This window comes from Lepidothrix coronata, unplaced genomic scaffold (assembly GCF_001604755.1).
Source record: "Lepidothrix coronata isolate B3197 unplaced genomic scaffold, Lepidothrix_coronata-1.0 Scaffold8, whole genome shotgun sequence".
Lineage (NCBI taxonomy): Eukaryota > Metazoa > Chordata > Aves > Passeriformes > Pipridae > Lepidothrix > Lepidothrix coronata.
Genome location: NW_016690188.1, coordinates 8220327 through 8364505, shown reverse-complemented (window position 1 = coordinate 8364505; position 144179 = coordinate 8220327). Strand labels below are relative to the sequence as shown.

General features: G+C 37.6%; 3 protein-coding genes and 1 long non-coding RNA gene across 15 annotated transcripts in view; 1 reads left to right on the top strand and 3 right to left on the bottom strand.

Annotated features, from left to right (window-relative positions):
• CPEB3 (cytoplasmic polyadenylation element binding protein 3) overlaps positions 1–33972 on the top strand; it is an 81805-nt gene extending 47833 nt beyond the window's left edge. For 6 of the 8 annotated variants that reach the window (XM_017803860.1, XM_017803856.1, XM_017803862.1 and 3 more), the window contains exons 5-11: positions 3876–3899; positions 8486–8653; positions 10460–10549; positions 26451–26569; positions 27868–27982; positions 30625–30806; positions 33692–33972. In XM_017803860.1, coding sequence (XP_017659349.1) covers positions 3876–3899; positions 8486–8653; positions 10460–10549; positions 26451–26569; positions 27868–27982; positions 30625–30806; positions 33692–33919 — 926 coding nt within the window. In that variant the 3' untranslated portion in view covers positions 33920–33972. The remainder of the gene's footprint in view (positions 1–3875; positions 3900–8485; positions 8654–10459; positions 10550–26450; positions 26570–27867; positions 27983–30624; positions 30807–33691) is intronic. The other 2 variants (XM_017803863.1, XM_017803857.1) reach the window with 1 other exon arrangement.
• Positions 8544–43506, bottom strand: LOC108492049. Of its 2 annotated transcripts, XR_001872994.1 has the most exons (5): positions 43149–43506; positions 26441–26509; positions 12284–12345; positions 10410–10543; positions 8544–8656 (listed from the first exon to the last, which is right to left on the bottom strand). It is a non-coding gene; the product is annotated as an uncharacterized LOC108492049 (long non-coding RNA). The 2 variants fall into 2 exon arrangements; XR_001872995.1 differs by lacking the exon at positions 26441–26509.
• Positions 43507–61215: 17709 nt separating this feature from the next.
• BTAF1 (B-TFIID TATA-box binding protein associated factor 1) lies at positions 61216–110432 on the bottom strand. Of its 2 annotated transcripts, XM_017803890.1 has the most exons (39): positions 109903–110432; positions 105336–105430; positions 94505–94628; positions 93349–93463; positions 90377–90523; positions 87782–87945; positions 87368–87504; positions 86626–86737; positions 85295–85363; positions 83019–83108; positions 80855–80950; positions 80401–80577; positions 79730–79870; positions 79469–79593; positions 78499–78619; positions 78320–78424; positions 77938–78087; positions 77219–77361; positions 76872–77046; positions 76189–76392; positions 74890–75316; positions 73666–73856; positions 72597–72750; positions 72397–72506; positions 70313–70514; positions 69765–69913; positions 67786–67938; positions 67158–67279; positions 66791–66958; positions 66537–66614; positions 66326–66455; positions 65526–65667; positions 65231–65361; positions 64666–64785; positions 63755–63907; positions 62971–63182; positions 62661–62820; positions 61904–62074; positions 61216–61667 (listed from the first exon to the last, which is right to left on the bottom strand). In XM_017803890.1, exons 1-39 carry the CDS (start codon positions 109939–109941, stop codon positions 61521–61523), a joined length of 5649 nt encoding a protein of 1882 aa, XP_017659379.1. In that variant the 5' UTR covers positions 109942–110432; the 3' UTR covers positions 61216–61520. The 2 variants fall into 2 exon arrangements, with proteins under 2 accessions (XP_017659379.1, XP_017659380.1); XM_017803891.1 differs by lacking the exons at positions 105336–105430; positions 109903–110432 and adding an exon at positions 102907–103102.
• A 718-nt stretch (positions 110433–111150) lies between these two features.
• Positions 111151–133723, bottom strand: LOC108492062. Of its 3 annotated transcripts, none has more exons than XM_017803892.1 (13): positions 133624–133723; positions 132982–133165; positions 132702–132778; positions 126286–126361; positions 122501–122632; positions 121518–121641; positions 119209–119269; positions 119060–119106; positions 118547–118622; positions 117500–117601; positions 116063–116980; positions 115122–115232; positions 111151–114007 (listed from the first exon to the last, which is right to left on the bottom strand). In XM_017803892.1, exons 3-13 carry the CDS (start codon positions 132728–132730, stop codon positions 113695–113697), a joined length of 1989 nt encoding a protein of 662 aa, XP_017659381.1. In that variant the 5' UTR covers positions 132731–132778; positions 132982–133165; positions 133624–133723; the 3' UTR covers positions 111151–113694. The 3 variants fall into 3 exon arrangements, with proteins under 3 accessions (XP_017659381.1, XP_017659384.1, XP_017659382.1); XM_017803895.1 differs by lacking the exon at positions 132702–132778 and adding an exon at positions 123286–123470; XM_017803893.1 differs by lacking the exon at positions 132702–132778.
• Between the last annotated feature and the right edge of the window lie 10456 nt (positions 133724–144179).

Genomic DNA, 144179 nt, shown 5'->3' with positions numbered 1-144179 from the left:
TACTTGATTCTATCACCTTCCCTCAGTTCATGAGTTCATTTTCACTGGTATTTTAATTCACTTGTAAACTTCCAGATCTCTAAGAACTTGAGACCCACTGTTCAAAAGAAAAAGCTTGACATATTTTCCTTTCTGATCTTAGAAAATTATTGCATAACTCATAATGTCCTAAAGTAAGTATTGTTCTGAACTGCTGACTGTTTCAAGAATACAAATGAGTGTTCCAGGCTAGAAATGAGATTCTGGTACCTTATAAATCAAGGAGGTTCCCAGTCTTGTCAAATAAATTTTCCTTTAACCAGTCTAGCTCCAAAATTTCTAATCTGGAAATGTCAACTTTTTTTTCACAGAGTTAATGTTACTTTAATTAAAAGTTAATTTAAGATATGTCTTTAAGGTTGCCTTGAAGTGTGCATCTTTGATATTGTAGACACATTATTGCATGATACATACAAGATACATACCAACAGTGAAGAATGTTTTTAAAAATCTCAAAATACTTTGTTGTCTTCCATAAAATATGAGAATACAAATAAGTATACAAATAAGAATACAAATAAATTATGTCACTTATTTCTGAATTTGAAATTACTTGATCAGACCCACTTTTAGTTATGATATGGAAAAAGTGTAGCTCTAGTCCCTTTGAGTTAATGTTTTATGAATTCACAAATTTATTATTTTCTAGGACTGCTAACTATTTGATACATATACAAGGTGCAGTTTCAATCCCATATTATAATAAAAGATGCAGTTAAAATCTGAGCAGTTAATTTGAGTGAGTTTTGATTTATTGCAGCAATGGGTAATCTTAGCTGCAGGCTTTGGGGAGTTCCAATAGCATTAGTACCGAGTTTACTTGATTGCATTACAAGGTTTGGGGAGTTTGTTTTGCTTGTTTGTTGAAAGCTTAGAGTTCTGTTCTTCATCGTGCAGTTTCATGTTTGTAAAAATACACTCATCTTCTGGGATGAGGTGAGTTAATAGTTTCAGGAGAGTTATCAGGGGATGGAAAAGAATGTGTTGTTCCTTTGTATTTGAGGGCATGCAGCTGGGGACACGGTGGTTATGTAACTTTTTACCTGACAGTTAAAGGAAGTTGCTAAGGACGAACAGACACTAACGCAGTGCTGATCCTTCTGGGAGCTGCACAAATGATCAGTGCCTGCAACAATTTTAGTTTTTACATGGGAAAATGTACTCATCCCTTCTTAAAGCAGCTGTGTTTTCCTTAATACTGGAATGCTCTAGGAGGTACCTAGGAAAGAATCGCTTGTGTTGAATTCAGAAACATTTCCGGAGGTGGTTTTCTGTGCAAAATGATGTTTATATTTAGCACCAAAACTAGTATATGGGGAGCAGCTGCATCGGTGGGGGGTCTGATTTTTGGAGCTCCCAGTCTCTTCTGTTGGAATTGCCCAAGAGAGAAAGTAACTTCAGATACATAACTCTGGTCATTTCATTGTTTCTAATAGTGCAATAGTTTTCTTATTGGCTCCCAGATGTCTTCATTCAAGAATAATTTCCAAGTTGTTTATTTTTTTAAATATTTACTCATACTGGAGGCATTATGAAATTTACCTGATGAACCATTCCTGCTGTTAAATCTGTTGTGCTCTGAACTTTGACTTGTGAACAAGATGAGTATTTTTTTATTAACTTGTTTCAAATGACACATTCTTATTTCACATCCTGTGTAAACAACATAATAAAGTGTCCACTGACATTCTGAAGTTGCCGTGCTGAATAACTGGCAGCTTGCTGGAAAAAAGTAACAGTTTAATATAAATACTTGATAAAAATGAGGTAATTTTCAAATTATGTGTGTAGATATATACAAAATATAAACAACAATGCTTAAAACACCTTCTTTGAGTGTTTGAATGTGATGCTATGTTTTTAAATGAAGAAAAGCTGAATTGCCTAACTGTCTTCCTATTTAAGTGGATTGCAGTATTTTCCTCCTGGAGTTCACAGGCAATTGTAAATATACTTCCAGTGAAACCTTTTTATGAAAATAAAGATTATGTGTCTGAGTGCAAATATAGGAAAAAAGTGTTATTCTGCAGTGCAGTATAACATAGAAGTGTTATAATACATGAATAGCAATAGGGTGTTCTAACATTACAGAAGTCTTTGGTAGATTTCTGCCATCATGTACTGATCTTGCTCAGAGCCTAAAAGTTTAAATTAAGCATGTAAAACTTTGTTTTCTTCAAAAGAAGCACAGGAGTCTTTTTCATCTCATACTGAAATAGTACTTCTTCATTTAATTTTTAGATTGGTAGCGTTGGTAGTTTGAGAAACTTCTTTCAGATAGATTACTCTTGATGCTCTTGATTACTCTTAATACATGCTTTTTTTGGATGTGTGGGCATTCATCAAGACAAGGACTTGCTACAAAAGTTCTGACAACGGTTCTTTGCCATCATAATAAGTAATAGAATATGGCTTTAGCAGTAGCTAGAAAGCAGGAGAACTAATTTTATTCTTGCTGCAAAGCCAACTCTAGTATTAATTCTCAACTATTACCGGCTATGCAGGAAGCAGAGTCTCTCTCAGGGCTTACCAACCACCTCACCGTGACTGAATAATTGTTTGCACAGACAGCTCTGACTGTCTTCATGTCCCTTGAAATTTTTTAATCCCCCTAATGAGGTACTCATGTATTTGCTTTTTTGTGGCCTCACTGATAGTGGAAGAAAAAGATGTAGGTGTAGGTGTATGGTGCCTGAGACTGTGTTTCTTCAGGGCTTGAGGAGGAAGCTGCTTGGGTAGAAGAGAGGTTACTAGCAGTGCCTGTGCTGGAGGAGGGTGAGCCTCACTCCGGTATCCCCAGGGCTACTCAGAGGTGATGGCCAGAGGACCAGTCAGCAGGTGAATAGTTCTCAAATAGCCACCACCAATCTGTCATGTAATTGCTGGCCAAAGAAAAGTAGACAGGGAATGCTGAGGGGTATGGTGGGATACCTGGGTGTGTCGGGCAGGACTGGAAGGCATTGTGTTAGTTTTGGAAATAAGAGATGGAGTTGGGAGGAACACTGAAAGTATTACAATGAAGAGAGAAAGAAACAAAACAAGACTCTGCTACTTATCACCTCACTTCTGTTGAAAAACCCAACCTGATTTCTAGCCCTCTTCATTTGATTACTTTGAAAGGATAGATGTCTTTTGTGATAAGTTGACTGTGTAGAAGACACGTATTTTCTAGATTATTTTATGGCTTTCTAAAATTTCAGTTAAAAAAAATGCTGACTTTTGCATTTGCCATTATGTCACAAAATATGCTCCTGCACTTGTCCAGCATTGTGGATTTTGCCATTGATGCATGTCTCATTGAAAGGCTGTGTTAATTCTGGTAGCTATAAAGGCATTTTGTCAATCTGGTTTTATTCCTCTAAACATACTGGCTCTTGAGTTCATGTTGTTTTGATAGGATTTTAGTATCTACAGATGGTTAATTATTTAAATTGAAATATAATTGGCAAATATGTTCTCTACAACTGATTAATAAAATGCAAACTTAATTCTTTTAATTACGATTACTGTTGATGATGTTTATTGCCTCTTAAAACCATAATCCTAAATTATTATTTTATAGTACTGTCTGATATGCCTAATTTTTTTAGTACCTTTGCTATGTAGAAAACTTGCTCTAGCAGGTATGTTCCTTCCCCCCCCCCCGGCTGTATTATCTTTCAACTTTTTTCTCTTGTCTTGGATTGTTTGAATTTCATCTTGCACTTCTTGAATGTTTTTTCCTTCTTTGTGGTGGGAGGGGAAAAATAGAAGAGGTAGAAGCTACATTTTCATTGCTTTTGGAGCTAAATTTAATGACAGTTGTACCGACAATTTTCTTCTGTGTTTACATGCAGCCAGGAGCTATGGGCGGAGAAGAGGTAAAAGTATTTACTAAATGTTTTGTTTGCTGAATAGTGGGAGAATTAAATATTTAGTTTTCTTATGATAAGATGTTACCAATTTTAACATTTTGTTGATCAATTGTTTCATATAAATCAATCTTATATTCTTCCCTTGCAAAACAACTCCCTTTTAATAGCATCTTAAAGCAATGATGATCTTGAGCTGGTAACTTCAAGTGTGTTGCTATTACTAGTGAACTGGAGGATGACTGGATGTAAAGAGTCTTTCGTGATATGTATTTGTGACTTGAAATGTGTAACATTCAAAACAAATAGACTCTATGTTTGGTGTTTGTTTGGTTTTTTTGTAAAGTCCAGTGTTTAACCACTGCATTGAACATTTCAAAATTGCCTTTTTTTCGATGAAACAGCTTTCACTGAATATTACACTTGACTATTACATTGAATTGCCTCAGGTAGAACATGTGTGAATACCAATACTAATAACTTTCCTCAACAGTGAATATTAATAATAGAGACAGTATTTGAGCACATTTTAACTGTATTTCATCATAGAAAACCCTTAAAAAATTAAAGCAAACTGAAAGCATTTTACAAATGTACAGTGCTGGATATCAGTTTATTCTGAGAGATTAATGAACAAGGACAGAAGCAAGTTTGCTGACTACTAAGAAAGTTGTGATAGCAGCTTACATTTCTGTACTGTGCTGTAGCTTATACAGACTAGGTTTATTGAGAAGTAACAGTGAAAATTGCAGCTTTTAACAATTAGAGTTAGGCAGTGCCATCTGCTTGGGGTACTTAGGCATTAAACTTAATTTTATCTTCTTTTCTGTGATGTTCTCGGACAGCTATGCAGGTGACATTGCTTCCTTTTCAAAATGTAGAATTTGCATCGTGTTTCTGAGAAGCTGGAGGCAGACATAGCCCTCACACAGGCCAATAGTGTGTGAAGGAACTTGTAATTTGCACTGAGGATTCAGGCGCTGGACTGCAGAGGCTGTACTAGCACAGTTTATAATAAAGTATTCAGCTGGTTTGGTTCAAAGCTGACTGGTTTTCATGTTTTTTTGATAGCTGAAACAAAACCAAAAGATTCCAGTTTTCCTCACAAACTTACCTGCTCATATTTCCCCACCTCCAGAGATCGAGCTACTGTTAACAGATGTTAAAGGCATCCTGATACTTTTTCAGGGCTCTCATGGTACTGAAACAAATTGGGAAGTATGTGGAGTATATAATATTGTATACTCTCTATGCATGTGAACCCTGTTTATTTTCATTTTAAGATTGTGGCAAATGTTTCCAGATTGATCAAATGGCACCAAAGTAGGAAAGGAGGTAGGAAGCAGTAGGACACTGTTGCAACTCACATTTACTTGTAGAAGCCAAATATAATAATGTGGCAGTAATTGTGATGAATACAATGTAGGCTGTTTTATAAAAATGATAGTGATGACAAAACAGGGCAAACAAGTTCTGAATGTGCTGGACTTACAGAAATTTTTTTTCACTCTACCAGAAAGCATGTTTCACTCTATAAACTTGTTTCCTGTGTGAAATGCAGGCTTTTCTATACTAACAAGTAGATTTGTGTGTGTGTCTTGTCATTAACACTCATTTGTGCAATATTGAAGTCTGTGATGTTCACGCTTTATCATTACCTTGACTTTTATAATGTTGTTACTGAGCTTTCTTAACCTTAAGAAGCATAAAATTCTATGGTAATCTGTTAAAAAATGATGTGTTGTTTTTAAAATATTCCCATATATCCCTCTCTATTATTGTTTTCACCATTTGTATTGTGATAATATGCAGAATAACCAGAGACAAGTCTGTCCAGGGACTCATTTCATGTTTGTTATACTTGGATATTTTAATTAGTGTTTGGTTCTGTTACTGTGACTAAGCATCTTCAGCGAGGAGAGGTTTTGTCAGACATTTTGGGGGGCTTGCCGTAAAATATCAGTTCTATACGTAACCCTCTGTTTTCTTTGAGTAGGGAGAACATTTCTTTGTAGGTATTATGTATAGGGCTGTTGAGTCATGTTCATGGTACATTGTTTTTAACTTTTACAACCAGTTTTTCAGGTACAGATGTAAGCATAGCTATGGGAAATCAGCCCAAACTATTTCGCTGCACTGACAACTCAGAGATGCCCGGGGAGGAGTACAGGAGTATATTAAAAAAATAGTACAGTTAGTGATGCTTTCTCCTAATGTTCTCACAGAAATTTGCCCCAGGGGGTTTCATGAGGTGATGTCTCAATATTTATTGCTTTAGAATGTGCTTTTGTCCTGTTCTTACTCGTTCCATTTTCTAAGCCTACATAAACTTTTCAAGATCCCAAAAAGCCTCTGGCAAAGGGTTCCAGAGTTTGCCTTGCTTTCAGCCTTGCCATGTACTGACTGTGTTCAATGCACTTTACCTTTTCCCTCACTGGATGAGATAGTGAACAGTCATTACCTATTCCCTTGTCTGTATGTTTTCCATAAATTTAACTCTATCCTTGACTTAAATATAAAGTTTTAGAACATTGTTTACATTTTTATAAGGTGAGTACAGTGCTTGTAGACTGTCAAGCATCCAGCATGAGGTGATACCTTGATTTTTAAGCTGCTGTGAATTTTTATTATTCCCTTCAGAACTCAGCACTAAGTGACCTCTGCAAATCTGTATTTTAGTTGAACACCTTGTTCTAGTATTTATTAATTTGATATGTCACCTTCCACTACTGGATCATGTTTGTTTCATTTTTTTACAAGAAGGTAGGTTGCTGGACAGGAATTAAAAGACTATTTAGCTCCTTAGTAATGTCAGTTTCTCACAGATATTTTCAAATTTCCTGCTTTTCAGTGGGTTTTCTGATTTGGTACTTTTACACAATTGTAGTATTCCTAATTTTTTTTCTCTCATGCACATGTTCTCTTTTATGTTGAAATGCATATGTTTATACATGTGCATGACCTGTTTGTCCATTAATAGAATATTCATCAATAGTCTTTCCTGTTTTATGCTCTAAACCCACCATATCTGGCAAGACTTTGAAGAGAAGTATCTCTAAATCCTTCTCTGATTGTGGCATTTACCCTGGTTTTTATGTTGAGGTGTAAAAGTACAGTAGGAATTTTGATTCAGTGGATTTTTGTGTCTGTGATCTCTGTCAATGTTTAATATTCAATATTTTTTTTTTCTAATCAAGATTTTTCTTGTGTCTGGTGTTCATAAAAAATTCAGGCTGGTGTTCTGTGCCATTCAGAACATATTTCCTGGTTTGTTGTGTTTTTTTTTTTTTTTTGCTTGTTTTCCATATGTAGGATTACTGCTTCTTTTTGTAAGCTGTCCTTTGGTACTGGAGACTATTACTGATATTTTCAGTGTATACGTTTTTTTACTAGAGTCCCACTGTCTTCATTTACGTCCTTACCCGTTTTTATTTCCTGTACTTCCCTGTGCTCTTTCTGCCAGGATGGTGTTAATCCTCAGGTCTTGCTGGAAGTCAATTTCATGTGATCCATTACCTTTGAATTTAATTATGTGCCCTGTCATTTATATTTGTAATCAACCCCCCTAATAAACTGTTTGTATCCATTAATTGTAATTCCATCCCAAGGAACAGTCCTCCATGAAATGAGTGGACAATTAGCCTTTTCAGAGTTGAGATGGGGTTCCCATCTCTCTATATTGCAGGACTTAATTTTCATCTCAGGTATAGGGAATTATTAAATTCTAAATTTGGCATGTTCTACAGTGTTGCTTGTATGCAGGTGAACTTTTTTTATCTTTTCTGTTAATAAAACTGTTAAACTAATGTGTGTATGCCTTTGTAGTAGTAGCAACAAATTAAATGCATCTGATGATCACAAATAAATTTTTTACTTTTCATTAACAAACTGAGTAGCAGCCATTTATGTTGATTTTGCTCATTCATCACTGAAAGGATGTTTTAACACTGAGTAACAAACAGTCTGACAGGCTGTTCCAGCTAACAACTTTTTTCTTCAAGTGCAAGTTCTTTTTGGTTTATTTAACAAGATTTTTTTCTTATTAGCCAGGTTTCTTCTATGTTTTTAATATTCACGATGCAGAGTTTTCCCATGTTTATTTTGCTGTTTGTGCCCCTACTCAGTGTGGCCTGAGAGGGCCTCTGTTCCCTCAAGGTGGAAGTGCTCCAGCCCTTGTTATTAGGTCCCTGTAAAGCACTCTAAAGTGTGCAGTGACTTGAGGGATCTGCTTTTGAGATCACTCCTGGAAGATCTGTTATGGAAGGTTTAAATCTCTTAAGAATTGGTTTGAAATTTAAATGTTGCAAAGGTCCTTTCTATAGTGATGGCAACAATCTCATCAGATAGCTTGTTGGTTTTGTTGCTAGCCATTTGTAAGGCTTTGGTTTAAAGCTAAATTAGGTTTATTGTTTTGTAAGGGTGATACTCCTTGGAAAAACAGAACATAATTCGGACACCTGGACAACTTAGTTGGGCCCTTTAATGCAAATTCTGTTACAGTAAAACAGTAGAAGGAAGAGCTAACGTTTTTTTTCTAAAATATTTAATTCTCCAGGAAACAACGTTAATTATAGATGCTACAAAATCTGTTGCAGGTCGGTCCTCACTGTTTCCTTTTGAAGATGGCTTCCTAGACGACAGTCATGGTGATCAGTCTTTATCGTCGGGTCTCAGCTCTCCAACGCGCTGTCAAAACGGTGAAAGAGTGGAACGCTATTCTAGAAAGGTGTTTGTTGGAGGTCTTCCTCCTGACATTGATGAAGGTACTGTGAATAAGTTACATTGGTGAGATGTAGGAATTGGCTTTCGTATAATTACTATAAAAAAGGTCAGATTTTGATGAAAACAGATGTATTTTCCCAGATGTGTTGCTTTTAGTGCTTATGACATTATTTAAAACAAACACACTGCAATCAACGGCAACACCCGAGAATTTACTTGACATTCTTTTGTGCTGTAGATCAGAAGAGGTGGAGAGAGAAATGGCTGCATAGTAGGTCTTCTGATCTGTGTGTCTTCCCACAGCTGTAAAGTAGGAAAGCTAAAAAGGGAACTTACTGGTTACTGTCTCTCCCCCATAGTCTTTTCCTGTTCTTGGGTGTGTTTGACTTTAAGGACTTTGTTAATACAGTTCTTTCCAAAATACATGGGGCTTTAATTAATCAGCTCTTATACCCAGCATATATGTAGGGCTCAGATGAAAAATGTAGGGCAGTAATATGGTTACAAAATAGTAACCAGCTTAGCAGAGGTGGTTAGGGTTTTTCTCAATATCTGTTCTACTCATGTGTGCCCCCACAAACCCTTACTCCCAAACCAAAATCGTGACAATTTTTTGGTGTATTTTTCATGTTATGTCTGGAATCCACCACTATCTAGCTTCAATGGGCATACACAGGGAATTTGCGGATGCCTTATAATGAAAAGAGGGATATCTGAATCTGACCTACTACACTGAAGTCCAAACCATGTACAGTTTTAATAAAGAAATACTGTGAGTTGCCAACCTATGATTTGCAAACAGCTCAAATGTGGTTCCTATGTCACATCGTGAGTTGCAGGGCTGTTGATACAGGGCCTGCTGGGTAATCTGAATCTCCAGCTATAAGAAGAAGCAGGCCAACAGATACAACTGATGTGAACGTTGCTGGGTCACTCAATCAAAATATATGCCCTGCCTGTCTTGTGAGGAAGTAACACGGCCACCTGGGAGCTGTCACCCTCTTTCATGAGAGGTCTCCTTCAGTAACCCTTTTTCCTTCAGCTCTTCAGGTATATATATAATATGTGTCTTTAGTTGCTTGAAAAATCTGGTGTGCAACTCATGGGGTCAGAGAAACTGGATACACCTCAAACAGCAATCCAAAAATTGGAAAATCCATTTTCTCCAGAGTGCTTGTTGCTCTGATCTATCTAGCATCACATTAGACATAATTTTAAACTAATTCTTTCTTTAAAGTAAATTTTAAAAGGCATTGAGAAAAAAAATAATTTAAAAACGACTTCAAATGCTTCTTTCTGGAGCATTTACATTTAAAACAAAATTGTCACTTAGGATAGTTTGTGATGTGTGTTCCATGCTGTTTCTAAACTGATGCTTAAAAAGCAAAGAAATAACTTGGCAATTCAAGGCAGATTTCCTGAGGGGACTGAGGAAGGTGAAATCCCCCCAGCCGCATGACCTGCTGCAGCCTGCTTTCTAGGGCACGCTGGAGGAGCGGCTGTGCTGACATGGAGCTCCTCCGTCAGTCCCATGTGGCTACATCTGACCCTGCTTTGTGGCTATAATTAGAAATAGACCACAGCTGAAGCATATTCACTTCTGATAGATCATGTTTGCATTTAATCCTGCTGCAAACTTCCATTAGTAGAATGTGAAATTACTTTTTTAAGCAGCCATTTATAGCATAGAGATGAAAGAATATTTAGGCATCCTCAGTGGACATTATTACAGTTTTCACTTCTTAGTGTAGAAAGCAGGAAGTCTGGTTTTGTTTTGTTTTAAGTGAGACTTTTTACCTTGCCGTGTCAGTCTTCACATTCTAAGGTGCCTCATTTGTTTTTTGTAGATGAGATCACTGCCAGCTTTCGTAGGTTTGGACCTCTTGTGGTGGACTGGCCTCACAAAGCTGAAAGCAAGTCATATTTTCCACCTAAAGGTAATTAGTTTAAAATACATTTATGCAGGATCTTTGGTAAGAGGAAATTATGTCTGCATTGTAGCAATCCATTACAAAGCAAAGATTTGACTCTTTATGATGAATTTGCTGTCTTTCAACAAGCATATTTTCAGCCATTGTCATGATGAAAAAGAATCACAATTTGCTTACTGAAATGTGCTCCCTGTGTGTGCTTCTTCAGCACACCTTGAGTCCTTGAATTATGCCTTAATTTATACTAGGTAGAAGGCAAGTTGCAGAAATTTCCTAGTCCTGATTCTGTTGCAGTTTGCATATTGCAGAACTCACAAGAGTAAAAGCTGGAAGTCATTGTGTGCTGACCCAAGGAGCTGTGATCCTGCTCGGAACCACAAGCTCCATGTCAGGGCTCACTGGGCACTGAACTGCGAGCTCTGCTGGGAGAGAGCAGGCTGGGATCAGGCACCACGGGCACAGGGATTCGAGGATGGAGCTGATTTGGTTCAGGGTGGTTTAGAGTGTGTGCAGGGGGAGCAATCTCATATCTGTCAGCAAAACATAATGCGGACCTGTTTTGGCTGAGAAAGAACAGTTTATGGGAAATCTGTTTGGGAGAGTTACTTGGCTAAATCAAACTGCTCTTATTGTACCCTACTCTCTCCTCTGATTTTGTTTTATACTATATACATTCTACTCTCAATCACACATGCTTCTTGCATATAGTTTGCGAGTTCACTCGTAGTCTGAAACAGTAGCAGGACATTATACACAAAATTTCTTATCTATGTGTTAAGATTTTCTGTTCTCACTGACCCTGAAAGCTGTTAATTGCTCATTAAGGCCACTGATTATTTTGGCAGAACAATAGGCTGTTTAGTCAGTGAACTAGCTAATCCTACGGTATTTTGATATATACATTTTGACTGTAAAAACACACAAATAAAAGCCAGCTTAATTTATTTGAAAGCTTAATTGCTGGAGGCGAGTTAGCTCTGTGACAAATGGTTGCCCTGTAAACAGTATTTGGGACACTTAAAACAGAACAGAAACCAATACATGCTTCCTCTTTCCTGTTCCATTCTCAACACTCAGCCTTGCTGTCAGTAGTTATTATGCAACATCTGTTCTTGAATTTAAAAACAAAACAAATAACCCCAAAGCCAGCAACAAAACACCCCAAACAATCCCCCCACCATGTATTCGTAAGGACAGTTGGTAAAATGTATGATTTTCCCCTTTTATGGTATCTTTAAAGGTCTTTAGGGGCTTTTTGGCTGGTGAATTCTGATTGTACCTTCACTTGTAAGTTAAAAAAAAAAGTAGCAAGGCCAGCTTCTCCTTGTCCTTAATATCTCTTAGTATGCTGCACTTTTTTTCCCCCTTTTTTTTCTTTTTTTGCTCTTAATAGTTCAATAAGCAACTACTCATGGTAGATCAACATGGGACTTCCAATTTTGATTTTTTTCTGTATCTGACTGTGGGCTAGTTATGCCTCGTCAAACTTGTAAAAATGTTTTTGAGTAAGATCTATTTTAGCAGAAGACAAGGGAATGCAGCCTCACTTCTATTTTTGTCATGATTCTAATATAGGAAACAGCTTTCAAAGCCCCTGCCAGTTGCCCTGAACGTCTGCCTGAAAGTGCTAAACAACAGTCAATCCCAACTGTTCCAGATTTATTTATAACTGACTTCTTAGTTATCAATCAGGGCTGCAGCATCATAAGTCCTGCATTCCTGTCTGTGAGATTCACTTACAGTCGTATTAAGCTCGGTAGGTCAAATGTGCTTGATTTACTGTGATCCCATATAGGCAGCATCTGCATAGAAGACAGAATATTATTACCAGGAGTCAAAAGGTAAAGTTTGAATGTGTATTATAATTTTTTCACAGTTTTTTGGTCTAATTTTTTTTTATAAAGAGTACTTATTTTTTAAAGTTTTTATGAAATCATTGACTGAAGTTCCACAATAAAATGTCTCCACTGCTGTTTTTAATTAGAAGTTTCTTTAGACCTAAAATTTAAATATCTTTTTTATTTTATTATTTTATTTTAAACTGTTTTGATGCATTATCAAACATCTCTTGAAAAATATAGTGAAATGAAAAGAGATGTTTGAAATGATGCTTAGTGCAAGAATCAGTGAATGTCTTATTCAGCTGTCAAGTACTCATGAATTCAGATGTTTTCTTCATTTTTCTAGATGTCTTCTCTTCCATGTTGCATTACTAGTCTGTAAACTCTCTGACATTTTGAATATGAGTCTTTCAAATGGAAAATATGTCCGAAAAAAAAGAATGTATGAAATTATAGAGGAGAAAATGAGTTGGGTTTTGTGTGCTAGCAATCTCCAAAGAAAACAGGAAAAATGGATTGTTGGAATGCAGTTGGGATGATGCAGAGGCTAATCTCTGTTCACACTTCAATAAAGGCTGACCTTCAAGGCTTCTCCCACCTACTTGAATGTGCAGCAGTGGCAGTAAAATTGAGCCCTGCTCTTTCTGAACATATGCCATCACCTCCAGACAGACTTTAGTTTCCTTTTGATGGATAGCCTTTTCCATTACTCCTCTGTGTATGCAGGGCAGTGTCTGGACTTACAACAAAGTTCAGTATTTTTTGTCTGTTTGCTTTGATAAGCATTCACTTAGAGGTTTGAAGCAGACAACATCAGTAAGTTGATGCCATGGGTCAGCATGGTCAGTGAAGTTTTATGCTGGAACTGTTTCACATCATGGTTTTCTGTCTTCATAGTTACATCCAGGTGATGTAACATCCTCTACAGTCCTGAGTGAATCAGTACAAACTTCCAGTATCTACTTATTGGTTCAGTTTATTGAATTTTGGAATGTTTACTGTGTTGATGCAACGTATGAATTCTCTGTAGTCACTCTGTATTAGGAGCACTCTGATATTCTTAGGGCTAGGAAGAAAAGGCTGCAGGGACCATTAGCTATGGCTAATCTGATCAAGCATGAAATCTAAAAGATTAAAATGTTGCTTACAGTCTAGTGACCTCCACCACCACCCACCAGCTCCCCTGAGGGCTTTATCTGGTTAGTTTAGTGAGCAAGTCAGGCCATAGATGTGTAGTCAGTTCCAGCAAGCCTTATTAGCTAATTTATTAGTTGGTATGGTTGATTAGCTTAGGTGCAGTGGCATGTAAGCTATCATCAGGACTAGCTGGAGTCCAGAAACATTCCTGCAGCATTGAGCTTGAACAAAGAAGGTTTTCCTAGATTTGGCATGCTGGGCAGCATGGTGTCACCACAGGTCTGCTTAGGCACACTACCTCAGATTTAGTGCTGGTCCTGATGGACATAAGTGTTTGTGTGTGAAATGTGCTGACCTGGATCCTCAGCACAGTAAGTTTCTGAAGGCTTATTTCAGTGCAGTGTCAACAGTGGCATTTTGGACCTTGGGGGATGGCAGATAACACAGATGTGTCTGCAGCATATTTCTCAAGTACATCGGTGCTATCTATATTATCCAGGATTTCCTGTTTTGCCAGATGTTCTACGTTTTTGTTATGCTTACTGAATCTTGCCTGGCATCACAGAATACCCCGTGAGCATGTGTTTGGGAGAGCAGTGTGGCTTTGTCAGCATTTGAATTTTGATCATTTTAATAGCAAAGCCAAAATAATTTGATGGATCAAGCACACCTTACAGGATGCATTGATTGCCAGTGAGTTCAATATTTAAGTTGCTGAGAGAAGAGGGACTGGTGGCACCCAGCTCTTTTGTCACTGGGAGACAAAAAAGTCCACTTGTGCTCCTGGACCAGAGAAGCTGGTAACAGCTGACAATGTGTGTAACAGGTTCCTGTTTCTAATTCTGAGCATCTGTATTGTTGCCTTAACATTTCTTTTTACCCCTCCTATGCATTGTAAAGCTTAGCACCATGTTTTTATGTTTGTGTCATACATGAGGTGATTTTTAACGCTTTGCCTCTGAATAAGGCCAATTCATTCCCGTTGCCTGAGAAGTCTTTGGATTACTTCCTTTGGCATTTGTTTGGGTACGTTAGTAACGGAACTGGCAAAATTATAAATGCCACGTGTTGGTCTTGGGTAAGCAGATGCCCAGTTTGTAATGTGTTTACTTGGCTCTCACCTCATAGTTTGGGAATTAAATGTGGTTTGTGGCTAAGTATTTTTTGAGTACCTATGAGACGTTGAGAAATAAAGAAATATGCATCAAAGAATACTATCAGAAGTAGTTGCACATTACCATGTCACAGTCTATTTATCTCTGGCAAAATCCAGATAATTCATGTTTTATTTAAGTAGAAATTGGTGGGGTTTTCACTTACTTGCTGGTCTGCTGAGTTAAGCAACGCTTATGCTAACTACAGTAATTTTTTTCCTTTTTTTATTAAACAGATGGTGCCAACTGTTTCAAAAACACTCTTTCAGGGTTTTTTTTGAACCGATTGCTAGCTTTAGAACAACTCTTTAAAAACTCATTACTGCAAAAGTTTTCCTCTGTTTTTTTCCATTTAGAAAGACTAATGTTTGGATAAAGATGAGAATTAGAGTGAGAAAATAAAGCATGGCAGAGCTAGGAGATAGGATGGGTTTGGAATCAGAGGAATGCTTTGACTTTACAGTTGATTTAGATGTGTGGTGCAGTAGTCTGATCCTTTTATGTTTTCCCTGTTCTTCAGTTTGTTATTCTGTCATCTGATAAAATTAAGCTCCATATGGGACACTAAGGGTGAGCAAGATGTAATGAAAAAGAAAATAGTGTAAGCCAAGTTGCACAAAGTAACATGAAGTGATTCTCATGCTTTAATTTAAAACAACTGTTGGGAACAGACAGTGTGAGCCTGTCTGATTATCTCTAAGGTACTGTTTAGATGGGAACACTGTTGTTGTAGTCTTTTGTCTTTTGATCTTGATTTCATGGATACGGACCATTTTCATGGTTAATTCCATTGCTACTGCAATGGCAATGGTAGTTTCTGCCAGAGGAACAAGAATGAACGGTTACAAGGAGAAAGTAGGGAGTTGTATTTCTAGTTTCATCAGTCATATTTACAAGACAGTATCTGGTTTGTCCGAATACAGCAATCTATTCTGCTGAAACTAAGTGCTTTGGCTTAACTGATCAAATTTGGTACCACCACAATCCAGAGTGAGATGCCAAGACAATTTTTGTATTTTAAAACCTGAAGTCTGAGATCATAATATTTGTCAGGATGGAAACTGACATTCCTTATCCTTATCCACTATTGTATTTACTGTTATGTAGTAAATTGTGATTCTGTGATGTTTTTTAGATTTTGTTTGCGTATGTTCCAAAACACACACATGCAGTGTCAGTTGTTTACTCATTGACATCTGTGGCCATGTATGTATTTTGTGTAATATGTAACCCTGTATCTTCCCACAGCAGAACAACATAATCCCAAATCAGTGCAGTTCACAAAACGTGTGGTAACAAAATGTAGTACATAATAATCTGCTCTTCTGTAGCTCTGTGACTTAAGGTTGGTTTTGCAGAGAATTTTCTTTGAGGTTTTTGTTGACTTTTGTTTAAGCCTCCCTTAGTAAAGCTCTTCACTTTGTTTCCGGTTTTGTTCTAAGTGTTTGAGGTTTGTTGGTGGTATACTGATAATAATGACTGTTAAATGTCTGTCTTTGAGACTGCTGTGCCAGTTACTGGAGTATTCAAGGAGCTTGCTTCATATAAGAGAATTTCTGTCTCTAAAATGATGCCATTTGCAATTTCTTTTTCTAGAGGTAAAGAAGAATCTGGTGAGACAAAATACAAAACTATTTTTGAGCCATCCAGGCCAAGGCAGAAAAAACCTGATTCTAAAGTAATGTTGCAGGATTATTGTCTCCCAGCTTTTATGTTGCTTTCAACGAACGCTATTTACTTTCAGAATTGCTAGGTTGCTATAGAAATTTTTTTTTATCCCTGAAGAAACCACAGTTTGTAGCAAGCATTTATTGACCCTTTTTCAATAATTTGAACGTATCTAAGTACAGAAAAAGCTTTTCGTTGCTTATCTATAGAAGTAACCAGACCACTTTTGTCAAATGGAAGTAGTTAAATGTTTGTCTTATTCTCATTAACCACTTCTAAAGCTAAGTAGATTTTACTGTGGGTTGCAAACCCACAACCACCCCCAATGATATTTTTATTAAATGTTGCCTTTTGTTTTGTAAATGGAAATACATGGACTGATCTGTAAATATTATGGGCTCCAGAAGAAAAGCAGTCCTTTAGTGGTATTGACTACTTAATATTTTGTGCTTTGCTAGTAGCTTGTGATATGTCTTGTTTTGCTAATAATTTATGAAGCACTAAATTATTCTTTCAAATCACTGAAATATGTTCAAGAGGTTGTTGGGGGTGATGGTGAAGAGGCAGATTCTGTACTAGGACTGCAGTGTATTCACTGTTTCTGATGGTCATCCAAAAAATAAGCTACTCCAGCCCGCCTGATCAGTTGTAATAATTTAATGCTTTAGAAGCTTGTGCTCTCTTTGTAAATCTCTGCAGGCATTATATTTATAATATTATGTATTCAGTTCCTAGGATTCCTTCAGTGGTGCATGCAATTCTACCCCTAAAATAATGACACAGTAATCTAAAATTAGTACAAGATCATCAGAATGCATACCTCATAAATTTATCAAAGGTAGTATCCCAAATTATACTTACGTTCTCTCAAATCAGAGGTTAGGACTGGCAATGGGAATATTATATTAGGTGCTGGATATGCTGTGGGTGCCTCTGCCCAAGGCAGAGCATCTGCCTGTCTTTGATTTCAAAAGCTTGGAGCAGCTCAGAACTGGTGTCTTGCTCAGCTGTCTCAGTGCTGTGGTGGGCAGATTTTGTCTACTTGATACCATGCAAATTCTACCTAGTTTTGGGACCTACGATGTATATGACTACTGATTATACTGAGATGTTATAACCAGTAATCTCTTGTATACCAATGGAGGCTGTGTGGTTTCATTTAGTACAGTGAAAGACATAATGTTTTAGAGGATTTGGTAAGTCCAGTAATTTAATTTTTTTTAAGGTGCCATTCTTATCTCCCAGGGAAATGCATACTCTTACTCACGAGAAATGGTTTTGGTTTTTTTTTTTGTTTTGAGAAGAATTTGTTGTTCTATTATAAGTAATCCAATTTTGGAAAAAATCCTTGTGTTATTAAGGAAGGTTTTTCAAGCTCTATCTTTTCCATATAGTTGTCAAAGACAAGAAACTTGAACAAACCAGAACCTGAAAACAATCCACATGTGAGTGAAAATTCAGACCAGTTGTTAAGAGCACCACAGCTTATTACTTGATTGAAAGAAGGAAGGAAAGCCAAAGCCTAGTACTGAAGCTCTGCATTCTGCCTTGAGAAATGTCTTACAGTTCACAGGACAGTTAGAATAATACAAATAAAATCAGAAAATATGTTACTGGCTTGTTCTGTGTAAATGATGTGGGATGTCTTTTTGGCTGAAGTACTTTACTTTGAATGAAGCTCTTGACAACAGTGCCAAGTATTTTGTGTATCACAGCTCTACTAAGTGCTGCTTTCTCTTTTCTTTAAAAATAAATTTTAAGAGAAACATATAATTTAAAGTGAAAACCGTTTTTATTATAAAACCCAATACCCAATTTAATTTAAAATAACTGAGTTCAGCTAAAATGCAGCCTGGATTTTTGGACCTGAGCTTTCTTCCTCTGAAAATTTATTTTACTTCATGCTAATACTGTGCTTGAAATAGAAGCTGAAATCAAGCAGACTGTTTATATTTCTCTAGAACTTTTCGATGTTAATGTTGCTTGGAGTAGAATTGAAAATTGGTTTATTTACAAGGAAGAGTAACAGGTTTTGTTCAGACTTGGAAAGTGATCTCTCTTCAGCCATCTGTTCAGAGTAAAAGCAGCAGCAGCAGACCTGACCCCCTCCAGATGATGACCATGAGCAGTCACCATTGCATACTGCCCTTGAAAATCAAAATTAAAAAACCTCAATTCTGAATTTAGTTGGGGTTTTTATATTTACAAATGTAAATGCTTGGTTTTTTTCGTTCTGCTGACTCAGTAAACTTCACAAAGATAGATTTTGCCTGATCAAAAATTTAATCTTTGTCATGCGATTAATTCATGTGACTGTTCTTATAACTACAGTAACCAAATTGTATGTTATAGCCTTTCTTTTATGTTTTTATACCCTTTAATTCTGATTTATAGCTGCTGTAGATCATGTTGCAGTCTGAAGTCTGATGTTTGAAAATGGCTGTGACCTTTGAAAGAGGAGACAACCCTATAAATTTGCTGTTGCAACGTTTTACACTCATTTAGAAGTAAAATGCCAGATAAAGAGAGGCTTATGTATACCTGTAGAATATTCTTTTAGTTAAAAAAAACCCAACCAAGTAATTTATTTAGTCTTTTCTTTTTCAGTACAGGTGGGTGGGAGTATTTTTACTACAAACTGGGATGGTGTGTGTATACTGCTGTTTTGGGGCTGTTTTTTACCCATAAGTGGGGAAAGGGAAGTAATGATGGCTAGAAAATCCCTTTTGTTTCTTGGCGTGTTTTGGAACTGAAAGGATGTTATAAATCTTTAGCTGTATGTATTTACTACAGCACTGTTGAAATGTTGTCCTTTCTGTTGAGCACTGAAGTGCAGAGGAAACATTGGGGCATCTCTCCCGCTTTCCAGAAATAATGTGTGTCCAGCAAACAGGGGTTCTGTGGCTGGATTGGGTTTTTTCTTCCTCTTAAATTGAAGGTGCGGGGGAAAAACTCTGTAATATTTATGACAAAATGGAAGGTTTCTATTTTCTCTGTCATTTCTGTTATGGTCAGATCATCAGTAGTAAGGGTTAAATGTTAGTTTCAATTCTTTTGGTGATCTCATGATGTGGGCTATGTAATGGTAAAACTGGAATTATGAAGACATGTGATTTATTTTACAGAAGCTACTGATACAGAACCTGAGTTTTCATTCAACTCTTCCATATGATCTGCTTGCTTGCTGACTTTTCTTGTTATGTATCCTGTCTTCCATTTGACATATATGCTTCTTTCCTATTTAGATTCAGGATTCAATTATTTTTCAGTGTAACTGAGGATATGGATTACATACCTTTAATTAAAACCAAACAAACCCTACCCCGATACCTGTCTTTAATGTGGCATGTGGGGCATTTCTTACATATGAGACCACTCAGACTTAGCCTGGTACTCATGAAAAACACATAAAAATGTAAACATGTAGACATAGGAGACTCTCTGTAAGATGCTAAACTGTTCATGTTTCTTATACACCTTTTGCTTTTTAGAGAAAGGAATCAGCTGACAGGGTCAAACACTGCCATTTAAAATTAGACTGACTAAAAGAAATTAATCTTTGCAGCCCTGACTAATACATAATTTCACTCTTCTGCAGTAGCTAAGTGAGATTACAGCCCTTTCTATTTTGAGGTTTCTTAAGTATTTAAAGCCTTTGAAGTTTTTTGAAAATGCAGTCATGTCACTGCAATGTTTAAAGGAAAGTCTGCAGTTTTGCCAACACCTCGAATTTTTATTTTTCAAAAATGAGTTTCATTTTTAATAGTCGTTTCATCTTTGGATTTAGAAATGTGTTTTATTCATGTTCAAAGCATCTTCTAATAAGATTACTAAAGTGACTTTGAGCAATGACCCTTCTCATCACATTAACTGATTTAGAAATTTGGTTCACACTGTTTCTAAATGTTCCTTTGCTGCAGGCTTTTAAAACAACTTTATTCTCTAAGTTCTAGTAAATACAGCCACAATTCAATTCCAGACTGTTTTAAGGGCTATAGTAAAAAAAAATAAAATGAGAAAGTAAAATTTATATTTCATAAAAAATTAAGTCTGTTTAAATCTACTTTCTTGAGGCATCCATCTCAACCATCTAAAAATAAACTCAAAGACACGAGACTAGAACATTAATTTTCTTTGCCATTTTAACTCCATCTTATTTATAGCATTATGAGGTAGATATATATATATTGAAATACTTCCGTAAGAAATCTTAGGTTGATGGTAGATTCTGTTGTAATCTTGAAGCTTATAAAAACATCAGAAAAGACACTGTCTAAATGAATGAAAGAAAATGTGCTTCAAAGGTAGTTTAATTTTTTTCAAGCATAACTGGTCCTTTTGCACATGAAATCAACACATGTGACTACCCAAAAACTGTTCTGACATGCTGTGCTGCATGTAAAGAAAAGAGAAAGTTCTCTTCATTCTAAGGACTAAGAATACCCAACTTCAGAGTTAGAAAGCTGAAAACACATGACCCTTAGAGTATGATTTCTATATCTGATTTTGTAAGTGGGCTGAGTTTTGGGAATTATGGGTTTGAGGTCAGTTACAAATAAAATCAGTAGATGATACACATGTCTGACATGGATATTCAAATACTCTTTGACCTGATATATAATTCTTCATTTCAGTTTTTTACTTTATTTGAAAAGAGCCGGGAATCTAAGAGCCAGAAATAGGTTAATCCTTCCCTGTTGGCTATATAACATTTGCCTGCCAAAATACTGGCTTTGTCCTGGAAGATGCAGCTCATGGTTGATGTATTTGAACAGCAATTTATATATTGGTGTTGTCAAATGCAAGAACTTAAAGAACTTTTAAATTACTTTTAGTTCACAAGTTGAGCATAAAATGGTACCTCTCAGTTATTATAATGAAATTGAACTATTTCACAGTTTTGAATTCTTCACTCTTGATTGAAGAATCAACTTTGGACTTCGTTAAGTGAGAGATCTGCGCAGTTACTCCGTTAGTTCCTTTCTGAAGTAGTCCTTTGTTCCTAAATAAGTAGAGACTGATCAGACAACCTTCTCTCTCATAACAGTAATAATTAATCACTTAAACTGAAAGGAGTATAAAAATTCTGGTATACCAAATGTCTTTCCTACCATCTCGTATGGGTTACAAAATGCAACCAGTGATTTTCTTTTACTCCACCAAACTATGCCTAACAATGGAGTTGTACAGAGAAGGTGTTACCAGGTTTAGAAGATTATAAAAAAAGCCTTTTTTTATTATTATTTTAACATCTTTTCTTCATGAATGCACTGAAGTGCAGTAAGTCTTTTCTTGGTGAGCCATGACAGGCATGAAGTTGGATAATCTGAGAAATACTTTGCTTTAGACAAGAGAATAGTCTTTTCTGATAAACTCTACCAGCTATGGCTTGCTAAATTGAATGGTGTCTACGAGGCCCATAAGTTTGTTTTCTCTCATATACCTGATACACATAATGCACATCCTGCCCTGATAAAGTAGTTCTTTTTGATTACATTGAGGAGGAGTGTGCAGAACATGTGCATGATACACTGCTAGCTGCCTGTAATTTGTACCAACACACCAGTTTTTAACATAAAAGTGTGAATATCAATAGTATGAATATCAATAATCTGCTATTACAAGAAAGGCAGGAAAAACATCTTAATAAGCTTTCCATCTAGTTCTTTTGAAGAGGTCGCTGAGGCCTTATTACAAATTGTACTTTCTGTAATACAGAAAGGCTCCCATCATTAGAGAAGATATATCTATGTTGATATTAATTGAAATAAGGATTTTTCCAGGCTAACTACGCTGGCAAAAACGCATTTGCCAGACTGTAACAATTTTGTTTTGTTCCAAATGTATTTTGCATTTCAAGTGACAACCTGGTTTCAGGCTTGTGGGACACAGCGCATATGCCAGATTTTCCAGTTTGTTCTCAGCAAGGTTAAGGGAAATTAGACCAACTGGACTAAATTATCCTTTCATATAAAAATTGTGTCACTGTTTAGATGTCAGAATGGGACATGTACAAAGGAGCTTAGTTCTCGTACTTCTTTCCATAAAATAATGAATCCTGGAGCTCAAGGTTGAGGAGCTGCTTCAGAACATAGGGAAATTAATTTTCTTCTCACCCTCCCTCTGCTGTACCCTTTGAAAAGTTATAGTGACTTTTTTAACATCAGAATACGTTGTTGCCTTTTCCCAGAGAATTGCAAGGTGCAATGTTTATTGTCAGCACTACAGTGATGTATTGTATCATCAAGAGAGGAAGAGCTGGATTGTTTCTGCTCTTCCAAGAAGCTATTTATCTGTGTATATAGAATATTCAGCTGTTGTCAGGTAACTTGCTATTTTCTGAGGCCTCAAATATCTTGCCTGTTTTACTTTGTGGAATCTGAGTCAGGATAAGTCCCTTGAGCCCTCAAACCTTTAAAATGTCTGGCAAGGTAAGAAAGGAGCACTGCTGAAGTCTGCCTGCAACGTACCACCACAGTGTGCTACCACAATTCTGCTGCAGAGTATTAAAATTTTGAGATTCATCAAATCTCTTACTTCTTGGGAAAAAACATGTGCATTAAGTGATATGATATTATAGGTGAAGTACAGATGGGAGAATGTGCTGAAGGACACAAGACTGGGGAATCTGAAGCAACTTTCAGCATCTGCGAAATAATTCTAATTATTTGGATTAATACATTTCTGGTTTGTAGGTTGATCATCTTATTAAATCTACCTCACCTACTGTCTTTAAACATTAATTTTTTTTTAAATATAGATGCCCTTATAACTGACTATTCTGAATTTTAGAAGTCAGCTGGCCATGCAGTACAGCTTTGAGGGGATTAGGCTAAGGTCTCACTGTGTGTAGCAGAAATAGGAATAGAAATAGAAACTGTAGGACAGGATATGATGCCTGAAGTAGACAGTTTTGAGAATCTCTTCAGGAAGAAATACTCCTAGAGTTTTATAAATTTATAGCCAAACTTAAGATTTAAATACAGAAAAAAGAAAATTAGTTACTGTTAATTTGCAGATTGGCATGCTGGTTTTAATTTAAATTTTGGCTGAAGTTATTAAAAATGGTGCTTTGCTCCTGTACAAACAAAGTTATTTAATTATTAAACTGCACATAGTGTGAGATAATTAATTCTTTGTGCAATGTCAGTTTTGGCATGGGTATTTTCCAAAATTTTTTTATACTGGAATCTGAGTTCGAAGTGCATCTCCTGCTTTAGAGTGCAGCTCTAAACAGTGCTATTGTGAGGAAGAGAGTGATTCTTCAGTAACAGCAACACCTAGAACTGCTCATGAGAAGGACCTGCACCTTTCTGAATGTAAGGTTTTTACATCCCTATGTGCTTCTGGAAAATGAGTAAAAATACCTTTAACTTCAGCAGGTATCTTTCTCTACCATATTGACCTCCACGTGATCCTAATATTATCAGAAGTTCTGTTCTTTATTTAGTTTTCATTTTGGTGTAATCTTTGTTAATATTCAGTACCAGAAGTCCTTGAATAATCGGAATAGATGTGCTGTCACCAGGTTTTGAAGTAATGCTGGACATCCTGTCATGCTAATCCAACCTGCTTGCTTTTCTAGATTAACAGAATGAACTACTTACCAGTGTCTTAAGTGGACCCACATGGACCCCGTAGCATGCAGGGGAAGGTTTTAATCACAGAGATCTAGAGAAATTAGGAGTATCTGTTTGGTTAATTTGGTTAATTTTAGCTGTTTTGGGAAATTATGATCATACCATTTACAGTACTCCCAAGTGGCAGTCAACTCCAGCTACCACAGATGTGACTTCTTACTATGACCCAGAAAACCCTGAACAAGCTTCCTAAGATTGTAAAGATTACCCTCCAGTCTGTTGCCCAGATTTTTGCTAAATAATTAAGTCATAAGAAACACTTTCCAGTTTTCATTTTGACTTTATACTAGAGAAATCTCCAATATTTTGCTGGTTTAAGATTATAAAAGTCCAAAATGGACAAAATTCTCTCTTTTAGAGTTCAAAATTTATGGTGTGGCCAGCAGATAAATCTTAAATGTTTGCATCTATTTAAATGTGTTGTAAACCATTCTTTTAAAGTATGCATAAATGTACATGTATTCTTACTTAGTTTTTTCATAGTACTGAATGATCTACACTGCATCTTCTGTGAATTTGTCTCATGAGGCATTTATCTAAAATAGAAGGCAAGGATTGGGCTGAGGCTTAAATTGTGATCATTTGGCTTTGGAGTCTTTTCCAAGTATCTATGTTTTTGACTGGGACATTTTATAAGACTGAAAGAACTGCTAAATTAAAGATACTTTAATTTGTATGAAGTTAATTTTGTATGAAGCTGTAATTATTACATGTAATCAGAAGGGATGGAATGGAGGTAGATATAATGAGTGCATGGATGGAAATAAAATGAAGCTAAAAGTGGTAGTGATTGCAAGGGGATTATTTTCATACTCTAATTAATTTTGTAAAATCTAAAACTGGAATGTTGAAGCATGCTTATATCTTTAAGGGACTGTTTTAAGAGAAATATTTCTGCTGTAAAGGAAACAGATGTTTTTACTCAAGAATTATTTCACTTTTTGTTGGAACTGGTATCTTTATCTACTCCAACTCTAGCTATGCAAGCTCCTTGTTTGGTAGCAAGAGTGATGATCAAACTGTTTTGTTTTCTTGGGCAAGTCAGTGTTTCTAGATGTGTTCTGGGCTATAATGATGTTAATGAAAACTTTTTTTGGCCTCTAAAAGCAAACAGCTGCATAGAATTTAATATTCTTTGAGAAGTCACACAGGAGTAGGGACAGTAGGGTAAGAGGTAGTTTGGTAGATAACTTGACAGAAGAAAACACTTTTTCAGTGTCTGTATTGAATTTTTTTATAAATCAGAGTTGTGTAGTATTTATCTAAAAAGGGCATGTCAAAGTTTTCACTCAATACTCATAAAAAATTAGGGTAAGTCAGTACTATATTAATGGCAAATAGACTCTGTATGGCTTTGTTTGATACTTATATGTGATGTGTCATCGTGTATGTGCTCAGTTTGTGTCAAGAATCTTAGGCAGAGGAAGTCTAGCAGTCCCTGCTTAAGCTCCAGTTGCCTCTGGTTGCTGAGGATTTTTTGAAAGAGGTATTCTGTAAGACACACAAGTGGCAGATTATAATGATCACAGCCAGCATGTTCACACTGAGTGAGAAAACTGCGTTATACTGATGGTGGAGCGAAGGAGCACTGCACGCTCCGTAGGAAATCCTCTCAACCAGGCAGCTCTATTCCAGTCAGCAGCCAGTCCTTACCTGCCTTTGCTCAGGGCACAGGGTGCTGTATTAGTTGTTACTTCTGAGGTATCAGAAGCATAGGCTGCTTGAGTCGAATCTTCATTCAAATTTAACAATGTGAAATAAAATTCAGAGTTTTCTTGGCAGCTGCATTCAGAAGAGAGAGTGCTACACACACTTAATTTTACTGGCTCATTTAAAGTCTTAAAATTCTGAATCACGTGAACAATTTTAGTGGACTTCTTTCTTTTGAACTGCTTTATTTAAGTATAAATAACAACAGCGGGTCTTTACTCATTAAAAACCACAACACGTTCTTTTTCTCTCAAGTTTATTGTTTCTAGGGGAGCATTTTTTCATAGTTAAGTGTGTAAGCATAAAAGTCTGTTTTTCTGTTTACCTGACCATTTTCTTCTGGAATTAACCCTTTCTTCTAGAATTTATTAATTGTATATACTAAGCAGAAATTTTGTGCCTCCATTGTAAGATAATAATCACTGGTACCAGCAGATACCACTGAGAAATAGCTCCAATACAGTTGTTGGATAGTAAGAAACCCTTATTCACCAGCCTATATTCTCACTGCTCAAAATCATTAATTAATCAAATAAACATCCTCACATGCAGCAAACACTAGTCTCCATTCTGAAATCAGAACTGTATGAGGGTATGATATATTCGGTGAATTTAATTTATGAAAACAAACTAACAGCCTTAACAACTTATTTGTAATTTGTAGATCTTATCCACTTCTTGGGTTTGTTTATTAAAAAAACTCTGCTTTATAAATGAATCTGTTATTTTCCTTTCTTGTTCCCTTACCCTTTCCAAGGTTACGCCTTTCTGCTGTTCCAGGAAGAAAGCTCTGTACAAGCTCTGATAGATGCCTGTCTGGAAGAAGATGGGAAACTTTACCTATGTGTGTCAAGTCCCACAATCAAGGATAAACCAGTAAGTAGCTTATGCCATGACCCTTATGCTGGTTGCTAGCACGTTTGCTGTTACTCTTTTCAGTTAATAAATAAATAAATAAATAAATACAGTTGATTACTTGTCACTTCCTGTTTCTGCCCTTGCTGTTATGTTGAATTGACTTTCTGTATCAGCATAACACGGCTTCAACATTTGCTTTTTTCTGATAAATACCATGTTCTTTTAATTTTTATATTTGGTACTCTAGTATCTAAAAGGAGAATGCATCCTTTTAGAATGTTAGCTGTAAAACAATGGAATTGTAGCTTTCTGGCTATGTTATTTGAGAGGAAAAAAAGCCTTTTGCAGTGAAGGGAAGAAGCTTAACCCTGCCAAATTAAAATCCAGAAAGCATCAAATATCCTCTGTACTTCATTGGGTTTCTTAATTATTATTTTTTTATGCATGCAATAGCTAATCAATTTATAACTTAGGCCTCATTTATCTTATAGAAACTGCAGGGTAAAATCAAGTACTGCAGACAGCTGTAGCAGAATAGAAGACCTGTTTTTATTGTTCACATCTCTAACATTCTTTAATGTTAGTCTTTTTTTTTGCCCGTGGATGTATACAGATTAGATGAAAACTACAGACAAGTAAGATAAGATAAAAAACATGCTGCCTTTTAAAATCAATATTGAAAATCTTGCATAGATGAATGAACAACCCAAGATTACAGCACAGTGAGTGGGCTTGTGTGATTTCTAGAATCAAAAAAAAATGGATTGATGAACAGCTCTATCTAAATAACTTCTGAGCAGTTTTTTTTCTGAACAGTCTGAAGATTTCTTATCAACTGTGTTGCTTGTTGCTCAATAGAAGTAGGCATTCACACATTATACAAACTCCTTTTGTATCCAAGCACTGAAATTAATTTTATCTCCACTCCTATCAGTGCTTTAAAATTTGTAGATCACTGGATGTGATTTCAGGAAAGCCAGAAGTCCAAACTGCAACGGTAATTGCAGATAGATGGTAAAATGTTCTGAAAGACCTTTCACAGATTTCTTACTATAATGGCGATTAGGGGCAGGGGATTAATGAGGGTAGGAGTTTGCAATGGTGAAATTTAACTCAAGCCTGGCCTCTAGAGGTGGTAAATGAATTGTCCACCTTCTTTTGGACACATATAAGCAATGTTCTCACATTGTTTTGGTGCTCATGTCACCGATTTACTGTCTTCATGAAATTAAAATTTTGGTTTTAATTATAGAAGGATTTGGCAGTTTCTTAATTAAGTGGCCAAGTTCCTCGACTAAAAACAGTCCTTAATACAGGTGCAAATTCGACCTTGGAACCTAAGTGACAGTGACTTTGTGATGGATGGGTCTCAGCCTTTGGATCCAAGAAAAACAATCTTTGTTGGAGGAGTTCCACGGCCCCTCCGAGCTGGTGAGTAGAAGGAAAATGTAGGCATGTAGTAGGGGGGTCCAGATTAAGTAGAAAAAAATGTGTAAAAGAACAGAAGATATACTATGTCTTTTCCACAGATCACAGCTTGGTTTGTAAGTCAAGGGGTCTCTTCCTGTCTGCAGAATACAAACCGTGAACATTTTTTACCTTTTAAGTAGGTTACTAATGAGGATTGCCAGTAGACCATCTTAATCCTAACCCTGCATTTGTTTGCTGAGATGCAGACAATTTCCCCTTTCCTTTGACTAGAAGACAAACTTCTCCCAGACTCTTTCCAAACCAATTCCAACGTCAACTCTTTCCCATTTATTCAACCCTTACCCTAATTTTTTCATGGAGCTATGGACAAGGCCTCTCAGCTATTGTCCTGAAAAAAATTTCTCCCAACCAGTTCTCTTGGTGGCCCCACACTGAAGACCATTTTCCAGACTCTTTCCTAATGTAGTTTTTTTCCCTCCGTTTCTTTTTCTTCACCCTTAACTCTTTTTCTTCACTTTTATTTGCAGAACCATAGACAAGACTCCTTAGCCTTTGGCCAGAGGAAAGATTTATCCCAGCTCAGATCTCCTGGCAGCCCCCATTTTGTTTTGAAGGCCCCTTTCAGCACCACTCCCAACTGTAGCTCGACACTCGTTTCTTTCTTCCTAACCCTTACGTTTCTGGTGAGCCAATGACAAAGTCATGAAACAAGTCAAGACATTTCTCCTGGCTAGATCTTTTGGCAGCCCTCACTTCTGTTTAGTAGTCCCTCTCCATGCTCACTCCAAGGCAGCTGCATGGTTTCTCTTTTTCACCCGCTCAATCCTAATCCTCATTTTCCAGGACTGTAGTAGACAAGACCTCTTAGTCGCTGTCTGGAAGAAAGACTTCTGAATCAGGTTTCCTTGTAGCCCTCACTTTCCTTTGGCAGCCACTTTCCAGCCCACTAGAATTTAAGCTCCTCACTTTACCTTTTGCCTAATCCTAAATCTTTAGGGAAGCTGTACACAAGGTCCCCCAGCCACTGCAGACAGTAAGATTTCTCCTAGTCCAGGTTTCTTGGCAGCTTTCACTTCCCTCTGCGTCTTAAAATAAGGCAGAGTTGTAAGATGATAATTATGTAAATAGTAACAATTAAACATTACCTCATTTCTAATGATAGCCTTTATAAAACTATATGTCATTTGGCCTGTCATAGATCACATTTGAAATGCATTACATTTGAAAACTAATGCCTTTAAATAGTTAACTTCTCCAAAGCAGCCAAACAGTTTCCAGTTTTTCTTGTTTGCAGCTTTAAAGATCTGCTACAGAAGTTTTTCCTAAGATATCTGAGCACTGCATGGTCTCCTTGCCCTGGAATCCTGTGTATTCTTTGCCCATTGGCAAGAGTAACTTAGCGGAACTACTGTTGTAAATGTCTTCAAGTGTTCCTGATGTTTATTCTGTACTGTGGTTTTCTGAGATCACTACCCACATAATGATTCCAAATCATTAGAAAGCAGAAGAATCTACTAGTGACTACATTATGCTGATAGCTTTTCCTTACTGTTTGAAGCAAGAGTATTACCTGGTTTGATAGAATGAGTCACACACAAATTTATACAAACACAGATACCTACTCAATTTAAAATTGTCTCTATTCTATGTATAATTTACTAGTCAGAATTTTGTGAGAACTACAAGGATTTAAATATTTAGGGTGGGTTTTTTTCATTTGATTTTGCGTAGCTAAATTGTAACTCACTATAGAAAGTGTTTTCACACATTAGCACTAGAAGATGGCTGACTTGGCAGGGCCTGTACAGGTCCCAGTATTTTGTGTTGTCCATCTGACAAATTTCTTTGCCTGTGAGCTTTTACAGACAGAGAACTTGGCTCAGTGACCATACGTCCTTGCACAGTTCACATGCCTTTCTCTGCTTTCTTCAGCCTCTCTTTCACTTCCTTCAGTTCTTTCCCTTAACTTTCCTTCTGTAGGTTTCCTCAGCCATGCACTCAACCTGTCTTATTTTATGAATGATATTTCTGACTTCTTTACAGTTATTCTTAGTATCAGAAAAAGCAACAAACCATTTTAAAAGATCCATGAGCAAGATAATGTTCCACCAAAATACTAATTTAAGTTACACAGAAAATGTAGGCTTGCTTTACCTGTAGTAACATCTGATGTTTCACAATTTTTTGTTTCAAATGTAAAACACCTCTTTAATGTCTTTTGAACCTTAGTACTTGGGGCAAAATATCAGATTCTAAATATAGAAATATCTCTAAGTGATCTTACATGCAAACTAGCATTAAGAAACCTGGCTGGAGCTACCTGATGCCTAATACCAGAGTTTTAATTTATAGTATTGTAAATTCTAGTTGATCTGATACCTGCTTTAACAGTGTAACTCTGCATATTTTTCACACTTCAGTCACACCAAGTTTCTTTTTACAGATTCTATTTTTTGCCTTATATTTTACTGTCATTCATGTAGAGTTGATTCAATCTGTTAAAACCAGCATTTCAGTTTGCAGTTTTAGACTTTGGAGGACAAGTATGCTAAGGCAAATAGTGCTTTTTTAAATGCAGCAATCCAAATGCAACACTATTACTTATGTTAAATCTATTATATTTAACAATTGACTTCTTGCAGTTGAATTGGCAATGATTATGGACCGTTTATATGGAGGTGTCTGCTATGCTGGCATTGATACAGACCCAGAGTTGAAGTATCCAAAAGGTGCTGGCAGAGTGGCTTTCTCCAACCAGCAGAGCTATATTGCTGCTATCAGTGCTCGCTTTGTCCAGCTCCAACATAATGACATTGATAAACGGGTAAGTAAAATAGCCTGGAACAGAATGGTTGTTACAAAACTGTACAGAAATTAAAATCATTATTATTAACAACGTGTTGGAGAACACTGTAAATTCTGTTCTTCAGATGACATATGTCAATTTTTAAGAGCTTATTTAAGCATCTAAAGCAGAGTCAAAAAAATATTTCAGACATGTTTAGCACTAAAAGTTGAAAATGGTTGTAAGTACATTTGCTCTTGGTTTTGTTTTGAATTCTGTAGGTCAAATTCCACAGCATTTCCCAGCTTCTTTCTCTTCCTTTAGATGTTTGCTCATTCTGCATCAATGGCTTTTATTTTGGTGGTTACTTATATAGCTTCTGACACTTCTGCTGTTATGAGGCACCATTTTCTGTCAGTAGTGTATGTCTAGACTTGGTGTCCCTAAAGCAGAGGTTTATTGTAAGTAAAATAGGTGATGCTGACCTCGAAAGTCTTGAACATTATTTAAGTAAAACCATATGCCAATAGATGCTTGATAGGCAGAAGGGGGGGAAATTACTTGGTTTTGTTCAGTCAATATGAAATCCTGGTTTCTGAAGGGCTTTTCAAGTCTAGAGTGAAGTTCACTTAAATCTGAGTTAAATACATTAGAAGAAAACATTACTTAATTTCCAAGATTTTTTTTCCTTTAGACCTTCTATCTTCACCTCTTGATTACACATACATGTTTTTGAGGGCCCAGCAATTCAGAATTATTCAGGAGAACATACAGCATGCACTGCTGTGAAGTATTTTTCCAGGAGGGATGACTTGTTTTCTCCCTAATCTGATATAAATTGTTTCTTCAGAAGTTAGTTTAACAGGTATTGGGTGTGTCTGTTATGTGCACTATGCATATGAATCCACACAGCTGCAACGTTTGAAATACATCTCTTTAAAAATCTGAATTGAACTTTTTGTCAGATTCAAGGAGGTCATGGAGTTATAAGTCCTCAAATAATTTTTCTGTGGTGCTGTACACCATATTGCATTAACTAAGACAAGGCTATTCCTAAAGATTTCTTGTCCATTGAATTCTGAAAAATCTTAGATTGGGAAGAGTCTCAATCACATGTCGAACACTTTGAGATTTATATACCAAGGGGTTTATATTACAAGGGGTTTCTTTCTAAGCTTTAGGGTAGAGCCACAAAAGATGCTAGCTAGTAGTTTTTTTATCAGTCACTTCCTTTTTCACTTGGTTGATTGATAATTTAAGTTTATTTAATTATCTCTTACCTGTTTTGAATAGGTTTATCTGTGAGTTTGAAGAAGTATGAAGTCTCTTAATAAGTCCTTAAATCTTAGTTTTTTAAATCTAATAGATTGAAATCCCTGGACTGTACAGCATACATTCCTAAAATCATTTCACTAGTAACCAAAGCAAGAAAAGACATGAGAGAGCGAGAGACTCTATTTCAGGCCTTCACAATTTATGCTTGGGAAATGTGAGTAGGTGGGGATCTAGAGCTGTGTTGGACATTGGACCTGCTTTCTTCCAATTTCATTTGAGACAGTGCTGTTTTATTTTACAGGATGCTTCTAATTTTAGTGATATGGCATCTGATATGCAAAATGGCAGTTATTCAGACTTGTTCCATGCAATACTGGTAGCACGGTATAATTAAAAAAACCAGATTGGCAGCCCTACCTGTTAAATAGGCAAGAAATATCATTCACTATATGAACTTTACTTCAAATGAGTAACATCTGTTGAAGTGAGATCAGTTTAAGCTGAAGTAAAATACAGCATAAAGCTTTTGTGGGGAATGCTTCTTGTCATTCAGCTTAACATCTTTTTCTGTGTTTCTTTAACTTTGTATGTATTTAAGTGTCATTACTAGAGTCAGGTTTTCCTTGCAGTATACAAATTGTGCCAGACTAGCACTTGTGCAGTTACAGCAAAATTATTTATAATAAATGTGTATTTAAATTTTTCTGTGTCTTCTAATGCAGTTGACTGTACTTCAACTACTTTATAAATAGCATCATAGAGCTGTAAGAATTATACATGCATGAACTAATGATTTCCCTGGAATGAACGAGCACTCAATATAAATGTGTAGGCATGACTTGATTCATAGGAACAGACACACAGGAAAGAACTTACATGTTGTCAACTCCTGTAATAGCATTATTGCAAGTGTCTAGCCATTCATCAGCCCTGCTGTGTTTGGCACAAGTGCTTTAAAAACAAAAAGCATTCCAGCCCCAAGATGTTTACAACTGAGTGTAGGACAAAAGTCATCAGCTCTCCAGCCTGTTTGTAATTGATGGCAAGGCCCTAGTTGGAATTACTGTGAAATGTTGTTGCACTGCAAGAGCTAAAAATCTTTAGATAGTGATTTTTGCCTACAGAATTAAGGGTATTTAATACAAGAACTTTTAATTTTGTTCAGTTTGAATCTCTTATCAGTCTGGTCCTGCATCTTGCAATTCACAAAAAAAAAAACAAAAGGAAAAAAATCTTCTCTGGAAAAAAAAACCCTCTGAAGTTTAGAAATATAATTTTGTTCTTTATAATTTTTCTTCCGAAATGCTTCTCTGTGGCCTGTCCCTGTAACAACTGTATTCACATTCCTGGAGTTTTCTTAGACGGTGGGAAAATCCTCTCAGATGCTATTTTTGCTGTACTTCCATCTTAGTACTTTCCCACACCTCACTTTTCCAAGAAAAAGTTACAAAAGCACACCCTTCTTTCTTGAGATTTTCTGACAGATAAAGTGGTTGGTATGAAAATTCAAATACCAACCTCTTGGGTTAATCCTGCATCAGTTGAAAACCTTCAATAGTGTCAAAAAGAATTAAAATATTACTTTTTTTTCTGTTCATGCTTAGCAAAAGTATGAAATTTCCTTACAGCTGTTCTTCTTCCTGGTGCAGGTGGAAGTGAAGCCATATGTGCTGGATGATCAGATGTGTGATGAATGCCAGGGCACTCGCTGTGGTGGAAAATTTGCTCCGTTCTTTTGTGCCAACGTTACCTGTTTGCAGTATTACTGTGAATACTGCTGGGCAAGCATACACTCTCGTGCTGGGCGGGAGTTCCACAAACCACTGGTAAAGGAGGGAGGCGACCGGCCCCGCCACGTCCCGTTCCGCTGGAGCTGAACCCCAGGCCTCGCCCAGCAACAAGTACTGGAGTAAATAAAATTGAGTGAAAAGAGAGCGCTGCCTCAGGGCTTAGTGTTCTGGAAATCTGTGCATTCGTCCTCGACTTTAATGAAGATATGGGTCTTTTTATTACTATTATTATTATTTACAGTCACATTACTGAACTCAGTGTCCAGTATAATACAAACCGGCAGAGTGTAACTGTACTGATTTTGCACTTTGATTCACACAAACATCTGCTTGGTACCTTAATTTCCTACACAAGACTTGTCACTAGTGACATTATGTAGACTGCCATTCTCATCAGCCTTCACTGGGCTGATGTGTATGTGATGAAGATTTTTTTAATATAATTATAATTATAATTATAATTATTTTTATTTTTAAACTGGAGCATGCACTTATTTTCAGAAATTTAGACTTGCCCCTAGCAGATGACTTTACCAAAGGTAATATTCACAAGTAGGTGGCAGATGTAGCAAAAACTTAAACAGATATTCAGCAATCATTAGTTTGGGTCATTTAGAGTAGTAATAACCCTTAAAGAAAATAAGCCTTTAGTTGCTCTCCATTTTGACTTGTAAGGATGATACCTCATAAGCTGGATCAGACTTTTTTCTTTTGTTTTGCTGAGGGTTTTTTTTGTTTGTTTTGTTTTGTTGGGTTTTTTTGTTTTGTTTTGTTAGGTCTTTTAGTGTTATGTAAATGTATGCTGCAATAGCTTTTGCTGCTATTAAAATGGTATTACTAATACCATAATACTCTATTCAGGCTAGGGTATCAATTAAAAATGAATATGTGATTAAAATAGTGATGGCTGCTGAAAGGAGATCTTCCAAGGAAGGTCAATATTTTTTGACTGCATGTTTACTTAATCAGGTTGCTGCATGCAATAAATTTTATATATGTCTAATATAAAACCTGCCCNAGCTTCCAAGGAAGGTCAATATTTTTTGACTGCATGTTTACTTAATCAGGTTGCTGCATGCAATAAATTTTATATATGTCTAATATAAAACCTGCCCACAATGCACAAATTATGAATCTTCGTAGGCTACAAAATGCTCAGTAACAAAAAAAAATTGATTACTGACTGGAGGAAGGCATGCCTCAGTAAATGTAATGCTTCTGAAATTAGGATCAGCCCATTACAGAATGACCTGTATTACAACAAATATAAAAACTAGCTGTAGGATATTCTTAAAACAAATTTGTGGATGGTAGATGAAGTACTTTGCGGTGCTCTGTTATATATCGTGCAATTTATTTTATATAGTAAAGTGATTATGTCTAGTACTGTGATCAAACTTAACTGTTAAAGCCTCTGTATCCGACATTAACACATTTTTGACAGTTCATAACAGGTACATAAACAGAAATGAGCTCTTAGATACAACCTCTCTCCTAATGCTTGCATCATTTCCGTAGCTGCAGACCGTGTCCAGAAAACCAAAGAGCTCATGTTAGCGTACATACACTACCGATTAGATAGTCTGTCAAACTAATAAACTAGGCACATTTAAGGAAGTTAGGAAAAAAAGTGGTGCTAAAGAAATGTCTGCATATAAAAGTAACATGAGATGTCTGCTCTGTGGATGTGGCGTTATCTCTCTAATCCCTGGATGTATCCTGTGAAGCTTGAATACAATTAAGACCTGCTAATACAGTGGACATTTTTTTAGCATGAACTATGGGGCTGCAGATAGCATATAAATATAAACACACTTGGTATACTAATGATTGTGAGAATGTGTACACTATTTTTTTCTTCTTTTTCCTCCTTTGTTTTTGCAGTTCTGGGGACAATCTGACTGGATATGACACCGCATAGTAGATTTAAATGTTCTGGGTTTTGTTTGTTGTGATGTCCTTCTTTGTGTCTAATTTAGTAAGTTGGTTTTCCCAATGTTTAGTTGCAAGTATTGGCTTTGAAAGGATTTTTCTGTTTTTGGAGAAAAAAAAAAGAAAAAATAGTTTTTTACTGGTTTAAAATGCTTATTATAATTATCCCTTTTGAAGTTACTTCTGGGCGGTTTTGTGATATTGCTTTTCCCAGCCCAGGTGTCTTTTCTGTTTTTTTTCATCTGTACAAGACATTTTGTTATGCACTACTTTTTGTATCTAGACAGTTTTCAACAGTCGGCTGATGATTTTTTTTAAAGAAAAAGGCATGCTTTCTGACTGACATGATCTTTTGCAATACCTCAATTTTGAAATATAGGAAAGAAAATGATATTTTCTAAGTAAGTTTATTCAGAAAAATATATATTAATTTAATTCTGCAAGAAAAATGATTTAACAGATGGGTAACTTTATTTTTTTCATGCTTATTTGAGTTTTTTTGAAAATGAAGAAGTTAGAGCTTTATAACTGTAATATTAAAGATCATAGCTAACCTACAGAAATCTACCTAATTATGTGAAAGAAGTAAATCTTTTTGAAGAAATACCCCTCTTTCATGTAGAAAAATACCCCCAGAGAGAAAGAGAGAGAGAGAGAGAGAGAGAGAAGCTGGAAAATGTACAATATAGCATAATGTTGGATTAAATCTGAAACAAAATCATCATAAAGAACAGATGTAAACACAAACTCCATTTGGTGCTGAAAGTTGTGAATAGAAGGTGAAAAAATATTTTCCCTTAATTTGTATATTTATAATCAAGTGTGATTATGCACGACTGACCAGAATTGTGAGAGTTCTTCTGTTTGTATTTTTTTAAAGAGAACTTTTTTTAGTTTATTAAATTATGACATGCTCCCTTTTGTTTTGTAAATGAATGTGCCCCTGAGTTGTTAATATGTTATATTAAAAGAGGGTCCTTCAAAAAAAGTTATTTTTTAAAATATGGAGTTCTGAACTGCAACTTGACTAAGAAGCCCCTGGGTACAACAGGTCCTATTGTGGCCTTTTCTGATGTGAGACTTGAACTAGTCGATTTTTTTGAAGGCTAACCTAACCTCGACTATTTGTTGTTATGTGCAATACTGTTTGTACTGTTTGTATAAAAAAAAAGAAAAATGAAAAGAAAAAAGGCATAAATCTTTATTGCAGATTTATTTTCATTGCAGACTTTAGACATTGTGATTCACTAAAATCATTTTTCTACTGTCAAATATGTACCTTTTCTTCATGCTGGTATTTTTTCAATAGTAATGTAGCCTTTGTACTGAGACAAATTTTCATTGTTATTTTTAGAAAGATTTTTTGCTAAGAAAAAAATTAAACATATTTACATATTTTTCATTTTTATTTCGTATTTTCTTTAAGGAGTGCTTTCTCAACCATTAATATAGTTGTTTCTGGGAGAGACTTTCATATCTGGTCAATGTCATTAATATTATTTTGTATTTTTACTTGGAATAAATTAATTTTATGATGCTGATTCTTTAAAAGTTTATTTTTTTCATTTTCAGTTATTTTTGAAGCTAAAATCTTTGTAATATTGTTACTAAAGTGTCTAGTTTTTTGAAATGCAAAGCTTTATGTATTAACTTGCTGATGTGGTTTACAATAGTGTGGCAATGATGAAAATGGTTGGTTATGTAAAGTGATTGGAAAATTGTAACAAAGAATTGGGCAATAAAATGACAGAATGAAGCAGAAAAAACGTGATATTTTGAAAAGCCTTTTCCTTTATCAAAATGATTTAGGGAGATAATAGGGATGTCACAGTACCAGTTCGCTGTCTAGATTTATACACCACCAGTGTTGATGAAACTATTGCCGTTATAAGGAACTAAATCTATTGAACAATGGGTTTTTGACCCTGCCCATTCAGCATAATTCTTCATTACTTTTCTTGTCATGAACTCAATAAACTCTGTTTTCAGTAGCCTTAGATTGAACCTCCTAAAATATCTACTCTTCATTGTATTTTGCCACCGTGTTATTTATTTAATTAAATTGACCCTTTCCTGCACACCTTCCTTTCTGCATGCGTTTCTCAGTGGCAGCATGGAGCAGACTGTCGGTGCCCACACCATTTTCTAACCCAGTTACCACAGGCAGTGGTAGCTGCCCAGTTGATGCAAAATACTCTCAGTCCATTTCCTGGTAGCAATGCAGTAACCCCGTATTGCCGCCACCTCTGAACATCCGTTCAGCTTCTTTGTCTTTCTCTGTTCTTCTCTGCCTCTCTTGCGTCTTTGTCCTTTTTTCTTTTGTATTGGCAATACCAAGGGCCAGTATCAGAACACTTTCCACCTCCATTTACATCACCTTTGTTTCCCCATGCAGCCAGAAGAAACCCCTTCCTGAAGCCAGTGACTCTCTGTTCTGGCACCTGAAACAATCCAGACTAAAACTGGTGTTGCGTAAACAGGGCATACAATGGCTTTCTCTAGACAAAACTATTGCTTCCACAAGCTACTGATGACCTTTTAGACTAACTTAATCTAGAGCGTTAGAGTGGCTCGTCGGTAACTTGTGGGAAGAAATGTGCCCAGAGTTGGTCTATTGTGTATCCTCTGTGTGTTCAGTTCTGTAAGTAATGTATAGACTAGATCAAATAGTGAAGTAAAATTTAGACTCAAATTAGGTACTACTGGTTGGAATGTACGCAAATTGCAAACAAAGGAGATTAAGGAATGAAGAGGGAATAAAAAATTCCTGCTAAGTGGTACAAAGTTTATGCTTATATTTCTGCCGACATGCTTGTATTTTATAGCCTGCTAGCAAGGCATGGGCTAAAACAAATTGTATTGCAAATATGCAGTTAGCAAATAACTTTGCTGATTTCACTATCTGTTAGAGAAAAAAAAAAAAAAAAAAAAGAAAAAGAAAAAAAAAAGGCGCTTAACTGGGAAAAGCTCCCATGTTAATATTTCAGTATTGTGACATCTCTACTTGCAAGGTATGAGTGAAAGATTAGTCACAGATTTGTAGAAATGTCTCTTTTGTTTAATCTGGCTTGTATGTAGTTGCTTTTATGCTAGTTTGTATGATGTCAGCTAAACCCTTTTTCTTTTCCTTCCTTCCTTTCTTTTTTTTTTAAACAAACTTCTTAATCTCTGCTGCTATAGTGTTCTATCATACCACAGAGTATTTTATATTCATGTTAGTGACTACTCTATACCCCAAATGGGTAGCTGGTCAGAAATCACATTGGTCACGTAATTCTGACACACTCAAATTTACATGAGAAAAAGTTCATCAGTAAGTGGAAAACCAGGGTGCTAATAAGAGATAATTTTTGCTCTTTTTTCTTTCCTGGATATAGTTCTGTTGGGGTATAAAGTATTAGATATTTGTAATTTTACTGTCAAACTAATGGACATAACTTTTAGAACATTCACAGCTAAGATCTCTGTACTTGTTTTTCAACTAATTTTAAATGTACTGTATCTTTTATTACATGTTCTCCTAGATTGTTTTTGCTAGTAATTCTAACAAGGCTTCTTCCTTTTTGGCTTGGACTAATGCTTGTATGGAACTGCAGTACTGTGACTAAACATGGAGCTCAATGCTGCTATTGCTTACAACTGCTTAAACTTTGTAGTTTGGACTTTATTTTTTTCTGTAATAACTTATTAAATATAGTTGTATGAAGTACTGATATTTGTCATCCTTTGCACATGCTAAGGAAATCTTGGGATATGCATTAAGGGAATGTATACTAGATACAAACCCCCCAAATCTTGTACTGGAGAACTGTTTACACAGGATAAGGTTAAGCAGAGAAACAACTTACACGCACACAAACTGTCTTTTCTAGTTATTTTATAATGCAATATATGATCCACTTATGTTTTCTCTCTAAAATGGAAAAGCCACACTTGCTAAGTTATTTATTATGCTAAGATGAAGGTAAATACAAAAATACATATGATGGAAATATTTCTGAGAATGTAGTTTTCCCCACGAAATGCAGCATCAAGAGCCATGAGAATAGGAAGTGTTGAATTATTTTCTCTGAGCTTAAGAAAAATTGCTGGCAAAGATACTGCACTCCTTTATTAGAAGTTTAACAATGTTTGCAGGCTAGGGATTAGAATGATCAGTAAAAAAAAGAAAAAAAGAAAAAAATCACCACAACAGTAGTTTATAATGACTTATTTTTTAAGAATAGGAGACAATGTTCAGTGATACAGCTGTGTGGAACTGCACAGAATATTTCTTTGAAAAAAATATGAATTCTGCTATGTCAGGGCAAGTGAAGACCACGAGAATGGTGGTCTTCTGTCACTGCTTTCTTTCAATGTCTACATAAATGCAGCTCAAGAACCCTGCTGGAACTATAAATACTAGAAATTACAGGCTGACTTCATGTATGTGTTCCACTTGAACAGAAACTGAGTAGGATTACACCAGAAATTAAATGCCCTTTGGAAACTACGAAAAGCTGATGAGGTTACCTGTGCTAAGTATTGTGAAAGCTCCTTAGTGTGCAGAGCCCTGTGGCTTTTGTTACTCTGATTTATCCTGATATTACCTGGTGCAATATCTCATACGTGAACTTGATTTTGAACTGGTAGTGAATAATTATAACTTTCACGAGAATGGTCTACTGGCTCCTCTTCCAGGAGAAGTGCTTTTACAAGACAGTGATCTGTAATATGAATTCCAGTAGTGAATGAATGGATGAGAAGCTGTAGGCTTCTCATCACTTCAGAGTTGAATTTGAGAAGGGAGTTCTTATGAACACCTTCCAATTAATGAGTGTTAAGTTGCTAATTGTAGCCTTTCACTGTACGATGTTCCAAGTCCATCTGGACAAAAATCAGTCTGGGTTTACCCCCTCTTCAGTTACAGAGAACAATTGTTCCTGTGGACCTTCTAATCCCCAATCCTTCCCTTACTGATAAAGTAAGCCATACCTCTTGCAAGGCACACTGAAAATGACAATCTCCCTTCTCCAGCTGATAAAAGCATTTAACTCTGCTTGCATTAAAGGTTGCAGTAACCTAATTTAAACCAATGCACTTAAGTATGAAGGGCTGCATGGCCTTTTTTTGCCTCTGGTTTTTATGTGTTATTTTGGCAAACTTAAACTGAACTAAAATAGCTACCTGTATGACTCTTGAAGCTTTGTATTAAGCTTATTTAGACATGCTTCTAAGCTAAGCATTTTTGCATTCAAGACACCAAAGCAACATGTCCCTCCTGACACAGACCTGCAGAAAAAGCCAGAGCTTAGCTCTTAAAAGCCATAATCTGCTTTCCTCTGTTTAGCAAAAGATAAACAGCAGGAGCACACGGGGAGAATTGCTACATTCTCTCCTAGGGATGAACCAAGGAATGAGTTTTAAAACACTCAAGCTATGCAACCTGCTTTCATAAAAGTGTTAAGAGCTATTTGAAAACCCCTATGCCACACAGTTCTATTATGAACACATGACAAAGTTGCACGCACCAGCTGCACATGCAGAGATGATGGCTGTTCAAATGAATTTTCTCTCTCTCCTCAGGGGCAAGCAAGTTTTTGCAGTTTATCTTGAGGTAACAAACTGTACCTACAACAGTTAGAGAAGGAAACATGATAAAGGTCCCCAAATGTCCCCCTTTTCCTGTTTTTGAAGGAGAAATAAACCATAAGCAAGTATGAAGTCATGTGGCAGGCCCTTGGCAGTAGTCAGGACAGAATTCCTGCTGTTTTCCCCAGAGCACAGTAACTTCTCAATGTGTCTGTGCCTACCATTCATTGAGTGCCATGGTAGGCACCTGGGGCTAAATCAGTAAGATCAAGTATCCATTTACTACTTCTGGGAGCCTGAGTGATATTTATTTGCTACCAGCTTCCTAAAATCCCCTTCGAGCTGCTGCCTGGCATTGCTTGGACCTGTGTTTTTGTGAACAGAAATGTATAAAACTGCTTTTGTCCTAATACTTCTCAATTGTTCAATAACCTAAGATCTACTTAGATTCTCAGGGTATTCCCCTGTAGTTTTTTTCACCTGCAGGCCTAAGCACATAAAGCACTTGCAAACATATTGATCAGCCCATGTTTCACATAGAGGAGAACAGTGTATTTCTCCTTCTCTATCCAATAGCCTGAGCGGTCAAAACACTTGGGGATATTTTTATTTTTTGCTATTTTCTTTTTCACAATTTCCTGCACTCTGGAGCAAGAAGTTAACCTTTTTGTTGGTGGTTGTAGCAACTACTCTTAACTATTTGATGACACATACTTTGATCACTACCAAGTGAAGAAAAATGGTCTCTGGAACAGCATAAACATCACCACTAAGGTAAATAATCAAAATGGTTGTTAATGAAGTTACATGTAACTACATTGTGCCCTCTGATACACCTTCTTGACTTGCTTGCCAGCTTCCACATGTACCCATTGAAATAAAAGTCTGGAAGAGAGAGAGGGTTGATACAATTCATATGCAAAATAATTCTGCAAAATACTGCCAAAAACCATGGCAAAGATACAATTCATGATCTCATCTCATCTGGTCTCCAAGATCTTTGCTTTCAAAGTTACAAAAAGGCCTCTAATCTCAATGTCAGGCTACAGAGCATGGACAGTGTCAAATAACAAACGTGAAATTCTAAGAGATGGACAAAATCTTGTTCATGACATACCTAATTCCTCCAGCTGTGCCTGGTGCATATTGTGGTAGTCAGAGCCCACATCACAGACTCACAGCATACACACATGTGCCAGAAATGTCCTGCTGAGCATTCTGCCTCTACCTTTCTTGCTTTGGACTAGACCTGCATGCTGTCACTTGTAAATTGTCACCAGTTTATGAATGAGTGACAAGCAATGGTAATATTTTGCACAATGGTAAAATGTTGCACAATGAGAAGGATTTTACCTAAAGAGATTATCTGTAGGGAGTAAAGTTCAGTGTAGTCACAATTTACTCTAGAAGGCAATTAGATTCCCGGTTAAAAGACATGACACATATTCTAGTTTGTGGGTGACTGGCTGTTGGTTTCTTTTCCCCATTATCACTACCTGTTGTAGAATTTGTCACAGCTCAGAGCTGGACAGTTTTACTTCCTACAGTCACATCTCTTTATCTGCAACCATGAACAAAGAAAACCAAAAGCATTTCCCCCCCTTAAGATTTACTACAAATATTAAAAATGTAAATATATTTTAACAACACCAACCAACATTTTACCTCTGTATAACAAGCTCATTATATGCTGAACACATTAATGTGGAATCACTTTCTAACAAAAATGGAATGTAATATCAAAGCCCAAAGGAATACATAAAATATAAGGGAATAGAATATTGTTCTAACTAATTTGAAACCAGAATTCTACCTTACAGCTGTCAGTGGGACTCCACCAGAAAATGTTTCAACTTTTGTGTCGTTCTCATCCGCTCCAGCTTTAGACAAACACTAATGTTACTCTGTTACTTTACTGCTATCTAACTAAACAGGTTCTAGCCTAGGAAATGCCTGCTCATGGCTTTTTAACTTACTTAATTGAACCTAATAACCTGCAAGTGTGAGCTAGCAAGGGTCAGGTGAGAAGGAATGGGGAAAGGTTTAGTCCATTTTATCTCCATTTTAATGTTTTATCTATAAAAATTTCAGTCACTCTGACAGAAATAAGCAGGAGAATTTGATACTCATTATATCAGGAGCTCAGAAATAGGACAGAAACCAGAACCAGGGGCTCCTCCCTCCCAAGGGAGTGTCCAAGCCTTTTAATTAGTAAGTCATTTCTATGCTCCCACCCTCTTAGTCCAGAGAATTCATTTTATATAGAAGTGAAATAACAGAAAGCAAAAGCCCTCCTCCAGTCACAGGCAGCATAACCCAAGGTATCGCTACTGTCATGAGCGTGAAATGCTCTCTGTGATAACACACCCTGAAAAGCAACTAAATAAGCCAATGCTAAAGCAACCTGAGTATTTCTGCATCACATTATTTACTTACAGGTGCCTAACGCAAGGACATGGATTATGCTCTGGCCACCACAAACAAAACACTTAGACACAGTGATGCTCAAATTCAACAACATCAACATAACTTTGTGGATTCAGCTTTGGTTTTCCTTTCCTCACTTGAGATTTTTTATATGCTGAAATGTTTACACTAGGTGCTTAGGTTGTTCTAGTCAAAGATTCCAAGTATTGACACTAGAGCATAGCAGAAAACATATACTCCAGCAAGCACTGAAAAAAAAGACCTGCCACAGAGAGGAAAAGGACATTAAAGTCTTGAAGTACTGTAGAATTCTATGGGGCAAAAAAAAAACCCAAGCAATAATGCAGCCACCCCACCCCAATCCTAAAAAGGACAAAAAAGCAAATCCAGAGATAGAATGTTTTAGCACTTTTCTGTAAAGAGAGTTTAGTACCATGTAATGAAGACCATGTAATGAAAGCACTATGCTCAGAGCACACAGGATATAAACATGAGAATCTGTAATGGTGTCTTGCTAATGTTTTATTCTGGAAAAATCTGTAAGATACCAGGAAACTTATTGCTAGAATTCCTTCAGTAATACTGCTTCAATCACTGCCCTGAAAAAAGTTTAGTATAGACTATATAGCCAGAAGGCCAGAAAAAAACCTGGTCATGAGGAGATATGACTTACTGAGTGTGGAAATTTCTACATGATTATATAACCCAGTAACTCCTGTAGTTAACTCACTGCTGTGTAATGGCTGCTGACAGCTAATCCTCAGTGAAGCCAGGGGTTGTATGAGACAAAGGAAAACAAATGCTAAAATATCTGATATCCTCCGCATTTGTCTGACTATTCACACACAACGTATTTAAAAGGCCACTAAATCTTAAATTCACATCCATCCTATGAGTCTGAGCTCCACTCAGCAGAGCTTATAGAGTGTACAGTAAGTGTATAACATAAGAGGAAAAGCAGCAAACTGTGGGGGAGGATGAATTTCTTCTGCAGTTTAGCTTTGTATTAGCACAGTGTCTCAGACGTGCAAAAGGACTGTTCATACAAAACATAGTTCAGTGTGCCTTTCACAGAGCAACTGAAGCCCTGTACTGAAGATGCCTGCCACTGCTCTAAAGTAGGACAACAACATCTGTTTGGAAAAGGATGTTAAGGAACATAATTTCTGTCTTGTGTTTGATTTCTTATTTCTGAATGACATGTGAGGGCAGATAGGTGACAATGGCCTTTCCACAGAGGAGCGATGCCAAAATAGGACAACACTAGGTGACATTCTCCTTTTGGAGAATGGTACTTTCGAGTACCATTCAAACTCATGTTCTCCTAACCTAGTTTGAGTAGAATTTAAAATTATATTTATAGCAGCTTTTCCACTCTGGAAAGTACCTTTACTTGCAGAAAGGATGTTCTCTGGTAATTAAGTTGTGTATTATAAGCTGCAGTATTGCCTCTGAGCAAAACAGTTTGGGTTAAACCTGCCTGCTTTTGATCCCAATTCCCTAATTATTATGGATCAACTTCTTCACTTGTGTTTCCATCAAGTGTGAAGAGTTCATGGGGATTGGTTGTATCAGTTCTTTTCACAGAGGAATTAAGCTGCATTCAAAATGCTGCAGGAGATAATGTAGAGTCAGCAAGTAGCAGTACCCTTCTATCAGACAGTCCTCTTAAATCATGCTCTGAAGGAGGGATGTAACAGAAATAGCATTAGCCTGAAGTGAACACTTCATATCGAATACTCAAACTGAATCTTTGCCCAATTCCTGAGCCAATTCTAAATACACTATCGGATTAGAAATTCGGTTGTCATCTGTTTTGTGATTCTAGCAGAAATAGGACTGTGAGAACAACTCATTGGCCCCAGGAAATGGAGTCAGTGTGCTGTGGAGTCACTCAGCTGCAATATGCAAGTTCTGAAAACTTGATTTTCTCAGCTTCCTAAAGCTCAGGCTGTACAGCTGAGCCAGAACCCATGTGACTGTGAGTCTGCCCAGCTCCTGCTAAAATGAGTTCTCCCTGGCTATCTCCAGCACACATACTGTTCCCACAGACTGAGCCTGTCATCACCAGCTGTGCCACCTGCTTGGACTCCTGGGGCCCTTCTGCAACTCCTATTACCGAGCCATTTACTTGTAATAGCCTCATCTTGGCAGTGGGACAAGGCAGTCAGCAAAGATGCTACTTCTCTCTGGATCTGAAGAACATGATATCCCTTCTGAGGCTTTTGAAGGTGCTGATACCACCTCTCTGTCAGTTCCACCTCTCCCCACCAGCACAACCCCAGACATGCTGTAGACCCTTATACATACCTCTCCTTAGATCATCCTCACTGTTAATTATGAGCAGAAGCTTGAACTGCACAGCTGAGGAAAGGAGAGAGCAATACCACACTGAGCTGTCTGATGTAACCCACAGAGCTATAAGTTCACATTTATTCTATAGAAGCCAGGAAAACCTGTCATAAACTGAACCCCGCTTCTTGCTGTTTTGCTTGGATATACTTGGGCTGCACCCGGGAACAGCTGTGGATTTTCTGACAGAGATTAGCTACAGCTGACAGAGCTCCCCAGCTACTTGTAGCTTTTCCAGGTGCTTGGAGGAAGAGCTGAAGATATGGTGGAAGGGTGGTGTCCAAGGTGCTCATTTATCCAGACCACTTCTGATGTGAAGTTGCCTTCTGTAGTCACAGACAACTGAAAGGCCCAGGCAGTACTGCAGGAGCTTAGGAGTTTCCTAAGCCCATGATCCTTGTCATTCCATGTCCCATTTCAGAGACTTGACAGTCTCAAATGCGTAGGCAGGAGGAATAGGAAATCTTATTTTGGCAACTGTGGAACAACTCTCCCCGTAGGATAATGGTGCTGGAATACGTCTGAAGTTCCAGGAGATGAAAAATTGTTTGATGTGTGTGTACAGCAGTGATCCATGATCTGGAAAACCTAGCACTGACCAAGATTCTTCTTATAAAAAGAATGGAATAGGCAATGGAATAGGCAATGATGGTTTTGAAAACAGGAAAGAGTTATATATATATTTAATGATATAATAAGTAAGTTTACATTATACAGTTGGCTGTAAAAAGCACAGCTTCACAGGAAAAGCTGCTTTTGCCATTCTCCCATTTTGAACTGGGCCAGGCTGGACAGTCTGCTCTTCAAGGGAAGGATGTGGTTAAAAAGGAAGAGAAAGTCCTGCACTGTAAGGCAGTACTGTCTCCCTATTATAGGCTCATTCTTCCACAGCCAAGGTGGAAGTGGCAGATGGCCTGCAGACATTTCCTAGTACAAGTGAATACAGGAAAAAAAGATACAATGCATCACTGCCCAGAGAAAAGAGAAACTCCCTCACTCATATAGGTTATGGTACAGTATATGGTGCAGTATGGTGCAGTTATTTTTTTTTTTTTTAATCAGGATAAAGAATAGCAGTTTTAAATACATTTCCCTTACCTACAAATGTCCCAAACACTCCTTCCTCTCCCTCAAGATTAATCTGCTATATCTCCACACATCCCTGAACAATATTTATCTCATGTATAGCATGGAGCTGATGTAGCTTCATGTTCTAGTTCAAAGAAGCTTACACATTTCTTTCCCAAACCTGCTGCAAAAGCAATTCCATTTCTAATATATCTTTTGGTTCTTATCCTCTACTGCCCTTTTTAGGCTCTGCAAAACTTCTGAACTTCGTGGAACAAGCACCCAACTTTGTAAAAGTTTGTGTAAAATTTTTGCCAGTTGGGTAGGTTGAGCTTTTATGCAACCAAGCTAACAAGTCCCAGCTGTAGGAATGCATATTGCTTGGCCTCTCAGAATAAACCATCGCGTGTTTATTCCCATCAAGTTGTCTGTCCAATGCATAAATGATAGACCTTCTCAGGATGGTAGTTAAAGCAGATTTGCTGTCTGTGCTGACAGAGCAAAGCAGGCTACCACTTTTCTATCACAAGAGAGTAAAGCAGAAACGTTGTTAAATTCGGAGGAAGACTCCTGGGAGCGAACATCCGAACAGCTATAGGAGCCAGAAATTCCCCAGTCAGCAATGCACTTCTAAACACAAGCCTGACTGACTGGAATAACTTATGTGCTTAAAATTACATGCACACTGAAGTAATTGCCAAACTGGGGCCAGTAGCTATATCTGACATGGTGAGCCGAAACATTCCCGACCCCAGTATGTACCAATGTTTCTGCTGATGAACCTGCACAAAGACCTGTGCCATTAATATGTAACTGAAGCCCTTGGCTGAAAGGCTATGAAGGACCTACTGCTAAACATTAAACTAGACATTTGTCCACCTGGACAAAGATCATATGGGTGCATGTGCAGCACATCAAAGCCTGATGTAGCCGGTAAAGACAAATGAGCTGGCTGGCAGTCCTTTCAGATTTTCTGGACAGCTGTGTGTGTGCTTTCAGAACATACTCTCATGACACCCAGGACAAGCAGATTCCAAATTCAACTCCTGAATGAGGACATGAACCTCAGACTGAAGGGAATTCCTCTGGTTTGTTATCTGTTGAGCTTTTCATCTGCGTTTGCTTCCAGCTGATGTAATGACACCTCATCAAAATGATTTCTAAGAATATCATAGCATTGCTCAGAGTGCCTGCCGCATAATTCAGGGCTAAGCACCACAGCAAGGGGATTAGCCCTTCGTTTCCGTTCATGGCCCTTAGAAGAAAGAGTTCATTTCAGAATAAAATCTAATATCTGCCCCTTTTCAAATCCAGTGGGTAGCTGAAAATTCAGGGCTGGCAAATCAAGCAGACAGACTGCAGGCAGAGAGATTGCACACAGAGTCAGGATGTTCCCTGGCATGATCCTATTTATGAACAGCAAACATGAATTCCTCCTTCTGTCAGTAGAGGAGAAATACATGAAACAGGGACAATGTCCGAGGTCACAGCTGCAAATGCCTTTGAAGGTGAAATTGCTGGTGTGGAAAACCTTTACTACTGCCTTAATCAAATTTCACTGTAGGGCCAAACTAAAAAAATAAAAAAGGATGCAATTAAAAATTAAAGTCCAAAACTGTTCCTGAAAACTCCTACTCAGCTGCTCCATAACCTTGAAGCTGTCTGAACTATCTGGCTCACTAAGTTGCCTAAAGCTGCCTTTGCACAGACTCAGAACTACCTGTCCTGGCAAAGCAGAGCAGTTCACTGAAATAGTGTCTGCCTGACCAGCACCAAAATCCAAAGAGCAAGTGCTCTTGTAGGCCTGCGTTGGACACTTTCATTTCACTCCAGCAAGCCTCCATCTTTTCTCATGGTTCATGAGAACTTCGGTTACACTGACATGTTAAGGAAGAAAGAAAAAAATAGTTAGATGACTGCAAGGACACACAGGTGTGAATTTCAAGTGACATTCCCACATGCTAAAGAAGGACAAGATCTCAGGACTGCTGCTGTCCATGCCATTTCCTCTGAGCTACTCCTGGTGAAGTTGCATTGCCAAGTATGAAAGCATTAACTGCACTTAACACTGAGCAGGTTCAGAATTCCCCAATCACCTAACAGGTATCCAGGAGCCTATAAAGATGCACCTGATTACTGGATTTATGAGATATTACCTGCACTTATATGCACTGTAGGCACGTGAATGATGAGCTGGCCTGGAGGATGAGGAGGTCTAATGACCTCGTGCTTTTTCTCAAGAAATTGCCGTTTCGGGGAATGCATTTTAGTGAACTAGAAGGTGAATTAGAATCGCCTACCTTGATGATATCAACAGACTATCTAAACCTGGACCACTACCATGAGAGAAATATTTTCTTTGATTCCGAAGGACAGTCACAAATCTTCTGAGGGAAAACACACAGACCACAACTTCTGTGTTTCATTTGTGGAATAATTAGTGATACCACCTCTGTTAAAAGCTCCTTGTACAGGAGAAGTGGGGTGAAGCAAACTATATAGTACTACAATACTTAAATGTGCCCTTCTATGATTACATCAGTCAGTCTATTTGTTAAAATAATTTTATTGGGACTTTCTTTAGCTTTTAAAACAAAAAAAAATTAAAGGTCATAGTAACTGCAACAGTGACTGTCTTTGCAGGTGCTCCTCATCACAGCCTGGCACCAAATCAGTGAGAAGGAGTTTCTTACTGCACTTATTTTCCATGCCTGTGCCATCAGGGCTGACTTAATCTAATCAGTGCAAGTTCACTTGCTGTGTCTTCTGCTGCTGATCATGGTTAAGAGGTTTTTGCTCTCTGGACACTTAATCCTATGTCTCTGTCAGAGTTCCACCTATCTCAGCTCTTCATCTATCTAATTATTACAGAATGCAGTCTGACTGTGTAAAAGAGCCAAGTTGGAAAAAAAAAATTAATAAAGTAGATCAACTGGTGGAACTGACATGACAAGAACTTCTGGAGAAAAAAAGGTTATAAAATGTAGTCAGAACAAGCATCTCTTAAGCAACTTAATTTAGCCCCTCTCACTGTGCCCCAAGACCAACTGCTCTTTGGAGGAACAACAGCCTTTTTGTGGCAGGGTTTGTATGTTGCCTGGCCCTTTATGCTGACAGAAGTCTCAGGTGATAAAAAATAATTAAAAAAAAATTAAAGAAGGCAGGCAAAATCTTCATAATTCTTCAAAGTAAAGCCTATTTTGATTTGTTTGTTTTACAGCCTGAATATTACCACACTGTCAAGCTCATCTCCCTCAAGACACTTGATGGTTGAATTTTGCAACTAATCATGAAAGGATTTTCCTTAGGATTTTCCTTAGGAAAAGGAGTTTTTTAATTTTTACTAAACCTCTCCTGGGCTTTAGGTGCTCTTGAGGCATACAGGTATCAATAAAGCTGATTTGATTTTCAGCCAAATGCAATTTAACCACTCATAATCCAGTTCTTTCAGGGTCTGCCACAACAGTGTAAGCATCTATAATGTTTGCAAAAATTTCCAGTCTTCTTTTTTCCAAGAGAATACTGATCAGCAGATAGGAAAGAACAGTAAAAATTGCCCCTTCTCAGGCCATGCTATGACTTCCCATTCAAAGCCAGTGTCACTTATTGTCTTTGAAAGTATTTATATTTCATCACTCTCTAAAGCCTCAAAGCAAAGCAGAGCTTTGTTAGGCCTGGCATTACATAAGGCAGAGGGAGAGAGAGCTTTTGTCCTGAAGTGTTTTCAGTCTAAGTAGGAAAAACAAAAAGAGCATGTAAAAGGAACAGAAGGAAATAAGTGACTTGTCTGAGATCATACAGCCAGTCAGGAATGCAGTGGTCTTGCCTGTAATACTCAATAAAGTCAGTCCTTTTTTCAAAAGAAAAAAAATAATTAATGTGATAACCTGTTTCTGTCCCATCTCCACTGTCTCCACATATATTGCTGTCATAAAATTTCAGCGCTTGACAACTACAAGGATTTAAGGAGCTTTAATTGCTGGTTCTTTCCCACTGTGCAAAAACTGAAGTTGAAAGTCTGATCCCTGTTTGGGGGGATACCCTGTTGGGTAGAGAGGTTATGATCATTTCACATTTAACTGGCTCCCTACCCCCAGCACTGGATTTTATTAGCTCAGTGTTTCAAAGACATGGCTATGATGTCCAGTAAGGATATGGCAGCGTTCAAACAAACCTTGTACTCAGAAGAGCACAATACAAGAGGCTTCTTCTCAGAAATATCCCATTACATACACTCATTTTCAACTGAGACTGAATTAGTCAAAGCCTATTCAATGTGCTTACATTAACGCTACAAACTCCTTTGGATTGCAAATCAGATTGGCAGAAGCAGGAAGAAAAGGTTTGTTCAGACATTAGGAACAATTCAGGCATCCAAGCTCACAACAGTTATGACTCAATCAGGCTTGATTTCTGGCAGATTAAAATGTGTTGTTTGTACCAAATAAAGCATTAATAATAGCATTGTCTTTGTCTGCCTCTTGCACCCCACCGCTGCTGAAGCTGTAGGAGACAATCCCCCCCACCCCTGACACTCACAGAGACTTCACCTTCAGCTTGCTGCTCATGGGAGATTTTCTGGAGGGGCAAGGCTGGGCTCAGTGATGCAGAAGACTCTTCAGGGAGCTCCCAGCTTGTCAAGTCCCAGGGTCAGCGTGGTGAGATAGTTTCTGTTCTTCAAGTTGTTCTGATCCAACCACTCTTCTCTAGAAATGATAACAAAATGGTGTTCTCATTAATGCATTTGATGAATCACATTATAAAGGGTGCAACTCTGACCCTTGCATTAATCTTTTTGTTTTGCTTTATTCTCGGAAGAAGAGCTAACAAGGCTGATTTCCTCACACTGTAAGAATGCATTATCATTCCTTTGGCCCACTGAGTAGGATGCTGTCATCTTTTTGAAACAACAGTGAAAAGAAGCGTAATAGAAGTTTGTGTCATGTGATGTAATTTGGGGGAAACAAACTCCCTTTTCTTTGTTTTGTTTCTGCATCCACTACACAGTCAAGAGAATGTTTTTCAAGCAACTGGAGGTAAGTAGCAATTACAGTACCGTGACTTTTTATGCACTTTAGCCAAAGGAAGTTTTGCTTTAACATGCATAAAATGAGTGATGCAGAGACACAATTATAGTCCCTTCCATTGAGAAGCACACAAAATGCCAGACTACAGTGAGCAGCCTGATATCCTTACACACTCTCCCACTCTTTGCTACCCATGATACTTCAATTTGTGTTGCTTTGTGGCAACTGGTGTTCTCACCACTGGAGAGACCTGCCCTCCATTCCCCAGCAGTACAGGAAGCTGACTTTTGTACCGGCTATCACTGCATAAAACTACATCACCTTACCACAACTCCTCCTGGGACATAAAGCATTAGACTTCGTCCTTCTGAAGTTTTACTTTAACAGTATCCACCTACTTCATCTTTTTTTCCCCTACTTACGTTTCAGAAACTCAGGCGGCCAGAACGCACCATTTACGCAATGCAGAATGTCTCCAGCAGTAACACAGCACAAATGGGCTCCTTTGGAAAATGTAATTGCTGGGTTGGAGTTTTCAATACATTTCTGAAAACATAATCTCCCTTAATTTGAGTCCTGACTATGCTACCACCTACTAACACATAGAAAGACTCGCTGTAGTGGAACTGCTCTTTAGTCTCACCGTGATTAACACCTGACACAAGAGATGTAAATTCCCTAGCAGCTGTGAGCTAGGATTAGAACAACGTTGAGGTTTTTGTGAGTCTGAGTTGGATTTTTTCTTCCAGTGATGAGGAAAAACAAAAAGCCATAAGAAACATGGGAGGCAATATTTTTTTCCTGTTTTCTCTTTCTCTCTTCCCATTTCTCAAACACAAGAGATTTTTTTTTCCTTTCAGAATTTCCTTTGGAAATTTTAAATGCTGATAGGGAAATTTGCGCAATGAGTTTTGGAGAAATCTCCTTTCCCGTGCTTCGTGTGCTCTGCCAAATTTATACTTTCTTAACTACCTACATCACTAGGTATTTCCTAAAATACCAAGTCACAGATCATGAAACATTGGCTGTAGGTCTGGCTGATTATGTGATCCTGAAACCTTTTTGCAACTTAGTAACTAACCTGGATAAATATGTGAAAATACCTTCTTTCTTGACATTATATTTCCAAGCAGGCAATGGCAATTGCACAAGGGTTTTTATCAATCGTATATGGGAAGCAAGGAGGTAGGACTCAGCATTACCAGCTCCAAAATATTTAGGAGAATGTTTCTTGTTCCTCTCTTCTTGTCCTCAGTAGAATCAACAAGTTTACATGAGATCATTGAATTTCCTGCTATAATTCTAGCCCTCATATGGACATATAAAAGTTGGAAATCATGATACCTAACATTTCTGTTATTTTGTGAACTGCTTTAGTTTAAAACTAATGTCTGATTCTGGTGGAGGTATGGGATGAGGTACTTGGAAATAGCAAAACATTTTGTCTGTGCTGTAAAAAACCTTGTATACAGACTACAAAACATTATTCTAGGGGAAATCCTAAGGTATTGAGTTGTTCTAGATACAGACAGATCTTGATGATTCCGATGCTTTGAATTTCTATGAGTGCTGATATACAAAACTTAATGAAATACAAATCAAGTATGCATCTGAAGTCTTTCAGTATGCAGGAGGTTTGCCATTCTGTCCTCAGCTTCAAAAACTCCTAATTAGCAGCTGGTCCAATCTTTTAATGAGTCTGTAACATCATTTAACTCTGAAGCCACATGCTGTTCAGATTGCTTTTCCTATTTTAATGTGAATTAAATTAGGGTTTAACTTTTACTCATCTCCCAACTTTCTCAGCTGTGAATAATCCTCACAGCTCAGTGACTTCCCTGGTATTTGTTACCTGGGACATGCTGCTAAATTGCTACTACCTGTCCTAACAAGCCCTCTGACTGGGCCAGCTGACAAATGTCTAAAAACAAAATGAAAGGGGAAACCAGCAACAAATTCTCCTAAGCTTAATTGGGTGGTGTGAGAAACGGGTTACCTCATCAGCCTTTGTAATTTTCAGGGATTAATTAAAGGATAATGTTTGCTGCAGAGGAGTTTATGAGGCAATAAATAGCTTTTGCGGCTGATTAAATGCCAAAGCAAAGCTGATAAAGGCATCTAATAATTGCAAAAGTCATTTAGTACTTTGAATACATCTCTGCCACGGATGCAAGCCTTACTCTGTGGCAGATCAGCAGCAGACTAACAAAATGCAGAGGAACCCCCCTTGCCTCTAGACACCCTGAATGGGTAAACAAATAAATCTGCAAAGTGTGCAACTCAGCCCCAAATCCAGGCTGATCCTCACCTGGCAGGAATCCGACAAGATGCAGATGACTCTGGTGATTTTGCTGCTCTGCAAACACTCCAGCAGCATAAAGCTGCCTCCCCAGCCCGGCATCCCCATCTCGGCTTCACAGCCCTCAGGCCTTGCCCGCCTCGTGCTGGGCTCTGAGGTGTGGGTCAGTTCTGGGGCTGGCAAACCCGGGTGGGGGGTGAACAGGGGAGAGGGGAGTTTCGAGGCTGGGTCACACAGGGTGCTGGTGACCATCGGTGGGACCTCAGAGGCGGTGGGGACCGTGATGGATCCCACACCATGGCCACCCTTGGGAGCTGGCGCGGTTGCTGGCACGGCCTCACAGGCACTGAGGGTCTGTCCATCCGTCCCTGCCCCCCGTGTGAGTGAAGTGGGGACAGAGTGAGTGTGAACCCCCAGTCCTGAAGAGCAGGGAGGAACTCGTGGCTCTGAGGCCTTTTCTTCTATTATTTTTATTTTTTTTTATTATCAGTCCCTCGATGGTGAGGGCATGAAGGCAGGGAAGGGTTATGCTGGATATTTGGAAGAGGTTCTTTGCACAGAGGGTGGTTGGGCACTGGAACAGGCTCCCCAGGGAAGCAGTCAAACCTGACAGAGTTCAAGAAGTGTTTGGACAATGCTTACAGGGACGTGTTGGGATTCTTGGACTGTCCTGTGCAGGCCAGGAGTTGGACTTCAGTGATCCATATCGGTCCCTTCCAACTCAGGATATTCCGTGGTTTTATGGTTCTGTGAAGGCAGCATTGGCTGCTGCATCCTCACAGCCAGAGTTGGGCCTTGGAGCTCTTGTGTAAGGGTTGTAGTTTCTCTCTAGGTTTCTGTGCAGGTGCAACAAGCTGTTCGTAGGGTGTTCGTAGCCATCTGCCACTTCAGCTTATTTGGACCTCGATACTGGCTGGCTTGTTTTCTCCTTTGGGGTGGCACAGCAGGCTCCTGTGTTGGTTTACCTGCTCGAGTGGGAAGAGGAGCAGCACACAAGAGGCTCCCAGGGGTCAGGCTTTCTAATCTCTTCCACAGCAGTACTGTGGTGGCTTCGGCAGCTGCGACCACATCTATACTGGAGGCAAAAATACTGCACAGTGGGAAATCAGGAGAAATAAACCAAACCGAGCCAGGGAAAATGGGCTGATGGCAAGTGCATTCCATGTCCCTTCCTCCTCCTTCATTTTCCCTGGCCCTACACAGCCCATGTAAACTGCCATGGGGGTTTGTGTTTTTTCACTCTTCTTGCTTTGTTTGCTGCCTTGCTCTTCAGCTGATAAATAATAGGCACAGCCAGCGAGTGATGCAACTTGTAACTGCGAGAACACACAGTTCTGCATTTTATAAACAATAATTAACTACTGCTGATTGCGCCGGCCGTGAGAAGCCTGAAATGCTGATCACATCTTGCAGCTCTCACCAGGGCAGCAAAGAAAGCAGAAGTGTCAACTTTGAATTCTGCCAGGTTGTCCTTTCCAGCTTGCAAATGAACTGATAATTTAACTGATACGATGCCTAAGTGGGTGAGCATTAAATTAGTTGTAAACAAAGACAAACTCTGGTGGGCCAGCACTGACTGTTGGTTTTGTTAGTGTGCATGATTCCTTCCTCTGCCACCTCTTGAAAACACATTCTCTTGAATATGAGTATGGGCTATATTTTGACTTTATGCCCAGAAATTAACTTTGCCCAAGTTTATATAGGTATCCAAAGCATCCAAATGAACAGGAAAGAGCACCTCAGTTCTTTTAGTTTAGTTGATGATAGTGTTGTGGTTTGTGAGTGATGATATTCACAAAATAGAAGCATGAAGATTGAACAGTTGCAAATGTCCCAGAAGTGTTTTACAATTGGGACTGTGTGGACACGTGAGCAGTGTGGAGAAATGGATCAGCATACAGTGCAGCATTTTCCTAAAGCCACACTTGTTTTGATAGCGCACAGTAAAAAGTCAATTTTGCTTCTAAGTGAGGTGGCTCTGATTCAGAAGAAAGGCAGGAATCAGAGTGTGTCATCCTCAGGTAGTAGATGTCTTTTTAATGTCTTCCTTCTCTGGCTACAGCAGAGATCGTGACAAATTGAACTGACTTTTTTCAAGTCCTGTTCTTGCAAAGCAATTAGATTTTAACATCTGCATTAGCTCTTCCTTTGGCTTACCGTTCCAGATTTCTACTTGAAGTCTTTATTTCTCAGATACTAGGCTGTGATTGATAATTAAATCGTTGCAAGTGCAGTATGAGTCATGTGAAACAGGGTCAGAATACATAAATGTGTATCTGGAGAGCACAACATTTACTCCAAGAGAACTAACACAGAAAAAGCCCACTGCAGTTAACCACACAATTCACTTGCTCCCAGTATACTGGTAAGTATTCCTGGTTTCTCAATGGAGTACCTAAGCATCCAGCCTGCATAAACTGTGAAATGTAATTACCCTGACATATGGGAAATCTCTGGCAGGCACAGACTTGGCATGGACAGCACAGCATCACCCCGCAAAGGCCCCTGGAACTGGAGTGTATTGGAGACACGGCCAGCATGTTCCGAAAGCTCAGCTATTTCCGAGCCTCTGACTGAACAGCAGAATAGTTCAATTTGCTGTGTCCCTGGAACAGCCTTTTGGCAGGATGCAGTGTATCCTTCCTTTCTCCCCATTCCTGCAGCTTTTGCACCTGAGTCAGAATTTATGGGTTTGAAGTTTCTGCTCTCTGGATTGACTCTTTTTCCTCATCTGAAAAGGGAAATTGAGCAGCAAATGTTTTCCTTTAGTTTGTGGAATTTTCCTCTTATAACCTGGCAAATCCTGGTCTGAATTTTATGTTAAAGGAAAATACTGCAGGTCATCACCTGTAACTGTGTTTCTTGATTACTTGGTAAATTAATAACAGACACGCAACTCCAAGTTAGCCTACCCACATGACTGAGCTAAGAAAATAGAACAAGTGTTGAATGTGCGACTTTAAGATTTGGGGGAGGGATAGATAATCTAAGAAATTTCCTAAATTCATGTGTGCTGGTTTGTGCAAATGCAATGCCAGCTGGATACAACTTGAGATGTACAGTTGCAAGTTTGGATCCCAGTGTTTACAAGAAGTTCATAAAAATGTCTTAACCTTAGCAAAGGATAGCTATTAAAGAGCTCTTCTCTTGAAGTCTTCTTGCATATTTACTGCAGCACTTCTCTGCCTGGATTAAAGAAAAAACTGCTGCTTCCAAGCTTTTGATTACAAAGCAACTTAGCACAAGTCAGTTATTGCTGTGGTCCTTAAAAGCTTTAAAGCTTGCCATGTACCAAAGCTCTATTTAACACTGCACACCTAACTAGAGTTAACACTATTATTATTCATCATTTGTAAGCAAGTTAATAAAATCTTTGATATGTGAATATGTTTTCATCTTAGAAGTTTTCCACAGTTCCTAACATGGCTTAAGTTGCCCTATTTTCACTTGAATTAAGGCTTAATTAGAAAGATGTGCTCTTTGCCTTACAACCTTACCCTGCCTTACTGTGAGATGGTAGTAAAGCTGGGGATACCACTAATAGTAAAAATAAGCATTTGCCTTTAAGTCTGGCAATTTTAAGGTAAAATTTAAGGTTTCTAGAGACAGTACAAAGGACTGAAGCAAAATATTCAACTTGAACTAATTAGAGTTACTAAATCACTGTCTATGTATACCTTGGATATTAAGTGTAATTTTGGTTTCTCTAAGCTTGGAAAAAACCTCCAAAAGCATTAGGAAGCAGGATTTAAAAAACAAACAAAACAAAAACACACAAACCTAGAAACCTGCAATAGCCATAACATTTGCAGAAAGCAAGGCAGTTTCCTGCTTAAATGGATTCCAAACATAACATACATGGAGACAGACTTGCCAGATTGAATTCTTAGTTAAGCTAAGTACAACGGACATTGCAGAAGTTGTGTTTATGCAGGCTTGGTGCATCTTTGCAGAAGGTAGCTCTTCATTTAGCTTTAAGTAGAATTTCAAGCAGTCCTAAAACTTGGTTGGAAAGCACCATTATGTGTACAGTTGTTTTCAAAGTAGTTCTTCCAGCCCAGAATGTGGTCATCAGTAAGAGGTACTTAGTTTTCTCAGGTTAGCAAGCTTTGACTTGGGAACTACATTAATTTGAAGGTCTGGCTTTGGTGACTATTGGTGCTTGTTTGATGCTAAATTATGAGATAGACTAGTTTAATTCTGTACAAATTACACACACTGCATCAAGCCTTGGGTATGAGGCACTGGAAAAGGTTGCCCAGATGTGTTGTGGATGCCCCATCCCTGGGAGTGTTCAAGGCCAGGTTAGGTGGGGCTCTGAGCAACCTGGTCTGACAGAAGGTGTCCCTGCCCATGGCAGGGGAGTTGGAACAAGATGGTCTTTAAGATTCCTTCCAACCCAAAGCATTCTGTGACTCTATGTGCAGTTCTACTCACAGTTCATGGGCTTTTTCAGGCCTCCAGCCGGTCAAGATTTAGGCTATGTCTTCATTATATAAGCATTCTATGTCTGCAGTAGGAGCAGAGCTGGAGAGCAATATGGTTGGTGCTGAGACCTTGACACCTCTGAAGTTTTTATTTCAGCCTAGAAATAAAAAAACACCTTTTCTATTCCAGCCCAGACCCTGGTCTGGTCCAGTTGAATAAACAGGTTGACTGCAGCTAGAGGCATTCCAAGAGCTATTTCTTGCTTGAGTTTTGCTGTAAGTGAATCCAGTTTTGTGCACTGAGAACACTGCACAAACAAGCCAATCATGACAAATGGTCTGCTGGCTTGGAAAGCATAGAAGAGCTCTTCGTTAAATATTAAAGTAACTAAAAACAATGTTTTATATCCTTGGTGCAGTGTTCCTGCTGGTTTCCATTTTCAAAGTGTTAATTCACAGAACCCTTAAGGTCAGTCAGTACATATAATAATCTTGAAACAGTTATTCTAGGTTCTGCTCCCCCCTTTCTCCAGGTGCACAAGTCTTTTTGATGTCATATCCAAGAGAGCCATCACTAAAATTATTATGGTTGCATAGCAACCTCAATGTGATAAATAACTGGTTTAAGACAGTCTTTACCTGTGTATTTCTTTTCCACCAGGAGCCGAACAGTTTCCTACCACTGAACTCTTATGAACAAAGCTCTTGAAGAAAAACATATGCAGTGTTTTATGACTAAAGAGGTTTCTTTATTCAAATATCTTGTTATTTCTAGGCACTGTCACCAAATTACTGCACCAAGTTATCTTCAAGTATGCAGTATTCCAGCATTGTAACTTCTCTGCAAACAGAACACCAAGTCCTATCTTGTCTTCCCTGCTTGGATCATCAGTTAAAAGCACAACAGAAATATTCTAAGTGTGAACGTAGAAATGAACTAATACTAGTAATCCAGCTGTAATTGCCAAAAGCATTATTTTTTTTAATATAGCCAGCTAAGTCTTCTCTACAGAAACAAAACTAAACATGGACAAAACCAAGTTATATATTCCCAGTTTATTTTATTTTTGTGGAATGCTAATTTAGTTACAATCTGGCAGTTCATAACTACTGAAATGTGACATTAATTCATCTCCAATGTTGCAGAACTGTCTTGATTTATATAGTTTTAAAACAATCTTATTTTACAATAGTTGAGGTCTCTGGTGGTTTTTAAGCTCTGATGCTTAAGCACACAGCAAGCTACAAACCTTAGGTTTTATATTTATACATATATTCTATGTATTCAGACAACTGCTGTAAGTTATCTATAATTTAATATTTATAAAAAGTGCATATACTCATCTAGAAACACACTTTTACTACTGCCTCCCTTTTATAAAAAGCTGCACATCATACAGCCATATTTATCTCACTTACTGCTATTAAAGTCCTTTNCATATGCACATCTAGAAACACACTTTTACTACTGCCTCCCTTTTATAAAAAGCTGCACATCATACAGCCATATTTATCTCACTTACTGCTATTAAAGTCCTTTACTATCTTTGTTACACAATTTCAACTATCCATTACCTCAAACTGAATGTAGGTATTTCTATATATATTTTTTCTCCTAAAGAAAAAAGTCCTCCCTATTCCTTTAAGAAGCTCTAAATCATGCATCAGTTTAGTAAACAGTCACTTTAGCATGGATTTTAGAATCCTAGACAGTGTAAAATCTACTTCTGGAAAACATCTGTCTGTATATTTAATTTCTTCTTTTACTTACAAAAAATATATAGGATTGAAACATACTGAATACATGCATCTCTCAAAGTGGCTATATTCTAGCCTTATAGATAAATTAAAAAAGTACACCCTTGCTAACAGGATGCAAACATGGCCTCAAATAGGCCACTACCTGTATTTAATAGAGCTCATTACATTAAAAAGTTCAAGTGAGCTGTTCTCTCAAGATGGTGTCAAAAGACTGAATAGCATGATATATTTATATTCAATGTACAAAAGGTGAGTGCACAGGCCTAGTGCCATTTAATTATTCAATACTTCCAAGGCTTCTAGGCTTTGCCTCTGGTGATACAAGTCCTGAAATGATCCAAATGTAAGTTAAAGTTGAAAATTGCTTTAACACACCATAAAAGCAAGTTGCGTTTAAAAGAAAAATGTACACTGAAAAACCTGAAGTACTCACTGAAACAACTGTACAAAACTATTATAGATACAGAAAGAAATAATGGTGGACTTAACTTCAAAACACAAGAAACACTTGTTAACAAATGTAAAAACCTGCTTTGTTTTAATTCTTCTACCAAGTAAGAATTTGCAGCTGTTCAGAACAAGTAAAATTCAAACCACCTCACAATGTGTACATTTAAAGTTCTTTTATACAGTGCAAACGTTTAAGACAGAATAACTTCCCAGTGAAACAGGTGACACTACTTGGTGCCACTCTTCTAAAGATTCCTCTTTCAATAAGTCTATTTACACATTAAGCTAAAGGTTCACTCTATATGCTTTGAAGTTTGCTGAATATCAGCAGAAAAATGTGAACTAGCAGCAGTTGTATTACAAATATGTGATGGTTACTTTAACGAATGCATAAAGTTTTCAAGACTGTATTCAGTGTCATACTGCTCTTGATCCCAAAGTTCTCCAAGGTTTTCGAGTACTGATTTCATTGATGCTTTCCCAGAAGAGGTAGAGGTATCTGCTTTTTCAGTTTTCCCATCCTTTGCAAAAGAAAAAAAATACAGTTAATATACAGAATAACGTTTTCAGGACTAAAAAAATTCAAGTCTGATGATTCTTTTGGGGAAATATCAGTTCCTCCTGTTTTTCAGAGAGCTGTCTACTGTTCATCAGTCCAACTTAAAGCATTCATGTGATTAAATTTTACATTTCAAAGCAAAGCTTTTCCTTAAGCTTACTCTATTTTTGGTAGGTATTTGTAAAAATGTTTCTTTACCTTGTCAAGAGTGAACAGATCAAGAAGCTGCTCTGTTCCCATGCTCTGTAAGCTTGCATTTTCTTGGCTGATCACTGTATTTGCAATATTCATTTTGAACTTTTGAAGACCCATGATCTTCTCCTCCAGAGTTCCCCGGGTTATCAGGCGATACACATTAACAACACGTTTCTGAAAGAAAAGCACACACTTAGCTATAAAGTATCATCTTAGGTATTTAGGAGAGCATAAGCGTTCAGTGTTCATCATGGACAGTCTAGAAGCAGTTTGGCTTGGAGTTACCCTTCAGTAACTGTACTCAGTAAGTCTGACAAATGCTAGATGAAAAGAATATGCCAGTGTATAGTAGAGGCATTTTCAACTGCATCTGTACTTTGGAAGACTTCACTGCTTTTTACAGCTGTACAGGAAGACTAACAGCAGTCATTCTTTCCCTGTTCAAGCATCAGAGAAGGACAACCCTGGGGGGCTTCCCTTCAGTTCCTTGCCTCAGTCATATCTCTTCCTCTACTGAAGGGTGATTCTTTCCTGGCCTCTCCTCAGCAGCTCAGGAAGTATAGAGAAGGTGGCACACCAATTTGGAGACAGAATAAGAAAGTACACACTACAGCATCTGGCATATTTGCAAGAAATCAGCACGAACGGAAGCTTGATGGAAACCCACAGATGTCACTTTTTATACGCTACAATCTATCGTACCCAAATTCGAGTTCAGCAAGAAAAAAGCCACACTTATGGGAAATGAAGAGGTTTTCACCTGCCCAATGCGATGTGCCCGATCCATGGCTTGCAGGTCTCTCATTGGGTTCCAGTCATGTTCCACAAATACTACTGTATCAGCCCCTGTTAAGTTAAGTCCCAATCCACCAACATGAGTGGTGAGCAGAAGAACATCTATAGATGGGTCATTATTAAACCTGCATACAAGAAAAAGTTAAGTATGGTTAAGTTTCATTTATATAAAGGATGTACGAGCTTTAACGGCTTTGAGGTAGACAAAAGAACAATTATGCACCATAAAGTTCATTGCAGTTGGCCCCATATGGTTATGAGGGGATAACACGTACCGTGAAACAATGGAATGCCTCTGACCAGCAGGGATGCTGCCATCTAGTCGTAAGTAAGTGACTGAAGGTAACTGAGGTCTGAGAAGGTCATGCTCCACTATATCCAGCATACTTTTAAGTTGGCAGAAGATAAGTACTCTGTGCTGGGCCACAACAGCTTCTGTACCGCTTTCTGAAGATCCACCATTCCCCAAACCACAATCAAGCAGCAGCTTAAAGGAACAGAGCATTGAAGTGTATCATCAGAATGGTAGCAGATCTCATGTAAGTATTGACATTCATGGACTATCAAAAGTAAAAATGAGAGAAACTACAGAAGGAAGCCTGTGACAGTCACTTAAATGACATAAGGCAAAGTCTGGTTTCAGTGTCAAACTATGAAAAAAATTAAGCACTGCCAGAAAAGTAATTTTCTTCATTTAGCTTTACTTACAGTAGAATTTAAGTAATACAATTTAACTTTATCAAGGTAATAGTGTCCTGTATAATACACAAGACAAATTTTTCAGCAACCAAAAAGACAGAAATAAAACAAAATAAAAGGTTTCCAATATGGCAGCAAAAATTATGTAAACATCATCACCTTGAATTAAGATTGTGCTCCCCCTTCCCCCTTGAATTATCAGGAAAAATATACCTGGAATATCCTTGTACTCTTTTCCATTTGCTACTTAATTTTATTAAGAAGAGTTTTCATACCGATAAAATCCTAAATAAAACCTTCTAAGTTATAACATCAGTAGACATTTAGAAAATTTAAAGGCACAACCACATGTCTACTTACTTGTTTTAAAGCAGACAGTTTAGGTGCATGTTGGATATCTCGAAGGGATGAATTCTGAGCTGCAAGTTGCTCTGTAATTCTTTTATATTCCGGATGTTGGGTTGTTAGCACTAAGGCTGGATGGTTGCATAGCTTCCGTAAGTATTGCAATGCCTTTAATTATTTAGGAAGTGAAGGTCAAAGAAATGGTTAGCAAGAATGTAGATTCAGAAAAAAGATGAACAAAATTGACTATAAGTACAGAGGCCACTCAGCCACATTTCACAATGTAGATCTTATGGTGTATTTTCATGAAAATAAAGTTGGACATTTACATTAATAAAATCTGTATTTCAAATTGTATCCAATAACTGTTACATGCATAGGTCCCTGTTGCAGGAGAAGTGCAAAGACTAACATCTCCCACACTTGCATCTGAGTGTGCAACAGAGGAGGTGGGTCTGGGAGCAGTGCAGAGCCTTTGAGAATTGTTGTTTCCAATTAGCCAAGACTTAATCTGCAATTCTGTAAGATCACAAACCTTCATAAATTCAGATCTAATCTTAAGGAAATTTTTTGTCCGTGTTTTAGAATCTTAACATTGTAGTATACCAGCTGATGAAGTCCAAATTACTTCTCCCTTGTTTTGAGGTTTTGCTCTTTCAGTAATCAGTTTTTACAAGATCCACAAAACAGCTGAACACCAGTTGAGCAGATAGCATTAAAAATACAAGACAGGGTTATGCTTCTTAAAACAAACCCATAATTTAAAACAACAGCTATTCATCACAATCCAGGCATAAATATTCTACTTAGATCATATAGCCATAAATGTTTCGGTTCAGTATTTTCATTTTAATTTATTAAACCCATAAATACAGTTATCAAGAGTCTATGTGATAGGAAATAAAAATTACTAAAGCAATCTGTACCTGAAATACATGACCTGTAGCTTTAAGCTTTGGTTTTTCAGTCTCTTCATTCAGTGAAGAAACGGTTTCATCAATATCACATTTGGCACGAGACTTGGCAAAATCTTCATAAAGCTGAACCTGCAGATGAGGCCCCAGACAAGAAAATGAATGTGTTTTCCCCCAACAGAAAACGAACAGTCCTATTCAGAGTTTAGTTCCAAGTTAAAATTCTGAATTATCATACATCAAGAAAGCTATTTCATATGCAACACAACATAACTATTAATAATGGAATCTCCTGTCATTTGTTTTCTTTCAACCTGGAAAGTTTTATTTAAAAACAGCCTGCATATGCCTAGATGTCGTTCCTGAACAACAAATGCCAGAAATTAAACTGAAGAAATACTCTATTACAACTAGGCTAAAATTAGTTTTTTAAGCACATACCAGAAAACCCTTTTAGTCCTGTGGTCCTAGAGAATGTCAGAGCTGACATCAGACTGACACAGGAATATAGAAGTGGTTCCTTTGTGGTCTTAACTGTATTGAAAAAACTAAACTTTCAGCCACTTTTTAAGCATACCTGTAGAGGACTGAGAATACAGTAATAATCTTGAATAATTTTGGGTGGGAGGTCTTGCAGCACATCCTCTTTCATTCTCCTTAGCAGGAATGGCAGAACTTGGCGGTGCAGTGCTTCCATTGCAAGAACCCCTAGTGAGGGCAACAGAAGCTGTATTTTTGAAGAAAAAAGATTTTCAAAACATTCAGCTCCCCCCCAGTCTCTGATGTTGGAAATGACCACACTTGCTTTTCAGTAACAGTTCTCATTTAAAAGGCTAAAACAAAACACCAAAGATTGAACATTTGGTCCTTACCAGCCTCTTGTTCTCGACTGGAGCTTCGGGCATCCCTACTTGCCAGTATTGGTTTGCCATAACGAGCTGCAAACTGGCGTTCAGTGCCCAAAAATCCTGGCATAAGGAAGTCAAACAATGACCACAACTCTAAGACGTTGTTCTGGACATAAAAAGAAATATTTGATAAATTATTTTCAAAAGAAATAAATCAATACAAGTTATCAGAAAAACTTCCATGCATATTTAACGCCGCCTACAAAGCCCTACAAATCTAACACTTCAACACACTTCCAAGCTGCAGGAGCTTGGTAGCTCTTGCATTCAACTGAGTGACAGGAATACATCTACATGCACTTTAACATATAAATGGACTTTCTACTGTGTTGGATGTCTTAAGCCACACCTTGAGTTCTTCTGGACAACAAAACCTGGGAAACACTAGTTATCTTAGTCCTGGATGAGACACGTACTGCACATAAGTCATCAGCACAAAGCCCCAAATCTGGAGTTCTCAGAATTGTGTTTCCTGCTAATTTCACTATCCCTGCCTGATACTTAAAGAACAAATGGTAGAGAAAGTCTAGCTGACAACTTTTGAACATCATTAGTACCACGAAACCTGCACCCATTCCCCTATACATGGGTAAACCAGGAAGGAGAAAGATGTCATTTAAAGCATTTAGCAGCAAAAGGCTGTTTTACAACGTATACTTTGAACAAGGTGATTGATAAAAGGTACAATAAAATGGACTGATAGATCTGTCTTGCTTGTTTTCTTATTCATCAAAAAAAAAAAAAAAAGAAAAAGGGGCAGTTACCTGGATTGGTGTCCCAGAAAGAATTATCCTGTAATTAGCAGTCAGCTGTTTTACTGCTTTTGACAGCTTTGTTTTTCCATTTTTTATTACATGGCCTTCATCAAGAATGCAGTAATTAAACTTAATATTTCTAGAAAAGAAGAACACAGACTTAAGTAGTATTTAAAATTCTAAGCTATTAAAAAATCTCTGAAAACAAGCCAATTCTTACCTGAAGAAGTCGATGTCATTTCTTACAACATCATATGAAGCCACTATGAGATTGTGTCTTTTCACCTGGTGTTGCAATCTTAAGGAAAAAAAAAAGGAGTTAAAGTGTTCCTTACATAGGTTACTATTTCAGCCTTTAAAGGTACCATCACAAGCTTTCCCATGCCCACAACTATGCTTCAGTAGTAAAGTGAATTGTAAAATTCCGCATGTGATATTTTACTCTATCCCAGTCATAAGTGCAAGATAGATTACCTTGCTCTCTCAGTAGGAGGTCCTGTGTAGTGCAGTGGATTAAGATATTCTTTCGAGCAAAATTTGCCTACTTCATCCACCCAGTGTCCTGTGAGTGTAGGAGGGCACACCACCAGCGAGGGAAGAGGAACACTGTCCACTAGTTTTGTTCTTGCGTATTCCTGAGCCCTTTAAGAACACAAGAAAGGAGTTTTTCCACAGAAGAGGTGGGGTTGGAAGGGACCTCTGGAGGCCATCTGGTCCAACCCCCCCCCCCCTTTCAAGCACAGCCACTTAAAGCCAGTTGCCCAGGACTATGTCCAGAGTCATTAACACAGACAAAACCTATCATTAAAACCTAACATTAAAGAATGTTGTTTAAGCTTACCTGAGGCAATGATCACCTGCAAGAATGCAAATGGACTGTAGAGTTTTTCCCAAGCCCATGTCATCACAAAGAATTCCATGAAGTTTGTATTTATTGAGAAATGCCAGCCAGTTCACTCCATCCTGAAATCAGAAAAAGAAGAGTGCCTCAGAAGTAAGAACTGGCTTTACGTAGTTATGCTTCAGTTCAAACATCCATATGTTCTATCATCCATCAGTGCCAAACTACGAGCTGGTTCCCACCATAAATGCATCCACTACAGCCCATTCCATCAAAGCAGGGGGGATAAAGGGAAAAATGTAAATGTCCAAACAGTCCAGCAAGGCCTGGCTTTAGAGAGGTGAGCTGCCACAGTCAGCCTAAACAAGGCACAGCCCATTGGCCATTCCCTGAGAAAACTAGCAGAATCTAGACAGGGGATAAATATCATTTTGCCAGTATAAGAAGTATGCATTACTTCATTTTTTCTTCCTTATTCAGGAGTCCAAGATACACATTGCACAACTAAAAAAACAACCTTCAAAAAACCCACAAGCAAGAAGCCAATACTGAACAACTCCTACCAGTCCATGAAATTGTATTGGACTGCAACTTACTGCTCTTTTAAAATCAAAGTATAAGCTGTTACCTGCTGATATTTTCTGAGCTCTGCTTTGATTGGTACTGGAATTTCATAGTTTTCCAGTTTTTTTCCATCCAGTAATTGTTCCAGAAAGTGACGTTCTTTAGCTTTCATCCTGATTAATTCTTCGGACATGTTTGGTGGATCTGGTATACCAGCCTAGGATAACATTTTTAAAGCAGTAATGTAAGGCCTACAGGGCTTAGTTGTCACACAGAGAAGAAAAAAAACCTCATACTAGCTTAGACATTTTAAACAGACAGTAAAGATCTACAATCTTCTCAACTGCACGAATCCAAACTCAGGATTTATATACTGTATTTGTGCTATACTTGTTTGACTACTTGCGGGTCAACACACCCAGGATGTGACAAATTCTGCCCTAAAGGACACACTGAAAAACTTGACACAAGAAGGAAAATTCTGGTCAAGCTTCTATGACTGAGCTATTCTACCTCTAATCAGAGAGTTTATCTGGCTAGCTAGAGAAGCCTTTGACACTCTTTTCTCTTAAACCACAAGCTACTATCCAAAGTTTGATGGATTTTTCTCCTATTTAGTGGAATTATATCTAAAGCACTACTGAAATCCATAGGATGAATTCAAGCAGTTGGAAACTGTTGAGAGAAGGAAAAAACCTAAACCTCCTTCAAGGTTTGTAGCAGCAGATCTTGGCTTCCTAGGTATTTCCCACATCAGGCCAGAAGCCCAAAGAATCCATCTGGGGGCCAAACATGCTCAGACATTCTTGTTTGTTAGTAATATACACTAGAAGAGGAAACAGTTTTCCCATCATCACATCTGTTGCCCCAGTTTTCTGGGCCACCTCCACCTTTAGTTAGCTTTACTTCAAAACCCATATATATATTTAATATAGTTCAGTATCTGATATTGAACTTCCTTAACCAGAAAGGGAAATTCTAAGGCACTTCCCTAGTAACTATGAAAAAGAAATATGACGTGATTGTGCATATGCATGCAATTAATAGAACAAGTATGCTATGTTTTTAAGAGATGGTCAATACATTCTATTAAAATAGCTTTTAAAACCCCCAAAACCTAAGCTATATGTATTCCACAGGACTGTGTTTAAGATACATACAAAGAAGGACACTGGTGCCAATGGCATCAGAATGAACATGCCAGAAATTAATTCATTCTTCACTAACTTTCAACTTCAACATTTCAGTGTAAGCATGCAGAAAAAGTAAGTGCTCCTGTTAAGGCAGATTGCTAGTTATCAGATGCTAAGGTTTTATTATGTTAAAAATATAATAAACCCATTAAATTGACAATTGGTTTTCATTATTACCATGGAAATGTATTCTAAACTGGTGGTCAAGTTACTTAGAAGCATTGTAGTCCTTGATACACAACATTAGAAAGTGTCTGAGGTGTGAACATTGTAGCAGAAGTGAAAAACTGCAGCAAGTCTGTACTGATTAAACTACTGCATCATAATACACAATATTTGGCCCAAATATGTAGGGCAGGGTTTTTTGATTTAAAGAACTAGGAATAAGTGACTCTACTTATATCCACATTATCCCTATTGTTATTTTGTTTTTTCCTTTAAAAGCAGTACTGCTTTTATGCATTTCTCTTGACCACATACACAGCAACACACATACCTAGGGAGAGTGCACATGTAACTCCTATAACTTTTGAGCTCGAACTAACAAACAGAACAAGCACTGCACACAAAATTAATAAATATACCCTTTAACTTTGTGTACACAGTTAAAATGAGCTTCTTATAAGGAGAAAGTTTATTTTAACATTAACTTAGACAATTGCTAACACAGGGTCCCATTTTTGCTCATTTTACTTACAAAGGACACTTCCATTATCTGATAGGGACTCAACATCTATAAAACCATTTACTTATTCAGCATTTAATAAGTCAGAAGCCTGAACTTCGCAGCTGGTAAAAAAGTGGATACAGGGTAGTTCATACACTCAATATACTTAGAGTTTGAGCTTACCTCAAGAGGCATTAGTCTAATTAATGTTGCAAAGCACTGAGTAGCCATAAAACGTACGCTGTTTGTCTGATCACTCATTCTACCCAGAACAGGAACCACCAGAAGAACAATGTATGGAACAATACCAACATCCAGCTGCTCCATTACACCTGAATTGGTTATTAAGGAAATAGTTTGTAACAGTTCAGGACTGTCTGACAAATATATACCCAGCAGACTTCACACTCAATATGGAAAAGTCATTAATACATTACATTCAGATGAATAAGATTTCTAGTAACAAAGCAATGCAGAAGCAGGGAAATCTGATCTACCCAATTAACATTTAGCCCAGTGAACTGCATGGTTTGAGAAACCAAACCTTCATCTGATGGATAAAATAAGGGCAATGGAAATGAAAGTTTATTCTGTTTCATCCCACAGGAGGAAAACAGTTTAATATTTTATTTCATTTCTCCTCCCTTTTTTTTCTGGCAACAGTTTTTGTTCACCCAAATTAAGCAATAGCAAAGAAGTTTCTGCATTTCTGAATACTCAAGCAAGGATACATGCCAGTGCTTCAATTGCACCTTCTTGTTTGGTGTTGTCATCTATTGCTCCCAGCCATGGTAGAACTTTCTCTAGAAAGATATTCATTGTTTCCATGGTAGCTATTTTACTCATAACACCCACGCAACGGGAAGCCATGTGTCTCACGGCAGTGCTGGGATGTTGAAGGCACATGTAAAGGTGAGGCAAATGCTGTATTAACTGAACAGAGAAAAGGGTGGGGGAGAAAGGTTAATATGAATTATAAACAAATTAGTGATTTTTTTTAACTAAACAGTCTTTTTAAGTCATTTAAGAATGCTTGCAGTGGCTCCTTTACAAGACCGAACTGCTTAAAACTAAAAAATAGTTTCAGAAGAAACAGGCAATTGAACTTCGAACAAGTATTACTCCCCAATGCAGTTAAAATTCTCAGTAAAAAAAGAGCTAGGAGTTTAGTCCAAATGAAAATTAAAGAAGCCCTTAGTTGGCAAGGATGTGTTTCACACTGAAAATACAGTACTAAGTACTCAGAATTTTTTATTAAAAAAAAAAAAAAGAATTATCACTTAAATACAGACACAGATTTAAGAATTCCTTCCAGCTAGCAGATTTGTCCTAGACTCATCTCATTTGTGTTTAGGCTGATGAATTATTCATGTTAGGAATCTCATTAATTCTGTGTGACAAGAAAGACACTCAGAAGGAATCTGCATCTTCCCAGTGGGGTATGTGTGTATCTATGTCTTCTTTTTCATCAGTATAAATACACTTTTATATCAGGTATCTTAAACCAATGCTCAGGTTTTTCCTAATGTGAAGATCCCTAAATATTAGCTTTGGTGAACCAATTCCACCCTCCTTCACTTTCTGTGATTTTTCAAACCCGCATAAAGAATGAACACCCTCAAAACTAATCTACACAATAGCTACACACCACACATATGCAAACATATAAAATACACTTAAAGGAAGTCTTCCCATGTCATATGCAAAATGCACTCAAAATCATTTTAGCAGTTTATTAAGATGGGTAAGAAAATTCCACATGAGTCTTCTCCATCTGCTCAGAATTCTACAGCCATTCATTTTACCCATCTTTTCCAGAATTCTGGCCTACTTATTCCTTGCATGGGAGCCTTGTCAAGTATTTTTACCATCCTGTTGCCCTTCTCTATGCCTCTCCAGAGCTACTATACTTATTCTGAAATATAGTACTGCAGATAGGCTAGTACTGAAAACTGTGTTCAGATGCAGGCATAAGAATTCCTCCATTTCTTTAACTTTTTTTTTTTTTACCAGTACTTTAGATTCAGTTGATACTTTCACAGAACCATTCTAACTCCAGGATCTCTCTCCTGAGTAGAAATAGTCAGTTCAAAGAAGGAAATTATTTTTTAAATAATCAAATCTGGTCTAACTGGGGGTAAACTGAAGTTTCCCACAATTTTTGCATTCCCTGCACAGGCGGCCTTTCTGACAATCTTCAGCCTGTTACACAGTAGTCAGGCAGTAAACTCTCTTTATCACTACCATTTTGCTCCCACTCCAGCCACAGAAACTACATGTCAGACTATTGTAAAACAAATAATTTCAGTCAACCACATAGTGCAGCATAACCACATTTTTATCTATACTTTCATTACAAAGAGAAAGCATTGTATTATCAGTCCGTTCTCCAGTTTTAGGAAATACAGGATTAAAATAAAGCAGAGTCAAGATGCTGATGTCAATGCAACAGAATAGCATAAATATTATCATAACTCAAACTTCAGAAACAATCTTATCCAAAAAAGAATAGGCCAAGGCTAAATTGTAGGTAGCCGTTTGCTTTTGTGGTTTATTCTACAACCTGCATGAACAAATACTGAATTTAATATTCTACAGAACACGGGGTAAAAAAAGCTTTACAACTGCACAGCTTAACTGCTGAAGGCTATGTCTTGAGTTTATCAAGAGTAGGATACAGGACTTGGAGAACAGACAGACTAATGAGGGACTATTTGAGCAAAATAGAACAAGATCTAAAAAGAAGCCTTACAAAACAATAATTTAAAGCAGTAGCAATGAACAGACTGAAGTGTTTCATACAAAAGCTAATTACCAGAGGATGTAGCTGAGTATCCATTGAAGCTGCTGTTGTTTCAAAAACCTGCAAGGAATTTACCAGCTCCTGGGCAGGAGCATCTCCTTTTTCCAGTAATGACTTCCGGTCTGGTAAAAACAGAAAAGGTGTTCAGTTTAAGTCTGATATACTGCCCCCAGCCTACCCGCCCTCCCAGCTTAAATCAGAAGTGTAGTTACCAAAATTATTTATGTGAATGTTGTTCCGTAATGAACCAACCATAGCATCCCAGAGATGTGGCAATCCTGTTGCCATTTCAGCACCAAAGTGTTTAGCTATAGTAGATAAGGCAAATTCAGCTCCTCTTCTCTGTACAACATAAGGTTTCTGAGCCTAGAATTAAGCAATTAATCAAAGTAGTGAGGACAGACACATTTAAAAATAACAATTATTTTCAAGGAAGCTCCCATTATATAGGCATTCAATTTGGTTTAGACCTATGACACTACATTCTGATTTTTTTTCCCCCAAGTTAGTTACTTTATTCTTTATAGAGGTAAAAAAAAAAAAATCTTTTATAACAGATTATTTGAAGTCTATGAATTTGAGATTTGGCTTTTGCTGACACAGGTCCATTTCAGCATGATATTTTCCAACTGGTTCCAGTTCCAGAACCTTAGATATTGCCAATATAGTGACACCAAGAACAGTAGCAAAACTTATGAAAAACAATACTTGCTTTGTTATTAAACCCCTGCTCTTTGTTCCACTCTCTTTGGAAAGCAGAATTGATAAAAAACAGTAACAAATCAAGAACAAAATCCGCAACACTGTTTAGGAATCACAGTCTTGACTAGGATCTTAGTAAAACATACAGATTTTAAATTAATAAAACAGTAGCAAAAAAGTTTAGAATAATAAGTGTGGAAGTTGCACACACATTCTAAAGCCAGTCACATTTCAATTACTGGTTTAAATTCTTCAGAGGCATCCAGCACACATCAAGATGACTGGCATGTGTAAGAGGACACAATCACAGCAGTTTGTGGAAATCTATTTGTATGAATTTATATTGATATTTCTAATCTGCAGTAAACGTAAGTTTCAAGAGTTATTAGTTTTCTTAATGACACCCTGAAGATTTAAAATACAAACATGCTGCTTGTATCACAAAACTTCATATCAGCTCAGTTCTCTCACGAAGAGATCCTGGGCATCCCTATTATAGTGATATCAGTTCCAGTGAATTCAAAGTAACAGAAGGGAGGGGTAGCTGTGAAGTTGCAAATTCAAACTTCTGAAGTGTACCTCATCGAGCTCTGTAGGAATGCTTCCACTGCTGCCTGTGGGGAGATCTGCAATAGGGGCTTTTGGAGCTTTTGGAGTAGGACCTCGCCGACTTGTGATGGCAAAAGCAGCTTTCTGATGTCTGTAGAGTGTAATTATTCCCCTGTGCTTAGTAACTGTATGCTGCATCCCATCTTTATCAGAGTTGGGCCCTAAAGGAAGAGAGAACAGCTGTCAACAATTTAAGCTGCAGTTTAACACACTGGCAGAAGTGACAGCTACCTGTAAGTCACCTGCTGATTACGCTTCAAAAAAAGCCCAACTTTTTCCATCCTTGAGGACAATGGCACTTCAGTACAGAATACAGTTACTCTGTTAAGAGCACATTACAGACTTGGAATGAAAAATCAAAGCGTGCAAACCACCGCACAAATTCTTATTCAGCAAGAAGCACAGGTAACAAACTTCAATCAAATATAAGAAGTTTGCATAATTTTATTTCATATAAAAATGAATTACGTTCTAAAGTTTAAACAAACTTACGTTCTGTGTCCCTTACAAACAGTTCAATACTTCTGTCATGATACAGTAACAGATGTCATCAGTATCTTTGGATTTTTTGATGTTTCTACTTATACTAAAGAGCTTCTTTTTTAATCATATAATGTTATTCTACTCTGAGATGAAGGACATTCATGAAGAATAAGTAAAATGTACAATGGTCAAGCCTTAAAGCCGGTGAGAATCTTAGACTATTAAGATCTTAATTTGTGTTGTTCATTCAATGTACACATTTGCAGTGCGGGACAGCCATTTAATGAATCCATGACCATTGCATGTACAGGATTATTTGTTCATTTTGACCACTATCCTCATCTTTTTTTATCTTACTATTAGCCTATGGAATGTAACACAAGTCACTTTTTTTAACAGGCTACTCTAATTCCCATACTTACTCAATTCCAGAGAAAAGCTTTGTAGCATATATAAGTGAAATATGATCATAAGAGGACAATGTCAATAACTGAAAATTGGAACTGAAGTCTTTTATACATATATGTTCTGAAAACAACACACATTAGTTGCACACGAATTTAGTTTAAAATACCTAAATAAAACCATTACTAATAGAAACTCAGTTGCTGGCATTTTAAAATCACTGAAAACAAGACTCAAGTACTCATTTTAACAGTTCAGAAATAAGCACAGGCATATTTTAAGAATGTTGGCACTCAGATGTTGTACCTTTTGAGTTTTCATGGCTACTCTGAGGCTGTGCAGGACATGCTGCTAGTGGGGTAAGATGTGGATCCACACAGAGGGAGTTGCAGAGATTTTTTATAATCTTTGAGTTGGGACAGGGAGATCTTGTCGTACACTGCTGAAGCAACTTTGCTATACATGAAGCCACATAGTTTTGTACAAGTGTATTCTCCTCTTTTTTGATAGCTTCCATTAAGGGTTTTATAACAGGATTTAGTTTTTCTGGAAGTTGCTGCAAGTTCACAACTGCACATGCAGCAAATGTGTGCACTCGCAGATGCAGCACTTGCCATTCTTGATTTGTTTCTGTAACAGTCATTTGGACCTGCTGTCGCTTACTGTCCAACTGCTGTAGAACTTTAGGATTCAAAGTAAAGGATGATGTCACTTCATTGAAAACGGAAGTAACCTAAGAAAAGGGAAAACAAATAATTACAAATCTGTTTCATTTACTGTAAAACAGGATGTCCTCTCATGGCAGAATATGAGTCACTTGACCAAATATCTCCATTTTTTCAGCACATAACAGGAAATGCTCTAAGATGTAGTTTCTGGAATCTCGAACTGCAGTTCAAAGGGAAAAATCAGGCATCTTATAAGAATTTCAAGTCTAAATTTCCAAAGAACAGTTTATGCACTCCAAGTTTATTTACCAGTTCTATCCAGGTATTCTGGAAATATATAAGCAGGTGACAGGTAAGCAAAGGAGAATGTGAATACAAGAATCTAAAAAGGATGTGCAAGGCCTCATGGATGAACAAGTTGTTTCTAAGCCGTTTCTCTTTTGAGGAAAGAGACTGGGATAAAAATCTAAGGAAAAAAAAAATCAGCTTAACAAAGTAGTTGCAGGGCTTTCCATATCCTTCCCCACTCAGTTGACTACTGTTTCCTGTGAAAGATTTGGCATTAAAAGGAGATTAAAAGGTCAGAGGCAGGGGGCTAGGTCATCTAGAATTTATTTCCTAGTCTTTTGACAGTGGTTTTGAAGGGGATCCAGCCTGCTTTAGTTTCTTCTGTGTGGATTTCAATAGTGAATCCGCACCTGGAATCGTAACACTCACTTTTTTCTCCTCTTAAGTATGTACCTTGCACTGCTCTTGATTTTTGTCAGACTGTAAACACTGCAGGGGAAACAGTAAGTTTCTACACACATCCTTTGACATGAGATATGTAAAGTCACCACATTATTTCTGAAAGTTATTGTCTATGTAATAATTATGTCGAAGATGTATTTCAAGACAAGAATAGGTTTGAAGGAAGGGCAGGCATGCCTCTACTTACCAGCTCATTAGCTTGATCTATTGTAAACACACTACAGTTTACTCTGTTTCCAATGTCAATGTGTGCATCAGCTAACAATGAGATGAGTTGTTTACATTCATTTTGCATTCTGGTAAAAGGAACAGCAATTTCATCGTAATAGAGATGTTCAGAAAGGACCCCAAGTAAACGAGGCTGCACACAAATAGCCACAGTTGTACACTCCTGTAACAGGAAAAGACAGTTTGTAATTTTGAGTAATCACAATTTCTTTTGTTCAGTTTTGGATGCTAAACAGCTCAATCTAGCTACAAAAATCCAGTTTTCAGAGGGACCATTAACATTCATAACCCAGAATATAAATGATCAGGAGCAAAACTTTCAGTCTGCCACTAGAAATGATACTGAATAGAGGAAAAACAGTCACCTTAAAAGGAAGGCTGACCTTGGATAACAAGCATCTTGAGAACAGAATTATTTGTAGAAAAAATGTGAACGTATTTACTGATTCATAATTCTGACAGTTGGCATTTAGCTACTGAGCACTGTATTCCTCCATTGTCTAAGAATCATGATTTTAGTATTTAGATGTATAAATACCATTTTAGCTTATCAACTGAAATCTTATTTCGGCTAACTAGCTCATGACAAGCAGTGGATTGAGATAGTAAGTAAAATTTATTTTTGCTGCAGAAACACCCTACCTTTTGCAAGGCTGCCCACTCACAGATTACTAACGCAACACTAATCCTCTGCAAGGCAGATTTAGAATTCAAGTGGAAGAGCAGGAGCTGAGCTAATGATTCAGCTGGCTTTATTTCTTGAGTAACAGTATTTACACCTGGGTCACAAATGCAGCAACAAAGTGCTCCCAGCAACCTGACAAGAAGGAAAAGAACAGTCACTTTAGTGTTACAATTACTCTGCAATTAATAATTAAAAATTAACATGCCAAAATAGTCTACATAATTAGATTTTGGAAAAGCTGCTATATATAATGAAAAAAATACATTGCTTTTAAGTATCTTTTTCATATTTTCAGTAAACTGACTTTGCTGCCATCATCCGAGCACGCATGACAACATAATCCCTTGTTGCTGGATCTTCTGCAATGCTGTCTGCCCCAGCAATATATTCCTGAATCACTTCCTTATTCTGGGTTTGACCTTGACGCAGTTTAGCACCTGCCTTTTCCTGTGGAAAAAAGGAGAGGTTGCAAGTAAGTATGTTTGTAATGAAAACATGAATTCATATTCCATAACACTTCCAATGAAAGTTGGACTAAGACAGAATATTTCTTTGATAAGAGGCTTCTTACAAGTAGTTAATACTTGCAAATCACCTCTCCACTACTAGCCTGCAATGGTCCTGTTAAATGTATGCTATATTCCTTGACTATAACATTAATACTCAACATATAGTTGGTAAATACACAGAGGAAAAAGGAAACATCTTTCAGTATGGTTTCAGAAAAAACACAATGCTTTCAGATTTAGCTCAGTCCTGCAAACAGATGGCTTTGGAACTATGTAAATAAAGATTTTATGAAATATTCACATAGAGCATACTGCATAGCAGAACTTTATTCTCATGGATAACCTGACAAGAACTCTTTTGCTCTACAAAATTGAGGTTTCTAAGACAGTTGACATTTAGAGTTTTAGAAAGGCAGCACCACTCCCCTCTAACATCCTTAGAATGTGTTTTCATATACAGCTAAGTAATTTCATACTTTCCTCAGAACAGTTAGTGAGGTCACATTTCACTTACTTTTGATCTAGTTTTTACTTCTAGCAACATGTTTAAGTCAATGGGCAAATGAGATGGCTGCATCATTAAGCAGAGCCAGGCTCCCATCCATGGACAAGCAGCTGCAACCACATACTGTACAGATGCCTTGTTTAACAGTTCCAGCCACACCTTGGGAAAGAAAGAACCATAGTGAAAATCATGACAAATTTCTACAGGGCCTACATAAAATCATACATATGCTGATAAACTGTAGGAACCATCTCTCATTCACTCTCTAGGAAAGCATCATATAGGCCAATTACAAAATAATTAACAGGAACACATTTTTTATCTGCACAGAGGATACGAAAGAGCAGGATACACAAACACTATATACTTATGTGGTAAGGCATGCAAATACCTTGTGAATAAGATCCAGAATTTCTTGGTTGCTTTCCAAGATACAAAACTGAAATATGTGCCTCAACATGTCTTGCAGAATTGGAGTCAACCATGTTGAAGAACTCTGAAACAAGGATATCATATGACTAAGCATATTCCAACAGGTATCACATTAAAACACTAATAACTAATTCTTACCTGGTCTTGGGTAGACAAGAGCGTGAATAACGTTTCCAGAGCTGCTTTTCTCACAGAAGATATAGTGTGGTGCAAGAATGGCCACACACGTGGGACCAGAACTGTGAGTGACTGCTGAATACTAGAGGAAGGGGAGATGGAAAGACAGTTACAGGAGAAAAAAACCCCACTGACTAGAAAACTAGTCAATTCAAGCATGTATTTTTATCATGTTTTTCCCATCACCCATTATACTTTGGCCTTTGTTCAACTGTCAGAAAAAAAAGGAGGGGCTGTTTCTGTTTAGAACTTACTATTAGGCCTGAAGTTGTACCTAAAGTTATGACTTTACAAATAATGAAACCAGCTTCAGCAATGCCAATCATATAAGATGAGAGAGAAAATGCATAAAGCATCTACCTTAAGTGCAGATGCGCTAAGTTTACCATGTGTATTATGAAAAATTTAACATATTAAGATGCGATTTCTTTAATTTGCCAGAGTCCCAAACAGAGAGGAACTAGTCACAGAATTACTGGGTGTCCTACTAATGTGAATTTCCATGTTTGTAGCTTTCTCCAGAACTGTTCCAAGAGCAAAGTTCTACAGGTATGCGCATGTGTTTTAATGTACACAATTTGGTCTCTTGTTTGGAGTTTGTCTGCTCCTTGTGGGCAGGACCACCATATGAGTGGAGCCAATATCCTTTACTAAAATAGCCAAGACGAATGGAGAGAGAAGGTAAAGAAGTCACATATAAACAATGTCTAATTGTTTAATTCTTCTGTTGCATTTCACAAACATAATGAAAATAGAAGCACTGTCCTAACCTTCACTTTAAGGAAAAACAAGAGTAAAATTTAAATATTGATTTAAATTAGGCATCTCCTTTGATTTGAACACATGATTTGAAAGACACGCATTATTACAACTTGCAAATAAGTGGACACTCAAGCACGTAATACTGAAGCAATACTAATTAAAAAGTTACCTGCATTTGCGGACCTGAGGGTAAGTCAGAAGGGATGAAAGAAGGATCATGATACTGTTCGTGGAAGCTGTCAAGTCATCCAACTCCAGAAGTGCATCCCACAAGGTATTAAGAATAAAAGGCACCTACACAAATAAGAACAAGAGATTACTATATATAAAAAAAGAGAAAAAAATCCAGTGCTGCCTCTAAGCATTATTTTCTTCATTTTGACCACAAGTGAACTTTTCAATCAGAACTTATGGAAAACAGTTCAGTCACCTTCTGAGACTGAAGCTGGACCAGGCTTTCCACTACTGGTACTAAAGATGCTGCAGCAACAGCTCGGACATCATCATCCAGATCTTGCAGACCTTCAATTATTGCAGGCAATACTTTAGGCAACAAAGTATTGATCATGTCCTGTAAAAAAAAAAAAATCAAAAGCATTTTTAAACTTAAAAAGCATGTAATGATCCAAACAATTCAGATGTACTCTGTGTTAATTAACCTGTTTGTTTTAAAGAAAAGCTACCCATTCAAGACTATAAGTATTGTAAGTTACCATTCATGAAGTTAAAAACCTAGGTTATAAATTTGAATGAACTCAAATGTCAGCTCAAAGCTCAGTGTTTGCAGAATACAAACGACAGACTAAACGTCTTGTAGCATTCAGCTCTGCTGCTTCACACATGAAAGTATCATCAAAATTAGGCAAGCACAGCCTCTATTTATAATGTTCTGTGCAAGTAACTTATCAAGTTACAACAGTACAGCTTCACTATATAATTGCAGCCTGGATATAAAAGTGCAGTCACACATCTCATAACCCACAAGACTGCAATGCAAGCAAACTTGTTTTATCATATCTATTTACTCTTCAGCCACATCCTCTACCTGGAGCAGAGTTTTTTGATCCAAAGGTCTCTACAATTTATCATGAGGGTTATTACCTGACGTACTGCCAAAGCATACTTTATTCCTAGGAGACCACCATGTCTCACTTCCCACTGTTCCTGCGTAAGCAGCTTCAGGAGAACATCCACAGTTTTATGAACTCCAGTCTCATTCATGTGTTTCAATACTACTCCCAAAGTCTGAGCACAAGTCTCACGTACTGGTGCTACCACCTAGGAAAAAGGAAATGATAAAACAGATACTTCTGTATGAAATTTGACTTACAGAGAAATCAATCTGAGTAGAGTCAGATGACCAAACTGCTACACAAACAAGGTATTTATACATCAGATACTTTTTAATAAGCATCTGTGAGTAGTTACAACAGGCACATGCAGCAGCACTGTAACAAGGCACAGTGTTATCTGTGCTGTACTACTGTCAGTGTTCTATTGCTGCAGTGTTGTCTCCTGCAGAAGACTGCTGAACTGCCCCTCAAACTTAACTTACTTCATCTGAAACAAAGTCTCCAAATCGGTCTAATGCAAACACACAAAGAAGTCTAATAACCAAGTCTTCTAGCCACTCCTGATGCTGCTGAATCATCTGTAAAAAAGAGAAAGAAAATCAAACACCTTGACTGTGTTCATAAAACATTTCTGATATGCTTGTTTTAGCTAAAATTTGTAAGAGATACAACAAATGTTTAAACTGACTCAATACAGTCACCTTGCACAGTCAGTCAAGGCAAAGCACTAATTTAGCTCACCTGGGTTACTGCAAACATCATAACCTGGTTGGTTTCGGTTATTTTTTTTTTAAAAAACATAATACCTTTACTGAAAGGCTGGTGTCCTGATTTTGACTCAGATAGAGTTAGGTTTTTCTCAGTAGCTGGTACAGTGCTATGCTTTGGATTAAGTACTAAATAATGTTGACAACACACTGATGTTTTGGTTGTTGCCAAGTCATGCTCACACTAAGTCAAGGACTTCTCAGAGTCTCATGCTTTGCCAGTGAGGAGATCTACAAAAAGCAGGGAGCAACCATAGCCAGGACAGGTGATCTGAACAGCGATATTCCACACCACAGAATGTCATGGCCAGAATATAAATTGGGGGAGTTACCCAGAAGGGGCTGATCAGCGCTTTGGGCCAGGCTGGGCATCAATCAGTGGGTGGTGAGCAATTGTATTGTGCAGAACTTGTTTTTCTGGGGTTTTAATTCACCTTTCCATTTAATTCTCCTTTCCATTATTATTATTACTGTTATTATCATTAGTACTATTATAAGATTTTACTTGATTTCAATTAAGTTGTTTTTCTCTCAACCCATGAGTTTCCTCTTTTCCTGATTGTCCACCCCATCCCAGGAGAGGGGCCCATGGGGGGAGTGAGCAAACAGCTGTGTTGTGCTTAGTTGCCAGCTGGGGTTAAAACACAACAGCTAGAGAGCACCTCGTTAGGGTGGACAGACAATTTTATTCCTATACAGCATACAAAGGTAAAGTCATCCAGATAACCTATACCAACCCATGTCAACTCATCCTAGGCAAGTCAATTAATATGTCTGAAGCATATTTACAAATAAACTATAAAGCAGTGGGAGACCCAGTGAAAGGAATTTGCTTTTCAGCACCAGATTTAACAAAGCAATTTAAAACAAACTTGTCTTGAAGCTCTGGCCTCTGCGAGAGACCAATAACTCCGTTTTCAATCTCAGAGTAAAAGCCTCATAAAAGCAACTGCTCAGGCACCATCTTTCTCATCTCCACTGTCTGCATACTAGATCACCACTTCCCTTGAAAACTGTCATTTTAGTGTACATATTAGGGATTTCATATTCCCATACGTGTCAAAGAATTATACCCAGCATACAGCATGCACAACAGCTGGAGAACACACACCCTTTCCATAAGTAGTTAAGAAATGGTTTAAAAAGTATCTTATAATTGCAGCCTGCATTATTATTACCCAGCAATCTCCATGGAACAAATACTACCCCACGTGGAAGCAAGAAGAGAGAGAAGCTTTTGCTTTCCCTAACTACAAAGTATGCTGAAATAGATTGATTTACATCTCCTCAATCTTCCACTCTAAACCACAAGCCCTCCCAGCTGCTTTTACAGCAAAGTCAGTATTAATCTGGATGAGATTCACTATTAGTAAATAAGCTGTAACCGTCAGGTTATTTTATAAAAACTGTTTTCCTTTTAAAAACACTAAGCTTTTTCTCATAACAAAGCAAGCAGATTCACAGAGTCACCTTATTGTTCAAGCAAGTAGAATGAGACACTCTAAGATTTCACTAGAGTTATATAATCAACTTGTCAATTTAGTTTCAGCACAGCTTTACCATGACTTGAAAACAGTATTTTCCAGTATGGAAGCTAGTGTTTAATAACTTTATACACAATCAACATATTAATGGTTACTTATACAGTAGTATAGTAGTACTAATACTAGTACAGTAGTATTGGTTTCTGCACAGGCCTTTTAAAAAGAATGTTTCATCAGTGCATATTGTGATGTCAACCAGATAATTTTGAGCAGACAATCTCATGGTTTACATTCCCCCAGGTCACCCACTTGCTGCAAAGTTTAAGTATTTTAAGAAGTCTGTTTTCTAAACTTTGTTTAAGCAACATATGGAGTCCACATGACTGGAAACTTACCTCCTCTAGAGAGCTATCTCCCATTTTACCACCACTTTTACCATGAGCTTTAAGTATCTCTCTCAGTCCAGTACCTGCACCATGTCGAACCTAGAAAAGCGAAATGAAAAGCCAATTTGAAAATACTAGGGAACAGGAGATAGCCATGTTGGATAACTGAAACAATACTATTGTATTCTTAATAGAGATGTTTCAACTACAGCTGAATTAGTACTAGACTTGTAGGCAGTTATATCAAATCATATACTTAAATGTTCATCTGTCCAAAATCAACCAATTAAGAATTGCTTCTATTTCCTAACATTATCATATTTGCAGTAATATAGCCAACATTCATCTACTTTTACCTCACTACGAGACACTAGCTTTCAGAAAAGAGAAACTAGAAGGTATTACTGGGTTTTTTAAGTTTATAAGTTAAAGTAAATAAATATAAATATTTTTCTACAACTCTTTATATTTTTTAAACAGAGTTTGGATCCTCACTGAATATTCTGGAGTTCGCAGAACAAATTTCTGACTATTATTATTCTGCAGGGCTTACAAACCTGCCTTGCTTGACTCAATACTAGAAAGTAAGTGAACAAGTGATAGCAATTGTAAGCACTTGCATGTTCTCACCAAACATGAACAGCTGAACAAACTAGGAAGAGTTCTGGAAATAACATAAGACCAGTAGAACTACTATTGTTTCTGGTATTTTTGACACTTAACTGGACTAGTAATTGGCTTCTCAAGAAAAGCCCACTCAATGGATAATGAAGTCTTAAAAGCAGAGTTTTGAACCAGGTTTTCATTGAGAGACCTTTACACAGATTAGAGCAGAACTTACTCTATTTAAGGACACTTCATATACATGCTTGTTGCTAGAAAATTATTGTATTTCATTTCATGACAGTAACAACTGGAACTCTGTATTTGGTAGCATACATATCCCCTATGTACAGCTCAGTGGTTGCTGGTTAGAAGTATAAGCAAGCCAATAAAAACCACCAGAGTCTAGTCTTAAAATGCTAATTGTTCATGCACCAATAATTTATTTGGTCTGAGATAGCTTATGAGCTAGGTTTTACAAGTCAAAAGAAGTAGACTTTGCTAGTTAAGTTCTCAGCTTCTGCAAACACAAAAGAGACAAATGTATGAAGGCAATACCAGTAGTAGGATTCATCTTGCCTGACTTCATCTGTCAAACTAGGCAAGCAGCCTGGACTAATCACTCAGGCTGCCTCTAGACACTGCAAGATGCTGCCAGAGACATTTTAAACATGAATTGAGGTACATTAACCTATTTTTCACCCAGAACATAAAGTAATAACAATTCTGTACTGATCTACTTCCTTAATTAAGAAGTATGTGTCCTATATCAAATGTACTAAGGAAGCCATGGGAATGTCTGCATTCCAGATGACAACTGGATGTGGCTTTCAACTGCGAACAGCCTGCTTTCAAATGAGGTGAGGCTTATTAGCTCAGATGCAGCAATATGCCACACAAGTAGAATTATCCTTTTTCTGGGACTAAAATAATTGTGCTGGCTGAATACGATTTATCTCTGTTTTCAAGTTTGAGAGCAAGTTGACTCTGTCCATACTGACATCACTGACACTGTGCTACAGATATACATAAGGATGTTAGAGTTGCTGTTAACATTTAACTTTTCAGAATATCAACTTAAGAAAATTAAGTTAGGTGAGAACAGTTATTTCTATCTTCTGCTCAAGGAAGTAAGATTGTTATCAGCTACTTCACACTTTTGCCTGAAATTTCTAACAAAGTGGAAAATTGTATAAAGACTGAATAAAAGGATGAGCAGAACAGTTTTGAATCTTGAATATAGGTGGTCTAAGCAACAAAATATATAGTTTTTGTAGTTACCAAAGGATTGATTTCTCTCCCTTTTGTACTAGCTTAGCATTAGACAAACATGACGCTGTTCTTTTGTTGAATCCAAGTCTCTTTTAATTGCTTAATCTTTGTGACCATAGACTTATGTGCTTTTATTTTGCTTGAATTTCAGTACTCCCATAATTCTCACTTACAGTGACTACTTTACATCTTTGCCACTTCCCTCAAGTATACGTTATACATCTGTTCTCAATTCCCCTTTAAGTTCACTAAAAGCCAATTTGTCCTGGCTATGTAATCTGTATTTACAGTTGATGTAGTTTTTGATATCTAGCAAAATACTCAAGTTACACACATACAATTTTTGTGCTTCTCTTGAAGCTTTTTTTTTCATCTATAGTTACACCTTAGATACTGCACGTATGTCTTACCTCCCAAGAAGGGTTGAAGAGGTCATTGCACACCTCTTCACAAAAGCTTTCCAGAGGCCACTCATTTGCCTAAATGCATAAAAAAATTCTTAAGTATGAGATTAAAAGAGAAAGGAACCAGATGAACACTTATGATCTTCGTGTATTTAAATGGCACATATAAACCTCCAAAAGTTTAAGTATTTTTCTTCATTACTGAACAGAATTGAAAAAACAAATCTTTCACAGCTCAGACTTTGCTAAGTGCACTGGATCTCTTAAAAAGCTTATGCAGTTTCTGTTAGTAGTGTAAACTCTTCTCTATGGTAATTGATTTTAATGTTCTGGAACTCATTCTCCCTTTAGGAACCATGCTAAAGGCAGAAAATTAGGCAAAGTTTCTTATCCGCCCCAGTGATCCTTTAAATTTACAAACTTTGCCTTTAAAGAACATAATAGGCGAGTCACATTTTGCAAATACACCGTATAATGAAATTGGGTCAATTAATTTGGTAATAAACAGTATCCTGTTCAAAACACATTCCACATTTTTGGAAACCAGAAGCGTATCCACTATCCCAAAATTTCCTACAAGGAAACTGCTGTGGCTGTGGAAAGGAAATTATATTACCATTAGTAAGTTCACATCATCACATAGACAAAGCGACTGAAAAACAGCCAGCAATCAGCAGCTGTTCAGCCTGCACTTATCATTCATCTTTCAAATTAATTTTCCAATCATTTTTTCCCAAATAAAAATGTAATTACAAAACTATGTCTGGAAATTTCTTATTTTTGGAGAATACAGACTAATCTAGATAAAGTCTGAAATAAACTTCTGTGAACCATTTGTATTCTGGCTTAGCATTTCTTAAATTGTCAGCTTTTTAGTCTATTGAAGCAAATGCAGGTTTTTCATCATCAACTGTTAAAGATAGAACTTAATTCTAAATTAAGCCTAATTAAAGTAAGGCAAAGATTAAATAAAGTGTACATGAACATTTAGATCAAATTATTTGTGGCTAACTGTAATCCTACCATCTAAGTGTTTAGCACAGTTTTACAGTTTAATACCCAGGTCTGACACCTGTAGCCACCCTACTCACATTCATTTGGGTCACAAACTGCTACCAGTGGATTAAATGTGTTTTCTTCCTCAGTGCTGTAAACACAGTTTGAAGCTGTCTTGCTTCATTATCTACAAAAGTAATCTGCCAATGACATTCTTCATTCCATTTCTCTTAATGCTGAAATGACTAAAGGATTTGGGACTATAAAGGAATTTTGCTTCAAATTACTTTGCTAAAAACCTCAATGGTTATTCCTGCTAACAGCAGAACAATACATCATACCTCTTCTTGAACATTTTCTACCAATGTTTTTGAGTCTGTAGCAGGCTGGTTGATGACAACATTTGCAACTTTTTTTCTCTTTTCTTCTGGTTCCCCATCGGTGCTATCATTGCTGAGAAGGAATAAGTATAAGTTTATGAACTGGAAGTATGCTTTAGGGGAAGTAATTACTTCTACAATTGAAGTCTTCAGATCCAATAAGGTGTGGCAAGAATACAAAACAGAGAGGTTTAACACTGAAATATGCAAGACAGGTAAGTTTACATGAAAAAAAAAATTCAGTGAGGAGATAGAATGCTGTCCCAAACTGACAGTCCTTCTCAGATTTTTCCAAGAAACACAGCAATTCCTAAATAAGGTCATTAATTTTGTTCACTGCTTATAAACACAGTAGATACAATAATATGCCACTATAAACTAGTGAGGAACACAGCATACATCAGAAAGTTGAACAATAACAAAGTTAAAGATACATCTTCTTAAACCCCCACTTTCATGCATTATTCTCAAGCCATATTTAATAACAGGGACAAAGCACAAATTTCAGCTGTAGCATCCCATTATTTCAAGATGCCTCTGAAGCTCCTTAAAGTATATGGAACAAATACTGCAAACAAGCTTTTCACCATCAGCCCAATTTGCACATAAAAGATTAAGATGCAAGGACTGTAGGAAGTTTCTCAACAGATAAATCACAATCCCAGCTTAACTGAAATAAAAGCAAACCAGTTCACTATTATACCTCTTCTCATTAGCTTCCACTGCATCTCTGGATCTTTGCTTTGCAAATAGCTTAGCCATTCTTTTGGCTTTATTCTTTTGTCTACTGCTCATACCAGCTCGAAATTCTGAGTCAATTAACTCAGCAGCCTGAAGAGTCTGAAAGAAAAGTCATTCATTGTCAATTCTTTCAATGAAGGTCCTGAAAAATTCTCAAACCCACACTGGTCTCAACTTCCCCAACCCTCCATTTCAAACTCTGAGAGGCAGTTTGACATCAAATAATACTAACAGGCAACTATGGGACATAAGAATTCAGAAGGGTAAAGCATACCATATTGGATGTCAACCATATTTAAAATACAAATATTATAACCACAGAAGTTCAACCCACTGTATTATTCCTTGCAGTCAAAGAGCCCAAGGTTTTACCTACAGGTTGTTTGTTTACTAGTAAAACTGAAGAAGGGGAATAGTCCAGATCTTCATCATTGAACAGATCCTCAGTATTCATTCCAATCGCAGCGCCCATATCCAAGCCAAGTTTCTTTTGCAGCAGTTTCCTCTGGCGCGCTATCCTCTCTTTAGGATCAATCTCACCTGGAAAGAAGTTTTTATGAGAAAGATGTCTTGGGTTTCCACACAGATGCATTACTGAAAACTTGCTCAATGTATACAACATAAGCCAAAATTTACAGAATTAAATTGTACTTGGCTAATACAGTCTCTTAAAACACATCACGCTGATACCCAGAAGACCTTTCCTGCTACTCTAACTACACTGCTACTTAAACTGATCAAATTTCAAGCAGAAAATATTGTCCCTGAAATTCATTAAATTATAATTGGTCCACAGAAATAAGAAAAAAAAAACCAACCAAAAAAACAAAACCAACCAAAAAAAAACCCAACAAAAAAAAACCCCCCAAACAAACAAAAAAAAACGAACAAAAAACCCAAACCACCAAAAACTAAAAAACAACCAAGTTTTGACTTGGACAAGAAATTGCACTTTGAAAGGAAGAAGTTAACACACTAAAAAATAAAAGCAAAGACTGATTCAAGAACTATCACTTTTTTATTGAGCACATGCATCCTTGTGGGATCTTTTACTTTTGGCAGTCTGTGTTTTCAGGGTTGGTGATTAGTTTGGTTTTGGTTTATTTTAAAGGTTTCTTTTCCTCTTAAACTTTTATCTTCTGTTGGAAAATACAGACCTAAGAAATAACCACCTATAGAACCCCTCAAATGATATTTAATCCAATACCCTGTATTGAGCTGAATATTGAGGCTGAATATGAACTCATTTTCTGCAGAAACATTCTTCCCTGTAAAAGACACTAGACACAGGTGTCTCCTTCTGCCCAAGCTAACTTCTGATGGCAATGTAGATTGAGGATAAGATTGTAAACAGGCTTCAGCACCCTATGAAAATCATGCTTATGCTCCCATCTTCTTCTGTGTTAAGCAAGTTTCATTTTGGAAGCTAACAGAAGCTACCCCAAGAATGTTGTGAAGCTTCAACACTAGTTACCAAACACCTAGATTTCAGGACCACCTGTATCTGTCTACATAAAAAAAAATAGAAGATTTTAGCAGTTGAGTAGAATTAACCCTCCAAGTAAACCAAAACTTGTAACTTGTAGGGCTGTCAGACTTCACTCTTCACATGCACAGTATAGGAACCAGTCAGAAGACTAGCTTGTGGGGTTTTTTGGTCAAATATTAGCACATAAACTTGCAAGTAGATGACCAATATTGGCACAATTTTGAGGTATACACCAAGTTGAGCAGTAATTAATAGTTAATTATATCTACACCAATAGGTTTGTACATTGCATTTAGCTGACAGGCAATTACAAACAGCTTCCATTCTCTACAAAATATTTTTCCTTTCATAAAATCAGCTTAGGAAAAATTGCCAGACTGCTAATTCTAAAGATTATTTAAGTTACTTTACATCCATTCATATCGTCTTACTTAAAAAGGGAAGCTGCTACAAAACAAAGAAGAGAAAGCATTTTCTCACGAGTTAAAAAGTAGCAACTAAAGTTTTTTCATTTTCTTATTTTTGTTACATTATATTTTTATTTATTTTCATTCTTAAAGTTATTTATGTGCAATCATATGACACTGGGATAAATATCAGATTTCTATGGACTAAAGTATTGGGTTTCATTAGAAGAGAGGAACCTTTATAACACCTTATTAATCTAGCAAAAAAGATGGCAAGCAATAAATCAGCAGCCAGGCTTAAGAGAGAGGACACTGCTCAAGTTTCAGCAGCCATAGGTTCTGCTCCTTGCTGAGCTACTGATCTTCAGTGTACACTGCACAGAACCCTTCAATACACAGAGAACAAGGGAATCAGGGCTATGCAGTCAGATCCTTATCTATAGCATCACTGAACTGGAAATAGAGTAGGGAAGTACAGTAATAGCAAAGAAGTAGCTTAGATTAAAATAATTCAATGTCATTACACTGATATAAACCAAGTCTCAACTAAAAAGTTACATAAAAATTAGACAAGTCACTTGAAACAAAAGACATGACACAGGCACTGGTATTTGACCTTCCAACTTCAACAGTCTTGTCAGTATTTTTCATGCAATCTTTCTATACTAGAAACCTTCAAGCTTTTAAATAAGCTGCATTCTACTTCTCTATTTCAGAACACTGTTTAAATGAAGAAAAAGTGGTGATAACTCCTGCCCTTCTTAATGATATCTACAGTAACTATAAAGAAGCCTTAATACTGTTTTTTTCTGCTCTCTTTCAGGTTTCCACTCTCTTCACCCTGTACACATTATAATTCTGTAAAGGGAGAAAACAAACAGACAATACACCCCCCCCAAAAAAAAACTGTTTAACTTGAAAAAGGTAATGCAAACCACTTATGTTGGGGAATATTTTCTTTTGTTATTTCCCAGCATTCTGAGAATCCATGGATGGTTAGACTCATAAAACTGCCACAACAAATCTTTGCAAATTAGTAGGTTCTCTTGTCTGCAAGTAAAAGATAAAGATATACCTGATTTATCATCTTGGACTTCGAATTCTGCACCAGCAGATCCAAGAAGAGATGCACCATGTTTTAACAACCGACAGATATCAAATCTGTCAAAACGCAACCGATCTGTTGAAGGGGAATCTTCCACAGGACTTTCTGAGCCTGGTTCTAGGTAGAAAATAAAAATATTAAGGACAATATGATGAAATTTTTGTTCAAAATTCTAGCAGAAGATTAAGCAAGAGCAAGAAATAATTTCTCTCCTCTAAAAGAATGAGACATACAGCATTTTGATTCATGAAGTGCAAAGGCTCGCTTTTCACAGAGACAGACTTTGTCTTAGGTCACTCGATGTGCCTAACTGACTAGAAAAAAAATTTAAAAGTTTTTCTCTTGATAAATTTAGCTTTTTTAAATCTTTGACATTAACATTAGTCCTTCTCTGTACACATATAGTCAATTTACAGTTTGAACTGCATATGACTCACATAGTTCTATCAAGTACCTCACCTATAGCATACTCCTGACAGCCAAGCATCCCTGGTAGGGAAGCTGGAGAGTAGTCTTAACAGGTATGGGAAAAAGTCAGCTAACAAAGGCTGCCGAAGACAACTATGAGCTCTTCTCAAATCCAACTTCAAGTACAGTGCAGTTCAACACTGATACAGAACATATTTGTTCCTCACAAGGAGTCATTATTTCCTGATTATGAATTCACTTTCAAAATATTCCCTCTCCTCAACATGCAAACATTAGCATGTTTTGTGGCTCCTAGTCACATATAGCTTAGTATCCAAATAGATTTGGCTATTCCCACTTAAACCAGCACACTCACATCCTGAATTACAACTGAGAGTACAAATACAATTGTTGCCTACAAGAATTACAGCATTTAGTTTGCTGTGTTTCATCTCATTTATGAAAGTTTGTTCATTTACAGTAGGAGTCAAAGTGCACAAAATATCACACAAAATAAACATCGCCTACACTTCATTACACATATACAAAAAGAGAAGTGATTGTTGCAAGCTGAAGAACCTAAATGCAATCAGACACTGTGAAACATGTGTTTGACTACTACCAACAGTTTAACTGAAATAAAAGAAACAAATGCCTGCATAGCCTGTCAGCCCTGTTAAATGGTACCTTTTTCTCAAACACACATTATTACCTTTTCAGTTTCATCAGTCATCTGATAGGCAGATATGCAAGAATTGGACAGCACATTTGAAAGAGGTGCTGTACCCTAAGACTTACAGGTTGCCCAATATCCACGTACAAAACACATGCTAGAAGTAATTCTTGGAACTAGACAAGTGAAGTCAACTTCTATCTTTGGTTGATAGTAAAGTCCCTGTCTGTGGTAAAGAGAGTGGAACTAGATGATCTTTAAGATCCTTTCCAATCCAAACTATTCTATGTTTCTATAACTAAATTATTAAGTATATGGAAAAAATATGATTTACTGGGAGTCAGAATGGCTCCTGAAAAAATTCAAGCACCTTTTATTAACCTGATTATCAATGTCCTTAAAGAGCTCCAGCAAGTAGATAGAGGGCATCCAGTGGACATTTAAAAGCTTTTGGCGAGATTTCACAGAAGAAAAATAAATCAAAGGAACCAAGTTAGCAAGAACTGGGGAAAACATCCTTTTACAAACTGAAAGGGGGTTAAAGATCTAAGTCAGCTTTGGAGTCCTTTGGGGATCAGTTTTAGAACCAATTCTATCACTCTTTAGCAACGGGAAAGAATTCACTACAAACTCTTCTCCAAGCACAGAGATGACAATAAGCTCTTGGGTAGCCCAAAGTCACAACAGCATTAGGAAATCCAAGGAAAACTCTCAAAACAGACTAATGAACAAAGAACTAGATAAGGTGCAAAATGAATAACCTAAACCATGCCCACACAACACTGAATTCTGAATTGGCAGTTAACATGCAATACAAATTTTGTAGGGACTTTTGACAGTTTTCTGTATTCATCAGTTCATTGAGGAGTCAAAGCCAGAACAGCCAACTAAGTACTGGGCATCACCAGGAAGGACACTGAAGACATGACAAAGCACACAATTTTGTCACTGTGTGTAAGTATCAGTATTCTAGAGATGTAGGTAGACTGTGTGCAGTTCTGTGCATTTCAAGGAAGACGAGAAAGAAACAGCACAAAGACAAATGAAGATATTTAAAAAGACAAAGCAGCTGTCTGGTGAGGCAAGACTGAAGAGACTGCAACCCTTCAATATGAAGAGAAGTTGTTGGAGGAGAGCAAATATGATGATTTACAAAAATCACAAAGACAGTGGATTAAGGTAAATGCAGAACCTGCTTGTCAAATTCTGTATCAGCGGAATCAGGAGGCACTAAATCAAACAAATACAAGATCACCTCAAAACAGATAAGAGTTCTGTTGTTGTTGCTTTGGGGGTATGTGTGTGTTTGTCTGTCTTTAATTTAAACAGTCAGTGAATTTCTGGAACCTGTGCCACAAAGCTGTGAACATAGACGGTACCAACAGGTTTAGACAAAATTACTGACAGTAAGTCCAAAACTTGACAATAAAAGAAACTAACATCCCTAACGTGACAATTTCAGATGCAAAGTGAGTAAAAACAGAACAAGATTGAGCAAGCTGTCATTTCATCTCCCTCAGAAAGGTGCTCTGAGCAAGGGTACAGCAAAGAAAAGAGTTCCTGCAAAATATTGTGAGGAAGTTGATTGGTTAAACATTTCGTCATTTTACTAGTTATTCCTTTTGTTTATAAAAGCTTTATGAGGGTACAGAGCACAAGTATAGGAATCTTCGAAGAAACGAAGGTCAGGCACAACTGAAAGTGAACATCTAAAGCCAAAGAGGTTTACTAACAGTCCCACTTACATGCATATAAAAGTCTACACTCATAAAAAACCAGAATGATACAGTTGTATTGAAAAGTCTCATACTGCAGTCAGTTTGCATAAGATAAACAACGAGTTATACAGTTTAAGGAGTACCTTGTTTTGATCTTGGAGTTGGATTCCACTCAGGTACATTTTTCACTATTGCTTCAACAGCCTGGCCAGCTGCAATACGAGTATCCCAGTTCGTACTTCTTAAATACACTAACACCTTTAAGGAGAGATTAATAGGTAAATAGATATTTGCTTAAAATGTACTTCCATAAAATCCATCAGCTGTTACACTCAATCCATAGCATAAAAGTAAGTATGTTTTAATAAAGACAGCAGTCAAAACAACAACAACGAAGGACAGGAAAACAAACCAAGAAATGCCAGCAGCCTTCTCTGTAGTGCTCATTTCCTGGCAGAACTCCTGGCAGAGCCAGACATTAAGAATTTAAAATATATTTACTCCCATCAGTCAAACTCAAGCTTGATTTCCTCCAGCTAGTTAACAAGGTTCGATATATTTTCTGGTTTTAATTTGTTTTATTGTTTTCTAAAAGTAAATGTTCAAAAGAGATTAACAGACCTTAAAACTTTGAAGTCATTTAACCCAAGAAGAGAGACAACATGGGTCACTTGAAGCATATACACTATTCCAAACTAATTTATCACTATGTCACAAATCTGGAAAAACTATTTCTTTGAAAGTAGTCTGATATTCTCAGTTACTTGGCCACTCTGATACCATCAATTGTGGTGAGAGCACCTGTTCAATAAGAACAGAACTGAGATCACTGAGCCTTACCCAGCAGTCAGATACAGACTATTTTTAGTGATTTTACTGGATTCGGCCAGATTGAAGTCTCAAACTAATGGAAATCTCTTTCCACTTTCCAGCCCTTTCAAAGACATGCAGCCTTCTATATTTTTAATGCTTTATCACACAAGTAATAATCTGTAAAAGCAAGAGCAGAAATCTTTTAAGGCAGAAGAGCTTTCCTTTACAGAGGAAAATCTGAATTTACAGATTACAGATATACAGAATTATATCATTACAGAAAGCAAAGTGAAACCTCACTTTGTAATAATTTCAAAAGCTGATAAAACAGCAGGTTTAACAGAAGCAGACCCCTAGTTTTCTTCAGTCTCCTACTTTTGGAGAACACAAGACTACCATGCTTTTTCTTCTTCCCACAGAACCCACACTCCTTTAAACTAGTTTTATTCTCACCATTAAATACTAGGGGAAAAAAAATATGCTTACTTTAGATAAGAGATTATTCAGTTCATGAGGATGCAGTTTCACTACTTCCCCAAGTTGCTGTGCAGCTGCTTTTCTTGTTACTGGTGTTGTACCGGTGTCCAGTAAAATAAAGAGACGATCAAGCCTAAATATGATTGACAAAAACTGAAAATGTTACACTATTCATAGTTCAGTGCCCATTTCTATTAATATTCCCCCATATTTTTCAGTTTATATAACTCAAACAGAAGAGAAGCTTGCCTGAAGACTGTCAGTTGGCAGGGTGAATAACATACTATTTTTCTAATAGTAAGCATAGTTGCTTTAAAAACCACATTTAATTTGGCAAAAAAAAAAATTAATAGAAATTGTCAGAAATGTTAGTTTAAAAAACCTGCAATTATAAGAAAAAAAATTAGTTATTCCTGTCTTTGTTCTGTGACAAAACATTTTCAATCTTGAAACATAAATGCTGTTATATTGTAAGTGATCAACATCAAATTCTGTCTGATAGAAAAAGCAGAGGGTTCAACTGCTGCTATTGTTCATTAGCACTTTTTCTGACATCATAACTTGTGATCTATAACATCAGACTCTGCTTTTCCATAATAACAAATTTTATTTTTCACATATTTTCTCCCTAATTACCTGGAATATATAAAACCGACCTCTTATTGTATTAACAGCTTTGAAATAATCTGATGCTTCTGTCCTTCCCATGAAATACAGGGATTTAACCAGTACATCTGTTTTCACAGTAACTCTGTATTTAGTGAAAGACCCCAATCATCTATTTTTAGAACAGTTTGCTCATTTCTTGTTTAGAGTTACTGAATGAGAAATAAAAGTCTCTGTTTTGACATAGTTACCATGTAAAAAACTATCTAGATATTCAAATCTGTGACTGAAGTTACAAATGTTCATTATTTCCTCCACGACCACTGGGTCAGTTAGAGGTCTAAGGAGTGCTAAGTTTATCCCCTGGGCAATAACAAGTTATTACTGACTATGGATCTAGAATCTGTCCACAGAGTGCGATCAGAATTGCTCCTTAATAATAGAAATACTCCTCCAAACATTGCAACAATACGAAATTGGACTTCACACAGCACTGACGCTCACCTAGATGAGTTTCATCTGGTATCCCAAACAACTCTTCTTCATACTCTCACAACTAGAGGTATTAGGTTAAATATTTGTTAGATTTAAAAAAATTCTAAATCAAAAGCATTTCAAATTTTAATTTTTTAGACACATTTCTGATATTTGTCAGCTTAGAAATAATTATCCTCCTGCTACTAGGTGAGCTCATTTCAATTTCTGCAGATTAATAGTTTCAATTGCTATGATTTACTAGTTAGTAAATTGTTTCAAAGTCACAAAAATTAAACCCCAAATATATCTAACCCAGTAGTTTTATGTGATTAGACAGTTAAGGAAGAAAGAGCTTCACATTCTTCCAAATTGCTGACATGTGGACTAGTCATGAGAAACATACTGGTATCTAGTCATTTATCAGTATTTTTCTTCAGTATTTCTGACAGTAATAGCCCAACCTGATTTGCAGCAGTCAGTATTATTCAATACAAAATATGGTAGCTTTCAGAGGCATCACTGCTTACTCTAACTTGCTTGTTCTCACCTCTTTCATTCTTCTCTCTCCGTGAAACTTCAGTGTTCCATATTCATGTTTGCCATTTAGCACCACCCACTCCTTTAACTATTAAATTATCTTTTTTCATCTCAAAGTCAAGCCGAATGTGCAACTTTGACCACTTCCTCAGCAAGAATTCGTCATGTGTCAAAACAGGAGGAAACCACTAAGTTGGCCTACCCTCAAAAACTCGAATTCCAAACCTAGTTACAACACTACATCTTCACTCCTAAAACCCACAACTTTTTGAAGCTCTGTTACTTACAAAATATAGTTTGTTGTTTTGGGGGTTTTTTTCAACCTGCAGTACGCTTGGTTTGTAATTTGTGATTTTAAATTGCAATACGCTTAACTTACACATAAATGCAAATTAAATCAAAAAAATCTTTCAGTTTTTACACACACACACATATATATATTCACAAACAGGAAGGCTTCAGCATTCAACCCAGTAAGATAAATGGAAAGAGAATTAGCTAACAACATCTGACTAACAGTACTCCTGGTCGTGCTAATCATTCTTTCTTTCTCTCCCCCAGACTCCCCTGATGTAGACTTCCCAAACTGTTGATAATTTAAAAATCTTAATAGCTCCAAATAAGTGTTGGTGTTGCTGCAGCAGAGTATGGCAGAGCCTGAATTCTGCTTGAGTTGGAAGGGTAGCACTGCAAAAGTTCGACTGATCAGCAGTGCTAGTTTTTGGTTTTTTTTTTTTTAATTAAAGCTTTCATTCTGAGTTTCATTAAGAATGAAAAAAAAAAAACCTTAACGATCCTAAACAAATTATTTTTGAGTATCTGCAGTTTGGAAAGAAGTTTTGTAAGTTCTGACAAGGTCATCATTCTCAGGACAAACTAACAGTCTCTAACTAGTTACTAAAGCCAAAGAGAACTAAGTTCTATCGTGGCATGTGGTTCCTGCCTCTCATTACAGACAGTGCTGTAAGCAGGCACCATGTGTCTCACATCATTCACAAATATAACATAGAACTGTGAAGCAGTGTGGTAAGAGTGTGATGCTCTAAAATACAGATAACATTTTTAATTACTTCATGAAATATTTCAATGCAGTCTGTCAGAAAAATTGTTCTAAGCCTATGGAAGACAGAAGCAAACAACAGAAATACAGAGAGTACTTTGAGGAAAAAAAGCTTAAAAAGAAAGATATATGAATTGTTACAAAAAATCTCAATACCAACAAATATTAAAAATTAAACACATCTCTAGAACTACTTTTCCTGGACTTTAACTGCTGTGATCAGTCCTTCACTTTTTTTAAAAGTCCTTCACTTTTTACTCATAAGCAATGGTTTAGATAATCCTTCTGTCATCTGCTAATCCCTCATCAACTACATCTCACCTAAAGGACAGCAACCATACACAACCCCTATGAGCTCATTACCAAGCACTACCTTACTCAAAGGCGTAAATAAACTCTTCCTCTCACTTCAGAAATTTGAGATTTTCTAGTCCCTGATGAAGTGTATCATCAAGACACAATTGGAAGCAGCAATTAAAGTTCTTACGATCAGCATTACACTCAAGTATTTTTCTTCTAAGAAACACCTTATGAGCTGTTACACTGACATTTGACTGGAAATGTTTCTGACACAAAGACATCAAGGCAGGTGCTTAAGAACAGGCATTCAGTAGCATTTGAGCCACTTCACTAAGAAAAGAGCCACTAAAACTAACTTTGTGGCACTCTCCAGGTACCATCTTCTAGTCACCAGTTTCACATGTTCAGCATTAAACCAAGCTAGACACGACCCAAACCCAGGCACAGTCGGCAAGTGCTGCAACAAGTGACTTGTTCTGTTCTTCAAGCTAATCTGCAGTTCTTTGCTGCCAAAAGTATCACCCCAAACAGAGGCTGATCTCCACCTGAAGGGACAGTTGTCATACTATTTAAAGTGAACCTTACGTCATTCCTGTGGAAACTGGATGATATGGATTTGAAAGCCCTTCAGCAATAGAGGCATTATCCAGCTAGTAGCTGGATAATCAGTGACCAGGTCAAGCTACAGTTATGAACAGTTGTCTTCAAAATGGTGGCAAAAGAAGATGTCTGCAGCTGAATTGTATAAAGATCCCAACTGGCCCAGTGTAAGTATTCTGACTGGATTGGGTCCCCACAGGGCTCCAAATGACCACAATTCTAATGTGTTGCTTTCAATCAGTTGAGGCTTAAAAGGGACAGCAAACTGATCACTGCGGCCAATGAAGTGATCTGTTTGGACTTCACATCTGTGTGCACCACCATGTGTAACTGTCCAGAGAGCAATCTCTGGCAGTAAAGGCCAACTGGTACAGAATACTGTGTAACTACCCCAGTGTATCCTCCAACCCATTAAAATGTGTGACTGTACAAGAAATCCTCAGTGGTGTCGTCCCTGGAACACTCTGCCTAGAGCTCTTTGAAAAACTGCTAGCTAGTAGTACCCATCAGAAGGCAAGGGAATACTCCAAGGAGTTTGCTGTTGAAATCGTATTTCAACACCCAGAAGCTTCCTCACAGGCACTATTTCTTAGTACAAAAATAGAAAACATCCCTAAATTAAAATTTAGACTTGTCCAGGGTTGATAGTCACTGTGAAATTCAACCTTAGTTCTAATGGAGACGCCTGAGCTTTTCTTGTTGACCTAACACTCCTGTGCTGTCACTTCATCATTTGGTCAAATCCCAGCTTGGTCAGCATCACAGCCTTAAACACCTACAGCCCCTACTAAAGTATACATGAACTGTTGATAATCAACTTTCAAATACACAATCAGCCAGCAAGAGAAAAAACACTGAACAGAATTCAGAACAAAAACCAGAAGTGCAATGATACACGTAAAGGATGGATTGTGATTTTACTTCTTACAGGTAAATTATAGCCATGAAGGCGGGATTGAGGACAATGGAGAAACCTTGTTTCCTGCACAGCAGCTGAAGGAACATCCAGAATAAAACAAGAGCTCCATGACCACACTGGGTCACAGTATTATATGTTGCATATGGAAGCCAACCAAATGCTAAAATTAGTATAATTAATTCCATATGGATTGTATATTCCATATATGATCTACAGCATTAGGCTGTACCTGTTTTACTTGTAAACTACTACATATGTATCTACAACTAACAATGCACCCCAACACATATGGCCAATTACATTACAAACACTACGAGAAAGAACAGGAAATTGAAACAGCTGTCAAGACATACTAATAGAAGAAGTGTACTGATAAGTTCCTCGCTGAGAATAAAGTTCCATCTGCTGGAGCAGGTTGCCATTCTTAATGTACAATCCTGACTTTCAACTCTCACTTCAGTTCGTTAGAAAAGAGTGTCTGAGAAACTTCAGGCTCTATCTCGTCTGGGCAGCACTGCACATGCTACTTCTGCTTCCTCCCTTCCCATGACTGTCAGCGCTCCCTCCCACAAACAGCAACACAGTCAAAGGCTCTTGACTGTTCTGGTCCTCAAGTTAATCTCTACCAACAACAGAAAAGTTACACTATTTTCCCCCTCTTTTGATTCTGAACTCCTGTAACCACATTGGTTATACAGCATCTGTCTGATGCTTTAGGCACAGGCCTCTTAAGTAGCACTGAATACATACTTGCTCAGTTTAACTCTTGCTTTTCATGCAAGAACTGCCTAAAGTAATAGCTTCCAAAGAAGCTAAAAACTGAATTAGTTATAGAGAAAACTTGTGATAACACTAGAAAAGCATTTCTAAAAGATACACAGGGCACATAAAAGATATTTCTGATGCAGTATTTAATTTGAAATATTACATAAGTAATGATGGCAGCCCGTGCAACCATTTGTTCTTGTGAAGTCACAGCCCTACACTTCAAAAGCTGAGAGCAATACACGAGGCCTGCTTAGTTCCAGGAGTTTTAGTCTCACAGCCTTCTGACATTACTATTTATTTAAAACTAGGTTCCTAATCTACATATTACCATTTATACACAAATTCACACAAATGAAAACACTGAAATCTCTAGAAAGCAGTAGTAAATTTACACAGACCAAATCATCCTGAGTAGTCTGTGAGAGCTGTTGTTTTCTTGGCAGTATTACTTTTTCAACTGAAGTATCTTAAAAAGATCACTAGTGAGCCACTACAATTGTTCGTTTGGACCATGCACTTTGTAGGAATGAAGCTGAAGCAAAACTTTTCACTTCCTCTGTTCCACTATCAAGATTTTTTTTTTATTAGCTATGCAAACATTAATACTACTTCATCTATACTTTTAAGACTGGAAACAGAAGCTAAGGCCTACCAAATTAGCTTGCACCTTCACAGAAGGAACATCAACCTTCCTACCCACCTATCCCTACTCCTGAAGGATGGCATTCATTAGTCTTTTCAGGATAAAATTACCAAAAAGATAAACATATACAATGTAACTATTCTGCAACATCTTGTGGCATGAAGTATCTATGGTTCTGCTTTTGGGTCTATTTTAAACAGAAGCAGATCTTCAGTCCACGTAACAGCAGAATCTGATCAAACAAGCATGTATACATATAATGCAGAATGAAATATGAGACTTTTCTGTCAACAGGTTACAACTAATTACACAATTGATTCTCAATCTAATTTTGAGCCTTTTGAACTTTTCTGGGAAAACAACCACTTGATAATTTACTGTTTTGTCAATGTAAAACTATCCTGACCCCCACCTCCAAGAAAACCTTATTTTTAAAATATGGCTCCAAAATAGAACTACCCCCAATGAAATTGAATCAGCTTCTTCCTCACTCTCCAAACTTGCACAGTTAGTCATCAACAATGAAGTATTATGTTGGTCCATCAAAAAAAAAATAACTAACTACCTAGAGCAAAAGTGCAGATCTCTACAAGTAAATGGAATTGGTAAAGAAGCTGGACCACCTACACCCTTTACAGAAATATAGTTACATGGCTATATACACATAAGTACACAATTATGTGTAGCCTGAAAGGAAAGGACCTTTGAAGTTCAGTGTTCTGAAGTAAAAGGTGAAGACAATTTCTTTTATTTACAAAAGCAGCCGTGATACTGTATCAGTGTTCCCATGGTCCCGCTGCAGAAAGGTCCATTTATCAGGAGTTGCTGTGTAGCTTCAAAGGGACACAGACGGGCTTTGCTGTATCTGTTAAAACCACACACAAAGGCAAATCTACACATTATCCCTTCTTACAATTACAGAAACTGTGGTGTTCACCAGGAATCATCAAGATGTTACAGCACTCCAAAATGTGTACTTCTGAGAAAGTGAAACAATTCTATACCAACTCACCAGTATTACAGCACCTTTACTGAAGTTCTATACTTTATGTTCAACTTGTGTAATATTTGGATTTTAAAACTGTACTCTGAAGCAATATCACACTATTATTAACACCAACTTCTTTAGTGCTCCACACTGAGCCAAATCTAAATCAGAATTGTCCTTTGAGTTCCCGAACAGGTGCTAACTACATCTCTGCACAGAGCACTGCTGCTTTCCACTAAAGCAACCTTTCCGTAACTGAAACAGAAATCAGCCTTTCCAACAGACACAGCCTCAGCATATACCTGAAAAGCTCCATTTGATATTCCATTTAGCCCCCATATCATATGTACATTAGCAAAGTTATTTAAGCAGACTGACCAGTCCCAATGTAATTGAAATACTACTCTATTTTACATGATGACTTTAACATACACAGTAGTCTTATAACAGCAGTCCTTACTATTTCCACATTCTTATGGACAGATTTGGGGGGGTGGGAGGGAGGGAGAAAAAAATCCCAACAAGTGTGTAACAAGTTCATTAAAAAAATAATAGACTAAAACAAAGGGATACTTTCTAGAAACTATAATGCTCAAAATAAAACACCTGCCACTAGAAGTCATAAAAGGTGTATTGCTGCCACAAATTTTGACGAAGAATGGATTTCCATTATAAATGTGCACACAGAATTGTAAACTTATTCACACGCAGCTTCAGAAACAGAATTTACTTTTGTGATAGCACTTTGGAAGTACAGAGATACTACCAACACGTGACTTGGAGCTAATCTATCACAAGCTTAATTTGGATTTATAGTTTCCTTTCAACTATCCTGTTAGGAAGCTTAACGCGCCCATTTCACATACACACACACACAAAAAAAAAAAAAAAAAAGAAAAAAAGGCAGGAATTTGTGCTCAGCGTTTTTTATAAAACAGCTCTGTTAAGACATACCTCTGTATCTGTGAATGCTTTAAACGCTGGCACACCCCAGAGCACATGTGTGTAAGCAGATACTGCCCAACATCTTGAGGCAGAGCCAGAACACACTAATCACTTTTCTCCATGAAAGTCTATTTTATTTTGGTTACTTTACAACTAAGGGCTCTGAAAGGCAAAAACGGTTTCTTGCCAGTTTTTGAGACTCAATATCGTAATCGCCTATTTCCTAGCAGTTTAACCACCCTGGGAAGGACTGGCCAAAAAAAAGGTGTCCAATGCAGGAGGAAGCCCGGGACGCCCCAGGCAGAGCCCCTGCAGCCCGGGGAAGGGAGGGGGGAAAAGGAGTCACCCCAGGCCAGGCAGCACATCCAGGCGCCGGAGCACGCAGCCACCCCCCGAGCCCAGCGGGGCGGCTCCGGCGAGGCCTCTGCGGGCTCCCAAGGCGAAAGGGGGTGGAAGGCGGGCCCCCCTCCTCCCGCCGCACCCCCGGCGCCAGGCCGCACCGAGGGCCGGGAGCTCCAGGCCGCCGCCGACGGGCCTCCTCCCCCCATCCCTCCCTACTCCCACCGACCTGGAAACGGCCATGGCCGCCCGGGGCCGGGCCTGGCTGGCGGCGGGCGGCGGGACGGCGGGCACGGGGGCCGGGGCGCTGCCGGGGCGGAGGGCGCAAGGCCTCGCTGGGGCCTCTGGGGCGCCGCACCCGGCCTCGGCCCCGCCGGCGATCCGCGGGCAGCGGCTGAGCGCGGCAGTGGCCGGCGGCGGCTGGAGTGTCGCTCCCCCGGGCGGGGCGGCGGCAGAGCGGGCGGGAGCGACGCGGGACCCTCGGAGCGCCGGTTAAAGCCTCGATTCCCCCATCGCCGGGGCGAAGCCCAATGCCTGGTTTTATATGAGCAGCCATCTTGTATTTATTCCCTTCCTCCATGAGAGCCGCTTCCTGATTGGCAAGGGCGCCCGGCCGCAGCCAATGGCGGGGGCGCTTCTAAGAGCGAGGAGGGCGGGCGCGCGCAGCGCCCGCACTGAGCAGGACCGGCCATGGAGCCGCCGGGCCGGCTGGGGGGGCGCCCGCCGCCGCCGGAGCGTGCCATCTGCGCGGCGGGGGGGCCTCAAAAGATAGTGCCCCAGTCCCCCACCCAGAGTGGAGAACAAAGGCACTAGAACGCAGAGTACGAGCGTTTCTTCCCAGTGCACCGGATCGTGGCACTTCTCCCCTCCCAGGCGGGGGAGGGCGGCCGAGTGCTCGGCGAGCTCGCGGAGCACCCCCGCCATTGCCGAGGTCCGCCGCCCCTCGGCCATGCCCGGTGCTGCGGCGCGAACGCTTGGCCCACGGGAACTACAACTCCCGGCGTGCCCCGCGCCGCTCCCGGGTCGAGTCGGGCGGACTCGCAAGGCTTGTGGGCGGGCGCTATCCCGGAGCCCCCACAGTGCGGGGCTGGTGAATGCCCAGGGCTGTATTAACCAGCACCAGCCACCCCGGGCACCGAGGGGGCACATGGCCCGGCCCAGCTACGGCGCCTCTGCGGACGGCCGCGTTCCTTTCCGCTTCCTGCCGTGTCCCTGCCGGGACAGCTGCCTGTCCTCCCGGTCCAGCGGGCTCCAGGCGGTGCTGCGGGATCCCCGGGATCCCGCCCAGCAGTGCCCCTGAGCTCCGGGAAAAACCAGGCTTTCCAAGTGCGTGCTATCAGCTTCCATCAGATCCAGTTTAAGAAATTAGACTTCGATTAATCCGTTGAATTAATGGTCCCAGACGGGGACATCAAGTTAGCTGACGTATGTAACCTTTCATGTGATAAGCTGGAAACACAATAATAGGTTTTTCTTTCCTGTAAGTGGTGGCATAAACTTGAATAAACATGTGAACTTCCATAATGCTGTGTGATAAAAGTTTTCTTCTGAAGCCCATTGAGGTGTGTGTTTCATGCCCAACCTTTCTATCGGGATTTCTGCTGCCCCAGCCTTTCTGGATGATCTCCCTTTCACCGGGGTAGTTAACTCTTCATGTATGGGTTGGCTCATTCCTTCCCCACTAACACAGAATTTCCAACAGACATACTAATGCCATCTGCGTGATCACTGTCTTTTTACAGTTCTATAAACAAGACACTGGTACAGTGTCACTTCAATCTGTTTTTATCCATGCAGGTGCACGCCATACTTCAGTCCTACATAAAGTTTGTCCCAGGTGACTTTCCAGGTGACTGTCCCCTCTCCTGTCGTTGAGTGGGAGCTCTGTGGTGACTGGGAGCTGGCATTACAGTGGCCCCAAACACCGGCAATGTGAGTCAGCCCGAGGCCTCTGCAGCACAGAACGTGGCCAGAGCAAACCACAGATTCATTTTTCAGTGGTAGACATAGTTTTTGTCACAGTGCTAGACCCAGTGACCCAGATAACGCCTTTTCCCTGTCATGGCTCTGATGCAATAACTACCTTCAGACAGCTCAATGTGCCTCCTGTAGCAGAATACACATGAAAAGTCAGTGGGCTGAGCTGGAGGCCAGGAACCTCTTACCAAAGTACTCCAAAAACTGTGCACACCTTCCTTTCTGCCATCCTGTGCCCTCATGGGTTGCAGGTGTCTCTGCCTAGGTCCCTGGCCATGATCCGAGGCATATGCCTACTCCTGTCCCATGTGCCTACATGTTTCCACAGGATGGGGTGCCTGCTATTTCGCCATGTGATAGTGAGGAACAACAGGGAATTGGGGTAGGGAGCAGGCTGAGAGTGGAGATATTTTTCTTGCCTATTCAGTGCTGTTGACATGGATGTATAGCAAACATCCCTGATAATATTTCCATGTTTGTTTAGCCAGGTATCAGTAGCAATCCTGTCCTGCTGTGGGCATTATTGAAATGATCCTCAGGTGTTATTTCCAATTCTAACACTCTATTTCCTCTTAGGTTCCTTAAAAATATTTTGTGCATTCCTTTAATAGCAGTCAAGGCAGAGGGCACATCAAACATGCAATAAATTTGTTTTGAACAACTCCATAGAGGTTGTCCTACCTGATAAAAATAAGTGTGGGGAAAATATTGGTGGTGGGTCTTAGGCACTGGGTACTTGCAGGAATTATGATAAACTGCAGTTCCAGCAAAACAATCTGCAAAAGACAGAAAGAATGATCTGTTATTTACATAATAGTAGGCATTCTGGACTGAAACACAATTCATTCAAGTTTCACACCACATATTTTTGTATTTTGATGTGACATTTATGTAAAGCGTGTTGTTACTTAACTATTCACCCATATCTTCTGCTCAATCCTTTTCCTGCACCCTATGAAAACCAATTCTTTGCCCATGCATCTGTTCACCTGCTCTGTAAGTCATATCAATTCTTTTTGCATATTTGTTTTTTGCCCCATTTTTCAAGGAGAAGCCATGTATTTTCTTCTTTTTTCTTCTTCTGTTAAAAGAATCTCCCCCGCAGATCTGTTCTGTGCCAGCGTACTCTCTCAGACCTGTTCCTATATTAGATAAATAATTTCAGTTGGTATGTTATGATCAGTACTTCCTGCATTCATCTCAAATGTTTTTGTTTTCCTCCTCCTACCAACTGTGTTCACCTGTGAACTCTTGTTGCTTAGTCTGCAGATTCATAGTGACTGCAGCTTTCGTATGTGCTCTGTCTGCTGCTGGAGCCCAGGGAAAAAAATGGTGCAGTCCCCAAGTGCTACAGCTGTGCAAATAGCAGATGACAGAGGCACAGGTGGAATCCCTTGTGATTAGGCCTGACATAACATAATCTTCTACATGTTCTAGTCTTCAATTTTTGTTTTTCCAGTTAGTTTTTTTTGTTCTGAAGGTTTTTAGATTTGTTTTGCTTAGGATCCCAGCAGCCTCTCTGTAGTGGTAGGTATAACATCCGATGCCTTCTAGTCTGGTAAAGATTATTTTCATAATAATTTGCACACATTTGAGTGGCTATCTTATTTGATTTCTGAATTCCCTTGGAAGTCTTATGATTTTATGCAGGTAAATTGTGCAGGTTCTTTGCAACATGTGTTTCTTAATGGTGCTTTGTGTTCTAAGATCTGCAAATTAACCAGCTACCTTGTAGACTATTTCTAACATACTTTAAAATTCTTATTTATTTTTATATATTTAACTGTTTCTTCTTCAAGTATTATTTAATCTTTCTTGTTTTTATTTGAGATTTTATCCCTGTAGGTTAGACCGCTCTTTAGTGGTGTCACTAAAAGCAGATTTCTGATTGCTGAAGGATTTATTTTTTTCTTGAATAATCTCTTGTTTCTTGCTAATTGATACTTTTTGTTGCTATTCAGCTTAATTTTTATTTAAAGGTGTATTTATTTTCTTATCATCTAAGCTTCACTAGTTTCCATGCCAACTCTCAGAATTTAATGGTCTTATTTTTACTCCACGGAGATTTTTTACTAGCTGCATAACCTTCTTGAAAGCCAGTTAAAAAATGGCAACTTGTACATGGCCTTCCTTTTGAGTTCTTCACAGTAAGTGATGGTGGCTGGAGGCTGGATTCTGACTGACAGCTCTTGTAGTCCGAAAACACCTCAGAGATACCAATGAAATGCTGAATTCTGAGAGCCAAATCAGGGCAAAGCCACTTCCACTCACAACACGAATCAGCAACATTTGTGAAAAAAATTTGATGGGCTCCCATTTCTCAACATCAAACAGGATTGTAATAACCATCAGTTAGTGAAAATCACCAACATCTAAAAGGTTCCAAATGTCACCAGGACTGTGTAATTATCTCATTAGATTTCATTACCTCTGATCATATTTAACATTGTAAATTCGGGACAATTTTCCTGAATGAGAGGCTCCTGATGTGATAAATAGAGAGAAAAAAACCTTGTGATTCCCTTTTGTGATTTTCTGTTCCCAGGGATTTTATCTCACGAGATGGCATGGACTTGTTCAGAAGTGTTGCTTCTTGCCCATTTCCATTTTAAACAGATATTCTGTACAACTGATCAACCTTGTTGTACAAGGTTGTACAACCACCTTGGTTTTGTTAGCCCTGGTCTGTAATTTCTTCAGCATTTTGTTCCATGATCCTGAACTTCTCATTTTTTAACTTAGCTTTACTTTCCACCCTATTTTACAGCAGATGAAGACTTAAATTACTGATAGTCTTTGGGTACTCTCTATGTGTAAAAACCTGAAAGTTTCTTAGTTTTGTCTAGCTGTTATCCAGGCTCCTAATTTAAATAAATATTTTGCAGTTTGAGTAGTTTATTGTTCCTGTGGCATGTTTTTTAGGAAATGGTATTATCTATCCACTTCATACAGTTGTTCTTTTTTCCAAACAAACTTTTATGTTTACACTTAAATCCTCCCTCTTTTGACCCCTCCTCTGCATGGTGTTATTAGAAACTACACCACTTTCTATGTCAGGAAAGTAATTAAAGTAAATGTACATTCACTAAATCCATCTTAAAAACTCTGAAGTATTCAGAGATTAACAATAGTAACTCACATGGACAATTTCATCTTTATACCTGCTCTCTCACTGATGTTTAGGAGAGCAGAGATCTCCATTTATATACAAAAATTTATATATATGTTTAAAATGCGCATATACATACATTTATACACAGATATTCATACATATGTAAAAATGAATTTAGTATTTCAAATCCAGAAAGAAGACTGAAGGGGAGAAAAGCTCCTGTCAAGTATCTGAGTGGGCTTTTTTGGATTAAGGTAACAGGCAAAAATGAGCCACAGTTAGAGACAAAGAAAAATGGAAATAATGAGGTCAAACTCTCCCTATAAATCTGCAGGTCTTTCTACATATGCCCCTTAAAAAATGTAACATGAAAATAACATGAAGAAAGAAATTATTAAGTTTTTCTATTATGTAAGCTTGTGTGGCCTTAAGGGGTTTTTTTTGTTTATTTAATTTCAGTAGCCTAATTGTCCTCTTTTTTTTTTTTCATGAGCTAATGCAAGAGGGACATTAGCCTGTGCAGTTAAAAAAAAAAAGTGCATATAATTCCAGTGTGCACAAACTGAATACAAAGAGCATAGATAGAAAAGCACCTCTGTCATCAGGGACATAAAGATTCAGAAACACACTATAATGCTGAATAAACAAGGCCAGAGGTTTCACATCTAGTCCAGCTCTTTCCAAAAGCTGTTGCTTTTCAAAGATAGAAAAGAAAGCTAATCTGTGGCCATCATCACAAGTTCTGCTGCAGTTAATGAGTTTAAATTAGATTTAAAAACAAGTCTGGTGGCCATACTCTTTGCTCTCGCTCTATTTTATTATAACTACTGTATTTAAATGATAGAAAACAATTAATGTTTTTCTTTTAATTTGCAAACACTGTTTCTCAGAATATACTTTAGGCCTATTTTTCACATGTAATGTGAAAATCAGAATTTACCATTCCCTGTATACAAGAATAGCTATAAAATAGCTACAATATGATGTGTTGGTCCTATTTTTCATTTGGGATGTGCAGACAAGGGTCAATCAGCTCTAGCAGTCAGATATAGTAAAGTTTATACTTTGTTTCTTCTATTTACTTTGTGCATCTTAAAGATGGACTGAGACGTGATTAACAGATATTAATAACTGCTTGTACTTTCTTATCTTCTCCTTAAAGGGTTAATTTCGCTGTATAGACTTTTGTTTGGTAGTATAACTGAAAGCAAAAACCTCTCTTTATGTTAGAAGAGGTCCTTTGAAGAACTATATGGGGAACATCCTTACCTGTGTCAAATTTACCAAGTTTATCTGTCTTGGGGGCTCTTTCACCTTCCTTTGTGGAACATTCAGTCCTGAGTGCTCCTCATAAAGGAATAAAATGTCTCCTGCTTTCTGTATGACTCTATATTGGCTTGCTTGTTGTACTTACAGAGGCAATTACTTGAGATTTGTTTGTTACACTTTAACTAATTTATAACTGTAAGTTTTGTGTGATGGGTACAGTAATAGCAACCTTATAGTGTGTTTTGATGCTGTCCTGAAAGTGTGAGATAGGACAGGTATGTACCTGTAATAAACAAATTGGATTTTATTCTCAAATTCCTCAAATTATGGGATTCCTGATACCCAGTAAAAACCAAGCTTGTTTTCAATGTGTGAAACAGGTTTGTGGAGTAGTTTCTTACTTGCTTATCTGAAATTCTCATTGGATTCAACAGGGAATATCTTCAGGATATTATACTACACATAGACTAGATTTAAAGCTTAGGGAGAAGCCTTAATTAGTTTTAAGCTCCCATATGACTTTATTGAAGGATTAGAGGTCTGAGTGCTCCTGTATTTTTTTGATAACTGTTATTTACATCAGCATGGTGCTCACACAGAGCCACAGGCACAGCTTAGAAGACCCAGATAAGAAGTTGCCAGGAACTCTTCCAGCACGTGGCCTCTTTATGCTCAGTAATCTTTCACCAGCTTTTTACACATGCATCTTTTGCACATTTCTTCCCTCACACTCATAAGCCTCTCCCCGACATTTTAATTTTCATTTTCCCTTCTCTTTCCTTTTTATTTCTAAAAATATTTCTTTTCCTGTTCTCCTTGCATTATTTTCTCATCTCAGGAGAACAAAGAAACAAGTTGCTTCCTCACCTGGTTCCTTTTTGTCATCTGTTTTGTCTGGGTCCCCATAAGAAGAAGAAAGGGATCTGCAGGTTTGGTAATTGCTGTCCACTGGAGCTAGTAAAGCACGGTCTGCTGACAACTGGAGTAAGTAAGAGTCAGCCTGGAGAGGAAACAAGCTCTGGTGGTTGATAACAGCATGGAAGCTATTGCTTTCTGTTTGCATATTTTAAATAAACTGCTCTTCACTGTGGCCAGGGATTCATATCCCCTTGCTAAATTCCAGATGGAGGATACGTTCCTTCTTTCCAGAGCAGACTCTAAGCCAGAAATGATTTTTGGGTATCTGCATTTCTGGATGCTTCACATAAGATGTCTTAAGGCAAGAACTGATCTTCAGAAGCTATTGCTCAGGTCATTGAACCGCTGGTCCTGGCACACTGGTTGTAGTAGTGCATCCCAAATTTGAAGTGTTAACACATCACTGATCATTTTTGCACATGAGAAAAAAAGCCTGCAGCTTGCTAGCAGTGACTTCTGAGGCAAATAAACAGGGAAGGATCTTAATTGTACTTGTGGTTCCTTGTAGGTCATTTACCTTTTGCCCCTGCTGAGAGAAAAGAAGAGTCACATGCAAACCTTTTCTAGCCCTTTTTTAGATAGCTGTTTATTCTCTACACAGAAAACTAAATTAGCTGTACATACAGTGCAGATTTCTACATATAAATTCAGTCATATCCTTGTGTTCTGGTTTTCTGTTGGAGCTGACCTCTCTTTTTCCCAAACCATTCTTGGGATTCAGCCTCCTGCACAGAGCTCATCTGAACTTTTTGTTTTCCAGGAACCACCAGAACATTCCCTAACTCAGGATGATCATACCACAGGGCGAGATGACCCCAAGGCTTCACCATCTGATAAAAATCTGGCCTCCAATGAAAATATGATTGCAGGACAGCAACAGAAGTTTTCTGACAGTTCAGAAGAGTTCAATAGTTTTATATATTAGAATGCTACAACTTCTTAAAATAATTTTGTGCTAAATCTGGATTTTCTGTATACTTATTTTTTAATTCAAGATTTCACACTCAGGGCAGTGGGAAACCAACACTGTCTATTGAAGTCTGGCTTTTTATTGCTCTGTGATACAACAGCTATTTCTAGGTTTGCTAAGAACATACACAAAAAAAGACCAAGATTTTATGACCTTTTTGTAGAACTGTGAAATAAATGAAAGTGTTGTGGGCTTTTTTTATGGCTGCCACTGTAATACAATACTCGTTTACAAAACAAGAAAACATTTTATTTCATTTAATTTCATTCTCCACCATGTGGATTCAATTAGCAGTTAAATAGTACATACAGTGATGAATCAGCTGTGGAATTTGAGATAAATGTCAGTTGGAGTTTGTAATGTATTATGTGGGCTTAGCTCTGCCTAATTTCATTAGTAACAATAGGGTGGAAAACCTTATCCTAAATTCTAAATAAATACATAAATAAACATACAAACAAAACTATGTCTATTTTCATATAATCATCCCAAAACCATTTGTGGAAACATGTCTATTAATGTTCTTTGAAAAGAGAAATCCAACATAGGTATGAAAGTGACATTTCTTTTGTCAGATAACAGGAATAATACCATCAGAGTGTTGGCATCTGAACTCTCCATGGGTCCTGCAGGAACTGACAGGGGCTAGTAATAGCTAGTGCTGATCCTAACTCCTTATGCCACGTTTCTTTCTTCTTGCTCTGAGCTTTCCAGTGCATCAGCTTTTCATCTTTCCAGTCTCAAGTAACAAAGGATTGACTGGAGGGTCACTTCAATCCTAAATAACAAACCCCAAAACAAAAATAAGAAGGGCAAATATTTGCTGCTCTTTATTCACTTTATGAATACTGCATACATGGTGTAAAAAAACCCTAAAAATGCTTCCAATATCAGTCTCTAATTCTTAGGGCCCTGCTGGGGAGTACCAGAAAGGGTGGAGGTTTTTGCTGATTTTTTTTTAAAGGATCTAGCAATATAGTAGCCCATGTTGCATATCTTCCTTGCTTCCAAATAAAGAAGCCTAGATAAAGATTCTCAAGTCACTCCTCATTAAGAAAAAAAAAAGGCAAGTGAAAGAACAAATGCCTGTTCTTAACATTTAGTGCTCAGTTCCACAAGTTTATATAGACAGAGCTTCATTCCTGAGATCACATGAATGAAGCTCACCATCAGAGACTTAATGGGAAATACAGTTGACTAGCTGCTGTGAAAACGAGAAAACTATTTACTTTGTACAATGAACAAAGGCAAAGTTGTTCTACCAGTTGCACAGGCAATGAAGCATTTGCAGTTTGAATTTATATCTACAGAATCCTTTGACTTGGAGAACTTTTTGCTGTGTTACAAAACCAACAGGAGTTGCAAGATATTCCACATGTTTCAAATCTAGTTCTTTTTTAGTACAGAACCAGAAATCTGGGTTTAACGCTGCTGCTAAAAGACAAAAAAACTTTGTGGGTTCTGGCTATGAACACAGGGGTTTTTTGCAGTTTTCCAGTGTATACCTACACCCTCTTGCTTGATGCTTTGCTGCTTTTGAGTGTCTTAACTGTATGACTTAACTATCTTGCATTCATTTTAATTATCTTAATAAAATGGTCTGCCTTTATCCTTATTTATTGAGATGCCTTTTAAAATAATAATTAAAATGTAATAATAATGAAAAATGAAAGTTTTAAAATTTACTTAAGTATTATAGTAATACTGTTTTCCATCCTATGAACCCATTTTTTTATCCACAGTAGGAGCAGTTGGTGCATTACTTACTGTTGCACTACCTCTGTGAGACTCACTGAAGAGGCAGTTCAGAGGAGACTGTTCCACACATGACTATTAAAAGGATCTCACCTGAAGAAGTTATTCTTTTATTACATTGCTCTGCTGTGCTGTAAGAAGAAACTAGTGAAAAACAGAGCTGGAGAGTAAGACAGATCTGACTGACAAACAAGGAGGTGTAAGTATATAGGCACCAGTGGCCTTGGCCAGTTGAGAGAGGTGAGCTGACGATCCACGACCCACCTCATCCGGATTTGTTGCTGAGAAATCGGTTAAATTTACCTGCAGTGGGCTATTCTGAAACATAGATACCCTGTGGGATCACGAAAAAAGATACAATCAGGATGGGATATTCAGATTACTGAAAAGCAAGTCTGGCATTTAGAGTATTCAAACTCCATTTACTTCCACGTTCTTAGCAATCTGGGAAAATTCTGCTGTGAAAAAGAGTGCAACTAGGTCAGTTCAGCTGATGGTACACAAAATATGGAATTAAACTCCAATGCTGCAGTGACTGATAGCAATAATTTAAACTGCTGTTTTCAAATGAAAGGAGGAACTGAACATAACTTTGCTTTGTCCATTTCTTAGTATTTTTCCTATAATTTCAATTACTCTACCTGATAATGCAGTGTTTTATTATGACTTTTGCACCTGGAAATCACATACATTTTGAAAAACTGCAAAACAAAAGACAACCACAAACACTGAGAAAGTTGTTTGTTTTAAGGTACAGGGTTCCAACTTCACTAAAAGGAAGGACTACTGTAATTCCACGTGTACCGAGACCTTGTCTCCAACTACACTTAACAAATACACCTTAATAAACTTAAAGAACCAAACATCAGTAGAAGCTAATCTTACAATGGAGACCAGTTCTCTATTACTGAAATTTGCATTTAACTAATTTGTTTAAAAAAAAGAAATGGTCCACATACAAAGGAAAATGGGTAAAAGTAAGTCTGAGCAAGCTGAGCAAACACTGTCCTTCTCGTTCAGTTCCAGTTGAAGTGGTCTCGTGGCAGTAAATCATAATGTGATTTCTCTTCTTCTTCAGGTCCACAGTCTAGTGGCAGACCATAATTGTAATCAACTGTTACAACTGGTAATCTTTTTCTCTGTTCCATCTTTCTGGGAGTTTCACCTTGAAAAGGTTTTCTTTCATAGTTTATTGAACTATCTTCTTGGTGTACAGATGAAGATGGGTGCATTGTTTGTGAAGAGTATGGTGCGAATCTGTTTTTTCCTCTACTAATTTCCTCTGAGGGATGCATTCTCCTATTGTCTTCAGGACAGTTTGGTCGATTACTGCAAGAAGAACAAATGTGAACAGTGTAATTCTTAGAAATAAAACAGTTGATTTATTGTTATTGGCCACCACTAGAAACTAAACATGTAATGTTGAAAGAACAATTCAAACCCTCATTCTTGTTTTTACCCCCTAAAATTAAAATCCTATGGATGTCGCAAACTTGTTTATAATAACTTTTCAATTCTAGTGACTCAAATTACAGCCCTTCATAGTAAGTAATTCTACTAGTAGGTGTTTTGTTTCAAGGGCTGTTTCTAATTAAAAGTACCTGTTTACTGAGGGTATTTTTACCTCAGGGCCATTTTTGTTCCTAAGCCCATGTTTTCATTTTTGTGAATAATATGTAATAACAGCTCTCTAGTACATAGTCTCAACAGGCAATAATATGCCTAAGATTTTTATTATCGATTCTTCTGCAATAGAATACGCACTCTGCTACAAAATACATGCAGGAGGATCTAAAAATGCATATACAAAATATATTTTTTTGTTTTAAATTCTCTTGACTCTCAAGTACCTTCCTTGCTCTGTAAAATAAGTGGTGTATAAAGCAAATTCAAAACAATCTTTATAATTTTAAAATTTTCTCCCTCACTGAACCATAAATTCACTTAGACTGGAAAGGATCTCTAGAAGAACCTTGGGTCACCTCAAAGTAGGTCTCAGTAGATGAGTTTATGCAGTGGCTTGTCCATTCTTACTATCTTAAAGGATGTGGATTTCACAGCTGCGCTGGGCAACCTGTTTCAGTGTCTGACCATCCCTCACAGTAAAACTCACTAGCTTGTTGCAAGCAGCAGTTAAGATTTAAATATAGCATCTATATTTTGCTTTTTTGCTTACTAATACTGGCTTTTCATATTCTGTTGTGCATTAGCTTGAACTGTGCTTATCATGGGATTCGCACAATAATCCCTCTCAAAAGTCAGTATCAGTGAACCACAAATTAGTCACGTTATCTGCTCAGTGCTCAGATTCAATGGCTTAAACTCCATTTAAGCAAATATATTAACATAGATTTTCATGCTTTGAAGGTAATTTGTGTTTTCTAGCTGGGAAACTACAATAAAAAGGTAAGTCAGAAAACAATGTAGAATATCTGATATTTACCTGTAATTTCTGTTAAAGTCATCATTATCTGACCCATAATCTCTGTGAAGTGAAGGAGATGAGGAGAAATGAGGTTCTGCTACATTTTCATGGGAACAAAATAATTGACTTCTGCAAATAATCAAAAGAACTGCATGTTAAGAAGACTGCAAACGACTGTAAGATTTTGAAATTACATTAAATAAAGATATTTTTACTTTTAATAAAATTGACTTAAAATAAAAACTATAATGATTGTATTAATTTAACACCTTAAAATGGTATGCTTCATTGTAATGACATCCTCTGTTTTAGCTGTACAATGGAAGAAATTAAATCAAATTTTACTAGTCCAACAAATATCTGAAATACATTCTGAAATATTAAAAATAGTTTGAAATATGTCAATACAATAGGTTTACTAGTAAGTGATAGAGGTATTTGTAAGAATATGATGCAAGTTCTGAAGCAAAGGGATTTCTAACAAATTATTAACTCATGGAATACACAAATGCAAGTCAAACTTCCTTGTAGCACTGCTGTTTATCTCTGTTTAGCTGAGGGCATAAATAAAATTTCTTATTCTATTCTGTTTTGGGGATTGCTTTTTAAGTATAAGTTTCTACACAAAACAAGGCAGGACAAAGAGTTTTGTTTCAAGATGACTAAAAAGGTAAAGAAAACACAAACTTCAAAGAAGCAAACCCAATTTAGGAAACATTAGCTTTCAAAGATGCAAGACTCCAGCTTATATCAAACTCTTCCATAAGTCAAAACAAAAAGAGTTAATAAAATTATCATTATATATTATTTTAAAAGGATGATTAAGTGATTTAAAAATAATTTATTTAAAAAATATTTGATCTGAAATTTAATTTCAAACTGCTGAGGTTTACACTTTTATTCTCTAATTCTGGTCTTAGGATTCTCTAATTCTGTTTTTCAGCTCAAGGATGCTTTACCTGTCTGAACACCATTCACGTGGCAAGTCATCATGACCTGGATGATCATGAAAAGGTCTTGGCCTTTGTCCGTGTCCTTTATTAACATAATCAAAATCTTTTAACTGAGTCTGTTCCTGTGAGCCATCATAAGGCTGATGGTCATGAAAAGGTCTGCGCCTTTGTCCAGGGCCTTTATTATCATAATCTTTCAGCTGCATCTCTGTTTGTAAGTCATTGTGAGGCTGGTGATCGTTGAAAGGCCTCAGCCTCTGCCCACAACCCCTTTTAACAAATTCAAAATCTCCCAACTGCATCTGTGGCTTTAAGTCATCATGTGACTCATAGTCATGGAAAGATCTTAGTCTTTGGCCAGGACCTCTGCTGACAGGATCTAACTCTTTTAACTGCATCTGAGCCTGAAATTCATCACGAGATTGGTGGTCATGGAACAGTTTTCGTCTCCGGCCATGGCCCCTGCTACTGAAATCAAAATCCTTTAACTGCCTGTCTTCCTGCAAATCATTAGGAAATGGATGATCAGGAAAAGATCTCTGCCTTTGTCCACGGCCTCTGTTAATGTCCCTTGACTGTCTTTCTGCCTGTAAATCATCACAAAACTGGTGTCCATGAAAAGGTCTCAAACTTTGTCCAGGGCCCTTGTTACTGAAGTCTAGGTCCTTCAGCTGTGTGTCTTCTTGATAATCATCATAAAATTGGTGATCACTAAAGGGTCTTTGTCTCTGTTCTGGTCCCCGATTGTAGTCCCAGTTTCTCATCTGCACTGATGCTCTTGATTCATCCTGAGTTTGGTGGTCATGAAATGGTCTTCGTCTTTGTCCAGGCTCCTTATTAATGAAGTCAAAATCTCTCAACTGTATCTGTCCTTGCAAATCATTGTGAGAGTGGTCGTCATAAATTCTTAATCTTTTCCCAGACCTGTAAAGAAGTTTTTGTCTTAAACAGAACAGTCCTAAAAATCATTAATGAAAACAATTCCTTTTTAACCAAGAATTTATATGAAAGACATTGCAAATAGTCAGGTATCAAAACTAATAAGAGTCCAAACTGTAAGTAAGATTATAAAACCTTCCATGTCAGAGCAGAAGCTGTGAAAAACATTCAATTGTAATTCCATACTGCTTGTTAAACAGGCAAAATCAGTGATTCAAAATTAATAAAAATAACTGCAGATTATTGTAGAATAATAAAGGACAGGCAAAGTAAAACTAAATTTTTTTAAGTGAACTAATTACAGACTTCTAAGAGCATACACTCCCTTTCTTTTGCTTATCTCGCAACTGTTATGTCACATTCTGTAAATATATTTTACATGAGTAGGCTATATTCATAAAATCTCTTTTGAGTATCTGTAGTTATTCTCAGCAAGAAACAATTATATTCCCCCTTGTGTGTGGTGGGGGGGTTGAGTTTTATTTCCATGTTTCAGCCTATTACCCCTGAAAATCTTCATTTGGGAACCGCTCTGCAGGTCCTTCCATTGCATGTGGTGGGGGAATAATATCTTCATCTGCATCCCATACATCCATTCCAAGGTTACTAAGAAGAAAAAAAACATTTCACATAAGCTTCCTTTTTAAAAACATACAATTGACATAGTGAAAAAAACCCCACATAAAATTCTTCCGTTCAGAATGACAGAAGTTTTATGTTCAGCAAAACTTACAGACATTCACAACTTAGCAAATTTTAATCTTATAAATTTATTTGGGAAAGAGCTGCAGGGAAATCAAAGAGAATACCCGAGCTTCGTAGATTTAGAACAACATCCTAAAGGATGTGAGATAAGCACCACACTTATTAAAAATCTGACATGGGACCAACTTAATCCCGCACAGACTATGAAACAATGATAGGATTAAAACAAAGGGCATTCATTTCAGCCAAAAAGATGCAAATCAGTCAGGTATTCATTTTAAAATCAGTTTACTGCTATAAGGTATCACTGGCACAAATACCTTGGGAAGATGGAAAGGTCAGCTATTCCTAAGAGATAAGCATAAAATTCTTAAACGATACAACTACTATGAATGGAGGAGATGAGAACAATCTTCCACTTTCTCATACTTTTTTATTCGTAAAACAGTTCTTTTTTTTTTTTTAAATATCTGGTTCTACAATGCCAAGAACAGCAGGCAGATCATAGAGCTTATAAAGACATCTCTGCAATGGCTCCTTTCCGCTTGTAATGAAAGAATACAGACTTAATACACCTGTCACATATGATAAAACCACAGAAATGTTCAATAGTAGTTGTCAGATTAAAAACAATCTTTTGAATCTCAGAAATTCAAAAGATGAATAAAGTACACTGCACTTCATGTTATTCATATGACAAAACACATACAACTACATATATATTTTACAATCCATGTGTAGTTGCATATTAAAGGTTTAAGACAGAATTTTGACTTATGACCTGAAGTGAACTTTTAAAAATACCATGAGACATACAATCTTAAGCACACCACTAAAAGCGTTTACCTTCGCATTGGTTGTGTTCTGAGGTCTGTGAGATACACCAGACCATCCATGCGATGACCTCTGGCATCACCAAAAGCTAAAGGGAAAAAAAAAAAATACAGTCTAATGAAATGTGCTCAAATTGAGAAATGCGAAAGGCAAGTTTCTGTTCGCCATGAGATGCTGAATTTGAAACAATTCTAACTTGTATTTAATACTTTAGCAAGCTGGCATCATTGCAGCATTTTTTTTAAACAACTGAAACTAGTAGTAGTAAACTGTGACTGGAAACCCTTTCAAGTGAAAAGAAAAAAAAAGATTTAAAGCAGCTAAAACATACTCCTCCAATGCTGTCAATTTGCTAATGCTCAAGTGTTGCTTGGAGTAGAATCAAGTCAGAAAAAATATTCTATGTAAGCCAGCACATGAAATTACTGAAAAGATACTAAACCAGAATTGTAGTATTTGTGAGTACAATTGTAGTAGTTGTGAAGTACAACCTGACACGTGCCTTAGTTCAAACTATATAAATACCTTGGATTGCTGCCTCTGGATCCCAGCCTTCAACGTCTATGAGGTATCTGAAGAAAAATATGATTATATTATTGTCCCAAAGGGATTACAGAACAATATAAGGATGCTATTTTTTGTGGACAACGATTTCTGTGTTTATACAACCTTACCTACATATAAGGTAGCCAGTCCTATTAATTCCATTAGTGCAGTGAACGCCAATGAGCTTCTCTATCAAAAAGGAAAACAGTCTTTAATAGTTAAATACAAAAAAAATCTCTATTTTTCTAGAGAAGTAATGATAAATAATGCTTGCTATTTACAAAATTATACTGTCACGCCTGTAAAACAATAGATACATACAGGCTTCATGATGAATATCTAGCAGCAGTTAGCTCACTATTTCCAAACCTGTGAAGACTGAGATTGACTCTGCAGAATGTAGGAAAAAAGGAAGAGTGATGACATGTAAAGCACCTGGCCTCAGCCATAACTGCAGTAACAGGAGAAGAATAAAAGAAATATGGGTCTGAAAGCAAATCTAAACAAGCAAATGTAAAACTGAAGAACTTAACTTATACATAAAGCACCTGGAAGTATGAAATGCCTTGGAGTATGAAAGGAGAACCAGTAATCTCTAAAGAAATCTTGGGTTTTTTTGAAAAGATTATGCTAATCAGTTAAAGGTTGAAAAGTAGAACAACTTACTATTACTAGGGTTTTTCAAATGAGGTATTTCCAACAGAAATAGGGAAACACTAATATGATCATGCTGGTAAAACCTCATCTAGACTATTTATACTCATATTCAAATGTAATAAAAAAAATCAAATATGTAGAGAAAGGACTACTATGATGGTCACAGAAGGAAGCTTGTCTGATTTAGTCTGTAAAAACAAATCTGAGCTACTGAATGTAATAATGGGAATGGAGAACAACGATACTTAAAGGGCAAAGCTGGCTTGAGAATAAACGCATATTAACTGATTGAGAGTTTTAGGGTAGATTTTAGAAGAAAACCTTTCGTCAACAGAAGAACAAAGTTTTGACAGAGACAGTACTGACAAACAGTCTTTGAAACAGGACTTAGATAAATTTTTGAATGAGAAAAAATATAACTGTTTGCCACAAATCAGGACAGTCACATTGCCATATAAGTTCGCTGTAAGCTGATGTCCTAACAGTTCAAACATTAAAGAAACCCAACTTCTCAAAAAGTCTTTGTAAGAAAAATCCTGAGATATTTTAGGGGTATTCTAAAACAGAGGCCAAATTATGAGGAGTAAGTTACCATAAAAATGAAAGTTCTCCCAACTCAAAAGTTACATAAACTCTGCCAAAATGCTCTTACTAACTGTAACTGCAGGGTCATTGTCCAGTAACAAATTAGGAATTGATTCTCTCAATATTAGATTCAAACACAGACTATTCTTTGTCACACACAAAAAATCACTAGATCAAAACAATGGAAAACTAATAAACACCAAGTAATTTCCTTAAGCCAAAAAAGAGCAAAGGAAGAAGTAACAAACTAACTTTCTGAGCAAGGACAAAGGATTCTTCTTTTACCTTTCAATTTTTCCATTACTTCTAATTCAGGCTCTCACACCTGAAATTTATGCCAGTGCTCTTTCAGAAAGCAGAGTTGACCATTCACAGCAAAACCCCAGTAATGCTTTGCAGCAAACACTGCATGCACTTGGGCAGTTAATTTCTCTACTTTCTCACAGAAAATGCCAAAGTCAGCACAGCAAGCAGCATGAAAAAGCTTGAAAGAATGATCCACCAATATTGGATAAACACACAGGTAAAATCTGCCTACAAAGAATCACTACCAAAAGAAGTGAGAGTCTAAAAGCTGCAAACACACTGTGGCAAAATTTTGTTTTCACAAAAAGCAACTTATACAATCTCAGCAAGAACTGCCCTGTTGCATAAGCACTGAAACAGCAGCAGAGCCACACCACGCTGTGGAAACATTGACACTGTGTCTGTAATAAGATTTTCAGGAATTGTTCAGATATGAGGGCAATAATGGACTCAAAAATCAAAAAACCACTACATCAGACTAAATGGACTTAAGCTGCTCACACGTGTCAGTGCCCAGAGGCATCAGAGAGACTAGGGGCTATTTAGAACATCCATCAGGGGCTGGCAGCTACAGCACTCAGCTGGTGGGGGACAATTTGGGTCAGACACATGAAGGCCTTGTTGCAGTTACTTTGACACACAACACAAACATAATGCTACTTGGAAGGGCATTTAAGTTACTTGTCATGTTTGAAAAAGACTTGTTGTGGTTGCATAAAAGATAGGTAGTGGTTCACATAATGGATCTTATTATGATAATAAAGTGGGACTTGCTGTGGAAAGTCTGAGGTCCCCAGTTTCATAAATATCTATTGAAATTAGTAAATGATACAGTTAGCACCAAAATAAAATACTGAGGTTTTTTATAGCATAGGATGCTGATACTTACCATTTCCTGCATTTTCCCATAGGAATTTTCTGACCCATTTTTTGAACTGTAGAATAGTAGCATTATCAGGGACTTCAAGTCCAACAGTATAAAGTTTCTTATACTGCACACTTTTAGGTAAATCCTAGCAACAAAAAGTTAAAAAACAATAGTAAACATTATTCAAATCTTGTATCAATGAAAAACCATAAGCAGTATCTAACACAATGCCAATGTAAACCAGTAGTTCAAACCTTGAACAGAAAGTGAAAACAAACTTGACACAATTCTATAGAGATATGGCCTGAGAAAATACCATTGACATTTCTACATTAAAGATGATCTCAAGCAAAGAACAGTTCCTACAGAAGATTTATTTATCCCTGTTAACAAGGCAGCACATAACTAAAGAGAGTAGATTCTTGTAATTCCATTCTAACCCATTTTACAATTATTAGCAGTATTTGTCCCTCCCACCCACAATCATACATCTACTCACATATTCACCCCCTTAATACAGAGAGCCCATGTACATTCAAAGATCAGCATTCAGTTATAACACTACCATTTATTCTCCTTTTCAGTAGGAGGCTGATTAATCACAACTGTTTGGACTATACTGGTAAAAATTTTGAAATTGAGAAAGTAGTTTAAAAATGTACACCTTCTTAGTGAATTCCACTGAGGATTAGTAAAAAAAGACCCTAGGAATAAATGAGAATGTCTTCAGAACAAAGAGTGTAACTCTTCTGCACCTTTTCTGTAGTGCTTGGCACTGAAGTCTTTACCCAATACTCAGTTACCATAATACAAATAAGCCACAAATGCAACTAGCTGGGAAAAGCAGTTATTTCCTTTGTGATAAAACATTTATTTTCTATTGGAGACACAAAATTATTCTAGATAGCACACTTGTCTATTCCAATTCAAGGTAAGCAAACATGTAAACACTTCAAAACACAAGTTGCAGAAACTATTTTACATTTTTATTAGGCTTTTATTACCTTAACTTCATAGTATCGGGTAGTATATGTTAAATCAATAATTAATCCAAGCTCCACATTTAGGGCTTTCATTGCAGCAATTAAGTCTTTTGGTGTAAATTTCTGGGTTGGGGTGAGCCTCTGGTTAATTGCCTACAAAGAAAATGGAAAAGAAATATTTTCTTTTTACATTCTAATAACAAGACATTTGTAATATTCAGCTGTTATAATGAGTACTAGGAAACATCAGTATTTGAAAGGAACTCTTTAAATATCAGAACCACATCAATGTATTATACAGATAAAAGAGATCAATTAAAAAGAAAGCAAAGATTTTTTTATGTATTTCTATTCAGATGAATATGCAAGAAACTGTGAGCATTTCAATTTGTACAGTGTTAACAAACATTATTAAAATAAGCATTAATTTCATAGACACAAAAATTCTGCAAAATATATCATGTATATACTGATTTTTATGTAACTAAACATCAGTAAAAAGCAAAACACCACAATCCACTTCCCCCCAAAAACTCTGTCCTGCACAGTAACTCAAAATTAAATGTATTTCACATAAAACATTAAAAATTGTGATACAAGATCTCATTTCTAAAGGTTTTAACTGTCTTCCCACAAATGTTGTGCAGACATTTTTATCCCTGCTTCATCTCTTGACAGTGTACTTGCATGTCTTTTAGCACTGGGAAATATTTAATATGACTAAAATACTGTGACTAAGAAAGCTGCATGTTGGTGGATAATGAATAATTCATTTGATAGAAACAGTGAGAAAAATGTTTACTCACCCTATTGTAGCTGTGTTTTTTGAAATGTGTTCTTCACTTTAGGTGTGAAAATGCCTCATATACTCAAGACTGGATTTTCTGTGAACAGTGCACTTGTCCATTGTGAGAGCCTTTTGACATAGGCTCAGCCAGAACCAATAAAGACAGTGGCAAAAGATGCAGCAGCCTCAACCACCTGTCAGTTCCTTTGTCAACAAGAAATTCAAGCAGACTGGACTCAGAACTAATGGAAAGGAAGGCAGCCACAGACCACATACTTCTTAGAACCACAGATGCTACAGGGTAACTAACCATTTTTTGTTTTGACTGTACAGACTATAATCTAAAATGCTAGCAAGCACTTGTCTCGAGTCTGGAAACAGAGACAGGAAAACAAATTAAAGAAGAAACAGCAGGGCAGTCCTGTCAAAACTTGTATGTGGTTAGGAAGCTTAAGCTAAAAGGAGAAGGGTAGAAAGCATATAATGAAGTATTTGGTCCTATGTATTTCAGACACCTGTGCACTGCTGAAAAAACAGTGGAAGTTGTGGAAGTTTAAACAAAATGAACATGAGTCAGTTGTCTCACCACTATTCAGCAGTGACTTTTAGTAGAATCTGAAACTGAACTTAACAATCTTGAGGTGACAAAAGGTGAATCTGCGAAAGGTCTATAGTAGAATATTAAAGAACTTTTACTATGTGAAGCCACACAAACTGAGGAGGAATGTAATTTACAAAAATAAGGTTCTCCAAACATATTGTTTGATTAGGTAAACAGTCAAATGTGTTATGAAATACTATGTTTTGAAAGGCTTTTTGGAATTTTTTGAAAAACTTCTGCTGAATATTCAGTACTTGAGGTATTTAACTGGGCTTTGAGAATCAGAGAAATCTCTATCAATTCTAAAAATCCTTCTAATGGCATGGGAAAGAACCTGCCCTGTTCTTACTACACTACAATGTTACTGTTAGCACTATAAAGATGATCTGAAAGGAGGGATAGAAAATCCTTTCAGGTAAACACATGATCTTGAAGTCTTTACTAACAGCACATCTTCTGCTATGACAATAACCCTTGAGTCTTCAAATTCTGAAAATATGTTTTCTCCCTTTGGGTGAAATCACCAATCATCAATTTCCTAATCAGTAGCAAATAAGAAAACTGTTGCATATTTAAGAGGTCTGTACCACCAGCTTAATACTTCTGACAGATGATGACCCATCAGGTCTTCAGCATTTTCAGACAGATTTATTGACTACTACCCTCTGCAAAGACACCCCAGTCTAGCCAGCTACACATTTTATGTGTATTCTGCCACAAACTCCACGAGCTTCAAGCACATGGTCACTGGGAGACTTGTCATTTCTCTGTCTTGCATGGTTGAGACAGAACAAACTGAAGGGACAGAAATGTTAAGAGATTTTGCATTCTTGGGTATCAGACTTTATATCTGGCCAAGTTCAAAGACAGCTTCACAGAACAGAGATCTATGCCCCATGAGATCAGTAGGACTGAAAGGGAGTAACACACTGACATAAGTGCCTACTTGTGATATACTGCTATGAACACTCTCTGACAATGATTTTTTATGATCTCTGGTGTAGCTTCTTCCAGACTATCAGTGGAACTACAGGGAAAAGTAAAGTGAGCAATAACATATCTTCCTTTGAAAGCTGGAGTGACAGGAACTGGAAATACATATGCACTGAACAAATCCTGCCTACAATAGTGAATCTATGCAAAAATTGCATAGATCAAGCGCTGGATCAAGTGGAATTACAGGAGCTGATGATGCAAAAAATCTTTCAAAAAACCCAATAGTAAAGAAGCCAATTATAAATCTCTGGATTTTATATTCACGATTCGATCTGTTCACTGGAGGTCTTGGTAGAAAGACACACGACTACTGTACAGTCCATCTGTACTGTGAAGAACAAGACCAATGTTAACTATGAGATCTTTGGTGTCAAAGGAACCAAACCATGATACTAAAGCTGTAAAAGAAGGTGCAGGAAGCAAGTCCTGCAAGCATTCCACTTCAGTCTTTGCTGACAAAAGTGAACTGAATGGTGACTGAAAATAAAATGTGTATGAATATAGCCAAAGAACCAAAACTTTTTTGTGTGAATACTAGAGTGCAATCTGTAGACAACAGCTTAGACAGAATATTTACTCTTAACTGCTAAGGTTATGTCAAAGCAATGAACTTCAAAAGCAATTAGAAACTTTTACTTCCTCTGTATCTAAAGCAAGGACCTGTAAGAGTTAATTTATACAGCACTTGTGTTAATTTATACAGAAAGGCAAATAGGACAAATTTTCCCTATGACTCCAAAGAGGCATGGGCACCAAAGTACTGAACAGTCAAAACAAGTCAGCCTCCACATTTTTTATAATCAGAGAGTTTAAAGACCTGACTCAGTGTATTTAGCAGATTAAGATGTTAGTAAGACTTTAAAGGAAATACTAACACATTAATAAAAGAAATCTATGAAGACTTCTTTTTTAAATATACTACATTGCTCCAGATTGCTAAAGCTTTTTGCTTATGAAATTGGCAATCTGGATCTGTTATTTAGAAGTTCTGCAGTGGCTGGTATCCTTTAGCAACTGCTTGATTTCCATAAAATTGTATTTTGGCTTACAATGCCTAGATTGTTTTTCATATCATAGCCCCTTCCATGTAATTTCTTACAACAGCCATAAAAAGATGTTATATAAGATTATGAATTTAGGCCACTTATTAGTGATGAAATGAATGGTGCTGATTGATTGACTTGTTGATTTTTAAAAGATAAATAAAAAGAGTAACAGCAAGTATTAAAAAAAAATAGAAAAAATAAATATTTTTAAGAAGCCCCTAGCAGATTACTGAAAAGGCTAAATCTTTTTATTATTTTTCAAATAAATTATTTTTCAAAAATTTTCCTTCAAAGTTTGGATGAACATTCATGCTATTTTTCATTACTTTTCCAGTTTATCTAGTACAACCAATCTATAGTTAATTCTTATACATACCCCCTTTAAAGGTACTTTGAATGCAATAAATCTCGTTCCTGGTATAGGTTGTCCAACTGGTGTCAAACTCCTCCATCTGTAATGAAACAAATATTTATTTCTAAATATTTTCAAGTTGCATGATTCATCAGAAGACACCTGCAGCACAAAGCACATAAAAGTTGCTGTTATTATACATTATAATTAGGTCTCCAAATCTGCAATTATTCCATGAAGTGGTTTCAAGGACATTTGAAAACAGTCTTTTTCTTCCTTCATCTTCAACTTCCAAAAAATTCCTAATGGCAGGACAGCATTTACAACAAGTAGAACTAATATAAAGCAAAGCAGATGTGTAAGGTTCAACAGGTAAAAAAGTAGTGTTATAGTTGATGGACATTTTTCAACTTTGTTGAATCAAACACCTTATAAAATTATCATATGCGTGCATCAGTCATTTGATTGACAAATGTGAAGTTTTCTTTCATTAACAATATAAATTTATATTTTGCAAATGTGTTTTCTTTGTAATATGCTTATTTTTCAAAGAAACACTCTCAACTGCACTTTCTCTTGGCACTTTGAAAAATACAGAGAATATTCCATCACACCATAACTTACCAAAAATGACCTACTATTATGAAGGTTTGTTACAACACTCTAAACCACTACTAATTCCAAGACCACAAAGAACTGGTATTCACAGGTTCTACACTGCACTGAAAAAGCTCTTGATACATCACATTTCAGAGATTTCCATTTTTTAAAAGAATATGAAAAGGATTACCTGAAGAGGAAAACAAGTTAATCAACAGATCAATTTTACCTTCAAAGAGGTTACTTACTAAATTTAGGACTTCTCTTCTTATGTAAGGGCAAATTATCTCTATAACCTCAGATGATGCAGCTGAACGACCTAAAATCTAGACAGCCTTTTTGCATTTTCAGCTAATACCTCAGCTATTAAAATACAAAACATTTCCACTAGATTCTTTAACACTGGTGTTCATTCACTTACAATTTTCGGAATTAACGTTTGAATTAATATCTCCCTTTAAAGGCAGCATAACAATTTCTATATTCCCTTCTGATTTCCATAAAACCACATCATTTACTAAATAAACTGAATACTTCATTTTAAAATATTCTAACCACTGATTATTTTGCTTTGTTCACAATTCCCATATCAGAACAAAAACTAGAAGTTGGCTGGCAAAATTCTCAATGAAATATCCATAATTATACTTGTCATAGTATATAAATAATAACATCACGATTCACAGATACTTGGAGCTAACAAAGGAAACCCACGGCATGGTGACCATTTTATGATTTACTACATCCATGTCTTTAGCACTAACTTATCTCTTTTATCTTCATCATGAGGTAAAGAATAGATCAAGGCTCACAGTGTAGGCATACAGATGCTCAGTTTAATAGAAAACAAATGAAATAACAAAGGAGTAATAATAACTCATTGTTAGGAAGGTTGTTGCAAACAGCAGTTGTGTAGAAGGCAGATACAAAGTAAGAAGGTGTAAAGGTGAGCTAGAGATGAAATCACTGAGAGGTATTTGCAGTAAAACCTTTTACTAAATTCTACATGTTTGCAGGAAGTTTGTATCTTGTAATTGCAACTAGGGAACAAAACCAGTCCTCTACAAATAACATACTGTGTATTATAGAAGTGTTCCGACTTGACAAGTCTTCCTAAGTGAATTTTCAAGACTCTAAACTTTGGAGTCTGGTAGCTGTACACTTGCTGTAAAACATGAAAACAAAAATCTGAGACTATGTTCCATTTATTCCTGTTCACGATATATAAATTGTGTATGAATCAATTAAGACCAGAAATTCAGTGCTGTTTTAACCTGCTTTCTCATGGAAAAGTATGAATGGAAATCAACCGTAATTATCATAAATGGGAGCACTTAGAATTTAATAAGAGATGATCAAAAAAGGGCTTTAAAATCTTATTTTCCTTAATTAGTAATGTAAAAAAGGCTTTGTAAAAATTCTGAACTTTTTTCATATTAGGGGACTGACAGAACAATGCCCCAGGATTACAGAGTTTGTTGCCAGACCTTAATAAACTTGGGGGTTTATTCACTTGTATTTAAAGCCATTTAAATCCTACCAGAAAAAAAATCCGCAAAATCAGCAAGAAACTGAAAAGCTGCTGACAGCTCTCCGGTAGGAAATGAGCAGAAGGCATTCTTCATCAAAAATATAAAGGGTATGTGTTCCATGTTATCTTCAAAAATATTTAAAAAGGAAATTTCAGCATATTGCTGCAGAACTAAAAATTACCTCAAAATAAACCCAGCAGATTGAAATTAAGCAAAGATTAGCTAAGGAAATAAATTCAAGTTTGTTCTGTTGTCAACAAAGGAACAGGTGACCCAGACTAAAGAAAGTAAAACTCTTACAGAATAAGTCTGGATAAAAGGCAGAAATTATCAGAGACGAGCAGCAAGCAGGTAGTCACATAAACAGGATTTACAAGAGCAAAGACATAACTAAACATTTTAACAAGTACAAATGAGAATTTTAATACATAGTTTGTGCCCTGCTTGAATACAGGTGGAAAGAAGGCAGGCAGGAGTCAAAGGTGTTATTGCAAGACTTGGCACCATCATCCCTCCTGTACCAGTGACTAAGAGCTGACAGAGACCTGAATGAAAAACAATCTGGACATGAAGTAGCTGACTGAGTATGGATTGCACACAGCTGCATATTTTATCTGCTTTGGAACACACAGTTTTTTCATATTTTAGTGTAACATTACTGTTAAGGTCATGCAGAAGCTTTAATTTCCAGTATAATTTGCTATGTTTTAGAACTGATTCATAGTAAGATTTATTTTAACTACTGATGATGCTCTTATCAAATTAATAAACTTTTCAAATAGACTTCAAAATTGTGTTGAATAATTATGTATTTTACTGATATTCATAATGAATCATTGAAATGGATACCTTGCCATTTATTTTCTAGTGATTTTTAAAGAAATACAGTATATTCCCCATAAAGATACTATGTATATTTTTAATGGCAAGCTAGATAAGAAAGCCCTAAAATAATTCATAGCTACAATGTAATGGAACCACTGAATTGAAAATAATTTTAAAGTTTCATGTCTTTAGTTTGTCAGATCTCAGTGATGGAGTCATATAAAAATATAAAGCACAGGAAACTGTCAACAGATACCCTACAAGTTCTTCACAGCAAACAGCTGAATCTCATTGGTCTTTCTAAAGCCAATAATGTGTTCCACTCTTCCAGAGTAAGAGAAACTAGTACTGAATTTAAGGCATCCATTCAGAATGATTTTCATCTAATAGTTAATCAGCATTACTAAACCAGTGTAACCAGGTATACAATACTCAAAAGCTACACTGGGTGGAGAACTACGTTCAGAGAGCACTATCTGAAGCTATGCTCAACAATTCAAGAGTTTCGACAATTCTTGAGCCTCTCATGAGCATCTCTCATTGAGAAGTAGTTATAAGTTTAGAACTTACCTGGGAAACTGAATTCCCAAACACTCAAAAGGAATAATTATTCTAACTGTAGAAAAATTCAAGTCTGAAATACTGTAATCTGTAGCAAGATCATTTAGAAACCACTACTTGGAACCTCTTTTTTTTTTGGCTACTGACACTGCATGATATAAACACAGCCTTATGTGCCAAGTGGCTTCCATACCTCCATAGATACCAGATTCAATACTGATGGTATGAAGCACTTTTACAAATAAACTCTCACATTATGGTAACCCTTCTCTCCCACCCACCGTGGAACATGCACAACCCTTTACACCACAGTCTTTAATATCCCTGTCTAAATGAAAAATGCTGATGCTTTAAGTCTGCACAGAACTTCAGTTAAGAAGTCTGTTTATGGTGCTTAGGCAAAAATAATTCAGCTTTCTCCTTGTAACAAAAAGATCCCACTCAGTATTTTTTTACACCATTCAAGGGTAACATGTCAGAAGGTGACAATTCTGCAGATGCTTTTCAGAACTGAATCTGATTTTATGTAATTATACCCACAGCAGGATTTTGGATGCTGAAGTGTATAAATATGTAAAAACATCACAGTATTTTTAATGGTTTGTTATGCAACTTGGACTCCTTTTACTGTCTAGTTCTCCACTGAAACATCATAGTCTACAACCACTGAAGAATTATACCATTTCAGACACCGTGAAGAACCAGAACTTGACTCCACGGTGGAAATGCCAGAGCAAGGGGTCATTTGGATCCCTCTTTTATACTGATGTCTCACTTTGCTAAAAATTAGTTCACCAGCACTACTTTCTAGGTTTGAGACTGCAATGGACACTGTACACCACAGCTCTGCTCCAAGACATTACTGGGAAAAGAAAGAAACACTTTCCATTATCACAGAACCATCGAATGGTTTGGGTTGGAAGTGACCTTAAAGATCATCTCGCTCCAACCCTCCTGCTGTGGGCAGGGACAACTTCCACTAAACCAAGTTGCTCAGAGCCTGATCCATAGTTGCACTATTCTTACCTACTAACTTAACTGAGACCTCAAAATTATTGTATTGCTTTAATTAGCATAATGAAACTTGGATTAAAAGTGTTAAGAATTGAGGCAATAACAAAAAGACAATCTTAAAAAATGGCTACATGTAGTGTCACTATCTATTCCACTGTTTCTCTTGCAGTAGCATTAAATCAGAAGTGTCACTGTTAGACCTACTGCTGTTATAACAAGATGATATGACTGAGGCTGTGGTTCCACAGTCTGAACTGTCTGGACTTGTCCTTATGCTACAGTGTACCACAATCTCATTTCTGCCAACAACTATTTCTGGGGCCAGTAAACTGCATGTGCAGGATCACCTTAGTTCCTTCCAGGGTTCACTGCTATGGTTTCCTGGCTTACTAAATTCACAGAGAACAACAACATGTTGTGCTAGCACAAGGATGGCATCAATATCCTGTTGCATGAGACCAGTGGGTTGACAATTCCTTAAACTTCTTTATTCCCAAACCCCCAATACTGTGGATGTCCAGCCTGATTTCTTAGTAGTATAAAAAGGTAAGTATCTGGAGAAGCTAAAAGCACTTCAGTATCAGGCACTTTGTCAGATGGTAATACTAACTTTATAACCAAATACTTGACAGTAGCTGTTTCTCTCCTTGAAAGTGTTAGTTTCCAGTTACAGAAGTTGAAAAAACAGTCCTCTGCTTCTTCTATACTTAAAAAATCCATGCAGCCTGAAAGTGGCTCCAGTTCAGATGTAAGGGGAGATAAGAAGGGAGAAATGAGCACCTGATTCTCAAAGTTTTAGTAATAATTTCCATGTATGGAGAAAACAAGGACAGTTAATTCTTTCTGGATTTCTGCACCACTACTTGCCCACTTTACTCAACTTTGTCAATAATTTAACTGAAATTTCATAGAAACTTTCAGAGAAAGACATGCTTAAATAGCTTTTCTTACATGTTATTCTAATTTTAATCCCTGAGTTTGTCATCTAGAAAAAAACTTCAAATTTTTGAAGTTATTTTTTAAATTTTGTTCATCTCGTGTTTCTATTTATTGCTTTTAGGACAACCCATATTACAGGAACTCATGCTTTTTCTATCTTATTGCTCCTCCTAAGAATGTTCTTAATAAACCTATTTAACACTTACCCAGAAACCAGGATAATGTCAATCTTTCCTCAAATAACGTATAAACTGCAAGTTATTGTCCCATTACTGTGTACCTTTATACCTCAGCATGCTCTCCTATCCAAAAAGTTTGTATTGATGTCAGCAGTAACACATGGGTTAAAATTCTAAACTTGGACTTCCTCTTTGTTTGTTTATTTGATTAGAGCTGAAGAATAGAACTGTATCTGTTTTAAATGAGGTCATTCTGTGGTCCCCATATGCACTCCCAATCAAGTGATCAGAAAGCCTGCATAGTGCATTTGGAGTTTTTTAATGATTATTTCTGCTGATACAACACTTTCGTTGTCCTCTTTTTAAAAAGAAAAATGCAGGATGTTTCTGGACCTGAATTCATGAACATATGCCTTGATCTTATGCATGCAATCACCTGCTCCCATCTTATCGTCTCTTCCTCCACACCTAACAGCAAATGTCCAAGTAGTCAGAAGTATGGACTACTCTCCCACTTCCCCAGTAAATAAACACTAGGGGTAAGAAGATTAGGAAGAAGGGATTGTGTTTGGCCGACGAAGGAGAAGTGTTCACAGACAGGCTGGAGCATTATACTCACCTGGGGGATGAATGGCTGGGCTGTTCCTGTCTTGGAGAAGATACCTACCTTACCTGGCTGTAGGTGGTGAGGTTGCTTGAGGCAAGAAAGCGCCTGGGGCAATCAGTGCCCCTTCTCTGTGGGCAGAGCTGTGCCCGCTCCTGCCTCTTGCTTAGTGTGAAGGATACTTACCCATCAGGGATAGTATTCTTCTTTACCATGCTGAAAGCAGGAGCAGGCAGAGCAGGAGGCAGCGGTGAAAGTGGGCACTGCAGCAAAGGAGAGAGAACCGCGCAGTTAACACGGTGCTAATCTCTTTCTCCATCAGTGGGCCTTTTTACAGGGCTGAGACTCGAGTAAAATAAACCCAGCAGTCAGCTGGGGCTTGAAGCCATCCTGAACAAGTTCTGCACCTTCCAAGCTAGCCTATTTCTCCACTGCTAAAGTACGACAAGAGCGAAGGACAACTCACCTCTCCTCTCCTGGAGATCACAAGAAAGAGAGGAGAGGCGGCAGGTTCCTAACTGGCAGCAGCGCTGCAAGGACGAAGATCCTCCTGGCAGCCCCTTCCGTCCCGCTCCGGCGGCTCGGAGCGGTCTGTCCCGCCCCTGCGCTCCCAGTTAGAACTCGTCTCAACGAGAAGAACCTCCAGGCAGCTGCAAGAGGCGAGGCCGGCACCTCAGCGAGGGAAGGACCGTGCCCTGCCCCACCCTGACCTGGACGGGTCCGGTTCCGCGGGATCCCGGGCACCGCCGGGGCCCGCCGCCCTCGGGGGGGCCGGGGCGGAGAGCGCGGGGCGAGGGGCGCTGCCCCATCTCCGCCGCTCCAGAGACAGGCTACGGGCGGCGTGAAGCTGTCCCTCACCGCCGCATATCCCTCACCGCCGCATGTCCCCGGGACAGCGCCGGGTCCGGGTCCGGCCCGGGGCTCGGCAGCGGCTGAGCTCGGGGCACGGACAAACAAGAGACACCGGGGCGGGGGGAGGTTGCGGCCCGGCTGCGGGGGGCGGGCGGGCGGCTGTGGAGGGAGGCGGGCGGGCTGTGAGGGGAAGGGCGCGGGCTGCAGCCGGTGGCGGGGCGGGGCGGGGAGGAGCGGGGCTGCGGGCGGCCCGTACCCGGACAGGATCCCCCGGGCGGAGCCGGCGCGGGCCGGAGCCACACAGAACCTTCCCGAAACGGCCGCGACTGCGCCTGCGCGGGGGTGGCAGCGGGCGGGGCGGGGCGCGCGGGGCGGGGCGCGCGGGGAGCCAATGGGGTGCCGGCCAATGGGGCGAGGGGCGGGAGTGTCTCTGCGCGTGCGCAGCTGCCCCGCGAGTGGAGGGCGGGCGGGGCGAAGGGGCGGTGGGAGGTGCTGTGGGAGGTGCTGCGGGGCGGGTATGTGCGGTCTAGGTTTTCCCGGGAGTTCGCGGTTCTCGTTGAGTCGAGTTGTGCCCTGTGGGTTTCAGAGACGTTTTCGGCTCTTTCTCACTCTGTTTTCTTTGGGTTTTGTTGGGTTTTTTTTTGGTTTTGTTTTTTGGGGTTTTTTTTTGGTTGTTTTTTTTTTTTTTTTGCCGTGAGGGGAGAGGACGTGCCCTCCCTCCTCTTGTTAGAATGGAAGGTGGGGTAATGGGCGAGGCACTGCCGGGTCACTTATTTCAGCGTGCGCTGTGGTGATAGTGTTAATTTCCACTTTCAGGGCGGCGTTTATATAGTTTCTGAAACTCCTCCAGCACAGGATTGTAAACCACATGCTGGAACACAGAATAACTGGAAATTAATAAGTTTGATTTATGCCTTGTTCTTTCAGTATTTGTAGAGAGAAGCAATACAATTTACCTTCTTGTCCATTTTTTGGTCATTGAAAAATACTTAAGTATTTGACAATATACAGATGCTGCAAAATGGTAACAGCCTTTTTGTGGTTCCTGTTCACTTGTTTATATGAGACAGAAGTGTTACATGTCAGAGTAGAAGTTGTTTACGGCATAATTGATAAAACGGCTTATTAATTACAGAGCTGCAACATAGTCTGAAAATACTGTTATGGTATTGGAGAAATAGAGTAATTTCATGCCTGTCAACACAGTATACTTTTAACATTTTTAGGACTATTACAGATTTCAGCAGTTTTGTGTTTTGACTTGGTTTTGTTTTCTTCCTTTTTTCTTTTTTAAATTATTGTACTGGAGAACCCCCCCCCAACTGTTAACTCCTGGATATACATTAGTGTCTTACTGCTACCTCCTCTCTTTTAGTGCACAATTTAAAGCAGTGTTTATGTAGTATTTTGCTTACTCTGCTGAATTGAAGGGACTCTGAAGCAGTGCTCTTTTTTCCTGTATATGCGTTACAACTTGTTGTTAATGCACACTTCAAACAAATGGGTCCTGATCAGAAGGTCTCTAGTTAATGCTTTAGATCTGAGAGTTCAGATTAGAAAGAGGGTAGTGATCTTTGGGCTATGCATAAAAGTAGAAATATCTTCATGTTCTTTAAAACAAAAAAACCACCACCTCTCAGCTCCCCCAAAACTCAGTGCAAAGCTGAAATATTGTGGCATAGTTCCACGTAGAATTGTAAGTCTGAACTAAATCCATTTGTTGTGTGCAGGAAAACTGATCATGCCTTCAATGAGGCATTATTGGCTTAACCAAGCAACTCTGCACACAGTAAGTTTTCTGTGAGAAACAGTCATGTTCACTCTCTTTGCTGAAGTGCGGTCTGAACATTTCTCTGCAGTTTATTTTAGAGTGGGTCAGGCATTCCGTGGCGTTTCATCACTTGGCTTTCTGCACTGCTGTTCTGTGATATTGCAGCATTTGGCCCACAGGGACCTGAAGCCTTCAGTACAGAGCAGATTGGGCCATGGGCTGCCCTCTCTGCTCTACAGCAAAGTGCGACGTCAGAAGGTGGATTGAACTGCACCCATGAAGATGTTTGTGTTGTAGCTGCACTGTAAAAAAAAAAAAAAAGTACTAAAGAGGTTAATGAATTTATAACTTAACAGTAAACCAGTATTTTTTTAGCAAACTAAATTGTCGTTGTATCTTTTAATTGTTTGGATAGTTGTTGGGTTCTGTAAAGCGTTTGTTTCTTAGAGGTAACTATGACGAGTTTTGTTTCTATTTTGGAGTATAAAACAGTTTGGGAATAGTAAAATGCAGGTTATATATCTTGGATTTTCTTCAGACTTGTGAGTGTTGTGAAAGCTACTCATGTGTTATGCTCATCGAGCATAACACATGTTATGTTGTTTGGGAATGTGCCATAATTCCAATGTACATATACTGCTACCACCAGAAAACTGAATCTAAATAGGGTTGAGTGATAACAAGAACTTGACTTGAACCTAGAGAGTCCCTTGTGACCTACAGATGACAAGGTTTTGTGTTATGCTCGATGTTGCTCATCGAGCATAACACAACCATCAGTGTTTCGTAGCAATGTTTTCAAGAGTTTATGCAAGGATAGTGCTGTGCTGTCTTTTTGACTTCCAGAAACAGACAAAAAATATTTCTATGTCTTCAAGATGGAAAACATAAAACCTGTAGTCCTAAAGTATTTCAATCTGAGGGAAAGCCAAAGACCACAAGAATCTTGTGAAATCATAATGTGGCCTTTTTAAGAAAGGGCCATAAATTCTTGAAATTCTTATAATACTTAATCTTTGAAGAATAGTTGAATTTGACTTTCTTACACTTAACTTTCTGAAATCTAATACTTTAAATGATAACTTGTATCAGTTGTTGAGTGTCCTTTCTCTTTTGCTAGAAAACCTGCTTGTCAGTAAGGCCCTTCTGAGCAAGGTGGGACATAGTGAATGCAGTCACTTCATTGCTTGTAAGTTACAAAGACAACATCAGAGGGAGGTGTTTTAGAACCTACAGTAAGATTTAAGTAAAATAATCTTCGTAGACCTAGAGTAAGAAGGTCAATACATATATCATATATGTCTGGTATATAATTTTTAGCAAAGAAAATGCCTGTTTTCGTCTTTATCTCTTCTGAATGTTTTGTGTAGAACAATTCCAGAAGTTGCCACTCAAGGTAGAGAGAATACATCAGGCAATCAGGTAATTAGCAGCCATTTATCCAAGTAGTGCAAACAAGGAAAGCAGGCAATAACCAGAACTCCTCAGCTCCACAGGTTAAGTAGGATGTCACAACACTGACAGATTTCAGGGTCTTCTGAGCTGTTTGTTACCTTGTGCATTATAGCAACTTTTAAGAGTTTTGATTACTGCCTGAACCTGGAGTAATGTTTGCAAAATTCTGTTGTGTTGAATTATTTTAGTGTTGTTTCATAGATGCCTGCAGTGAGGACAAGGGAAGAGCATGTTACTTTTCAGCATGAGTCCCTTATATCTCAGGGTGATCAACTGAATTGATTTATATGCATATTCAAAGTTAGAATACAAACAAGCTTCCCGCTCTCTTTACATCTCTCTGAAGAATCAACTTCCTCCTCTTTGTTTAAACTCATATTTAATCATTAACATATTTTACTTGGAGTTTTAAATTAACTTTCTTGGATCTGATTTCTCTTTCTCTACAAGAGAAAGCCAAGTCATTTTGGATGTGGTTCTTATTTCAGTGGGCTTAAGAAGACAGAAACGTGATTTGAATACTACGTAATTTATTACAGTTCTCAAATCCCTCTATAAGAAACTTTTCCAGCCTTCCAATTATTATTTTGCAGCTTTTTACGGTATTGTTTCATGTTTTGCTCTGCCTGTTTTAAAACAGGGACTACTCAGTTGTGTCAGTGTTGCCCATGTCTGTACTATATAGGTGTTCAATTTCTCTGTACTCTTACATTGTTGCTGTTTCTATAACCAAAGATGATATGTTTGCAAGGAATTTTATCTGCAGTTTGATGGGGGTTTTTTGCTAACTTATAGGTAATTTTTTACAATTACTGCTTTTTCACAATACCCTCTGTGTGTGTCATGTACATTCCTTTCATAGTGCAGCTTTGTTATTAAAAAGTGTCTTGTATGAGCATACATGGCTTGAAGAATATGCATTGTTTTTGTTCAGTCAGAAATGACTGTTCTTCATCAGTTTTGTTCTGTGATCTGGAGTTTATACTTGCTTTATTTTATGGGCAAAAAGGAAAAGGTTCTGGTCTGTGCACTAAACCTTGTCATCTGTAGGTCACAAGGGACTCTCTAGGTTCAAGTCAAGTTCTTGTTATCACTCAACCCTATTTAGATTCAGTTTTCTGGTGGTAGCAGTATATGTACATTGGAATTATGGCACATTCCCAAAGCTTGTGCTTTTCTTGGCTGTCACTTGAGTGTAGTGTCAGATACAATAGCAGCATGGATTAAATAGAGTAACTCCCTCACAGCTAAAGCTAATGCCAAATTCTTTTCTAACTAGATATTTTGAAATAGATCAGCTTCCTCAGTCAAGGATGTGCAAGTAATGTGGATTTAAAAGACAGCTAATCATCTTGCTTGCTTAAGCCATTTTATTTTTGTTTTTAAAGATTTTGAAATTTATTATTCCCAGGTACTCCTGCACACTACCCTCAGTTGTCAGTGGGTGACAGCCAGGATGGTTGTCAGAACTAGAAACATGTTCTGAAAATTTAAACCATGATTTACAGTAAAACAGCTGTTGTGGTGTTGGTCGTCACAATTTGCTTATTAATATGTTTTGACATCTACTTGATACAGTCTCATTTAACATGGCTCATGAAGCAAGTACATTAAATATTTTAAGGATATATTGTTGACTTTTTTTTTTCTTTGCTCTGCTGTATCTTATTTCCTCAAAGGCTTTCTTCAGTCTTGTCCTTGAGTAGGTGCTTTGGTGCAGCAGTTTGGGGTGCCTCATTTATGAAACTTAGAAATCTGCTTTCCATAGACTGTTTCTGATGCATTTCATATTGGATTCGTCCTCTTGGTTTTCCGTACAAACTGATAGCTAATACCTGCTCATCTTTGCATATTTCTTTTAGTATAACTTTCTTTTTTCATCTACTGTCTAAATACTAAACATCAGCACTTACATTTTTAATTGAATCATTCCTTGAAGTTATAGACTCTATTCTGTTTAATAGGAGTCTTTGAGATGTCAGTGAAAAGACAAAAGACAAAATTCTGTTAATAGCAATGCTGGTATAAGTCTGTAATACCTCTTGGTTTGTTTTTGAATGTGTGTATTTGCATCACCATAGCTGAGAGCAGAGTCCCTTTTGAAAAGAGAACACTTGCGTCCAGTGATTTGGCTTGGGTTTTTTTCAAATAAGTATTTGTACATTTTTGAGGAATGCTTGTCTGCAGTTATTGATTGAAAGAAGATCAAGTACTCACACCTGAGCCATGCTGTAAACCAAAGATCTTGAAAAGGTAACCTTTACTTTTGGAAAAAAATTAAAGCAGCCCTCGGAACAAGAGCTGCGTTCTCTTTGTAATGGTACGGTGTGACACTACTCAGTTCTTCTGATCAATTAAGTGTTAAATATTGGTTTGAATATGATAGGTTCGTTTTGCTGGTTATTAATCTCTTCCTGTATCGTGAACCAAGAAACCTCCACTTTAGTCTGCTTTTTTAAAGAATATAGTAGTAAATAATAAACTATGCAGATAAAAGTAATTTTTTAAAAATTGTTGTTATTATTTCCATTGAATAAAGCACCAGTGCGAACTGGGAACCTCCCCCGCGCCTTTGCTGCCGTCACCACCAGAGGGCGCGGTCGGGGCGTCCCGGCTGGGAATCCTGCCCCGCTCCCGCTCCCGGGTTTCCCTCAGGAAACAGCCCGTTGGGAAATTAACTGTACGTGTGAAATCTCGCGTATAAGAAACTTCGGGCACTTTAGGTCATCAAAATTTACACTCGCTAATAAAAACGTGACAGAAGTTGGTCAGTTAACATGTAGGAAAAAACCGATATGCGGTTTACACATCAATGAAAGCTTTTCCTCATTTGTTTTTCAGAGTTTACTGGAGACATTGAGTATGTTGGAAGACGACAAATAGAATAACTTGTAAATCAGGATCTGCAGGAAGGCAGTACAGTAAAAAGACTTATTTACATATTTCCTGCGATTGTGCAGCAAAACTTAACAAGTCAGCTAAAAGTGTATTAATTTTATTTTTACATGCTTGTATTGAATAGTCCCATTGAACTTGGTGGCATTTCCCATGGTTTGATGACTTAGTGTTTTGTGAAGAAAAGTTTAAGCTTTAAATAGCTTAAATGCATATAAAGGTACTAAATTTTAACCAGTATGCAAAATACAGACTACCTAATATTGAAAGAGTACTTGAAGTATTATTTACTTGTGTTGCAGATGCATTTTATTGTCTTTATTGGAGATGAAATAGTGCCTAGATAGACCTAGAATCTGATCCATTACTTTTTTTTTTTTTTCTGCAGCTTTCCTACTGCTTATGCTGTGTCGTAAGACAAATGGCACTGCTATGAACAGGAAAATCTGGTCTAGCACACATGGTGTGCATTTAGAGTGACATGGCTGTGCATGGCTGTATACTTAATGGTACCACTCTGACTGTAACATCTGGTAGAACAAGTTTTCCTTGGGGCGTATAAATATTTATTTTACTGAGATCAGTAGGGAAACTTGTATCTGCATTTAGGTGTATTATTAAATGTATGAAAACAAATAAGTATAGGAATGGTTGCTCACTTGTATTGTGTCAGTAGTTGACATAAGTTTGTGGAACTTACAAGATGTCCTGATCCTGCTGTAGCTGCCTGTGACCCCATTTTAATTTCTCTGTTCTCACACAACCTCTCTTCACGATTCCCTTGATCTTGGAGTAAGTCCAGGATGACAGTGCCCCCTACAGCAACTGTGCTTTTTTTACTCAGATCAGACATCTACTTGCCAGGTATCCTAACTGAAAGCTGGGACCAGTACTTATAAATTCAGTCTTCTACAATTTCCACTTGACTTTCCTTCCCTCTGCTCAGACACTCCTCATCCATCCTGCAGCTATTGGTTTCTGTCTCCTGACTAAATCTCTTCCTCTCATTTCCTCTTTAGCTCCTGCAGATTCTAAACCACATGCTGGAACACAGAATAACTGGAAATTAATGAGTTTGATTTATGCCTTGTTCTTTCAGTATTGGTAAAGAGGAGTAATACAATTTACCTTCTTGTCCATTTTTCTGCATCTTTACTTTCTCTGGAATTATGTTGTAGTAGTATACAAAGTAATAATTTAATATAAGAGTTCTTGGGTAGTCCAAGATCCTTCAGAATAGAACCTGGTTTTTAGTAACTGTGTACTTTATTTTTATCACACGTTATAGACCAGAAAATCTATAAATTATAGAGATTAATAAGTAATTTAGGAAAATGCCATCTTAGGTACTCTTTGCAGTCAGTGTACAGTATCATGTCATTGCTTAATGAAAATAATGTAAAACCCTCTTTGTTAGTTTCAGCTAGAATTTGTGTTATAGGAGGAGTTAATTTGTCCATCAAATTATGAATTAATAGCAAAAGGAATCTTTGGGTCTATTCCAGCACCACCCTCAAAGGGTGTGGCTGATGTAATTCTGATTCTGTGATTATACAGAAATTAGTGGGCAAAAGGAATATCATGGCAAAGCATTTCTGTACTTTCTTGTACGTGTTAGTTTGTTCTGCCCTTTATCTACCACAAAAGAAATGAACAGAGGGAAAAACCCAAAAGTTCAGAATCTACAAGCATTTTATAAAAATATTTCAAAACGGAAAGCAAGTCTCCAGCACATCAGTGTCTTCCTTAGTTTTTAAACTGCTATCTGATGAATATCAGATATTCATCAGAAATTTGATATTCATTAGATATTTAGGATTTGGGTACCAAATTGATCTTAAGATACAGTTATGTAATTCACTTTCCCTGTGAATATCTCTGCTGTGCATGGTCTCTGTTACTCTTATAAAATTCAGAGAAATACTATTGCTTGTAGGGGGATTGACATCAATCCTCAAGACTTGAAAACATAAGAGATATCAATAACTGAATTACAGGAGTATGATTAGTTCAGCTGATATAAATCTTACTTTAAAAAACGCTTAAATTACAAACCTGGTTGATAAATTTGATTAAATATCTTTTAAGACTACTAATGTGTTAGTAACAGATAAAAGTTCAGGAAGAATTATCATTTATAGTATCAGTAATCATATGTTAAATGTATTAAAATTTGGATAAAGATTAGATGTTAAAATAACTGTCAGCAAATGGATAAATTGTGATCACACAGAAGCACTCTTCATGAAAGTAAATCTGAATCATATAATCATAGAATGGTTTGGGTTGGAAGGGACCTTAAAGATCGTCTCATTCCAACCCCCCTGCCATGGGCAGAGACACCTTTCACTAGACCAGATTGCTCAGAGCTCTATCTGACCGGGCCTTCACTGTTTCCAGGGATGGGGAGTCCACGGCTTATTATTTTCAATAATATGAAATTTCAATATTTTTTTCCCCCACTCATCTAAAGTGATCTAAAATAATTGCTGAGAAAAATCTGCTCCTGGATAGAGGCACTCATGGTGCAGATCTTTTCATGACTCACTTATGAAAATTTGCGTTTGTAGTCATTAAAATGTCATTAATACTTAAAAAATTGGGGGGTATATCTACAAAATATAACTGTTCTCGACAGTCACTTTGAAAATAATTTAGATGTCAAATAACTGTAATGCCTGTGTAAAAGTGGCTAATGCTCTTATGGGTACATCTTTCTGCTCTTTTGTACTGAAACAGCTTAGTGGCACTTCATTAACTGATGAGGTATTACTGGGATAACCACAGATAAGGTTTTGAGGTGCTCAGATGCTTTTGAGGTGCTCAGATGCTTTTAAAATTGTCACCAGTCAAGGTGGGCCAGCTTACAGGTTTTTTTAGAGCTTTTTGTGCTTTTTAGAGTTTTTAAGAAAAATATTTGAAGTTAAATTAGCCTGATTTGTAGTAGAAGTGTCCAAGTTCACGACTGTACCTTTTCTGTAGCAATTCAGTTACAGCTACAATAGGCAATTGCTAAAAATAAAGCAGATGAAGTCTGGGCTGGGTTCTGAACACCATTGTCCTTGTCCTGAAAAGGGACCAAAGGATGTGATTTTTCCCCACAAAAAAAGTCCTTTCTGAACTCTGATCTGACAGGCTGCAATACTGACCTCTGACTGGTTTGTTAAACTTTTGTGAATTGTTTTCTAAAGATTTTAGAGAATTCAGTTTTTCTCCTTCCTTAACTCTAAATTCAAGAAACCATCCTCCTTCAGGAAAATACATGCTTATCAGCAGTTCAGATGTTAAAGTGCAGGTGAGGTGCTATAGCTGAGGTAGTGAAATGTAAATTTTCTTTGAAAGCCACGTAGTTTCTATGGTCAATTAAAACAAAGTGGAAGTTTCATTTCATTTGGAGCAGGGAAGAGGGTAAGTCTTCAGATATATTTAAAAAAAATGTACATATACACACACACACACTCTTATTGAATGGTCTTTTCTCTTCTGTCAACAAATTTTGATCTAGATGTACCTTTCTTTCTAGATGAAAAAGAGAAACTATATGCTTTGATGTCAGGCAAACTCATGCGTGCTTCATCGTGGGCACCTGATGAAGGAAGTGCTTTTCTGTAGCACCTGTTTCTCAGCTGATAAATTCTGCTTCATGCAGGTGGTAATGAATTGTATATTTCTAAGGTTTATCAGGGTTCTCATCTGTTGGAATTTCATGTTCAGAACAGTGGGAACTGTTTGTAAGATGGTTTAGGTTTTCTTAGTTCTTCCTCCTTGGCATTTTTAGATAGCTATAATGTTAACCTGATTAATCTGTCAGAATTTGAAGGGTGTTCTAAAAAACTGTATACATTATAAGAAATTTCTGTTGCAATCACCATTTGTTCCTTTAAATGTTCTGCAATTAATGCTAGATGGTTTTATTTTAATGTGCCAAGAAATATCAGTGCAGAAATAGCTACTGGCATTTGATGGCTAGTCACATATGAGCTAAAGCCATTGAGTTTGATCCCAAATACCCTATGTATTCATGTTTGATGGTATTCACAGATGATGCAATTGATTATGGTAATGTTTAGCAGACTTTGATAGAACATTTTTACATGCTTTTTAGAAGAAAATACATATTGTCTGTACTGTGTTAGGAGACAGGGTAATTGTAGGTACTATTAATATTTTTCATGCAAGTTCTTTGGCTTCAAGATTGCAAATAACAGGGACCAAGTTACGACTCATTATGTTTCTAAAAAGTTTAATAGATAAAAGCAAAGCTTGGGAAAAAATGTCGGTAGTTATCGTAGTTATTTAAAACGCCAGTGCAGAACTGTTGCTTGAGATTACCAGAATAACCAAGTTGAGAAAGCTGTATCTTCTGCTGCAGTTACACAAAGGTCACTCGTGTGACTGAGATAAAGGTCCTGCCCTCTCCAGGATGCACAGATGTCTTGTGCACGCTCAGGAACTCTGGGGTGTTCTGAACGCACTGGGTTTATTGCATGTACTCAGATTAACTCCGGAGTGCACGGGCTGTAACTCTGATGTAACACGTGTCCTGTACAGTTCATTGGCTTGTGCTCCACATATCTGATGCACCTCGTAACTAACGGGGATAGTAAGTATCTGATAATCTAGTGAGAAGAGAAAAAATAAATGGAATTCCTTTGCAAGAAACATCTTTAATTTACAATACTACTCATTAG

Bases quoted from the DNA above. Each gene is read 5' to 3' on its own strand.
- BTAF1 (XM_017803890.1), bottom strand. From the start codon at position 109,941: ATGGGGACCCAGACAAAACAGATGACAAAAAGGAACCAG. The intron at 85,364-86,625 runs GTATGATGTATT...TTATGCATTTAG, and splicing joins TAGAAAATGTTCAAGAAGAG to GCAAATGAGTGGCCTCTGGA. The intron at 76,393-76,871 runs GTAGGGTGTTTC...TTCCTGTTACAG, and splicing joins AGTGGGCAGCCTTGCAAAAG to GAGTGTACAACTGTGGCTAT.
- LOC108492062 (XM_017803892.1), bottom strand. From the start codon at position 132,730: ATGGTAAAGAAGAATACTATCCCTGATGG. The intron at 116,981-117,499 runs GTAATAGGCTGA...ACTTCTTTACAG, and splicing joins CCAAATGAAGATTTTCAGGG to GTCTGGGAAAAGATTAAGAA. The intron at 115,233-116,062 runs GTAAAGCATCCT...GATTATTTGCAG, and splicing joins CGTGAATGGTGTTCAGACAG to AAGTCAATTATTTTGTTCCC.